Raw genomic sequence first — 144,179 nt, forward strand, 5'->3', positions numbered from 1 at the left:
TCATTGGATGCAGCCCAATGGAAATATCTAATCGGAATTTGAATCATCTGTCCCCTTTATGAGATTCACACTAACCAGGACTTGCCTATAATTCTCTATAGTCTCTACTTGAACCAATACAGGTAGACAGTTTCCTCTTTCACTGTTCCTTTCTCATTTCAAACTCTTCAGATTGCATTTACAAAACTCCGGAAAATGTCTCCATACCAGCCTTCTTTATATGAAATTCATCTTTTGTTGGGAGATTATTATTTTGCTATTTTAAGCAAGAAAGAGTGGAGAAGGCAATGGATCAATAGTGATGGTAAGTATATATCATTTTGAAAAGTATTCCCCATGACGAGGTTGGAGTCATTGTACTTATTTCAGAGAGTCAAGCATTGTTTGACACTATGTAATCTCTTATCATTATTAATTTAATGAGCAATTATTACAATCACCATTATATCAAGATTCAGAAAATTCCTACCACATTCAGCTTTCATTTATGTCTGACATACTCAAAATCACAGGTTTAAAAGGACATTTCCCCATAATATGCAAAGCATGTCTCTCAAATGTAACACTAGCACATTGAGTAATGGGCCCCATTGGAAACCTTCCTCTGGGAAGGAACATGAGATGCCCTGAATCTCTCCCATTATATTTCCTTGTGTTTGCTCTAGCAATGAGAGAAGAGAATGAAAAGTAGGAGAATTGGAATAAGGAAGGGCAGGCTGAGTTCTCTCTATCTGCAGATCATATATGGGTGAAGGAGAGAACACCAAATCGTCCACAGCTCATCTCAGCATTGATCCCATGGGAACAGGTCCTGGTCCAGCCCTTTCATCTTCTCTTGGTAAAGCTGGTTGAATGTCTCCATCTGGGTCACTGTGAAGTAGTTTTTCCAGTCTCCACAGATTCCTGCCACATGTGGAATGAAGACAACAGTTTGTGGAGACAGGTCCTTAGTGATCATCTTGTTCCTTCCCTTTCTCCCTCCCTCCACAACCCAGAAGAAGACACTAGGTGGACCTTTAGTGACTGACATTCATGGTACAGCACTTTCCCTACAACCAGAGAACTCTTCCCTCCATCGTTCATCATCACACAGTATGGACAATGAGTCTGCCTGGCCTTAGCTATTTCTCTTACTCCTCCTTTCCTTGTTTTTTCCTCTGTCACAGGAAAACCTGGTGGAGGTTCTCTTGAATTCTCATATGTCCTGTATCTGAGCGCATCTTTGCATGGACATCTGCTACTGTCTATTACATAGATGGAGCAAAGTCTTTAGCTGCCTTCTTTCTGTTCGATTTTTTGTGATTCACACCTTCCCTTATTGGTGCCTAGATATCAGCTGGAGAGGAGGCAAACCACCTATTTTTCTCCCTTGGGACCATAGACCATTTCTCCTCACCTTTTCTCATTATCATTATTTTGAAAGGTTCCACGTTTTCTATTGGTATAGCTTCATTGTTTTCCAGGATGTGGTTTTTCATGGCCTGGAAAGAGGCATTCTGGATCACTGAGCTGATTTCTTCCTCACTCAACTCCATGCCCAGGAATTGGCAAATCTTGTCCACACTGGTCTTAAGATCCTAGGGGAAAACCAGAGTCTATTGGGATGACAAAGTCATAGAGAAAGAAAAGGAGGGAAAGAGAGAGACCAAAAGTCAAAAGAAATACGAGAGAGAGAATACAAAAGAAGCAGATAAAAAGTGGATGACGGGTAGAAAGAAGAGCTGGGTGAAAATATAGGAGTAAAAAAAACAGAGACAGGGTTTATAATAAAAGAGAGAAAGAAGTGCCTGAAGTGAAAGATCAGAGAAAAGAGAGAAAGGACTAAGTACAGGGAGAAGAGAAGAAGCATTTTAGGGGAAGCAGGGGAGTGGGTGTGGGAGGGAGAACAGGATCTGAAGCAGAAATGTGAGCGGAATCAAGCAAGAAGGAGATTAGAAGCGAATTTGGAGGTGGAGTGGGGAAGAGGAATAGGAGGTGAAATAAGAAATTATGGTGAATGGATGAAGAGCTGGTGTCGGAGGCGGAGGTACAGATAGAAAGGAAGAAAAAAGAACTGTAAGAAATGAGAGAAAGAAGTAGAAAGCAGAAGGATGAGATGGACATAAAGTAAAAGAAAATACATGAGATGGAGCAAAGAGAAGAGAAAAGAGAAGAAATGGAGGGAAAGAGAAAGAAAGAATAGGAGAGAATGAGAGAATGAAACGAAACGAAAATAGAAAGAAGAGGTGAATACAAAGAAATGAAGCAAGAGAAAATAGAGAAGGGACAGTAGAAAAGTTAAGGGAAATGAAAATAGGAAAAAGAAATGAAAAGAACGAAAGTAAAATTCAAAGATGAGATGGAGGGAAAGAAAACTGAAGAGAAAACAGGAAGAGGATTTGGAGCAAACGGAAAGAGGACAATAGGAAGGAGAAATGCATGGAAGTAGAGAAAGAAAGAGAAAGTAAGAATAAAAGAGAGAAAGAAAGAAAAATAAAAGAAGGAGAGGTGAAAGAAAAGAAAGGAAGAGAAAGTTAAAAAAGTAAAACAAAGAAAAGAGTGAGTAAACAGGAAGGAGAGATTGAAAGAAAGAGAAATGGGAAGAAGTAATGAATGAAGAGAAAAAGGAAGTGAAAGGAGCTGGATGGAAAGAAAGTTATGAAGAGAAAACAGAAAGATGAGATAAAAGAAAGTAAAGAAATGAAATGAAGAAACAGAGGAAAAGACAAGAAAAGAGTAAAGAGAAAGAAATAAAAAAGAGACAATAGGAAGAATTTAAGGGAAAGAGGAAGGAAGGGAAAAGAGTTAGATGAGATGGAGAGAAAGAAAGGAAGGGAAATGGAAAGAAGAGATGGAGAGAAAGAAAAAGAGGAAGAAGTTGCTTGAAATAGAAAGGAAGAGAAAACTGAAAGGAGAGATAGAGGGAAGAAAAAGACATGAAGGGATAAAAGGAAGAAAAGAGCTGAAGAAGAGATGAAATGGGAAAGTTAAGGATGGTGAATGGATGGGAAAAGGGAAAGGTACCCAATTAGGAGGAGAGGAAGTGGTTGAGGAGAGGAAGGAGACAGGGCAGATGAATTACAGAAATTGGGGAAAGGAAGATCAGTAAGGGAAGTATGTAGGGAGGAAGACAAGAAGACTCTGAGGAAGTAACAGAAGAACTAAAAAATGAAGAGGGAAGAAAAGTTCTAGGTCAGAGAGGCAGAATGGTCAGAAGAAAGAGAAAAAGGAGGAACAAAACCAAAAAGATAGAGTAAAAGGGGTGGCAGAACCAAGATGGCAGAGTGCAAGCACGTGTCTGCTCGAGCTCTCCCAGGAAAGCCCTTAAAATACCTGTAAAAATGATTCTAAACAAACTCTAGAGCAGTAGAAGCCACAAAATGACAGACTGAAACAAATTTCCAGCCCAAAACAGCATGAAAGGCAGACAAGAATGGTCTATTTCACCAGGCTCGGAGCACAGCCCAGCGTAGGCTGTGTGGCACAGGCAGGACTAGCACTGAATCACGGGAAGCTGCTGTGATTTCCAGATTTCTCAACCCACAATCGCCAAAGACAGTTCCAAAAGTCAATGAGAAAGCTCTTTTACCTGGGGGAGTGGGGAGTGAGGTCGGGCCCCTGGCCCTGCCCAAGACCCAGCCCCAGAAACGACCCCTTGACCTAGCATCAGCCTCTTGACTATTCACTGAACAAGATCCTTCAAATTTCCCCATTCCCCCATTCGTGGAATGTTCTCTGTCTGCATTCTGACTACTGACCTCCCTGGATTCCTTTAAGTTCTAAATGAAATCCCACCTCTAGGAAGTGTTTCCCAACTCCTCTTGATTCTAGAGTCTTCCCTCTGTTGAATGTCTCCAATTTATTACACACACACACATTCTTGTTTGCTTTTGGACAAGAATTAGACATAGTGCTCCTTGAGGGCAGGAACTGTCTTTTAACTGTCTTTGTATCCCTAGCTCTCAGCAAGTACCTGAGACATAATAGTTGCTTAAGAAATGTCTTTTTTAATGTACTGAGACAACATGCAAAATATATACAAACAAGATATACATACATACATACATACATTCATACATGCATACATACATACATGTATATAGTGTAAATGGGAAATAATTGAAGGAGGGAAGACAGTAACATTAAAGGGGAATCCTTTCAAAGATGGAAAAGAAATGAACAAGGACCATACCTGATGAAGTTCCTCATAAGTTAAAAGCAAGAACTTCTCTGAGTTTTTCATGGACAGCCATCCCCTGACGTGGTCAAACCAGGACCCAAACACTACTGGAAGGTAAGTGAGAGGGAGAGAGGGGAGCTTAGGTCGTTCCTGTTTCAAGAATTGCCAAAGAGTTTACTCTGCCCTGGATGCAAGTCAGAATGGGAGTCATGGACAAAGAAGTAAGTTCTCTCACATGACTTATGGTCTGGGGTTGATGGGGGTGGAGGCAAGTTTCCAAGTTACAGACTAGTGTCACTCAACAGAAGGCTAGCTGGGAAAATGGTCATAAGGAAGTCAAAGGAAAATCTTGGGCCAGGTACTGTTCTCAGCGTGAGGAATTTGGCAAAGATGGTGGAACATAAGGGAGGTATCAGATTGGGCTCACTGGAGGAAGCGATATTTAAACTTCACCATTGAGAAAGTAGGGGAACAAGTGACTTACATTTGAATCCAGGCCCTGAGCAGCTCTCTTGACACTGCTTTTCAGAAAAATCTGTCTTATATATAGAATCCGTGGGCTCCAGTGTGGGGCAGCTCTTCAGATTTTTTGGTTATATAAGCTTGGGAAAGTCACTTTCACAGTCTGAACACACAACCCTCTATTTTAAATGGGGGAGACAACCTTGTTCTGTCTTTATCCCTGGGCCCTTGGGAGGAATGTGCCTCCCAGCAAAGGTCACCAATCAGATAGGGACTTTCATTATGATGCCAAAACGGGGAGAGGAGAAAGTGGATAAAAATGATAAGGAAGGTAGGTAGGATATGGTTCCACCATTCCTTCTTCACTCACCATTTCCCTGCACAAAGCTCTCAAAGAAATGCTCAAAATCTAAACATGGCTGGAATTGTGATATCTGATTTCCAAAATAGTATGCAGATATGAGGACATCTCTTGGATTCCTGGCAACATAAATAATCTGAGGGAGAAACTGGGAGTTTGGCACATATATCTTCCTTCCCCATGAAGCTTCTCTGGTGGGGAGAACATTGGACCCACTCCTTGGAGTTTCTACCTCATTCCACTCCTCACATCCCCAGTATTTAACACAGTTCTTGGCATGTAATACTCCTTGAAAGGCTCACTGAATGATCTCTGGCAGTCATTGCTAATGTGCAGACTATTTTGTGTAACTTCATTCCTCATATATATGTAACTGCTGAATACAGTGGACTACCCACGTTGGGTTCATTTCACACCTCTTCTACGAGCATTGGGATACCTCCTCACTTTCTGGGCTGGCTTTTGTTTCCCCAAGTGCTTCCAAAATGTCAGTATCTGGTTCCCCGAGAAAAATCACTTCAGAATTAGGATTACCATAAGATTCTGTCAAAATCCTAAAGGTTTACCTTTTGTGTGGAAAATAATTTCCTCACTTAGCACTTTAGTTCTCGAGTCTTTACCAATGTCTTTCCATTAATACAAAGTAGCTATTCAAAATAATGACACTATTAGGTATTAAATAAATTCATTTACCTATCAATAAGGAAAAAGGGAGAAAGGAAAGGAATAAGCATTTATTAGACAACAGCTTAAAATAAAGGAATGACATCATCCTGGCTGAAGAAGGTGTTCACTTAAAGGACAGATAAGACTTTACCTGGCAGGGCTTTTGCAATTCAAACCCAAATAATTTTCAATTGAAATTGAGTGAGTGTGGAATTGGTAGGTAGCAAACAATAGAAGGGATGCCTATTCTGGAGGGAGTGGAAATTACAAAGAAATACTGGAGACACAAAGAGAGATAATTCTAGGGGCAGATTGAGTGCTCATTAAACCCTTTTTGACTGATTGACTTGTGAGAAGGAAAGGAAATATTTATGAGAAGCAAAAGATAATTTTCTGGGAACATTTTGACATACTTATTTTTTAAAAATGTACAGATAATGTAAACAAGGACAGGTTTTAAAAATGTACACTAAAATTCAAAGTGAGTTTGGATAACATGATCTATGAAGATGGAAGGGAAAAGGCAAGTTGGGGAGAGAAAGACAGAAGACCCTAATATCTTCAATTTTCCTGAAGAACTCATTCAGAGATCTCCTAATGAACGTGGTGTTCCACACCGTACAGATGTTAGCATTGCCTCAGGTATCTCCAATTTCAGGGCTCCCTTGAAGAAGTGGGTGGACACAATATGTGACAGTCTCGGCCTGCTTTTTCCACTTTCATCCTGAGTCCTACTGCTCCTTCTGTTCTTTCCTTTGGTTTTTCACCACCTTCTTCTCCTCAAACCTTCTCCTGGATTCTGTCTTCTCTTCTTCCTTTAAGTCAAATACTCTGTGAGTGAACTCTAGCATTATGAAATGGGAGAGACAGAAGGCACTACAACAACCACGTGGTTCAACCTCTACATTTATGGATATTTGTTCCTTTAACGTCATCTCCTCAGGGTGCTACCTCATTGTCTTCCTCCCGTTCCTCTTCTTTCCTCTTCTCCTCCTCCAGTTCTCTGATTCACAGCCTGCACAGGAATATGGTTCAAGTACATGATCAATTTATTCTGAACTCCCTGAAAGTATTAAAGTGAAGTTCTCAGAGGCTGGCCAGTCTAGGAGTCTATTGTTATAATGTCATTTTGAATCCACTGCATTGTGAAGGAATTGTTGATGGCATATCGTTAGTGGTCAGAGCACATGATTCTGATCTCTTTTCATCTGATGAACCGAGATTCGCGGTGGCCCAGAGTTTTGAGTGGAGTGAAAACAAAGGTCACTTTGATGACTAGTAATCAAAACTAATGTGTAGTCTGGAAAAATATGATATAACTGAAAATGTACATAATTTAATCTACTTAGCTCCATACCAAAAATTCATTTTATAGAGCTCGAACAAAAACCAAAATTCATCTAAAAGAATGAAATATGAAGAATATCAAAGGAATCAGTGGAAAAACGTGAAGAAAGGTGGCCTGGCCATATCAGATCTCAAACTGTATTATAAAGTGGTCATTGTCAAAATAATTTGGTCCTGACTAAGAAGTAAACTGGTGAATCAGTGGAATAGATTAGGTACATAATACATCATTGTACATGGTCTTAGTAATCTACTGTTTGATAAACCCAAAGATCCAAGCTTTTAAGATGCAAGTTCCTTATCTGAGAAAAAAAATTTCTGGGAAAGCCCTAAAACAGTATGGCAGAAACTAGGTACAGACCAACATTTCATACTGTATGCAAAGATAAGGCAAGATGGATATATTATTTGTGCATAAAGGGTGATACCTTAAGGAAATTGGGAGAGCATGGGATAGTTTCCCTGTCAGATCAATGAAGAAGGGAAGAATTTAGGATGAAATAAGATAGAAAGAGAATTACAAAATGTACAATGGATAGTTTTGACTATATAAAATTGAAAAAATTTCACACAACCAAAACGAATGAAACCAAAATTTGGAAGAAAGCAGAAAACTGCGGGGGAGGAGGGAATTTATAGCAAGTATCTCTGATAAAGGTCTCACTAATCAAATATATAGAGAAATGAGTCAAATTTCTAAGAATTTCTAAGAATCAATCCTCAATTGATAAATGGCCAAAGGATATGAAAAGGCAATTTTAAGATAAAGAAATGAAAGCTTTTTCTATGAAAAAATGCTCTAAGTCATTACGGATTTCAGAACTACAAATTAAAACAATTCTCAGGTTCCACCTGACATTTATCAGATTGGCTGATAAGACAAAAATAATAATAAATCTTGGAGGCGAGAATTCACTACTGCTGGAGTTGTGAAGTGATCCAACCATTCTGGAGAGCAATTTGGATCTATAGCCAACACACTAGAAAACTGTGTATACCCTTTGATCCAGTAATACCATTACTTGATTGGTTGCTGTCCTTCATTCTCTAAGAGAAGCAAAATGGCATCACCATGATAAAGTGAAAATTAAGTGAGTTCAACTGTGGCTGATCGGAACAATATGAGCTGAGAAATGCTCTACCACGGATAGATAGTCCACGTGGATATTTGGGGTGCATACATTTACTTTGTGCTGTCTCAATTCTGCTTTGCTCATAGAGCACAGTACCCTTTCAGATGTGGGCACGCCATGCTGAGCAGTCTTGTGCCAGTGTCTCCAAAGTTCCACAGTCAAATTCAAAGTTCTTGAGAGAGACTTTGAGAGAGTCCTTGTATGGCTTCTTCTGACCACCATGAGATCGCCTGCCCCTTGTGAGGTCTCCATAAATTTGTCTTTTTGGCAAGAGTGCATTTTGCATTGGAACAATATCACCGTCTCATCAGAGTTGCTCTCTCTGAAGCACTGTTTGAATGTTTGCCACTTCAGCTAAACCAAGGACTTCAGTGTCTGGTACATTATCCTGTCAGGTGATTCTCGGAATCTTCCTAAGACACTTCAAATGGAAGCGATTCAGTTTCCTGGAATGGCTCTGATAGACTGTCCATGTTTCACAGGCATACATCAGTGAGGTCAGCACAATGCCTTTGTAGACCTTCAGCTTAGTAATCAGTCTAATACCTCTTGTCTCTCAAACTTTTCCTCAGAGTCTACCAAACACTGAGCTACCTCTGGCGATGCATGCATCAATCTCATTGTCAATGTGTACATTCCTGGAAAGTACACTACCAAGATAAGTGAACTATCCACAGAATTCAAAACCTCCATTTCTTGTAATCACTGGTTCCACGTATGGATGGTGTAGTGGCGGCTGATGGAGAACCTGTGCATTGTTAGTGTTAATCACTAGGGCAAAATTAGCACAGGCAGGAGAATTGATCAACACTTTGTTGCATCTCAGCTTCAAAGGCTGCATTGAGCGCCCAATAACCTGCAAAGAGAAAATCATGCACCAACGCTCCCTCCACGTTGGTCTTGGCTTGTAGCCTTTTCAAATTGAAGAACTTACCATCAGTACTGTGTTCACCCTCATTGAAAGCATTTGTCAACATGACTGAAAATATCATGCTAAAAAGCATGGCAGTAAGCACACAGTCCTGTTTCACTCCACTGGTGACTGGGAAGCACTAGATTAATGTCTATTATCCAGAACCTGGGCAAACATGCCATCATGAAATTGATGTACAATATTGATGAACTTCTCTGGGCAGCCACATTTTGACATATTTTTCCATAAGCCTTAACAACTAACAGTGTCAAAGTCCTTGATCAGATATACAAACGTTGTGTACAGACCTCTATTCTGCTCCTGGCATTTCTCCTGGAGTTGTCGGGCAGCAAAAACCATATCGGCTGCTCCTCAGTCCTTTATGAAGCCACACTGGCTTTCAAGTATATCACCATCTTCCAGGTGAAGGATCAGCCTATTAAGGAGGACTCTAGCAAAAATTTGCCGGCGATGACTAAGGGAGAGATCCCCCTGTAATTGTCGCAGTTCAATCTATTTCCTTTACCCTTATAGAGATGGATAATGGTGGCATCTTTCAACTCCTGGGGGATAACCTTCTCTTGCTATATAACCTGGAAAATTTCAGTGAGCTTTTTATGAGCAATGGTCCCTCTATCCTGTAAATCTCACCTGGAATAGAATCAGCACTAGGTGTTTTGACACATGAAAGTAGCCTGATGGCTCTCAAAACCTTTTATTCAGTTGGAAGTTCAGTTAAATGGGGATTGACTTCATACTGAGGTAAACGGTCCATGGCCTCAGCATTGACAGGTGATGCTCTCTTGAGAACACTAAGAAAGTGTTCAGCCCATTTCTCTAGGATGATTTCTTTATCATTAATTAGTGTGGCTCCATCAGCACTGAGTAGTTGTGATACACCATAGTTTTTTGGGCCACAAAGAGCTTTCAAGGAATCATAAATGCGCTTTGGATTGTTACTATCAGTATAAATCTGAAATTCCTCTGCCTTCTTACTGAGTCAGGAATTCTGCATCTCTCTAAGCTTTGCTTATACTTTGCTTTTGATGGAATTAAATGATGCCTTCTTAGAGATGGATGAACCATCCTGCTGGTACATCCTGTGGAGCTCTCGTATTTCACTTAGCAGCTTCTGAATTTCTCCATCATTTTCATCAAATCAGTCTTCTGACCCAGATGAGCAAATGCAGTGCAGTACACCAAATCTCTGAAAGCTGCCACTCCTTTTCTGCTCCACTGTTGCCAACTGTGTGTTGGCTCAAGTTTCCCTCCAAGTCAGTAACAAACTGTTCATGCTCAGAGAAGAGTTCTAATTTGTTGACATTAATTCTTCTGGTAGTCATTTTGCCTTGGGGACAGCACATTTAGCGAATGTGAATATTTAGCTTGGAAAGGAGAAGATTATGATCAGACTAGCACTCTGCACCACACGTTGTCTTTGTCACTCTCACATCTTATCTGTCTTTTCTCCTTACAATCACATAGTCTATTGGATGCCAGTGTTTGTTATGAAGGTGCATGCATGAAGTTTTAATGCATCTAGGTAAACAGAAGACAGTGTTGGTGATCAGAATGTCACGTGATGCACCAGTCTTCAGCAGTAAATGACCATTGCTGTTGCTGTTTCTAACTCTGTTCCTACCTAGGACTCCCAGCTAGGTCTGCTAGTTAGAGCCTACTCTAGCAATAAAGTCACCCAGAATTATAAGCTTGTCCTTTTTTGGCACATTGAAGATAAGGGTCTCTAGATCTTCATAAAATTTTCTTTTACTTCCTCAGGCTTTGTCATGGTGGACTCTTAGGCACTGGTAATGGTGGCATGACGTTTTCCTGCAAGTGGCAATCGCATTGTCATGAGCCTGTCATTCACTCCTTTTGGCAGACATACCAACTTGCTGATTAGATCAGTTTTGATTACAAAACCCACATCACCTTCAGGGCGCTCCCCTTCACTGCATCCACTCTAGAAAAAGTTGTATCTAGCTCTAACTTCAGTAAGCTGGCCTTCATTTGCCAACCTTGTTTCACTCAGGGCTGCTATTAGATGTAATATCTCTTGAGTCCTCTTGCAAACAAGAGCAGTTCTTCTTTCACATCTACTGGATTTTGTGTTGTCTATTAGTGTACGCTTGTTGCATGCGTGAGTGGTGGTGGAATGATGGTGAGTGGAATCATCTTTGCGGATATTTTCGTACAATTTGTACATTTTTTTGGGTGTGTTTCAACCACATAGTGAGATTCCCCATCTGCCACAGTAATCAGGCCAGGGTTGTGTAAGCAGATAAAGTTTAAGGCACTTTTTCTAGCCCCCTTCCTCGCACCAGGAGGTGAGCAGTCCGATCCTTAAAAGGCTGCTCACACACCCAGGGGGCTGCCGAGTCCCACTGTTGCTTTCAGTGACAAATGATCACATGGCCTGGGCCGTCTGTTTGCAGGATTGTGACCACAGTTCTCAGTATATCTGCACCTGCTGCTTCATCACCTGTCTCTCACCACAGGATTTTGAGGCATAATACTGAAATGGTATGGGTGATGTCTTTAATTCGTGCATAAATTGGATTTAAGTGATGTTGAGTTGCACTAAGTCTTCAGCCTCACTCTCTCCTCCAGAATCACCATAGTCCAGTGCCAGGACAGAGTCAAGACTGCTGGCGCTAGCTCAGGATGCAGTGGATGTCCTTGGCGACTTTGGTGTCTAACCAAACTCTAAGTGATCCACATTGCCTGCTTCATCTGCCTTCTTGGCCATTGGAACAAATTGTTCTCATCCGCCCATTCCACCAGAGGAAGTCTTCATATACTTGGGGTAGACACCCCCCTACCTCACCAATGGGTTTGAGAACCCTTGGTTACCCTCATTCTGGTTCATCCCATCTGCCTAAATGGTCTTCCAGGGTGTAGTGGCTGCACATGCTGCAACTTCTTGGAGCACATGTGAGAGTTATGTGGAACAGGTGGACACCAAAGATGGATAGAGCCCTGGAAAGGGCTCGGCGGCCATTACACCAAAGGTACTGGTCGTCCCTGAACACACCCTACACCTCACAATTACAAGTAGCTCCAGGACTAATGAAGGAGTTGGATCAAACCTGAAGAAAAGCTCAGTGGGTGCATCTGGTGACAAAGAAAAAAAACTGATGTTTAATGATGAACCGGAAATGTAAGCTTTATGAACCAAGGTAAACTGAATGTGGTCAAATAGGAGGTGGAAAGATTAAACACTGACATCTTGGGTGTCAGTGAACTGAAGTGGGTGGTAATGGTAAATAAATTTAATTCACATTACCACTACATGTACTACTCTGAACAAGAATCACTTAGAAAAATAAAATAATGCTCATAATTAATAAAAGGGTGAGAAAAGTAGTACTGGGGTGTAATCCCAAAAATGATGAAATGATATATGTTCATATCTAAGGCAAGTTGTTAAAAATCATTAATGCAAAGCTATTCTCTAACCATTGATGTTAAAGAGGCCAAAGTGTATCACTTCTATGAATATCTATAACATCTTCCAGAAATAATGCCAAAAAAATGTCACGTTCATTATAGGGTTTGGAATGCTAAAGTAGGAAATCAAAAGATAATTGAAATAACAAACCAGACTGGTCTTGTTATACAAAATGAACCAGAGCAGATACTAACAGAGTTTGTCAAGATAACTTACTAGTCATAGCAAACAATTGTTCAGCAACTGAAAAGGCGACCCTTTACATGAACATCACCATATGGTCAATATAGAAATCAGGTTGATTATATACTTTGCATCCAAATGTGGAGAAACTCTATATCATCAGTTAAAACAAGACCTGAAGCTGACTGTGGCTCAGATAATGAGCTTCTTATACCAAAATTCAAACTGAAATTGAAGAAAGTGGGGGAAACTATTTTTAGGTATGACCTGAATAACATCCCTTATGAATACGAAATGAAGGGGATGAATAGATTTAAAGTTCACTGAAGAAAATAGATCTTTAAAAATTAGGATGGAACAGAAAGAAGCTAATGACATTATGAGAAAACAAGAAATTACAAAGCAAAATCACAAGAATGAAAAACAGAAGATAATGTGAAACATCCTATTCGAAAAACAACTGACCTGGAAAATAGATTCAAGAGAGACAATTTAAAAATTATTGGACTACCTGAAAGCCATGATCAAGAAAAGAGCCTAGACATCATCTTTCAGGAAATTATCAAGGAAAACTTCCCTGAGATTCTAGAACCAGAGGGCAAGATAGAGATCAAATTGCCAGTATTCACTGAATCGTGGAGAGCAAGGGAGTTCGAGAAAAAAAAATTCTACTTCTGCTTCATTGGTTATACTAAATCCTCTGCCTGTGTGGATCACAACAAAATATGGCAAGTCCTCAAAGAGATGGGATTATCAGATCATCTTATTTGTCTCCTGAATAACCTATACGTAAGCCAAGAAGCAACAATTAGACGTGAACGTTGAAAATATGATTGGTTTAAGATTGGAAAAGGAGTATTACGAAGCTGTATATTATCACCTTATTTATATAACTCATGTACTGATTACATCACGTGAAATATCAAGCTAGATGAATTGAAAGCTGGAAGAATTAAGATTACTTGGAAAGATTTAAGTCTGAAATATGCAGACAATACTTCTCAGATGGCAGAAAGTGAAGAGGAATTAAAAAACCTCTTCATGAAGGTCAAAGAGAGTATAAAAACTGGCTTGAAGCTTAACAGAAAAAGAATTAAGGTCTTGGCAACAGGTCCCATCGCTTCCCAGAAAATAGAGGAGAAAATGGAAGCAGTGTCAGAATTTATATTCTTGACCTCAAAGATCACTACAGATAGAGACCCTTGCTCCTTGGAAGGAAAGTTATGGAAAATCTGAAAAGCACACTAAAAATCATAGATATCACCTTGGAAACAAAGGACTGTATAATCAAAGTTATGATTTTTCCAGTGGCAATGTATGCTTATGAGATTTGGAGTATAAAAAGGTGAGTGCCAAAGAATCAATACTTTTGAAATGTGGCGCTAGAGAAAATTTTTGAGAATCCTTTGGACAGCAAGGAAATCAAATCAGTCAACACTTAGAGAAAATAATTTCCGTTATTCACTGGAAGGTTAAATACTGAAAATGAAGTTTAAATGCTTTGACCACGTAATGAAAAGATGGAATTTATTGGAAAAGAACCTGATGTTTGGAATGATTGAAGGCAAAGGAAAAAGGGATAGTAGAGGATGAGATGGACAGATAGTATCATGGAACAATGAACATGAGCTTGGACAGACTTCAAAAGATAGTGGAGAATAGATAGTGGGATGCCATTGTCCATGTAGTTATAAAGAGGCCAATGTGACTGCCTGCATGAACAACAACTGAGAAGTCTCTAGATTAGTATTATATCTTACAGGAAAAAGCAGAAGAAAAAAAAAGATGATAACAATGAAAAACAAGGAGAAGAACAAGAAGGAAAAGGAGAAGAAGGTGGAGGAGGAAAGAATCTGATGAGAAAAATGATCCAGAATTTGAACTGAAGAAAGACGAAAACCCAGCAGTACATATGTAATCTTGAAGCAGTGTGGGTGTATCCTGGAAGATTCCTGCTTTGAAAAAGCCTCAATAAAAACCTTAGTTACCTAATTTTTTTTGTTCATAGAATTACGGAAAGAATTTTTATTAAAGGAAAAACAAATGAAGATTGAAGAACCAGTCCAGGACACTGGAGAATTCTACTACATATTTTCATAGCATAATTTCTCACCTTATGTGCAGAGCACAGGGCTTCCCCTGAAGCATGTCCATTTTGACATCACGTTGTTCTTGTGAAGGAATGTAGCCGTTAGACTGTTGCTTTGCATATTATTCAAACTGTTCACTGAGACCAATATTGGATTAAAAAATAAATCCTTCTGAAGAACCGACCAAATTATTTTTTTCAGCCCAGGAGATAAAATGCGCTACATCTGCTTACACTAGCTGCATCTTCATTCCTTTGTTATAAGAATGAATTTATACTAAGGAGCAGACATAGTGTATTTTAATATTTCATTGGAGAAGACACTAGTATATGGTTAAGAATTTTCCAGAAGGGAGTAGAGTCAAGATTGCAGAGCAGAAGCAGAAATTTGTAGAGTTGTCCCCCCAAGTCCAGTCAAATACCTGTAAAAAAAAATGACTCTAAACAAATTCTGGAACAGCAGAACGCACAGAATGATGGTGTGAAACAAATCTCCAGCCCAAGAAAACCTGAAAGATGGATGGGAAGTGTCTGTCACACCACACTGGGTGCAGAACACATTCCAACCTGGGCCACGCCAGCAGAGACAGGACCTGACCAGCCCTTGGGGGAACTAAATCTCTGGCACCTGTAGCAGTTTCCAGACATCACAAACCCAAGATGCTGAGGACAAATTGGAAGGTCAGTGAAAAAACCATGTTGAACCTGAGTAAGAGAGTACAGTGGTAGAGGAGGTAGAGGAGCCCATGAGAGCCACAGCAGGAGCAGTGACAACTGCTGTTTCTGGAGCTGTAGGACCACAGATTTTGGGGGGATCAAGCCACTGAGAGTACACCCCCAACCCCACTGAAGCCGAAAATTACCTTGACAAAAAGCTCAAAAGTAAAGTAATTGGTCGGGGAAATCAGCAAAAACCGGGGAGGTGGGGGCCGGGGATCAGACTACAGGATCTCACTTTGTGACAAGGAAAATCAGAACACACAAATAGAAGAAGGCAACAAAATCAAAGCTCCTACATCCAAAATCTCCAGGAAAAAATATGAGTCCATTTCAGTTCATGGAAGAGCTCAAAAAGGATTTTGAAGATCAAATAAGAGATATAGAGGAAAAACTGGGAAGAGAAATGAGAGTGGCACAAGAAAATCATGAAAAACTAGCCAACATCTTAGTAAAAGAGACGTAAAAATCACTGAAGAAAATAGCACATTAAAAAATAGACAAACCCAAATGGCAAAGGAGGTCCAAAAAGGCAATGAAAAAAGAATGCCTTAAAAAGTAGAATTGGTCAGATGAAAAAGAGGGTTCAAAAGCTCCATGAAGAAAATAATTCCTTAAATATCAGAATGTAGCAGATAGAAGTTAATGACTTTATGAACAATCAAGAAATTATAAAACAAAAACAAAGGAATGAAAAAATAGCAGACCATGTCAAATATCTCATTGGAAAGACAACTGACCTGGAGAATAGATCCTGGAGAGCTAATTTAAAAATTATGGGACTACCTGAAAGTCATTATCAAGAAGGCAGCCCAGAAAACATCTTTCAAGAAATTATTAAGGAAAACTACCCTGATATTCCTGAACCAGAGGGGAAAATAGGCAGTGAAGAAATTCACTGATCACCTTCTAAAATAGATCCCAAAAGGAAAACTCCTAGGAATATTGTAGCCAAATTCCAGACCTCCCAGGTCAAGGAGAAAATATTCCAAGCAGCCAGAAAAAACAATTCGATTACTGTGGAAACAAAATAAGGATAACACAAGATCTAGCTGTTTCTACATTAAGGGATCTAGGGGCTCGGAATATGATACCAGAGGTCAAAGTTGCTAGTATAAATAGAGGAAAAGTGGTCATTCAGTGAAATAGAGGACTTTCAAGCATTCTTGATGAAAAAAACAGAACTGAATGAAAATTTTGTTTTCAAGCAAAAGAATGAAGAGAAGCATGAAAAGGTATGTAGGAAACACAAATCATAACCGTCTTACTAAAGTTGAACTGCTTGCATTCTTACATTGAAAGATAATATTTGTAATTCTTGGAACTTTTCTCAGTATTAGGGTAATTGGAGGGATTATATACATATAGACAGAGGGCAAGGGTGAATTGAATATGAAAAGATTATACCTAAAAAATAAAATTAACGGTTGAGAGAGAAATATGTTGCAAGAGGGATAAAGGGAAAAATATGGAATAAATCATCTGTCATAAAAGAGTCAAGAAAACTTTTTGAATGGAGGGAAAGAGGGGGAAGGTGAGAGGAAAAGATTGAACCTTACTGTCATCAGATTTGTCTTAAGGAGGGAATATCATGCACACTCAATTGCGTATGAAAATCTGTCTCATCCTACATGTAACTGGGGAAGAGGGGAATAAGCAGGGGGCAGAGGCACCATAGAAGGGAGGGTAAATGGGAGGAGGGAGTAATTAGAAGTCAAAAATTTTGAGGAGGGACAGGGTCAAATGAGAGAATAGAATAAATGGGGGCAGGATAGGATGAAGAGTAATAAAGTTAGTCTTTCACATCATGGCTATTATGCAAGTGTGTTGCAGGACTACACACGTATAACCTATATTGAACTGCATGCCTTCTCAGTGGAGATGGGTTGGGAGGGAGAATGGGAGAGAAGTTGGAATTCAAAGTTTTAAAAATCAACATTAAAAATTCTTTTTAACTGAAACTGGGAAATAAAACATATAGGCAATGGGGTATAGAAATATTTCATACTCTTCAAGAAAATAGAGTGGATGGGGATAAGAGAAGTGAGGGATGTGATAAAAGGGAGAGCAGATTGGGGAAATGGGCAATTGGAATGCAGGATCTCTTGGGGTGGTCAGAGAGGAGACATGGGGAGAAAATTTTGAAATCAAAGTGTTGTGGAAGTGAATGTTGGAACCTAAAACACAAAGAATTATTTAAAAAAAATAATTTTCTAGAAGACCACATCTCATGTTCCTGTCTAATCACCGACTTGCTTTCTTTTCATATGATTTACAGGTATGCCAAAAAAAATTATTCGTCATCTTAAGGATATTGTTTATCTTTGGGGTGTGAATAAAAACTAATATTTTCAGAATAAAGAATACTCATATATACCAACAAATGGCTTCCCAGCTTTTACCTGAAGACTTCCAGGTGTGTGGAGAGGGAAGCCTCTTCTACTCTGTGATAGCTCCAGTTACTAAGAAGTTATTCCTGAAATCTAGCCCTCATTTTTCCCCTTTATAATTTCCCCTGTTCCTGGCCACCTAATCTGGGGTCAGATATAAGAAATCAAATCCCTCCTCCACATGATGGTCCTTCAGATGCTGGAAGAAGAGCTCTTCAGTCTCTCCTGACTCCCTGACTACTCCTCTTCATTTTACAGGAAGAATCCTCAGTTCCTTGAAGATTTGTCCATCTCCAATTCAATCTCTAGCCTCTTTCCAAAGCCATCCAATTCAGTTTCATACTTCCATCTTCTTCCCTTTCCCTTTTTCCTTTTTCTCACGCCCTTCTCTGATTATGCTCTAATTGACTTTTGACCTTGTTTGCCAGAGGTAGAGTGAGAAGTGTCATGGTGAGAGAGAACTTCTAGGAAGTTTAGGGGAGTGTGTAGAAGATGGGGAACAGAAAGATTCCTCTGCCTGCCTCCTCCTTCCCTGAATTCCTATACAATATGAAACAAGAATGTAGCTCCAGCTTCTCTCCATCCCACCCTCCCTGCAATTCCTGTATACCCGTTTCTTGCATTTTTAATCAGGGGACTTGTGCACTCACCTTGGCCTTGCTGCTGAAATAAGACTTAGGGAAGAGGCAGATTGGGAGGTGGGAAGTGAGGAGTCGTGGGTCTGCTTTATTCTTAACCACTTCAGTGTGACCCTCTATCCAGGGTGAACGCTTCCAGAAAGGAACAGACTTGACCCAAGTGGGGTCCCCTTTTGAGTATATCAGGCTGAGGATCTCTATCATCCAGTGGGTTCCTGCATAGAATAAAAAGGAAGGAGAGGTCTCATGAATATTTCGTTCACAGAATCACAGGCACTCCAAGGTAAGAGACCTCAGATTTCAATCCTGCCCATATTAGAACAGATCTTTGGAAGACATCCAGAGAGGGAGGGAAAGAAGACTGTCTAACTCTACTAGGGATAGTGCATCTTCTCAAGGTTCTCTGACACAAAGCTCAAATTTGCTTGAACACTTGAATGGCCACAGGAAATAGTATACAGTCAGTTAACAAACATCTCCTGGGTACTCCTGGAAGTCAGTATTGTGCTGAATACCACAGGTTCATAGGAAAGCAAAAAGTGTCTCATCCCACAGGGAGTTCCCAATCTAAGGTGAGAGGTGAAGTGTGAATAACTCAGTTCATAGAAGGGGCATATAGAATGGATGGAAGGAAATCTCAGGGAGACATGCACTTGGAATTGAGCGGGGGTGGTTCATAGAAGGCTTTCTATAGAAGGTGGGTTTGAGCTCAGTCTTTCAAGAACCAAATAAGGTAAGAGGCTGAGGTGAGGAGGGAGAGCATTAGAATCGTAGAGAACAGAGGTCGGAGGCATAAATAAGTAGTCCCTGATTTCATGTTGTTTGCAATCATGATTTGGGCAGGGCTCTGTCACTGAAACTATGTGAAACATATCCCAATAACTAGACGTGAATGAAAGTATGGAAGAGAGATGTATGAAAAAATCACTAGTGATGGATAAGGTCCTTCACTGATGGAACTGGAAGGATAAGGCAGAGATTCCTGGGCCATAAAGACTGAATAGGACTTCACCTGAGAGATGGAGATGGGAAGGGCATTCTGGACTTTGAGGACAACATTATCAAAGGCATGGAAGGAGGACATCAGGGAGCATTTCTGGTGGTGGCGAGCAGGGCTATTGCACTGCATATATATGACTCACAGCTACAGTGCCCCTCTGACCTGTGGATGTGACCACTTGGGTTCTAATCTCAGCTCTTCCATTTCCATGCAAGCCAGGTAACCTTTAGGCAGTCTTGAAGTGTTGTACTTAATGAAGTGTTGGACATGGAGTCAGGAAGACCTGGGAGTGATTGGTGAATCTCCTGGACTCTTCTGTTGAAATGTAAAATCCAATCTGGATGTTCAATCTCTCTGGAACCTGGTCCCTTTTCAATTTTCTACTACTTTTTCTGACTACTAGTGACACTGATCTCCTGTGGTAAAGCTGTTCCCTTGGAACTGAGCACAATTCTAGCCTGCCCCACTGAGGTGTTCCAAAAACCCCTTCCGTTGAGGAGCTTCTGGACACAATGGAGAGACTAGGTCCTCTCTGTCTCTTTTTTGGATGTCTGGTGATTTCTGGTCTGTTTCCTCCCTTGTTGGATCCTGTTGTTACTATTCAGTACTTTCAGTCATGCAAAACTCTTTATGACCCCATCTGGGGTTTTCTTAGCACAGATACTGTAGTGGTTTGCCTTTTCCTTCCCCAGCTCATTTTACAGAAGAGGAAACTGAGGCAAACAGGTTGAACTGACATGACCAGAGTCTCACAGTTAGTGTCTAAGGCCACATTTGAACACACAAAGATGTGTCTTTTTGACTCCCCTGTTCCACCTAGGTGACCCAAAGGATTCTATTTATACCTTGGGTTCTTAACCTGAGGTCAATGAACCTCCAGGCAATTTATGGAGAAATTTCAGAGGCTTCATGGATTTGAGGGGTATATCTTTGTTTTCAAATTAGCATTATTTCAAAAATCTTATTCTGAAACAGTGTCAATGAGCTTCAGCAAACTTTCTGCCAGAGGAGTCAAGGCACACTAAAGGGGAGCAATCTCTGGTCTTCAATTATCTGCAGTCTAACTCCTTTTGTTCTCTGAAATCTGAGCCCTGGAATGTGAAGAAATGAATAGCTGAAAGTTCATGTCTTCCAGCCTCCCTCCCTTTGTCTTGTTTCCACACCCTGCTCCTTACCTGACTTGGGATAGGTAATTATAATGATATCTTTGTCCCGAACTTCAAAGTCATCCTGCAGTCTTTCAATAAATTTCACATTGTGAACTGTGGGAAGGAGCGGGATTCCCTTCAAAAACATGAATTCCTTGGAATTCTCCATGCAAGCAGATCTCTCCTGGCTGGGTAACTGTTCTCTACTGGAGCTTTCTCACTGCTGAGCCTGCTCCTGCTTCCTTGGCTCTGCCCAAGTTCCAGCCACTCTACACCTGTTGAGTACCAAAGGTCAATGTAGGATCATTCAGAAGCTCTGGAAGTTGAGACGTCTGGGAAAAGAATGGTCAAGGATGAGAAATCTGAATCTTGAGGCCTCCTGACAAGAAAAACATTTGAAGGGCATAGTCAAGATGGTGGTAAAAGCAAGGACTTTCTTGAACCCTCCCCCAAATCCCTCTAAATACCTTTAAAAATATTGCTCTAAACAAATTCTAGAGGTAGAGAAACCACAAAATGATGGAGTGAAACAAATTCTCAGCCCAAGACAACATGGAAGGTGGACGAGAAGAGTATTTTACACCTGACTTGGCGCTAAGCATAGCCAGTCTTGGGTTGCAACTGCACAGACTGGGACATGTGGATACACCTCAGGGGGCTGAATCACTGGCAATTGTAGCAATTTCCAGACATCTCAACCCACAAATGCCAAAAAGCACAGGAGGTCAGTGAAAAAGCTCTGTGGGACCTGGATGAAAGGGGAGCAGAAGAGAATGATCCAGCGGGGATCCAGCCCCAGCCTTGATGTTGGCAGACATATCTGCAGCAGTGGCTATGGCAGGAGCAGCAGTAGCAGTAGCGTCTTCTTCTGGATCTCTGGGCCCACAGGCAGTGGGGGATTGATCAGCTAATACAAAACCCCTGAAGCCTGGGACAGTACAACCACACTCACACTCCACTGGAAGCAGAGTTCCACCTTAACAAAAAATTAGAAAGTCAAGTATTTGGCTGGGAACATGAGCAAACAGAATAAAAAAACATAGATTATAGAATTTTACTTTGGTAACAAAGATCACAACATACAAGAAGAAGAGGACAAAAATGTCAAAATTCCTAAATCCAAAAAAATATGAATTGGTCACAGACCATGAAAGAGCTATAAAAGAGGATTTTGAAAATCACAAAAGAGAAATAGAGGAAAAATTGGGAGGAGAAATGAGAGTGATGCAAGAAAATCATGAAAAATGAGACCCTAATGGAGACTTAATGGAGACCCAAAAAATACTGAAGAAAATAACACCTTAAAATATACACTAACACATAGGGCCAGAGAGATCCAAAATCTCCAAAATGAGGAGAAGATTGCCTTAAAAAGGTAGAATGTGCCAAATGGAAAAAAAAACATCCAAAAGCTCACTGAAGAAAATAATTGCTTGAAAATTAGAATGGAACAGATGGAAACTTATGATTTTATGAGAAATTTGGCAATTATTAAATAGAACCAAAGAATGAAAAAATGGAATAAAATGTGAAATCGCTATTTTTGAAAAACCAACATGAAAAATAGATGCAGGAGAGAGAATTTAAAATTATTAGACTACCTGAAAGCTATGATCAAAAAAAAGATTCTAGACATCATTCTTCAACAAGTTATCAAGGAAAATTGCAATGATATTATAGAACAAGACGGGAAAATGGAAATTGAAAGAATCTACTGAATGCCTCTTGAAAGAGGTCCCAAAGGGAAAACTCCTAGGAAAATTGTAGCCAAATTCCAGAGCTCCCAAAAAACGAGAAAGTATGGCAAGCAGGCAGAATCAAGTACTCTAGGAACACAATCAGGATACCACAAGATCAATCAAATTCTACATTAAGGAATGAGTGTGCTTGGAATGCAATATTCTGGAGGTCAGAAGAGCTAGGATTAAAATCAAAAATCACCTACCCAGCAAAATTGAATGTAATTCGTCAGGGGAAAAAGTGGTCATTCAGTGAAACAGAGGATGTTCAAGTATTCTTTCTGAAAAGACCAGAGCTGAATATAAAATTTGACTTTCAGATACAAGAATCAAGGGAAACATGAAAAGGTAAACAGGAAAGAGAAATCATAAGCGACTAATTATAAGTTTAACTGTTTATATTCCTACATGGAAAAATGATATTTGTAACTCATGAGACCTTCCTCAACATTAGGGTAGTTGCAGGAAATACAGGTAGATGATAGATAGATAGACAGATAGATAGATACATAGATACATAGATACATTGATGGATACATTGATAGATGGCTAGATGTCACAGGGTAAGTGGAATATGAAGGGATGGTATATAAAATAAAATTATGGGGTGAGGAAAGAATATATTGGGAGGAGAAAGGAGAGATGGAATGAGGTATACTATCTCATATAAAAGAGGCAAGAAAAAGGTTACAAAATGTAGAAGAAGAGGGAGGAGGTGAGAGGGAATGAGTGAATCTTACTCTCATTAGATATAGCTTAAGGAGAGAATGATGTAGAGACTTAATTGATTTTCTTACCATACAGGAAAGTAAGGGGTAAAGGGATACAGGAGGGACATGATAAAAAGGAGGACAAATTTGGGGAGGAGTAGTCAGAAGCAAACACTTGTGAAAAGGGACAGAATCAAAGGAGCACATAGAACAAGGGGGTCACCATAGCATGGAGGAAAATACAGTTAAGTTTTCACAACATGTTTTGCATAACTACACGTGTATAATCTATATTGAATTACTTTCCTTCTCAATCAGGGTGGGTGGTGAGAGAATAAAGGAGAGGATTTGGAACTCAAAGTTTTAAAAACAAGTATTAAAAATTGTTTTTACATGCAACTGGGAAAGAAGATGCAAATGCAATGGGGTAGACAAATTTATACTGCCCTATGAGAAAGTGAGAGTGAGGGGAGAAGGAGGGTGATAGAAAGGAGAGGAGACTGGGGAAGGGGTAATCACAATGTATGCCATTTGGGGGAGAAGGGAGGAATGGGGAGAAAATTTGAATTTCAAAATATTGTGGAAATTAAGTTTGAACAACAAAAATTTAAAAATTAAGAAAATAGAATAACAGCTAAGCCTGGACACAAAGGAGCCAAACAAATATTGGTAGAATGAGACAACTTTCTTGGGGCAGTCTCCATAAACCACACACACACTGAGTCAATACCCCTGGAGGATCAACACAGAGAATTGAGATGAATCCTTGTTTTGCCTCCAGGGGCAATGTAGGAGGGGGACTATAAAGCCTAACCTGGGCTACATCTCCAGAAACATTTCCTAATTACTTAGAAATATGGCCGTTGAATATTATTGATAAGCAGTCATCATTCATTAGTTTTTGCAATCGAGCAGTTCCTGATAAGATAGAGCAAGAAGAAAAGTAGAACCAAATCACCCTGAACTGGTGTTCACTCTACCTTACAGAAGCCTTATTCCCGTGGAGAGTGAGTTCCAGTTTACCTTGGCAGCTACCCACAATTCCTCCCACCAGCTACACTTCTGAATGTGGCTGTTTTTTGTCCTTTATTTTCAAAGAGAACCATAACATCAGAAAGCTGATGCTATGACTTGCAAGTGAACTGGATTCAAGTGAGTGAGGGCTTTGCAAGGTCACCAGCCTCACTTTCTCCTACAGATCCACCTGAGTCCAGGGGCAAGATATGGATAAAACAACAGGAGACAGTCCCTTGAATGTGATCGAGTTAAATGGTGAAGCCATTTACCAACAGAAGTCCCCGTGTTCTGTTTATCTTGCTAAAAGGTCCATCTTTTCTTGCAAACCCATAATAAGCAACTCTGGATAAAGGGCAAATATATGATTTTGTTTCTTCTGTTCAGTAGCAACAAGTGTCCAAAAAGAGAGAAGCCACGGCTTTTCAGAAGTGTACTGAGGGCCTGCTCTGGGGAACTTGCAACTTTGAACCTTTGAGTCACTCGCTCTGGTCAATCACTTTCACTTAGTCTTGACTTTCCTAAGGGACCTCCAGAAAAATGGCTTTGCAGACTCAAGCGGAGAGACTGATATACCATCCGCTTTAAGTCTTCCAGGGCTTAATGTAGCCTGTTCTAGGCCTTATTTGAAAAGACAAACTTGGATTGTGAGCATTTCCTCTCAAAGACTGGAGTACACTTCTTGGAAGTTGTTCTTGACTAGTGCAGGATTGGCTTAACAACCATTCACAGAGATATGCTTGGGTTCATTACTCAAAGCAAATCAAAGACTCTCCCAAGAGTTTCTAACTCACATCTCAATTTCTCCTGTCAACAAGTCACTGCAGACCACTGTTCTTTTTCAGTTTAACAGCAAAAGCAGTAGGTTCGCAATCATTCACATATGGATGGTGTCATATTGGCTTGTGGAAAGTCTCTGCTCCCTTGATGTTAGTTGTAAACTAGAATTAGTGCAAGCAGCAAAGAATCGATCCACACTATCTCTCAGTACCACTAGCCCTCATATGCAAATTGCTGCCAAGGCCTGCTGATGTCACCTGTGCAACATTTCTGAACTATCCATCATTGCATCCTTGGACATTGTCCTCACCATTGTGCAAGCCCTCATTACCTCACACTTGGGTTATGGCCATAGCCTTCGGGGGAGTCAGCCCACTTGGTGTGCCAGGACCCAGACTTGGGTCTGTCCTCTCCCATTTATTCTCCATTCAGCCACTGAAAGGGTTTTTGCAAAAGCAGGGTAGAACATTTCACCTCTTCCTACTCAATAAACCACAGCAGCTCCCTATTGCCTCTAGGATCAAATACAAAATTCTGTTTGATATTCAAAGCTCTTCATACCCCAGTCTCATCCAAATTTCCAGGTTTCTCCCTCCTTCCTCTTTTATCCAGTGACTGGAAGAAGACCCTCCATCTTTTGACATTTTCTCTGACTGTACTGATATCTGGAATGTTCACTCTCACCTTCTATAACTGACTTCCTTGATTTCTAAGTCCCAACTAAAATCCAACTTTCTAAGTCCTACCAAATTCATTCTGCAACAAAATGAGGTTTTGAAACCTAAAACAGAAAGAGCAAACTCAGACAAAGAAAACTATATGCCAATTTCCCTGAGTATTGATGCAAACATTTCAAAGAAACTACTAACAAGAAAACCACAGCAACAAATCACAAAGATCATGGACTATGACCAAGTGGAGATCATACCAAGAATGCAGGGCTAGTTCAATATTAGGGAAACTATCATCATAACTGGTCATATCAATAACAAAAATGACACAAATCATATGTTCATCTCAAAAGATGCAAAAAAAGATTTTGATAAAATACCAGACCAATTCTTATTTAAAACACTGGAAAACGTAGGAAACAATGGAGTATTTCTTACAATGACAAGCAATCTTCATCAGAAACCAAGAAAAACCATTATCTATAGTGGGATAAACTCGAAACCTTCCAAACGAATTTAAAAGTGAAACAAGGATTTCCACAGTCACCACTATAATTTAGTCTTGTTTTACAAAATCTAGCTTTAGAAATAAGACAAGAAAAAGAAATTGAAAGAATAAAAGCCAGATGGAAAGTGAGCACACAACCAAAAAGAAAACTTGATCGTAACTAGGTACTATGATGACAGGGAAGATCAAGACGCAGAAGAAGTCGTTGGTGTCAAAGCAGCGCTGAGCAAAACGTCAAATTAAAATACGAATTCAACAGAAGCTAAATAGAACTCCAGGAGAAGATAAAGAAAGAACATAAAAGTGATTTTAAAAATCAAATAGGAATGAGAGAGGGAAAATTGGGAAAATTAATGAAAACAAAGCAAAAAAAGAAAAAGATAAGTAAAGAGAATTAATAGCTTGGAAAAAAAAAGAAGTTCAAAAATATCTAAGAAAATAACACTTTCCAAAACAGGATTGGCCAAATGGCAAATAAGGTGCAAAACCTCACTAAAGAAAATGTTTTAATTAGAATTAATGAAGTGGAAGCTAATGACTCCAAGAGACACAAAGAAATGATAAAAGAACAAAAAAACCCAAAAGTATGTTTTTTTTAATTGAGAAATATTTCTTCACAAAAACAACTCACCTGGAAAAAATATGTAGAGAAGCAACTTGCAGAGTTGATTCACATTTGAGACCAGGGCTTCTGAATCTGAGACTAGTGTTCTTTCTGAGGAGCAGAGTCTTAAGAGACTGTCTAGATCAAAACGCAGGTCACTCAAGTTCCTCAACTGCCTCCAGGGATCCCAATCTTATATGTTGCTTATGTCCTTGCCAAAATTGCTCAATTTGAGGCCAGCACCAGATCAACCTTGCCCTGTGACTTCCTGATGGCCTTTCTCCCAGTTAGCCTTCTTTTGGGTGATATTTCTGTGTGCCTGGGAATCATGACCTACCCTAGACTATCTGTCATGTGAGAGCTTCTCTGTCCTGGACTCTGTCCCAGACCCTCACTCTCGTCATCTTTCAGAGCACAGTAAGCACCCTATGAGTCTGTGAAACAGAATTCAACAGGGATCCCATCTGTCCTTCCCAATGCCCTTCAAGTGCCCTATGGATCCTGGTCCACCACAGCAAAGAATGGTTGACCATGAGAGATTCAGAGTTCTTACTCACAACCTATGAGGAACTCCAGCAAGTAAGATTCCCTGTCTCTCAACTTTTTCATCTTTCTCAGAGGATCCCATTAAAGTTAGCAGCTTCCTTTTGTCAATTATCTCTATTTCACCTTTTGTGGATCTTGTGTGTATAGATTTGTTTTCCTTTTGTCTCAGTCAATAAACTTTTTGTCAATTAGCTATGAAAGATACAGGAGTGGTTTGCCATTTCCTTCTCAGCTCATATTACAAATGAGGAAACTGAGGCCAAAATATGTATACATATATATATACACACACACATACAGGTATATCTATATAAGACGTATATAACTATTTATATTGTTTGAACATATTTATTTGTGCGTTGTCCCTCCCACTAAACTGAATCCTTTGAGGTCAGGATCTATGTTTGGACTTTTTTTATATACCTACATGACTACATATACGTTTGTATGTATATATGTATGATAAATTGGAGACATTCAACAAAGAGGAGGCACAGGAATTAAGGGGAGTTGGGGAATGCCTCCTTTGTAAGATGAGATTTTAGTTGGGACTCAGAGGAAAATCATGGATATGAACAGAGCAGAGTTAGTGTTGAAGGCATAGGGGGATAGCGAGAGAGAAAGCCTGGAGCCAAGATATGGATGTTCTTCTTTATGAAAAAATCAAGAGGTCATTGTCATTGGATCAAATAGTATGTATCATGGAATAAAGTTTAAAACGCCTGGAAAGAGAAATTTAAATGACAGAGCATTTTGTATCTGATCCTGCAGGTGATAGAGAGCCATAGAAGTTTATTCTGTAGGAGGGTGACACACTCAGATATGTGAATTAGGAAAATTCTGTGGTGGCTAAATGGAGGATGGATTGAAGTGGCGGGAGACTTGAGGCAGACAGGTCCAACCCTACCAGTGGTTTAGAATTGAAGTGATGCAGGACTGAACCAGGGTACTTACAATGTCGCAAGAGAGGAGTAGGAATATAGAGAGATGATGCAGAGGTAAAGTTAACAGGTCTTAACAACAACTTGGATACAGGGGAGAGAAAAAGGTAGGAATCCAAGATGACTCCTATGTTGGGAGCCGATTCGGAGCCCTTTACAGCAGTAGTGAAGGTAGGAAGCGGGGAAGTTTTAGGGGAAAGATAATGGGTTCTGTCAAATAGATATGCAGTTCAAGATGACTGAAAGGAAGTAGAGATAGGAAACAAAGCCAGAAGAGAGATCAGGACAGGATCCACATAGAGATGATAATTCAATCCACGGGAGCTGAGGACATCACCAGGTGAAATAGTATAGAGGGAGAAGCGAAAAGGGCCCAAGACAGACTCCTGGGGGACACACACAGTCAGACAGCTTGAATTGGATAAAGAGCCAGCTAAGGAGAAAGAAGAGTAGTTAGAGAGGTAGGAAAAGAAGCTGGAAAGATTAAAGTTCCCCAGACCAAGACAGAAGAGAACGGGAGAAAGAGAAGGCTGCAGAAAGATCAAGGAGGAGGATGGAGGCAAAGCCATTGAATTGAAGCACTAAGAGATCATTGGTGACTATGGAGAGAGCAGTCTTGGTGGAATGATGAGGTCAGAATTCAGACTGTGAGCAGATAAGAAAGGAGTGCAACCTGTGAAGGTTTAACCATCACTCCCAGTCTGCTGTTCAAGTTCTCATCCCACGAACCCTGTTCTCGTCTGGAGAGGTTAAGTGGAATGGACCTGTAAGGAGCCCAAGGCTGGTTTATTCTCTGCCAGCTCCACTGATCACTTCCGATGAAAGTCCTCTTCACACCAGGCTGAGATGCTCTTCTGCAAAACCGTTGAAATTCTTTGGGATCATCAGTTTTCATATGCTAAACAACCCATTACTGATACATTTTAGAATTTTCCCCTGTACTAAACAAAGCTAACCAGACTCTCTGTCTCTCTCTCTTTCTCTCTCTCTCATAGTACCAGGTCCATCTTTCTCCAGTGCTGAATTAGAATTTTCATTCTCCAGGACTTATCAAAATTGATTTACCTGTTCATTTTCCTTCATAAAATTTCTTGACTATAACCCTCCCTCCTCTGACATTGCCACGATCTTGGTGTAAGCTGGCATCACTTCACAACTTGATTATTCCAATGGTTCCCTGTGGGAAGGAGGGGAGTCTGACTAACTCAAGTCTCTGCTTACTTCAGTCCACCCTCCATTCAACCAGCAAAGAGATTTTCCTTAAATGCAGGTCTGACAATGTAACCCTTTATCTCAACAACCTCCAGTGGCTCCCTATTGCATCTGGGAGTAGGCAAAATGCTGTTTTAGGCATTTAGTCCACTCTAACCCGCTCACTCCTCCCTTTCATGTTCTTAGATCTCACTCCTAGCTATGTATTCCTTCATGCAAAGACAGTGGTTTTCCAGGTATCTGGTGTTACACAACGCTTAACCTGGAATCAGGAAGACCTTAGTTCAAATTTGGTCCCTTTAGCTGGTGTTTGCTTTAACTTGGTGACTCAGGCTCTCTGAGGTGTTACTCTGAATGCACCATAATACCACGAGAAACAGTTAGAACTAGATTCTTCCAAGTCACCCAGAGGGGAGGAAGAGAAATAGAAGCAGAGTGGATGAAGCAAGCTAGAGAAGAAAGAGCTTTGTGAGACAATGGAAAGGGAACAGGAGATCCAGCTGAGGTGGTACTTTTTATCAAAGTTTACTGTACTCATGAAAATATCCTGGGTCCCCATAAAAACCAGTGTATAGAGGCTGAGGATATGCAAATGTCAAGGTCTAGGAGCACTGGAAGCACAGAATGAGGGCAAAGCAGACTCAAACAACTTGGAATAAGAAAGGTCGCACTTCCCAGGGAGAAAACTTGAGTATCCAGTCAGCTTGCCAGTACTTTCATCAGCAGAGGGACTGATCAAGAGAGAGGAGGATTGAGTCACAACTCGGAGAGGTCAGATTGCAAACCAAAGCCAGTGTTTGGTTCTGAAGACACCAAAGAAAAATGTAGTAACATTAAAAAAAAATAAACTAAGTCCTCTTCATGGTCACTGTCAGCTCTGGCCATGGGTTCATCTTCTGTTCCAGCCAACCAACCTCACAATGAATCTCCCTTCCATGGAGAGATCCTGACATTGGTCAAGAGCTCTTTACAAGATGAGTCCACATTTGTGAGAAACTTCTTTGTGGGATGGCCACATGATGCGGATTTCCTTACTGTAGGATGTGAACTAGTGACAGGAACTCCTCCAGTCTGGACTGAGAATTCCTTCTCTCCTAGAATTTCTTGGGCTTTCCTTTCCCCTTTCCCCATGTCTCCTTTCCCTCCTGTCTGATATTCTTCCTTTCCTGTCCTTGAGATTGTGTTTCTCCCTGTTCTCTTTCTTCTTGAATCTCCTCCTCACCCTTTTTGCCTGCTCCTTTCCTCCCTTTTGATTTCTTAGCTCTTTTTTATATTCCTGAGAGTGCTCTTGCCATCCCCTCTACATTCCTTTCCTGCTACTCTTCTCTTCCTTATTTTATCAAATTCCTCTTCCCTCTAACCTTCCTCTCCCCAGCCACTCTTTGTTCTCCTTAGTGGAAAGTGAAGCGACGGTGATCCCTTAATCCTCCGCTTCCAACTCTTCCTTTCTTTCCCTCCATCTTATCTTTCTATTTATTCTTCCTTTCTTTCCCTCCTGCTCTTCTTCCTTTTCTAAATTCCATTTCTTTCTTTACCTCCATCTCTCCCTCCCATTTTCTCATTCTTTCTTTTCCTTCATCTCTTCTTACTTTTTATCCCTTCTCTTTCCCTCCAAATTTTCTTCCTCTTATTTTGATCTCATTTCCTTTTTGTTTGTCTTTTTTCATGTCGCTCTTTATCTCCACTTCTCCCATCAACTCTTCATCCATTCACTATAACTTCTACTTTCTCCTCCTTTTCTTAACAGAGAGCTGCTTCTAAACGGTTGGATTGAAGGAGTCTGTCATAGATTTACCCTTAAACTTAAAATAACTTTGGAGCCAAAGTTCTGGAGGGAAGCTGCTACTCAGGTGTTTTTGCCTTACAACCGGTATTTGGTGAAGTCCTTTCCTTCTCAAGTTACAAGAGAGACAACAGCTATCATTTTGATGCTGTCTTTGTATCCTTCATCTATTGTTTCACTTCTGTCCTAGCCACATTGGTAGTGTTTGCTGTTCTGGGCTTTGAAGCAAACACCATAAATGAGAAATGCATTATTCAAAATTCAGAGATGACTGTTAAACTTCTAAAAATGGGCTATGATAGCCAAAATATAATTCCTCATCCTATCAACTTTTCAGACATGATTGCTCAAGATAATCCTTTATTTTCTTCAGTGAGCTTTTGAACCTCCTTTTCCATTTGGCTAATTCTGCTTTTTAAAGCATTCTTCTCCTCATTGGCTTTTTGAACCTCTTTTACCAATTGAGTTAGCCTATTTTTTAAGGTGTTATTTTCTTCAGCATTTTTTTGGGTCTCCTTTAGTAAGGTGTTGACCTGCTTTTCATGCTTTTCTTGCATCTCTCTCATTTCTCTTCCCAGTTTTTCCTCCACCTCTCTTACTTGATTTTCAAAGTCCTTTTTGAGTTCTTCTATGGCCTGAGAGCATTGGATATTTATTTTGGATGTTTGGGATACAGAAGCCTTGACTTTTATGTCTTTCCCTGATGGCAAGCATTGTTCTTCCTTATCCAAAAGGATGGGAGAAGATATCTGTTCACCAAGAAAGTAGTCTTCTATAGTCCTATTTTTTTCCCTTTGTTGGGCATTTTCCCAACCAGTGACTTGCTTTTGGGCCTTTGTAAGAGGAGGGTACACTCTGGGGATCTGTAAGATCTCGGTTCCTCCAAGGTGGCTCAATCAAGTGTGCACACTGGTCTGGGAGCAGGAAGATATTTTTGTGCCCAGAATCTTAGCACTTACCTCTCCACAGCCACCTGGTCTCCAGTTCCACCAAGTCAGCACTGGGGACTGATTTTCAGATAAGCTGAATGAGCTGGGCCACCATTCAGTGTGAGACAAAGACCAGCTCCCTCAGGGTCTCTACACAGGGCTGAGATAATATTCAGCTCCTCAGTGCTCCCCAGGGGTTTTTATGATCCAACAATGGATGTAGGTTGCTCTATGGGCTGCTGTGGGAACTGGTGCCACCTACCTGATGTGGCCTCTTTGGCCTTGGCCTGAGGCCAGAGCTATGGCCCTTCTCCCTTCCCGGCCAGCTGAAAAAACCCTGTCACTGACCTTTGGTGCCTGGTGCGTTGAGGGATCTGCGGACCTGTTGCTCATGGGACTGGGGATTCTGCAACTGGAGATTCTGCCTCCTAGGCATGTTCATGAGCCATGCACCTCGTGGCCAAGACTGGGCTGGGCTGTGCTCCGTGTCCAGTGCAACAGATGTTTCCTGTGGGCCTTTCAGGTCACCCTGGGCTATAAATCTCCTCCACTCTGTTGTTCTCCACTTCTGCTGCTCCAGAATTTGTTGAGAGTCCCTCTCTACAGGTATTTTATGGGCTGTGTGGGGAGGGCCTGCATATGTGTGTCTTTCTAGTCTGCCCCCCTGCACTGATATTTTGGAACCAGAGGGTAAAATAAAAATTGAAAGAATCCACCTATCGCCTCCTGAAAGAAGTCCAAAAAGAAAAACTCCTAGCAATATTGTAGCCACATTCCAGAGTTCCCAGGTCAAGGGGGAAATATTGCAAGCAACCAGAAAGAAACAATTTGAGTATTGTGGAAATGCTAAAAGGATAATACAATCCCTAGAAGCTTCTACATTAAGAGTTTGAAGGGTTTGGAATATGATATTCCACAAGTCAAAGGAACTAGGATTAAAACCAAGAAGCACCCACCCATCAATACTGAGTATAATAATTTAAGGGGAAAATGGTCATTCAATGAAATAGAGGACTTTCAAACATTCTTGATGAGAAGATCAGAAATGAACAGAAAATTTGACCTTCAAACACAAGAATAAAGAGAAGCATTGAAAGGTCAACAGGAAACAGAAATCATAAGTGACTTGCTAAAGCTGAACTCTTCACATTCCTACATGGAAAGATACTATTTGTAACTCTTGAAACTTTTCTCAGTATTTCAGTAGTTGGATGGATTATGTACATAAAGACAAAAGGCACAGGGTGAGTTGAGTAAGATGGGATGATATCTAAAAAATTAAATTAAGGGGGAGAGAGGAATATATTGGGATTGGAAAGGAAGAAATGGAAATATAGGGAGCAGAGTCAAGATGGTGGAGTAGAAAGATGCATATACTGTAGCATTTCCCCCACAACCCACAAAATACCTGTAAAAAATGACTCTCCACAAATTCTAGAGCAGCAGAAGTCACAGAACAACAGAGTGAAAGAGGTTTACAGCCAAAGATAACCTGGAAGGCTGACAGGAAAGGACTATAGCACAGAATACTGAGTAGAGCTCAGCCCTGGCCATGTGGCTCTGGGAGGAACAGGACCAGAACAGGCCTCCGAGGCAGTTTCCAGAAGGGAAAGAATGGGAGGAGATACCTGTTCACCAAGAAAGTAACCTTCTATGGTCTTATTTTTTTTCCCCTTTGTTGAGCATTTTCATAGCCAGTTACTTGACTCCTGAATCCTTTGTCAAAAGGATGATCCTATTGCCCCTTCTCTCTCCAGGATCATATTCAAGGCTGAGATTCGACTCAGCTGCTCCATTCCCGGGGCCTTTGGGTGGGGGTGGGGTGTCACTCAGGGCTGAGGTTTAGATTAGCTACTCCCTACAGCCAGAGACTTTAAACTGAGCTGCCTAGACCATGGACCCAGGTTGCTTCCCGGCCACTGTAGCTTCCTGCAGTCTGTTGCTGCTGTTGCTGCCGTCGCCTGAGGGTATTGCTAAAGGAACCCCCTTCCCCTCTCCCCCAGCAGGAAAAGCCATCCCACACTGACCTTTGGAGCTCTCTTTGTCGCTTATGGGTTGAGGTATCTGGGGCTTGGAACAGGATATTCCAGAAGTCAAAGGAACTGGGATTAAAATCAAGAGTCACCTACCCAGAAAAACTAAGTACAATACTTCAAGGGAATAAATGATCATTCAATGATATAGAGGACTTTCTAGCATTCATGATGAAAAGACCAGAACTGAAGAGAAAATGTGACTTTCAAACACAAGAATCAAGAGAAGAATGAAAAGGTAAACAGGAAAGAGAAATCATAATAGACTTTCTAAAGCTGAACTGTTTACATTCCTACATGGAAAGAAAATATTTGTAACACTTCAGACTTTTCTCAGTATTTGGGTAGGTGGAGGGATTGTACATACACACACACACACACAAACACACACACATATAGACAGAGAATACAGGTTGTGTTGAATAAGAAGAGATGATATCCACAAAAAATAAAATAAAATAAAAATTAAGGGGTGAAGGAGGAAAATACTGGGAGGAGAAAGGGAGAAATGGAATGGGGCAGGCTATAACTCATAAAAGAGATATGAAAATTCTTGTTCAATGGAGGAGAAAGGGGAGAGGGGAAAAAATGAAGCTACTCTCTCCACATATGGCTCAAGGAGGGAATAACATGCTCACTAAATTTGGTATGAAAATCTATCTTACACTACAGGAAAGTAGGGGAGGAGGCGACAAGTGTAGTGAGGGGAATGATAGAAGGGAGGGCAAACGAGTGAAGGGAGTAACTAAAAATAAACACGTTTGAGAAGGGACAAGGTCAAATGAGGGAATAAAAAAACAAGAGGGATAGAGTAGGATAGAGGACAATATAGTTAGTATTACACAACATGATTATCATGGAAGTCTTTTACATAACGACACGTATTTGGTCTGTATTGAATTGCTTGTCATCTCACTTGGGATGGGTGGGGAGGAAGGGAGGAAGAGAAGTTGGAATTAAAAGTATTAGAAATGAATGTAGAGAATTGTTATTGCATGTAACGAGGAAATAAGAAACACAGGTAATGGGATATGGAAATTTATCTTGCCCTAAAAGAAAAGAGAGAAGATGAGGATAAGGGAAGTGTGGGGTGTAATAGAAGGGAGAGTACATTGAGGGAAGGGGTAATCAGAATGCAAGGTATTAGGGGGTGGGGGGAGGGTAGAGATGGGGAGTAAAATTGGACATGTTACAAAGTGATGTAAAAGCAATTAGTATTAAAACAATTGACTGAATTAATTACTGAGACTAAATCAGAGATATCTTTAGTTTGGGGAAAAAAATTTTAGTCTAAGTTTCCTAGAGGCAGGTAAACTCGGGTAAAATTTGGCATTGATGGAAAAGTTAAGGTTTTAATGGTAAATTTGATTTTATGATTGCTATTTAATCGGGAACTAGAACATATATAGAAAAGCATGAAAACCACTTAACACCTGCCTCAAAAGATGTTCTTTAGCCAATGTGAAATTATAGTCATATCTGAAACCTGATTATTGGAACTTGCTATTTTAAGATTCTATGGGATTATAAACTGACTGTTCTTCTGAGTCTAACTCCAGGTATGGATAACAAGAAAGGCCATCTGAGCCACCAATCTGTGACGCCAGTAAGCCTGTGAGATGCTGGTATGAACTGCAAAAGATGATCTCATGGAAAGGGTGGGAGATCGGCTGTTCAGCCAGGGCTGAGGTAGGATTCTCCTGACTCAATTTCCCCACTGACATCTGGCAGACTTTAAGCCTGACTGAATGCACTTTGAGAATCTACTCCTGCCTGGAATTGACATGAAGTTGGGAAGATATTGCTTCCCTGCAATGTGCATACTCTTAGTGGCAATTCCCTATAGTCAAAAGGTTTGTAAGCTTAATACCAGATCCATTAAATTATAGATTGTTGGTAGGGGAACGTCCGAAGTTAAGTCTAAAATTAAGCTTTTAGGCTTAGGACTTTAGACAAATAACAACAAGTTAGGGTCCTTTAATTCTTAGTAATTGTATGGAGACAATTAGGTCAAGGGCTTGTGAAGTTAGCATGCATAGTTATTATTTGTGTCTCAGTTGGTTAATGTCAAAAAAATTCATTTTTGGTCTATATTGTAAATGTTTTAAAAGAAGTATCACCTAACCAAAAGTTGGAATTGTTTTGTGTGATATGAACTGTGTTAAAAATGAAAAATTAAAAAGAGAAGAAAAAGAAATGGAAGTACAGCCAAGATAAAAAAAGAAAGCAGCAAAATTAATAAAGTTAATAGAAAAAGGTCTCAGATCTAAAATACATGAAGAATGTTTTCAAATAGATAAGCACATTGGTCACTCTGTGATTAATAAATGGTCAAAGGATATGAACAGGCAATTTTTCAATGAATAAATCAAATAATCATATGAAACAATTTTCCAAATCTATTGATTATAGAAGCACAAATTAAAAACCTTGAAATACTATTGGACACTTACCAGATAGGGTAAAACGAGAGAAGGGGAAAACGAAAAATGTTGGAGGGGATGGAGAAAAATTGGGAGACTGCATCATTGTGGGTGGAATTGTGAACTGATTCAATGACTTTGAAGAGCAATCTGGAATTATGGCAAAAGACTTATTAAGCTCCATATTATCTTTGACCCAGCAAAAATGCAACTTGGTGTATTTACAAACATGATTAGGGAAAAGGGCAAAGAACCTTCATGTTCTAAGATATTTTTAGCAGCTCTCCTTCTGGTTGCAAAGAACTGGGAACTTCAAGGTTGCCCATCAGTTGGGGAATGGCTGAACAAGTTGTGGTATATGATTCTGATGGAATATTGCTGTACTATAGGAAATGACGAGCTTAGAAAACCATGAATAGACTTGGACAAATTAATAAAAAGTGAACACACATTTAGTGTGAGTTGACCCAAGAGAACTTTGTTTCCAATAACAGCAATATTGTTTTAAGAATCATTTTGAAAGAATAAGTTACCTTGACTATGATAAATGCCCAAATGAATTCTAGTGGACATATGAAGAAAGACAACACACACACACACACACACACACACACACACATATATATATATATATATATGTATATATATATACATGTATGTATGTATGTATGTATGTATAATTTGTGTCTAACAGTAGCCATCTATACTGCAGGGGAGGATGAGGGAAGGAGAAAGAGAAAAGAGAAATTGACATGATAATTTCTTACATATTTGAAAGGACTAACAAGTGTGGAGAGGACATTTGCATTTCCATAGGCAATCATATTTTTTATTGTACAGTGTTATACAAATGCTTCTGTTTTTCCATAGTTTAAATTTTAAAATAAGATCTGAGGAAATGAGAACACCAAGGGCAAGAAAGGCCTCCAGAAATGTTGCTCCCCCAAGAACAGTGGAGTGGGGGCAGAGGAAAGGAGCACAGGGCTCTGTCCAACCCATTGCATCTGGTAAGGAATGGATTGTCTTCATCTTTCTGCCTACCAGTTGAGTAGGCTAGATGCAGCCATCTCACAGTTGTATTCTGAGTCTCAGCTTCTGAAGCGCCCTGGTTCTTTGACTCAGCCTTCCCCTCCTCCCTCCCCCTCTTACTCCCGTAAAAGCAAGTCTTCTAGTACCCATCATCCAGGAGTCACATCCCGTGAACTGTGGAGGTAAGAGTTTGCTTCTGGCTGGGTGGGTCAGAGGAGGAAGGAAGGGTGGGAGGATTTCAGATCTCTTTCTCTGGGGCTCACTCTGTCCAAACTGCTCTGTTCCTCATTCATTCCACTCTTCTCAATCACCCTTGGGTTTGTCCCTCAACCTGTGAACTTCCAAACCTCTCCATCTGTGTTTCTCACTCTCTCTCTTTTTCCTCCGTGATCCCTCTCTATCTCTCTTTTGCTTTCTCCCTCTCTCTACTTCTCCTTTCGCCACTCCTCCTCTCTGTTTACCCCTTTTGTCACTATGTCAGACTGTCCTTGCCTATCTCTATTTCTCTCTGTATTTTTCCCTCTATTCTACCTCTCTTTACGCAATCTCGATCTATGCCTTCCCTCTTTCTCTATGTCTCTCCATCTCTCTTTCTGACTCTCTCTCTCCACCTCCTTTTGTCTCTCTCTCTCTGTTTGTCTCGTTTCCTCTGATTCTGTCTATCTCTCTTTCTATGTCTTTGTCTCTTTGAGCGAGTAAGTCATTTTGTCTGTTATAAACACCCAAATTAACTATAAAGAACATAGGAAGAAAGATGTTATCTTCATCCACAGAAAGAATTGATAAACAGAACTATATATAGAATGATTTTACATTACCTCTTAGTGGTTAATGGTAGCCACCTCTACGGTGGTATGGAGAAATGCAGATGATAATTTTGTTGTATATTTGAAAGCAAGAGAAAGTTGTGTGTAGCAGGTTTGCAGTTTCATATACAATAATATTTTTAATTTTACTGTATTAATTCTTCATTCCAACATTCCATTGCAACATTTCATTGCAACAAAAAAAGAAAATCTCTTATGACAAGGAGGTGGGAACTGGCAGGGCCTGTAGGCAGCAGGAAACTCCCCAAAAGGTAACTTCAGAAAATGGTACAAATAGCCAGATTTCTTTAGTGTCCAACCTCCATGTATCTGATATAGACAGGAAAGCAAAGTTAGATTCCCAAAGTGCACATCAGAGTCGAAAACAGATGAGTGTGTGGAGGGGGCAGGTGGAGGATTCCTGGCAAGTCCTCAGCCATGGCCTCCACATTTATATTGTAGGAAGAGATCTGTTCTCCTCTCCCTCTATCCTTCTTTCTCTTTCTCTCCATGTCTCTTTCCCTTTCCTTCCTGTATCCCCATATCCCTGTCATCTTCTTTCTCTAGTTCTGCCTGTCTCTGTCTTTCTGTCTCTCTCCTCCTCCTCTTCATCCTCCTGACTCCCCACCCCCAGTTTGTACCTCTTACTTGGTAACCAAGATACTGACTGTATCTCGCTTCCCCATATGGCAACTCTAGCTCGACCCACTGTTCTCTTCATCCTCCTGAGCCTGCCTTGGATTTCAGAGGTTGACCCAGGACACAGGGTGAGATATTATGCCATAGTTTTAGCCCTGTCTTTGTCCTTGTCCTTGGGGCTAGTTCTTCCCCCAACCCTTGCCTCTGACCCATCGCTGTCCAGGGTCCTGTCCTTTCCCCATCCCTGACCTTCTTTTTCATTCTGTCCTTTTTCTTCTCTTAGTGATACTCCCCCCTGATTTCTTTCCCATTCCAGTTCCTAGCTCCAGTTCTACATTTCCTCCTCCTCCATGTAGGTAATCCCTCCTCCTACCCTTGCCTCTGCTCTGGTTCTCACCCCTCTCCCTGCCCCTTGTCTCATAATGCTTGGATTCCAACAGTGGTTTGGGAATCAGCAACTTTGGGTTCTGATCCAACCTGTCCTTGGCAGTGCTTTACCCATCCCAGGATCTCATTTTTCTCTAGTAGAATAATGGGTGGGAAGATTAAATTGTATTTACATCCTTTCCCCCTCTGATGCCTTGTAATTTATAAATTCTTGGAAACTAATAGTTGAGAGGGGGACTGTGCAAAGTCCCCATTTATGTCTCATCAGGGTGGGATAAAGTTGAGAGGAGGGGAGGAAACCAGACCACTTCCTACAATATAGATATGGAAGCCTTGGCTGAGAATTTGACAGGAACCCTCCCCCTCCCACTCTCCCCCACACTCAGCTGTTCTGGCCTCTGATGGGCAGTTTGGGAGTCTGACTTTCTTTCCATGACTATGTCAGATACATGGAGACTGGACCCTAAACAGAGCTGGCTATTTACTTGGCACTGGTAAGTACCTTTTTCTGAAGTTGCCTTCTGGAGAGCTTCCGGGTACCCACAGGCCCTGGCAGTCCCCAGGTCCCCGTTATAATAGGTTTTCTTTTTTTCTTGCATTTCTGATTTAGAGAATGAAACAATAATACAGTACAATTAAAATATGATTGTACATGAAACTGCAACCATGTACAACTTTCTATTCCTTTCACATATGCAAAAAAAATGACATTTCCATTTCTCTATTTTCTGTCCTCCCCACAACCCTAGAGATGGCTACCATTTCAGAGTAAGATGTATATATATGTAAAATCATTCTGTATATATTTCTTTTTATCAATACTTTCTATGGATGGAGATAACATCTTTCTTCCTATATCCTTTTTAGCTAATTTGGGTATTTATAACAGACAAAATGATTTACTCACTCAAAGTTGTTCCTATAACAATATTGCTGTTGCAGTGCACCAGGTTTCCTTGGTTCTCCTCACTCTACTTTTCATTAATTCATGCAAATGTTTTTCTCTTCATGATTTTCTAAGCTAATCAAACTCGTGATTTCTCATAGCCCAGTAGGATTCCATCACAATCATACAGCAAATTGTTCAAGCATTCGCCCAGTCATTTCCCTTTCTCGTTCAAAGTTCTAATTTCTAGGTGCAAATTTCCTTACATCTTCTTTTTACTCACTCTTTTCCTTCTCAGACTCTTTTCATCCTATCCCTGTTACCTTATCTTCTCCCCTCACCTCTTGTTCCTAATTTTATCCTCCCTCTCAAAGTCCCTTCCCACTTTACCCCCCAGTTTTCTCATCACTCTAGAAGTTCAGAAGACTTCTATACATCTTCAAATATATATGTTGTTTCCTCTGCATGCCAGGTGAAAGTAAGATTCCTAGATTACCCCCCCTCGACCTTCACCTGCTGCCTCTGTATTAATATTTCCTTTCACATTCCATTTTTTTGACACAATTTTTTCTTTTAACCTTTTCCTGCTTAATTTTGTTTTTCAGAGTCACCTGATCACACACCACTTGGCAGCAACCTTTCTTTCAACTACTTTGGAAAGATCATCATTGTAGGAATATAATTACTAATAACTAATAATTGTTAATAGTAATTACACTTTCATATGTCAAAAGTAAAGAAATTGACTTTAATCAATACCTTGTAATTACTCTTCAATGATTTCCTTGAATTTCTTCTGGATCTTTTATAATGGTTTTTCCATTGAGCTCTGGTCTACAGTTTTTCTTTCTCTGTGCTAGCTCCAATCTAGGGCCTGGGTTACTGATTGGTGAGCTTTCACCATAACCACACCTACCAAGATTCACCACACTGCTTCTCCTACCCAGTCGTTCTCATGGCATACTACTAGTCACATTTTCAACCATTCCCTCTGTTGAAGGGAAAGGTGTTTTATCACAGTATTGTCTCAAAAGAATTCAGACTCGGACTTTCTGCAAACCAAATAAATGTGTTTATTTTCAGTAATACACCCAGCTAGCTCTTCTCCTGAAAGGAAGCAAACAGATCAACCAGGAGAAGCTAGGGGTTTATAAAGAGGAAAACTGCCATTTCGGAAGGAAGTTGAGGTAATCAGGGACAGGCAAGAGACTGTAGTTCAGATATTCATGCATGGGAATTCCCAGCATGCAGTCCAACTCCCCTGGGAGAGGGTGAGTCATTGCAATGTAAATGAGATGCTAATGAGTCTAGGGTCACTGAAGGCTGATTAAGGAAGAGTACTGGCCCAGGAAAGTGCCTTCTTCAGTTTCATGGTCAATACCCTGTTTGGACCATGTATGGTGGGCCCTGCAGGCTGATTGCTTATTTTGTGCCTGTCACAGGAAATTACTGTCTTGCTGGATTGAGGTCCCCTCAGATACTGGGTCCTTGACAAAAACATGGTCTTTAATGAGGTTCAGATACATCACCTTCCAACCTTGGTTTCTGAAGAGTAACCAAATTTACCTTAACTTCCTGGAAAATAAACATCAGGTAAGCACTGGTGTTGTAGAAGCAATACCCTAGCCCCAGTCCTCTTACAACTTGCTCATTTAAATGTCTTGACACTCTTTGTGGCTTGGTTGGCTCTTCGTAGCTGACATCACTTTTTGCTCACTGAGTCATAGCCAGAAGATGCCCTGGGTATGTGTGAGTACTTCACTGCAGATCATGATGGGCAAGTGGAGGAAGGAAGCTTCACTCTGCTGAATCAAATCTGGGAGTCCCCAGTACCTATCCTTGATAAATATCCTTCTATGGAAAGCTTTATTTAGCTACTGAATGCTCTACCAGTGTGCCAATTCATTCTGACCCAGAACCTAGGAAAGCAAGATAACAGCCTGAGTTAGCCTGCTCCAAACACATTGTTACTCCACTCCTCACCTGTGTCACTTCCCTGGCCCCTACTGTCCTATAAATATGCCTTGCCCTACTAGAATGTAAACCCTTCCAGTGCAGGAACTGATGTTATCTATTTGTAGCTCCTGCACTTGGCATAGTATCTGATACAGAATAAGTGTTTAAATTCTCATTCATGCATTTGTTCTTCAGTCCTTTTTATTTCGGTTTAATTCCTTGTTTTAAACTCCCCAGTTCATTTTCTCACAACCCATAAGTTAAAATTTCTCTCTAGACATCTGGGAGTATATCTTTTACAACTTTCTTGAATTTGTTTAACATTGTATAAACTCTTATCATTACAAACGTAATGGAAACTAGTTACAATCACCATTACAGCAATAGACAGAAGAGGCCTATGGCATTCAGCATTCATTTCTATTTGAAAGCACAGGATTAAAAGGAGCCTTCCACAACAGCCTCCAAAGCAGAACATTCAAGGGAGAATTAGTGGGTATCACTAATGGAGCTCTCACTTAAAGTTTTCCTCTGGGAAGGAGCATTGATGCCCCAAGTCTCTCACATGAGTTTTCTTTGTGTGAAACATACTAATGAGAGAAGGGAAGAGAAAGAAGGGAAAAGGCAATAGGGAAGTGGAGACAGAATTCTCTCTAAATACAGATCATATATGAATAAATAAAAGAATACCAGATCTTGCACAGTTCATCTCAGCATTGACCCCATGGGAACAGATCGTGGTTTAGTCCTTTCATCTTTTCTTGGTACACTTTGTTGAATGCTTCTATCTGGGTCACTGTGAAGTAGTTTTTCCAGTCTTCACAGATTCCTGCCACATGTGGAAAGGGGGAAACACATACTGGGGACAGTTCCTTTGTGATTATGCCCTTCCATACTATTCTCCCCCTTTTGCCCCAGGAAGGAGACATTGAGTGGACTTTGGTGACTCCTGTTGATGGGATGGGGAACAGGTGACCTTCCCCTGCAAGCAGGGAACTCTTTCATTTTTCATTCATTCACAGAATGTGGATGCTGAGTCTGCCTCACTTAACCTTTTTCTCTTACTTCTTGGTTTTTTTCTAAAGCATGGAAGCCGAAGGGAGGTTTCTGTGGCTGCTGGGGTGTCCTATCACTCAGTGCGTCACAGCAGAGGCATCTGATACTATGGTGGAGATGTAGTAAATTCTTTGGTTGCCGTCTTCTTCCCAGTTCCTGGGCAAGGAGCTGAGTGAGGAAGAAATCAACTCATGCGGGTGAGGGGGTGGGGGTGGGTGGGAGGAAGAGTTTGAAAAAAAATTACAAGAACAAGCGATGCAGAAAGAAGGGATTTAGGAGGAGAAATGGAGAGTCTGAGGAGAAGAGAGAAAGGAATAAGGGCATAGGGGTGAGTAATTGGGGGGGAAGCAGGAGGTGGGGTAGGAATAGGAAGCAATTTCACCCTTAAAGTCATTCCCAAGAACATAGGTTTCTGGAACTAACGGTCCCTCTCCCCCAACTAATTCTTCTGTATTGGTTCTTCCTCTGGCACCTCATTGGTATAAGATAGTTACTCCTTTAGAAGTTCTTCAATGGTTTTACTTTTTGAAAGCACATCGTGCTCCAGTCCACTCAATCTTTCTTAGCAACCATCTTAGACATAGTTTTTTTACAATACACAAAAGGTAAACTTTCTGTCCCTTGTCATTGGTCCTTGCTATGTACCTTAAATTTCTCTTGGTTCTTGTATGTCAAATCCTCTATTGAGTTCAGGCTTTTTTTTTTTTTTTTAACAATTCTGAACCTCTGAGAGTTGATCTCAAATATGGAATTCTTTTTCATTCAGAAACATGCATAGCTTTGCTGGGTATGATATTTTTATCCAGAGGCCAGTTCTTTTGATCTTCTACATATAGTGTTCGAAGAACTGTAGTCTTGCAGTGTTGACAAATGTCTTGTGTGATTCTAATTTTGGTATCATCACATGAAATTTTTCATCTTGTTACCTGTAATTTTTTGTCATTGATCTGGGAATTTGGAATTTAACTGTAACATCCCTGTCCGTTTTCCTTGTAGAATCTCTTTCAGGTAGTGATGAATGAATGTTTTTCTATTTCTACTTTCCCCTCTTCCTCTAATGCTTCAGGGCAATTTTTCTGCAATTGTTTCTTGTATTATCGTATCCATATTCTTCTTTTGATCGGGACTTTCAGGTAGTCCAATGAGTCTTATGCTTTCAATTCTTGATCTGTTCTCCATATCGGTTGATTTTCTCACGAAATGTTTCACATTCTCTATTTATCTTTTAATTACTTCATCTCTTTTAACTTTGCCAATTTGACTTACTCAGTTCTGATTTTCAAGGAGTCATTTTCTTTATTAAGATTCTGGATGTCCTTTTCTAATTGGTTGGATTTCTTTTCAAAATCTCATTCTTTTTGTATTATTCTTTATTTTTTTAAATTTTTCTTCAATCTCTCATGTGATTCTTAAAGTTTTTTAAATCCTTCCATGAATTCTTGTTGGGCAGGTGACTATTTGACATTATTCTTTGAGGTAGAAAAGGATTCTTTTTTTCAGTAGCCTCCTCTGAAGATGAGCAGGGCCCTCTCTATTCCCATCGTAGCTCTCTATGATTGGATTCCTTCTCCTTTGCCTGCCCATTTTTTTGGTGTCAATTTAGTTTTTATAATCACATCCATTCCTGGGGAATGGGAGATGATTCTGGCCTCTGATCCCCTTCAGTTATCCCCTCTGACCTTGAACTCAAACCAAGACCTGCAGGCTCCCGTAAGTACCCACAGACAGGAGTGTCTCTGCAGAGTTGCTTCTACATTCACCAGGGGGGTGCTTCTTCTTTCTCTTCCCCACTGCCCTCCACAGAACAGCTGGGTCTGGTGTCCATTGTCAGCAAAAGTACCGTAGATCTTCCCCAGGTCACATGCCCAACTGCCCTCACTGTCCCGGAGGAGGGGAGGTAAAAGCTCCCATAGCAAGACTGAGACAGTCTTCTACCTCAGTTAATGCCAGGGCTTGCCACTTGTTCTATCTTCAGCCAGAGGGGCTATTTTATCTCTTTTGTGGAGGAAAATCTTAAGAGCTCGAAATTTTCTGATGTATGCTGCTATCTTCCCAGAATCGACTCAGGAAGAATCAACCTCAACTGGTTTTCCAGTCCCTTTTCTTTAGCTGCTAAAATGCTTTCTTCTCTAGTTCACTGAGTCCAGCCTGCTCCAATTTCTTTCCCTTTCCTTCACATGGCTGAGAAGAATCAATATCTGTTTCTTCTCATAGGACTGTGGCATGCACAAAGTAAATCACTGTGTTGGGAGAGGGTGGGCTGGTACAGAAGTCCATGGCCCCAATTGAAGACAAAGCCTACCAGATTGCTTGCACTTCCTGCTCCCGGCTCTCACATTAGTTTAGCATGTGGAGATTCTGAGGGGGAGCCCCAAGAGCTTCCTTTCCTCAATGTTATTCCATGTTTTTCAAACCTTGTACAATATTTGTTGTGTTCTTCTCCCCAGTTTGAGCGCCTACCTGGAAGATTTGGAGCAAAATTCCTTTTGGGAGGGTTTTAGGTTGGAGAAATCTATGGAAAACAGCTACTTTATTATCAGGATGATCACATGATCCTTCAGAAAGGTGAGGAAAGTGATGGAGACTACTCTTCCAGATGAGATTTTCACCAACATTTTTTTTGTATTTAAGTTTATTTATCTAAGTTTTCAACATTCATTTCCACAAAATTTTGGGTTCCAAATTTTCTCCCCATTTCTTTCCTCCCCCCACCCCTAAACACCGAGCATTCTAATTACCCCTATCACCAATCTGTTCTCCCTTCTAACATCCTTCCCTTCCCTTACCCCCATCTTCTCTTTTGTCTTAAAGGTCAAGATAAATTTCTATACCCCATTACCTGTATTTCTTATTTCCTAGTTGCAAGAACAATACTCAACAGTAGTTCCTAAAACTTTGAGTTCCACCTTCTCTTCGTCCCTCCCTCCCCACCCACTCCCTCTGGGAAGGCAAGCAATTCAATATAGGCCATATCTGGGTAGTTTTGGAAATGACTTCCATAATAGTCGTGTTGTGTAAGACTAACTACATTCTCTTCCATCCTATCCTGCACCCCGATTCTTCTATTCTTTCTTTTGATCCTATCCCTCCCCAAGATTTCTCCCTCCTCCAACTGCCTTGCCTTCCATTATCCTCCCCATCCTGCTTCTCCCCTTCTCCCCCACTTTCCTGTATTGTAAGATAGGTTTTCATACCAAAATGAGTGTGCATTTTATTCCTTCCTTTGGTTAAATGTGATGAGAGTAACCTTTATGTTTTTTTCTCTCACCTCCCCCCTTTTTCCTTCCACTGAAGTCTTTTGCTTGCCTCTTTTATGAGAGATAATTTGCCCCATTCCATTTCTCCTTTTCTCCTCCCAATATATTTCTCTCTCGCTGCTTAATTTCATTATTTTAAGATATGATCCCAACCTATTCAATTCACCCTGTGCTCTCTGTCTCTCTCTGTCTCTTTGTCTGTGTGTGTGTGTGTGTGTGTGTGTGTGTGTGTGTGTGTGTGTGTGTAATCCCACCAAGTACCCAGATACTGAAAAAAGTTTCAAGAGTTACAAATATTGTTTTTCCATGTAGGAATGTAAACAGTTCAACTTTAGTAAGTCCCTTATGACTTCTCTTTGCTGTTCACCTTTTCATGCTTCTCTTCATTCTTGTGTTTGAAAGTCAAATTTTCTTTTCAGCTCTGGTCTTTTCATCAAGAAGGCTCGAAAGTCCTCTATTTCATTGAAAGACCATTTTTTCCCCTGAAGTATTATACTCAGTTTTGTTGGATAGGTGATTCTTGGTTTTAGTCCTAGTTGCTTTGATTTCTGGAATATCATATTCCATGCCCTTCGATCCCTTAATGTAGAAGCCGCTAGGTCTTGTGTTATCTTGATTGTATTTCCACAATACTTGAATTGTTTCTTTCTAGCTGCCTGCAATATTTTCTCCTTGACCTGGGAACTCTGGAATTTGGCCACAATGTTCCTAGGAGTTTCTCTTTTTGGATCTCTTTCAGGCAGCGTTCTGTGGATTCCTTGAATATTTATTTTGCCCTCTGGTTCTAGAATCTCAGGGCAGTTTTCCTTGATAATTTCATGAAAGATGATGTCTAGGCTCTTTTTCTCATCATGGCTTTCAGGGAGTCCCATAATTTTTAAATTGTCTCTCCTGGATCTATTCTCCAGGTCAGTTGTTTTTCCAATGAGATATTTCACATTCTCTTCCATTTTTTCATTCTTTTGGTTTTGTTTTGTGATTTCTTGGTTTCTCGTAAAGTCATTAGCCTCCATCTGCTCCATTCTAATTTTGAAAGAACTATTTTCTTCAGTGAGCTTTTGGACCTCCTTTTCCATTTGGCTAATTCTGCTTTTGAAAGCATTCTTCTCCTCATTGGCTTTTTGAACCTCTTTTGCCAGTTGAGTTAGCCTATTTTTCAAGGTGTTGTTTTCTTCAGCATTTTTTGGGTCTCCTTTAGCAAGGTGTTGACCGACTTTTCATGCTTTTCTTGCATCTCTCTCATTTCTCTTCCCAATTTTTCCTCCACCTCTCTTACTTGATTTTCAAAATCCTTTTTGAGCCCTTCAATGGCCTGAGAGCATTGAATATTTATTTTGGATGTTTGGGATACAGAAGTCTTGACTTTTATGTCTTTCCCTGATGGTAAGCATTGTTCTTCCTCATCAGAAAGGATGGGAGAAAATATCTGTTCACCAAGAAAGTAACCTTCTATAGTCTTATTTTTTTTTCTCTTTTTGGGACATTTTTCCCAACCAGTTACTTGACTTTTGGGTCCTTTGTCAAGAGTAGGGTATACTCTGGGAATCTGTGAGATCTCAGTTCCTCCAAAGTGGCGTGATCAAGCATGTACTGGTCTGGATGCAGAGAGGGATTTTTGTGCCTAGAATCTTAGCAGCTACCTCTCCACAGCCACCTGGCCTCCAGTTCCCAAGTCAGCACTGGAGGCTGATTTTCAGATAAGCTGGATGGGCAGGGCCTCCAATCAGTTTGAGACAAAGACCAGCTTGCCCAGGGCCTCCACACAGGGCGGAGGCAAGAATCAGCTCTTCAATGCCCCCAGGGTTTTTATTTTTCAAAAATGTATGCTGCTGCTGTGCCTACTTTGTAGCCTCTGAGGCAGCTGCCTGCTGCCAGAGCTATGGGAAGGCCCTTCTCCCTTCCTGGACAGCTGGAAAAACCCCGTCACTGACCTTTGGCGCCTATGGGTTGAGGGATCTTCGAACCCGCTGCTGCTGGGACTGGTGATTCCATGACTGGAGACTCCACCCCCAATGGCTGTTTGTGAGTTGTGCGCTGGGTGGCCAAGGCTGGGCTGGGCTCTGTGCTCCACTCCACGTCTGGTGCAGTCCATGTTTCCCGTGGGCCTTTCAGGTACCCTGGGCTGGAAATCTCCTCCACTCTGTTGTTCTCCACTTCTGCTGCTCCAAAATTTGTTGAAAGTCCCTCTCTACAGATATTTTATGGGCTGTGGGGGGAGACCTTGCGTATGTGTGTCTTTCTACTCCACCATCTTGGCTCCACCCCCAGTTTTGACCAATATTAAGGACATAGTCATGGGAAGAAAAATATTGGGAAGTGGAGAGGTGACCATTCAGTCTGAATATTGATGGCAGAGGAGGAAAGGATCACCATTAACAGTCTCACATGAAATGTGGCTTTTGACAGGGAAGATTCCAAATAGTCTGAAGTCGGAGACAAAGGCCTGAAATTGAACTGGGGAAGGTAGTCTAAAATGAATAGGAACTCAGAAGACAAAACAGAGATCATTTCAATGAGCAGGATAATGGGGTTCTCTCTAAAAAGAAGGGTTTTGATACGAAAGGGATAGTTCATTCATCATCTTCTACTTGAGAAGCCTTGTATAGGAAATGGAAGGGAGAGATTTAAAATGTAATGTGGTCTTATAATTGAATTATTGGGAACACTACAGGTCACTTTGAGCTACAGGTGATTTCTTGTAGGGAAGGTAACAGATTGATCTTTTGTTATGAATGGAATAAGAAGCAACCTAAAGGAGGAGGAAGACCAGGGCTTGGAGTAGCTGGGACTGTAACAATGACCTACAGGGAACAAGCAGACCTGAGTGCTTGGCTCTAACTTTATTTCTTTGGTCTGCCACAGAAAATGTGACTGGAATTTGAAAAGCAGGTCAGATGAAAAATAATTCGAGTGTCTGTTACTGGCCTCTATATGTGGAGAACACACACTGTAAAAGGTTTGGCAGAGCTGTGGGGGAGTGGTGAAGGTGTGAATGGAAGGAACGTTGGGTGCACATGAAAACTATTAAAAACTGGAATTGGTGAGTTGGAGGGCAATCCTCTTGCTCTGGCTAGAGGCCTCCATGCCTCACCCAGGTGAGTCCATGATACAGGAGTTCCTTATTTCCTTCCAAGTAGGGTGAGATGGCCATGAAGGGCCTTTTCACTTTCACTAAGTGATTCTATGCACTGCAGTCTGCTCGAGCAAGTATTGCCCAGGGAGTATTACTCAAGGAGGTCATGTCATCACACCAGAGGAAGCCCCAATTCAAGGGACAAAGAGAAAGAAGATGCCAAGATGTGGGTGGGAGCATGCAGATGAAAATACGTATGCCTATGTGCAGTGTTCAGGTTCTGACGTAGTTTGGGAGCTCCTCGAGGTTAGGCCTGTCCTTTACCTTTCTTTGGATCTTCAGTGCTGGACACAGAGTATATTACTAATCACTCTCACTGACTGTGGAGACAGGCTGAACTGGGGGTCATGTCAGAGTAGGCACAAGGTCTAGCAAAGGCTTTGTGGAAGCTGAGGCTTCAGAAAGCCAGGAGTCATAGGGAAAGGAGGATGATTCCCCACATGGAGGGGCAGCCAGTGAAAAGGAACAGATTAGGGAGATAGAGTCATGTGTAAGGAACATTGAGTTGGAGGGGGAAGGAAGGGGACAAGCATTTACTAAGAACCTACTGTGTTCAGGCACAGGCTCAGAGCTTTACAAATATTAAATCATTTGACCCTCATGACAACCCTACGAGGTGGGTGCCATTAGCCCCATTTTACAGCGTTGGAAACTGAGTCAGAAGGAGGTGAAGCGCTGTCCAGGGTCACAGAGCTATGAAGTATGTGAGGCCAAATTTGAACTATGGTTTTCCATACTCCAGGTTCAGTACTCTGTACCACTAGGATCCTGGGGTACCAGTGGTCCTGGAGGAAAGATTGCATGGGGAGAGGGAAGGTGTTGGAAGACTGGAAAGAGAGAAGTGGCTGGGTTGTGAAGGGTTCTGTACACTAAGCCGATTATTTTGTAGTTACTCTCAGAGGCAATAAGGAGTCACTGGAGACTACTGGGTAGGTGAAAGATGAGGCGGGTTATGAGCTTTAGGCAAATCCAGATGTTGACTGAATGGAGTATGAACTGGAGTTGAGGAGACCTGAACACCACCTCACCCCCACCCCTGCCAGGAGCCTATGGGAATATTCCACGTCTGAGGCGATGAAAAGTCTGATCATGTCACCCTCCTACTCAATAAACTGCAATGACTCCCTATCATCTCCAGGATCCAATGCCAAATGATCTCTCTGTCAATGATCTGTCTTTCACAATCTCCCCCCCCCCCACGCCTTTCAAGTTTTCTTATACTTGACTCCCCAACATATTACCCTTGATCCAGAGACACAGTCCTCCTTCCTATTCCCCAAACAACATTCTCCATATCCTGGTTTCTGGGCATTATCTCTGACTGTCCCTCACGTCAGGAATGCTCTCCCTGCCCTGCTGTGACTACTGACCTTTCGAGCATCCTTGAGGGTGCAGCCAGGTGGCACGGGGGATAGAGTGCTGGGACTCAATTCAGGAAATTTCATCTTCATGAGTTAAAAACAGGATTCATACACGTACTACTTTTCTGATCCTGGGCAAGTCCCTTGACCCTGCTTACCTCAATTCCTCATTTGTAAAATGAGCTGGAGAAGAAAATGGCAACCCACTCCACAGTCTTTCCCAAGAACACCACAAAATTGGTCACAGAGAGTAAGACCATGACTGAAATGACTGAACAACAAAATCCCAATTCCCCCAGGAAGCTGTCCCCAACCACTCTACATTCCCTCCCTCTAGTGAATGTCTCCAATTTATCACATACAAACTGCATACAGACAGACATGTATATACATATATGAATATGTTTGTGGATGCACACCCCGCACATATGTGGTTTGCATGTTATCTCCACATGGAAGCTGTGAGCTCTTTCAGGGCAGGGAGTTTCTTCTGCCTTCCTTTGTCTTCCCAGTGCTGAGCTCAGTACCTGGCACCTCGTATGCGCTTCATAAATGTTTATTGACTGAGACAACTTGCAAACAACTATACAGAAACAAAATATAACCAGGATAATAGGAGGTAAGTGAGAGAGTGAAGCCACTCACATTAATGAGGACCCCATGGAAAGATGAAAAAAGAAATAGAGAGGAGCCTTGTTTGATAGAGTTCCTCATAGGTTAGGAGCAAGAATTTGTGTGAACCTTCCCAGGGCAGCCATCCCGGTCAAACCAGTATCTAAAATTCACTGGAAGAGAATTGGGAAGGCCAGATGGAATGGGGTCATTTCTCTTTTTCCAATTCATAAAGTTCTTACTCAGATGCTGGTCAAAATGGAGAGAGAAGTTCTGCCCTGAAGTAACTTAGTCTGGGGCAGGAAGGCATGATTCCCAGACCCAGAGAAATACAACCCAAAAGAAGGCTGGCTGGGAGAAAGATCATGAGGATGTCAGGGTGAAAGCCTGGGCAGGTGCTAGCCTCAGCCTCAGGGACCTTGGCAAGAAAGGTAGAACTTGATAGAGATGTCTGGTTGGGTTCCCTGGAGAAGATGCCATTAAAACAGCACCATCAGGAAATGACCTGTATTTCAATCCAGGTCCTAAGCTAGACTGTTGAGACTCTGCTCGTCAGGAAGCACTAGCCTTATATTGAGAAGACATGGGCTCAAATATCTGTCAGTGCTGCAAATTTCTTGTTCACATAACCTTGGGAAAGTCACATCTCCAGTATGGGGCCCCGTCCCTCTTTCCTAACACGGAGCTGACAGTCCTTTCACTCTCTCTATCACTGAACTGCTGAAAGAAATGTGACTCTCAGTGAATGGAAGGACACCTTCAATATATAGGATTTCATTATGTCAGGGAGAAAGAGGAGAAGAAGAAAAGGGGGAAAAGAAATGGGAGGAGGATCTGGTTCCATCATTCCCCCATCACTCACCATTTCCTTGCAGCAAATCTTCAAAGAACTGCTCAAAGGTTAACTGTAACAGATGACATGGCAACTGAACATAGAACTGGTAAAGAGATGCAATGATATCTCTTAGATCCCTGGCAACATAGATCATCTGAAACAAAAGTGGAACCATAAGTGGTTGGCACAACAATTTTCTTTCCTCAGTAATATTGTTTGGTAGGGTAGTCTTGGACCTGCTGCCGCTCCTTGGATTTGCTGTTTTGCAGATCCTTGTTTCCCTTTTGCTCAGCTCTGTACCTGGCATTTAGTAGGTGCTTAATAAATGTTTATTGATTAACTAACTTACAAGAAGAAAAGGGGATGAGTATCAAAACAATAGGATGAGGATGCTTCGGAATCCAGTGAATAAAAGCCTTTTATAAATGTTCAGATGAAGGAAGACGATAATGAGAATGTATACTAACTCACAGAGTGAGCATGGGTAGTATGTTCAAGGAAAATGGAGGGCAAAGGACTACTCAGGGGGAGCCCACACATGCTGACACTTTCAACTTCCCAGAAGAACAGGTTCAGAGATGGCTCTGGAAGGGGGTTGTCCCACATAGATACAGCCCTCAGCATCTCCTCAGATGTGCCAGATATCAAAGGGGTCCTGCAAGAGTGAGTAGACACAATGTGTGAGATTCTCAACCTGTTTCTTTTTCCACCTTCAGCCTGAGTCCTGCTCCTCTTCCTTCCCCTAAAGCTCCTCTGAAATCTTTCACATCACGGCCTGAGAGTTGGCAGAGATTGCAGCAGCCATCCAGGCAAGTCCAGAAATCGGAAAGATCATTTTTAGTTCCATCTTCTCAGGTAAAGCCTCCTGGTCTTTCTCCAATTCCTGCTCTTCTCTCTTGGCCTCTGCCTTCCAGTACTTTGTTTCACATCTGTCAGAGCAGGTGGCTGGTTTCTAAAATATTGACCTGCTCCAGGAGATGGTTCAGAAATATTAGAAAGCAATTAAACTGAACTTCTCAGATGCTGGCTAATCTAGGATTCTAAATTGGAATTACACTTAGAAGTCCATGAATGTTTCACAAGGAAAGCCCTGATGATGACGTGGAAAATCATCAGAGACAGATGATTCAGATCTTCACTTCTCTGATGGACCAGAAATTAGAAGTTACCCAGGATATCATGCAGAAGTGGAGGGGGAGGTCACATTGAAAACCATGAAGAAAAACAGACACAAACATCATAGGACAATGTGAACTCTGATGTAAACTGTTTTCATAATTTTTTCTTCAATTCAACTTTTTTCTCCTCCTGAAGTATCTAGAGTTGATATCTGGATGATGATGATGATGATGGATGATGAAGATGATTCCATTTTCCATATAGTCACCTTTTAATTTAGCCTCTGTAGGATCCCAAGAACACTATAATATCCAATATAGATGGGAGTATGATAGAAATGATGATGATTATGATGAGGAAAAAGAGGAAAGGAGAATGAGGAGGAAGTTCAGAAAGGGAAGAAGAGAAGAATGAAATAAAGGAGGAGGAGAGTGAAATGAAGAAGGAGGATGAAGAAGAGAAAGAGAAAGATGAGGAGGAAGAGAAAGGAACGAAAAGGAATCAGGTCTATGATGAGGAAGGGAAAGATGAAGCAAATGAAGACATGATCCAGAAGATGACTTGAAGAAACACCAAATCTTAGCGGTATAAAAGAATTACAGTGTGGTTGAAGCCTAGAGAACTCTCTACATTGAAGTAGTCTCAATAAATCTCTTAGTTATATAGATTTCTTTTTATTTTCTTGGTGGGATCAGGAAAACAATGGTTGTTAAAAAGGGAGGTGGGGGTAAAATGAGTATTAAAGGACCAGTTCAGGATACAGTCTCATTCTACTTCACATTTTAATGTGGTGCTTTCCCAACAGATGTGTGGAGCACAGAACATCCACTAGACCACATCTGCTGTGACATCATGTTGCTCTACTGAAGTCAAGTAGCCATTAGAGTGTTGTTGTGAAAATTATCCACTGTTCACTGTGACTAATATTGGATTTAGAACAATAAATCCTTCTGAAGAGCTGACCAAGGAATTGTTTCAGCCCGGGAGTTGAAATGTGTTATGTCTGCTGGTACTAGCTGTATGAAATGAAATGACTTGTACTAATCAGGAGACATGATATACTTGGAAGTTTGATTGGAGAGGAGGCTAGTACATAGCTAAGAATTTTCAGGACGAACATATCTTAAGTTCCTTCTGGCTTGGTGATGGGTTTTTGCATTTTAATGTGACATGGAGAGCTGAAAGAAATTTAGACATATTAACATTATTGTTTATCACTGTGGTGTGAAAAGAGCTAGTATTTTGATAGAACAATATACTCATTGGGATATCCATGCAAATGGCTGGCCAGCTTCTGTATAAAGACCTCCAATGAGGGAGACTCCAAGACCTCTTGGGAAAGTTCATTCCATTCTATGATAGCTCCAATTGTTAGGAAGTGGTTACTAACATATAGCCTCAATTGGCCCTTCTGTGACTTCCCCTCATTGCTCCAGGCCCTCTCCTCTGGGACAGGCATAACAAACCATACTCCTGCTCCACATGATGGCCCTTCGGACACTGGAAAGAAAGCTCTTCTGTCTCTCCTGACTCCCTCAGTACTACTATTCATTTTTCAGGAAGCCTCCTCAGTTCCTCTCAGATTTTCCGTTCTCAGATTCAAACTTTGGCCTCCTTCCAAATACATCGAAATCAACTTCATACTTTCATCTTCTTCCCTTTCCACTTCTTTTTCTCAGTCCATCGCGGGACCTTCTCCACAGGACCTTTGCCCTTGATTGTCAGAGGTAGGAGTGACCATGGACATGGTCAGAGAGAATGATTAGGAAGATGGTTAGGGTAGTGTGCAGAGAATGGGGAGCAGAGTGATTCCTCTATCTTCCTCCACCTTTCCCTGAATTCCTATGGAACACGAACCAGGAATGCAGCTCCAGCTTCTCTCTATCCTACCCTCCCTCTGTGTCCTATTTACTTGTTTCTTTCACTTGTTATCAGGGGACTCCTATACTCACCTTTGCCTTGCTGGTGAAATAGGACTCAGGGATTAGGAGTGGGGAAAGTGAGAAGCCGTGGGTCTGCCTTTTTCTTGATGATTTAATGTCGTTTTTCACTTCTATCGAGGGTGTACGTTTTCAGAAAGGGACAGATTTGGCCCAGGTGGGGTCTCCTTTTGAATTGATCGGACTGGGAATGTCTATTGTCCAGTGAGTTCCTACATGGAATAAAAAGGAAGGAGGGGTCCCATGAGTGCTTCATTTACGGAATCACAGACCCTCAAAAGGAGGAGAAACCTCATAGGCATCAATCCTGCCTATATTGGAACAAGCCAATGAAAGACTTTCAGGGAGGGAGCATAGGAAGACAGCCCAGTTCTACTTGAAACAGTGCTATTTGTCAAGATGTCTTGGTCATGAAGCTCAAATTTCCCTGGTTGCATGAATGGCCACACTAAAGAGTTTCTAGTCACGCAACGAGCATCTCCTGAGCACTTACTGGATGTCAGGCTCTGTGCTGAATGTCAAGGATTCAAAAGAAGGCAAAAGCACTGTCCCTTCCCCATTGGAGCTCACAGTCCGAGGTGAAAGTCAATATGTAAATAACTCAGTTCATAGAAGAGTCATCGGAAATGGAGGAAAGAAAGTCACAGAGAAGCAGGCACTGGCAATACGGGGCTTCAGGAAAGTTTAGAAACTTAATTTGACAGGAATCCAGGGAATCTAAGAGGCAGAAGTGAGGAGAAAACCTTCTAGGCAGAGGGAACACAGTCAGTAATGTGAGAAAAGAATTCATTTGGAGCGCTGTACTATTCCAGTCAGTATTAATCAGTTTGCTGTGATTGCATAGGAGTAGTGATTATAATTCTATATCTTAGGTGCCGGAACTGTGAGCTCAAGATTTTAAGTTACTTGCCTAATCATAGGAAGCTAACTGCAGACCCTCCACCATTGTTTTTCTTTGTCATGGTGACCATGCCCAGTTTGGAACAGATGACTCAATTATGTGGAAATTCCTCCAAATTATTTTTGTACGTCTTGACCATCCTCCCTTGTCCCACATGAGCAGATATCCATCTTACCGCCACTCAGTCAGTGGAGATGCCTCATTTTCCATCCAACATGAAGACTCCCACCTCTTTGACATACCATTTCTAATTGATGCATCATTTCTGTCCCTCGAGGCAAGATCTATCAACCACTAAGATTCTGTACTTTGTATAACCGCTTTAAAGTGTTCAGATATGAAATCTGGTACCAAGCCTTATAAAATTAATGCCCCGGAAGAAGGCGGCATCTCAGACCATGAGGAAGATCTGAGGTCCCCTTCACTGGAAGGGACCCTGGGCTCTTTAAAAAAGTACCATTGCTCTAATCTCCGCTTCAGTTTCTTTTATTTTAGATTATCCAGTTTTAATCCCCATGATGAAAAGTCTGGGGTTTCAGAGCTCTCCTGTGGTTAGAATTGAAAGAAATCAGCATGGGGCCCCTGATTTCTTGCTACTCACAATCTTGATTTGAAGTGGGCCATTTGGTGAAGCTGTGTGAAACTTACCCATTAACTAGATCTGCATGGAAATGTTCTTGAGACATGCAAGAAAGAGGAAGTAGGAATGGGTAAGTTTCTTCACTGATGGGACAGGAAACATAAGGCAGAGGATCAGGGGCCAGAAAGGTTGGATAGAACTTCATCAGAGAAGGGAAAGAAAGGGTAGGTTTTTGCCTTGGGGGACAGCATAAGCAAAGGGTGCAAGGAGGGCAGTAGGGAGCATTTTTAGTATTGGAGGAATAGAAGCTTAATGTATAGCATATGTACACGGGGCAGCCACATCCTCTGTCCTGCGAGTACAAGGACTTGGATAGTAATCCCAGCTCCATCATTTCCATGAAAACTGTGTTACCTTGAAGAGTACTTGTGGTGCTGAAGTTACTAAAGTATGAGATGTGTAGTCAGGACAACCTGAGTCTGAGTCTTGCCTTACATGGTCCATTCTGGATTTCCTGAAATCCAGACAGTGGAAAAGGAGGTACTAATCAATCTGTTCGGATTGGGGCCAAGTGGAGTTTGTTTTGTTTGGTGCCAACTGGCAGGGCAAAGAGCCCCAAGCGGATGGCACAGAGTGGAAAATTTAGGCTTCATGTCAAGAAAGAGAAAAACAACTTCCTTACAACTTGATACTTCCATAAGTGGAATGGCTGCCTTTGAAGGTCTTTATTTGGCCTGTAGGATTGCTTGTTGGATTGAATGCAGTGGTGATTCATTTTCCATATAGGCTAGATTCAAAAGCTGCTAAAGCCTCTTCCAACTCTCACATTTCATGGTTCTGGAATTGCAACGTTGGTGAGTACCTCCAAACTGTAAAATATGGTCATTGATGTTGGCACTAATAAAAGCTCAGAGGACAAGTAACTGGCAGGAGACGATATCTGGCAGCTTCCCTGGTAATTCAACTGTCACACAGAAGCATGGTTAAGTACCCTTACTCTTGTTGCCATCCTGGTCTTATTTACAGAGACTGCCGACATTTTAATGAGGGGAAGAATTTGTGGATCAGGTAATCAATTTGGTTGGTTCATATATGATGGAATAGGGTGTGCATATTTGAGAATTGGACTACATCTTCCCACAGGGGGCATCCACATGTACACATCTTACACATCGCTATTTTCAGGAGTTATTTGAATAATGTGTGATACCATGCTACTTCCTTCCAAAAGGGCTAGTATTTAGACAACTGTGCGTGCTTTCTGCATCTGGCTCCATTGTTAACGGCTTCTTCTGAGCCCAGTTAGGTTTTCTTGCCTTTCCGTGAGATGAACTCAAGATTCTCCCATTTCACAGAGTTCAAAATTGCTCTCTCAGTAAATCCTCTATCAATCCCAGCATCAACAATAAGAGAATGATGGTGGGGGCAAATCCTTAAAGAAATTCTGTCTGGGGAAGCTCAGAGATGGGAGGGCTGACCCATAGCTCAGGTTAATAGTGTCTGCTGGTCCACAGATGGACAGATGGCCTGATCAATTCCCCATCAATGGGGGATGGAAAGCTCTGGCTGGAATAACATGTTCCTAGAGACCTTGTGTATTCTAGGGGATAACTGTTCATGTAGGGACAGCCTCCTAAGTTACTTCTTCCTTAGAGTCCCTGTGAATCTCTCCCCATGCCCTTCATTCTCCTGATACTCCACTGCAGAGAAGGAAGGGAGAAGATTTGGAAGAAAGAGAGAGGAAAACAAGTGTGATAGAAAAGTTTGAGGAGATGGATGTAAAAACAGTGGGGCAGCATTGTGTATCTGAGGGAGGATCTTTGTGTTCAAACCCTTCCTGAGACTTTAATAGTCCCTTCAGTTCCACTGGGCCAAAGTCTTTTTATTTCTAAGCTAAGGACAATACTTGCAGAATTCACCTCCAAAGTTTGTTGAAGAAATGAACGCACTTGGTAGTCTTAAAACAGATAGAAAAATAGGATTGTCCTTAGATTAAGAATAGACTTTTTCGGAAAATTCTGTCTCTCCTGTAGCCATTGGCCCCAAGTTTTTTGTTAACCCGCCAGGATCTCTGCCTCTGTGACTCACTCATCATTGTTCCGAAGGTCAGTGCTGCCATTTTCTCTGATGTTTCTCTCGTACACTTCATTGCTCCCTTGGAACAGGAGCACAAATCCTGCCTAACCCTACTAAAGTGGCCTGAACACCTCTTCCTTCAAAGAGGACTCAGGACACAATGGTAAAACCAGTGTCAGGGTTACAGTTCTCCTGTCTACGTTTCGGTAATCTGAGGACCTCTGGCCAGTTCCTTCTCGTCCTGGGGCCCAACGATTCTGTTTATACCTCTGGTTCTTACCCCGGAGTTCAAGGACCTAGAGAATTGACTGTGAAGTAATTACAGGAGATCCATGATCATGGTGGAGTGAAATTGCATCTTTGTTTTCACTAACCCTTACTGAAGTGTACCACTTCTTTCCATTATTTAAAATCTTATTCTGATAAGGTGTCAATGTGCTTCAACAAATTGCCTGCCAGACGGGACAGAACACACTACAGGTAAAGAATCTTGGCTCTCCAAGGAGGAGTCTAGGCCAGGTAGAGTCTCAAGTTCTTTCCTTCTTTCAACGCTAAGGCCAAGCACGTGCAGGGACAGCAGAAATTTCCTATTTTTATCTACCTTCCCTGTCTTGGTTGCCAACCCTGCTATTTACCTGACTTGGGGGAGGTCACTATAATGACATCTTTGTCCTGAAGCTCAAAGCCTGTGACTGCCTCCACATCATAGATTTTGAGAAGGAAGGATATCCCCTTCAAAAACTTGAATTTGCTGGGATTCGCCATGTAACTTGACCTCTCCAGCCTGGCTGAGTGCTCTCGCCTGGATCCCTCTAAATGCTGCTTCTGCTTTCTTGGTTCTTCAGAACTTCGAGTGAACCCCGGAATTATTCACCAGATCAGAAGTCAGAGTGGGATCATTAAGAAACTTTGTAGACTATGATGCCTTTGTTGTTGTTGTTGTTGTTTTCATTTTGCTTTTTTTTTATTAATTTGTTATCGGTGTTATACAGTCACTTCCACACATCTTAGATTTTTCCCCTCCCTCTCCGTCCTTCTTCCCTCCCTCACCACTCCCTCCTTGAGACAGCATAAAATTTTATGTGGGTTCTACACACACATTCCTAATAAATACATTTTCACCTTAGTCATGTTGCATATAAGGATTAAAATGAATGGGAGAAATCGTAAAACCAAACAAAACATAATACAAAAGAAAGTGGTGTGCTTCATTCAGCTATCAAATTGCATAGTTCTTTCTATGGATGTGGAGGACATTTTGCCTCAAGAGTCTATTAGAAATTTTTTACGTCTTTGCATTGCAATAAAGTACTAAGTCTACTAGAAAACTTCCTCACACACTGTGGTTGTTGCTGTGAACAAAGTTCTCCTGCTTCTGCTCCTTTCAGTCAGCATCAGTTCATGTAAGTCTGTCCAGGCTTCTCTTAAGTCTTCCTGTTCATCATTTCTTTTTTTTTTATTCCAACATTTATGTATTTATTCAATAAAATGTATTATTTTCATCCTCAGATATTTATCTTTTTTTTCTGTTTTAATTAATTTATTTAACTTTTAACATTCATTTTAACAAAATTTTGGGTTACAAATTTTCTCCCCTTTTATCCCCTCCCCCTCCTAAACACCAAGCATTCTAATTGCCCCTATGACCAATCTGCTCTCTCTTCTATCATCCCTCTCTGCCCTTGTCTCCGTCTTCTCTTTTGTCCCATAGGGCCAGATAACTTTCTATACCCCTTTACCTGTATTTCTTATTTCCTAGTGGCAAGAACATTACTCGACAGTTGATCCTAACACTTTGAGTTCCAACTTCTTTACCTCCCTCCCTCCCCACCCCTTCCCTTTGGAAGGCAAGCAATTCAATATAGGCCAAATCTGTGTAGTTTTGCAAATGACTTCCATAATAGCTGTGTTGTATAAGACTGACTATATTTTCCTCCATCCTATCCTGTCCCCCATTACTTCTATTCTCTTTTGGTCCTATCCCTCCCCATGAGTGTCGACCTCAAATTGCACCCTCCTCCCCATGCCTTCCCTTCCATCATCCCCCCCACCCTGCTTATCCCCTTATCCCCCACTTTCCTGTATTGTAAGATAGGCTTTCATACCAAAATGAGTGTGCATTTTATTCTTTCCTTTAGTGGAATGTGATGAGAGTAAACTTCATGTTTTTCTCTCACCTCCCCTCTTTATCTCTCCACTAATAAGTCTTTTGCTTGCCTCTTTTAAGAGAGATAATTTGCCCCATTCCATTTCTCCCTTTCTCCTCTCAATATATTTCTCTCTCACTGCTTGATTTCATTTCTTTTTAAGATATGATCCCACCCTCTTCAATTCACTCTGTGCACTCTGTCTCTATGTGTGTGTGCATGTGTGTGTGCATGTGTGTGTGTGTAATCCCACCCAGTACCCAGATACTGAAAAGTTTCAAGAGTTACAAATATTGTCTTTCCATGTAGGAATGTAAACAGTTCAACTTTAGTAAGTCCCTTATGACTTCTCTTTGCTGTTCACCTTTTCATGCTTCTCTTCATTCTTGTGTTTGAAAGTCAAATTTTCTTTTCAGCTCTGGTCTTTTCATCAAGAATGCTTGAAAATCCTCTATTTCATTGAAAGACCAATTTTTCCCCTGAAGTATTATACTCAGTTTTGCTGGGTAGGTGATTCTTGGTTTTAGTCCTAGTTCCTTTGACTTCTGGAATATCCTATTCCATGCCCTTCGATCCCTTAATGTAGAAGCTGCTAGATCTTGTGTTATCTTGATTGTATTTGTGCAATACTTGAATTGTTTCTTTCTAGCTGCTTGCAATATTTTCTCCTTGACCTGGGAACTCTGGAATTTGGCCACAATGTTCCTAGGAGTTTCTCTTTTTGGATCTCTTTCAGGCGGTGATGTGTGGATTCCTTGAATATTTATTTTGTCCTCTGGTTCTAGAATCTCAGGGCAGTTTTCCTTGATAATTTCATGAAAGATGATGTCTAAGCTCTTTTTCTCATCATGGCTTTCAGGGAGTCCCATAATTTTTAAATTGTCTCTCCTGGATCTATTTTCCAGGTCAGTTGTTTTTCCAATGAGATATTTCACATTCTCTTCCATTTTTTCATTCTTTTGGTTTTGTTTTGTGATTTCTTGGTTTCTCGTAAAGTCATTAGCCTCCATCTGCTCCATTCTAATTTTGAAAGAACTATTTTCTTCAGTGAGCTTTTGGACCTCCTTTTCCATTTGGCTAATTCTGCTTTTGAAAGCATTCTTCTCCTCATTGGCTTTTTGAACCTCTTTTGCCAATTGAGTTAGCCTATTTTTCAAGGTGTTATTTTCTTCAGCATTTTTTTGGGGTCTCCTTTAGCAGGGTGCTGACCTGCTGTTCATGCTTTGACTTCATGTCTCTCATTTCTCTTCCCAGCTTTTCCTCCACCTCTCTAACTTGATTTTCAAAATTCTTTTTGAGCTCTTCCATGGCCTGAGCCCACTGGGTGGGCTGGGACACAGAAGCCTTGATTTCTGTGTCTTTGCCTGATGGTAAGCATTGTTCTTCCTCATCAGAAAGGAAGGGAGGAAATGCCTGTTCACCAAGAAAGTAACCTTCTATAGTCTTATTTCTTTTCCCTTTTCTGGCCATTTTCCCAGCCAGTGACTTGACCTCTGAATATTCTCCTCACACCCACCTCGCCTCCTGATCCTCCCAGCCAGCACTTGGGGTCTGAGATGCAAATGCTGCTGCCCAGTCTCAGGGCTTTTGGCGGGGGCAGGGCTGCTATTCAGTGTGAGATTAAGTTCAGGTGCTCAGGTCAGGGCAGGGCCGCCTCTCAGGCTCAGTTCCCTCAGGGGGTTTATGCAGAGACCTTCAACAATGGATCCAGACTCCTGCCTGCTTGGGGAGCCCTTGTCCACTGCTGCCTCAGCTTCTGCCTCCCGAGGGGGCCTGAGTTATGGGAGCACCCCACTCCCCTCTTGACCTGCCAAAGAGACCCTCTCACCAACCCCCATCACCTGTGGGTGGAGGGACCTGCACGGCCGCTGGAGATCCCGTCCCTGAAGCCTGCTCGGATCTGTTCCTCTCAGTGCCACGGCCGAGGCAGGGCTGGGCTGGGCTCCGCGTCCGCAGCATGACGGACCTTTGGCGAGAGGTTTGCAGGTCCCTCTGGAACAGAAATCTCCTTCGCTCCACTGTTCTGTGGCCTCACTGCTCCAGAATTCGCCGTGAGTTACTTTATACAGATGTTCTATGGGTTGTGGGTTCGGAGCTATGTGTATGTGTGTCTTTCTACCCTGCCATCTTGGCTCCACCCCTGTTCATCATTTCTTATAACACAATAGTATTACATTACATTCATATACACAATTTATTCATCCATTCCCCAATTGATGAGCATCACCACGATTTCCAGGTTTTGGCCACCACAAATAGAGCTGCTATAAATATTTTTGTACACGTGGGACCCTCTCCCATTTCTATGATCTCTTGGGAATACAGTCCTAGAGACGGTATTGCTGGGTCAAAGGTTATGCACATTTTTGCAGCCCTTTGGGCATAGTTCCAAAGTGTTCTCTAGAATGGTTGGATCAGCTCACAGCTTCACCAACAATGAATTAGTGTTCAACTCCACCACATCTTCACCAACATGTATCATCTTCCTGTTTTGTCTTAGCCAATCTGATAGGTGTGATGTGATTTAATTTGCATTTCTGTAATCAATAATGACTTAGAGTATTTTTTCATATGACTATAGATAGCTTTAATTTCTTTCTCTGAAAACTGTCTGTTCATATCCTTTGACCATTTATCAGCTGGAGGATGACTTGTATTCTTGTACATTTGACTCAGTTCTATATATATTTTTGACATGAGCCCTTATCACAGACACTAATTGTAAAAATTCTTTCTCCGTTTTCTGCTTCCCTCCTAATCGTGATGGCATTTGGTTTGTTTGTGCAAAAACGTTTCAATTTAATATAATCAAAATTATCCATTTTGCAATTCATGATGTTTTCTGTCTCTTGTTTAGTCACAAATTTCTCCATTCTCCATAAATCTGATAAATACACTATTCCTTGCTCCACTAATTTGTTTGTACTATCAATCTTTATAGCTTGATCATGTACTCATTTGGACTTTATTCTTGCGTACGGGGTCAGACATTGGTCGATGCCCAGTTTCCACCACACTGTTACTCAGTTTTCCCATCAATTTTTGCCAAATAGTGAGTTCTTATACCAAAAGCTAGGGTCCTTGGATTTATCAAACAGTAGATTTCTACGGCTAGGATGTCTTTTAATAAATATGGTCAAGAGCAAAGAATCTGAGTCTCTGAGGTCGTCTGGCAAAAGCGAAAGCTGAACATGAACACAAAGTAGAAGAACAACAAATATGAGTTCAAAAAGAGCACTTCTCTGAATGAATTTGGGTTACATGAAAGTATCTTCAAGACTACTAAAGAACTGTCTTGGAGAAGCAAGATTAAACATTGTTATTTTGGCTCCAGAGTCAGAGTGGAAGGGGGAAACAAAGGCTGATGTGGGGTAGATATCCAGAAAAACTTTCTCCTGACTAGAACTATGGTTGTTTATTATCACTGAGAAGCAATCATCACTGATTGTCAGCATTTGCAAAGGAATAGTTCTTGAGAAGATAGAGGGAGAACAGAAATACAAGCACACCCCCCTGAACTGGGACACACTTTCCTCTCTAGAACCCTCAGCCTTAGGAGGAGTGGGCTTCAGGTTACCTTACCTGCTACCTACATTTTTTCCCATGAAGTTCACTTCTAAATGTGCCAGAGCTAATGGGTAAGATCATTTAACAGCTGAAATACCTGTGCTCTGCAGATTTTGCTCTGAAGGGAATGTCTTGTGCCACCTAATCCATAACTCTGGACAAAGGATAATTATATGACCCTGTATCCTCTACAGTAGATGTCAAGGTCCAGGAAGAGGAAAGATACTGCTCACACCATCTTGTATGGGACTGCTCTGAGGAACTTGGAGCTGTATTGTTGCTTATCTCTTGTTTTTGAAGAGGATATCAGAGAGTGAAGTCTTGACTTGTGCATAAATTGGAATTAAATGAAGGAGAGCAATACCTAGTTATGAGCCTCACTTTTCTTCCAGAGTCATTTAAGTCAAGAGGTAAGACTAACATCGGGTGACTGAGATGACCTGACATGCAACAGATGTCATGGGTCTCTTCCAAGTCTTCCCAATCTGTCAAATGCTCCAGAGAGCCTGCTGCAGATGTCTTCAAGGCCATTGTTACCAATGATTCTTATCCACCTGTTCCACTCAGAGAACTCTTCACATACTTGGGCAGACACTCCTTTAACTCACCAGTGAGTTTGAGGACCATGGGTAATACTGAACCTGGCTGACATCAGCTGACAGGACAGTTTACTAAAGATGTGGACATTGTGCAGGTTACAGCTTCTTAAACCCACAGGTGATAGTAGGATGAATCAGGTGGACACAGAAGGTGGATGAGTAGCCCTGAAACGGTGCTAGCAAATCCTCATCCCAGAGGAGCCAGTCATACTGAACACCCCATACAACACCAAAAAGGTAAGTGTCTGAGTTCAGACTTGAACTCAGCTCTTCCTGGCCCCAAATCCAGAACTCTAACCATTGGTCTTCCTTGAGTTCTAGAGCTCTGGAAGCGTACTCATCAGTCATTCTGTCCATCCATCTCCCCTCAGCCTGGTCTCTGCACAGGGACCTCCAGAAATATGGGCCTTGCAGGCCCAAATGGAGAGATTAGTAAACCATCTACTTTTTAATGAACTATCTATTTCAGATCTTCCAGGGTAGAATGTAGCCTGTTCTGGGACCCACTTGAAAGAGACAGACTTAGATTGTGAGCATTTTCCCTCAGAAGTGAAGTACATTTCTTGATTTTTGTCTTTGACTAGTGGAGAACTGACTTAAAGGACCTTCAAACAGAAGTGCCTGAATCCACTGCTGAGAGCAAAGCCATGACTGTTGCATGGGCTTCTTTTTCTCACCCAGAGTTTTAAGATCTACATCTGGCAAGTACCAGGTGTTGCTCAGCTTAACAGCAAAAGCAGTAAGCTCATAATTAATAACAATTACTACCAAAGGGATTCACTTGGTTATTTTTTGTTCTTTGTTTAACAAAATCTGATGAAAAAAAATCCATTACTAGACATGAAGGAAATTATCACACTTTGGTGACTTTCACATAAATTGAATGAATGCATAATAGCTCACTGAAAACCCAGAAGGTTACAGGTTACAAGTCAAGAATATCAAAGGAAATAATTTTAAAATATAAAGGAAGGATGTTTAGCAGTATCAGATCTTTATATTATTAGGCAGTAATTATCAAAGCTATCTGGTACTGACTAAGGAATAGAAAGTTAGATCTAAAGAACAGACTCACAATTTACAGCAGAAGATAAACATAATAATCTTATATTTTACAAGTTGGAAGACTTAAGATTTTGAGACAAGAATTCGTTATTTGTCAAAAATTGTTAGGAAAACTGGAGAGCAGCATGGCGGAAACTGGACATAGACCAATATGTTACACCAAAGGTGGGGAACCTCTGGCCTTGAGGTCACATGTGGCCCTTTAAGCTCTCAAGTGTGGCCCTTTGATTGAGTCCAAGTTCAAAGAACAAATCCTTCCTACACACCTCTACCAGAAGACTCTAAGAGGGCTTCTGTCTCTTGGACAGAATCGTAACCTAAGCCGCTGCCCCTCGTATTGTAGTTTTCTAAGAGTTGGTGGTCTCGCAGTTTACCTTAGTTCCGCTATATTAAGCCCTGTTCAACAGCTCAAAAGCTCTTTATGGAAAGTGTTCTGCAAGAAACTTTAGACCAGGATTGCTTAACTACAGCAAGACTCAAATATGTCAGCTGTATAAGTTGGATGGTTGGTGGGTTGGTTGGTTGCTCTCCTTTGTTCTCGAAGAGGACCAAAATGACGTCACCATGAAAAAGTGAAATTTCAGTGTGTCCGATTGTGGCTAATCAGAACAATACAAACTCAGAATGCTCCATTACAGGTTGGGCACAGATAGTCTCTGTGAATATTTGGGATGGATACTCCAACCATATATGATGGAATAGTGTGTCAATATTTGAGAAATGGCCTTCGTTGTTCCACAGAGGGCATCCCTATTCCATATCTTGAACTTCACTGTTTTCAAGATTATTTGAATAGTGTCGGATCACACCGTATTTCTCTCCCAAAGGGATCATATTTAGAAAACTGTGTGTGCTTTCTGCATCTGGCTCCATAATTAATGGCTTCTTCTGATCCAGCTAGGTTTTCCTGAACTCTCTATCAGACCAAGTCAAGGATCTCCCATTCCACACAAGAGTTGCATTCAAAGTTACTCTCTAACTAAATCCTACATCAGCATCTAATGAGTCAGAACATGATTGTGGGGGCTAATCTCTGAAGAGATTTCGTCTGAGGTAGGCAGAGATGGAAGGGTTGAGTCCTGTGTTAGGTTAACAGTGTCAGCTAGTCAAGAGGGGGGCAGCTGGCCTTCACAAGTCATGACTTCCCTATCACTGGGGGGAGGGAAAGTTATGGCTGGAACTACATGTTTCCAGAGATTTTGTGTATTCTAGGGGATACTTGTTCATATAGGGACAACCTTGAATGACTCCTAAATTACTTCTTGCTTGTAGAGTCTGAGATTCTCTCCCCATGACTTCCATTCTCCTGATATCCCCAGTGAAATGAAGGAAGGGGGAAGAGTTAGAAGAAAGACAGAGTAAAACAAGAATGACAAAGGAAGTTGAGGTGATCGGTGTTAAAGGAGTGGGGCAGCATTGTGTGTTTGAAGTAGAGTCTTTCGGTTCAAAGCCTGTCTGACACTTTTATAAACCCTTCAGCTCACTGGGCAAGCGTTTTTTCGTTTTTATTTTCATTTCTAAGCTGAGGACAATGCCTTCAAGGTTTCTTGGGAGAGCTGAAGGTATTTGGTTGTCTTTAAACAGCAATAAAAATAGTATTTTCATGAAACTAAAAATAGCCTTCCTGGGAAACTCTGCTATCTCTCCTACAGCCACTGGTTCCAAGTCTTTGTTGCTAACCTGCCCGTAAACCTGCCTCTGTGACTCACCCATCATTATTCTGAAGCTCAGTGTTGCGATTTTCTCTCATGCTTTTCTTGCGGTACAGTTCATTGTTTTCCTGGAGCATGACCACAAATTCTGCCTGGCCACACTGAAGATTCCTCAACACCTCTTCCTTCAAAGAGGACACAGGGCACAACTATATAATCATAGTGTCAGTGTTACAGTTCTATTATATCTCGATTTTAATAACATTAGGACCTCTGGTCAATTCTTCCCTTATGAGGACCCAGGCATTATGTTTTTACCCAGGGTTCTTAACCTGCAGTCCATGGAGTTAGAACATAGATTTTGCAGGAATTTCAGAACGTGTCTGGACTTGATGAGGTGATATTACGTCTTTGTTTTCACTAACCTCTTACTGAAATTTTCCACTTCTTTCAATTATTTAAAAATCTTATTCTGATAAAGGGTCTATGTGCTTCATTAAATTGTCTGCTACAGGGAACATAGCATACTAAAGATTAAGAATCTTGGTTCTCCAAGGAGGAGTATGGCCTAGCTGGAGTCTCAAGTGCTTTCTTTCTCCCAAGTCTAAGACCAAGCAAGTGCAGGAATAGCAGAAAGTTCATATTTTCTTCCCCCTCTCTGGGTTGTTCACACTGTTTTTCACCCGACTTTTGGTAGGTCACTATGATGACTTCTTTGACCTGAAGCTCAGACTCATTCCACATCCTTTTGATTGCCCCCATATCATAGATTTCGAAAAGGCAGGACATCACCTTCACAAACATGAATTTGTTGGAATTTTCCATGAAAGTAGATCTCCCCAAGTTGGGTGAGTGCTCTCTTTTGGATCTCTCTCACTGTTTCTTCTGCTTCCTTTTCTCAAATCAAGTTCTACTGAATCCTAGACATGTTCAACTGGTCAGAGGGAGATCATTAGGAAACTTTGCAGACTGGGATATCTTTGATAAGAATGGTCAAGGTCAAAGAATCTAAATCTCTGAGGTCTTCTGGCACAAGGAACAGCTAAGCATGAACACAAAGGACAAGAACAACAAATATTAGCTCAAAGAGAACACTTCCCTGACTGAGTATGCATGGCATGCATATATCTTCAAGACTGCTGCAGGACTGGCAAGGAGAAGAGAGAATAGACATGGCTATTCTGGCTACAGGGACAGAGTGGGAGGATGCTCCAAAGGCTTGATGTGGGGTTGATGTCCAGAAATACCTTCTAATGACTAGAATTATGGCTATTGATTATCACTGATAAGCAATCAACACTGATTAGCTTTTGCAAAGGAATAGTTTCTAAGAAGATATAGCAAGAGCAGTAGTATGACCACATCCACCTGACCTGGGACACACTTTCCCCTCTAGAACCCTCAGCTTTGGGGGCAGTGGACACCAGGGTACCTTACCTCCTACCTACATATCCTATGTTCTCTTCTGAATGTGACAGAGCTAATCAGTAAGGCCATTTAGCAGTAGAAGTTCCTGTGTACAACCCATCTTGCTGGAGAGATTGCCTTGTACCACCTAACCTGTAACTCTGGACAAAAAGTAATTATAGGGGGGGCGGAGCCAAGATGGCGGAGTGAAAGCAACGACTCACCTAAGCTCCTGGAAAAACTCCTCTGGATATATCTGGGGGGAGAGTCTGACCAGACTTTGGAGGTGTAGAATCCAGTGGGAGACGGACTTTGACAGATTCGGAGCCCAGGCTGGACTGGAAGCTCCACGGGAGGGATCTGTTCCGCGGGGGTAAGACCCCGGCGCACAGCGCAGCGCGGACGGCACGGCAGGGCGGAGGGGACCAGAGGAGCCCGAGAGTGGCGGGCAAGACCAGCGGAGCAGGAGATAAGCCAGGCCGAGCCGGTGAGAGCCGCTGAGTGCCAGACATCAGCGCAGCAGTCCTTGAAATCTTCAGCCTGAAGACGGACTTCGGTGGGTCACTACTTGAGCTTCCAGGAACTGGGATGGCAGAGTGATCAGTAAGTGCTCTCTCCTCCCCCCTGATGACCCTGAGGGAACCATAAAATTCTTCCCCAGATTAATCCTGGATCAGCAGGAACAGCAGAAGGGGGCGGGTGGTCTCATAACACCAGAGGCTGGAGAGGTGGCAAAGGGGGATTCTTCCTACCGTGGTGGAGGCTATCTGGAGGGACAGACGACCCAGGGCAGAGAAAAATTCGCACTGAGACCCAAGCAAGCCTCAGCCCGGGAGACGAGCCCCAGGAGGGGCGGGAACACGCATTAGCCTCTAGGCGTGCCCCAGCCCTCCAGGGGAAAGGGAAGACAATAGGGAAGCTGGGATCAGCATCCCCGGACCTTGCCTTTGCCTCAGGCCAGCTGAGGAGATATCCTGAGACCAGACCACACCTCCCACACACCTATCAAGCTAAACCCAGGGTTGATCTGGGAAACAACAACAACAACAACAAAAAAAAAAAAAGCCTGCTTTTAGCCTAGACAAACATCAACTCAACTTAAAAGATCTGTATCTTCTGACTGAAAGAACCAAAAGCTACAACACTCAGCCAACATCATGAATCGGAAAAAGCAGACGAAAAGTGAAAAAACCATAGAATCTTTCTATGGGGATAAGGACCAAAACACAAACACCAAAGAGGTCAGAGCTGAGACTGTACTTCCATCTGAAACCTCAGATGGGACTATGAATTTCTCGCAAGCACAACTAGATTACCTGGAACGTCTGAAGAAGGATATAAAAGAAAAACTGGCCAATGATTTTAAAACCATAAAAAAAGAATTCACTGATGAGAACATCAATCTGAAAAAGAAAATTGAAGAAATGGAAAAGGAAGTTCAAAAATTAACTGGAGAGAATAATTCCCTAAAAGGAAGAGTTAATCAAACGGAAAAGGAAACTCAAAACCTAATAGGGAAAATTGATCAGATGGAAAAGGAAACCCAAAACCTAACTGGGAAAATTGGTGGAATGGAAAAAGAAGTACAAAAATTAAATGGAGAAAATAGCTCCTTAAAGGGAAAAATTGGCCAGATGGAAAAGGAGATGCGAAAGCTAAGTGAACAAAACAATACGATCAAGATTAGAATTGGGCAAGTAGAAACTAATGACTCAATGAGGCAACAAGAATCAGTCAAACAAAATCTAAAGAATGAAAAGATAGAAGAAAATGTAAAATATTTAATTGGAAAAACAACTGACCTGGAAAATAGATCCAGGAGAGAAAATCTAAGAATTATTGGCCTGCCAGAAACCCATGATGAAGAAAAGAGTCTGGACAATATCTTCCAGGAAATCATCAAGGAAAACTGCCCAGAAGTACTAGACTCAGAGGGCAAAATAGTCATCGAAAGAATCCACCGTTCCCCACCGGAAAGGGATCCCAAACTCAAAACCCCAAGAAATATAGTTGCCAAATTCCAGAGCTATCAAGTGAAGGAGAAAATACTACAAGCAGCCAGAAAGAAACAATTTAAATATCAAGGTCACACAGTCAGGATCACACAGGACCTTGCAGCTTCTACATTAAAAGATCGAAAGAATTGGAACCCAATATTCCGTAAGGCAAAGGAGTTGGGACTCCAACCGAGGATCAACTACCCAGCAAAGTTCAGCATAACATTTCAGGCAAGGAGAAAGTCATTCAACGAAATAAGGGATTTCCAGAGCTTCCTGACCAAAACACCAGAACTCAATAGACAATTTGATCTTCAAATGCAGGTCTCCAGAGAATCATAAAAAGGTAAAAAGAGGGGAAAAAACAAAAACAAAAACTTGCAACTCAATTAGGGCAATCTGTTTACCTCCCTGTAAGGGAAGATGATACCTGTTAATCTTGAGAACTGTGCAGCTATTATGATAAAAGGGATATATGTAGAGGGAACGGGCATAAAGTAAATGATGTCATGGCAAAAATATGATTTAAGTATGAGAAGGGAATGTAATAGGAGGTGTGGAAAGGGGGAAGCAGAAAATGGCAAATTATATCACAGGAAGAAGTACAAAACTATAGTAGAGGGAAGGAGGGGAGGGAGATGAGCATTGTTTGAGAGGTACTCTCATCTGATTTGTTCAAAGAAGGGAACAATAATCTTAAGCAGATAATCCTAACTAGCTCTATAGGTAGTAGAAGGGGAAGGGGGAAGAAAGGGAAGGGTGGCTAAAAGGGAGGAAAGAAGCAATAAGAGTAAAGGGGACTAAAAGGGAGGGGGGCTAAAAGAAGGAGGGGAAGGCTGCAGGAGGAGGGGGAGAAAAGTGAATACTATTGAGGAGGGGAAGGGACACGGGAGAGTTAAAAGCACAAATGGTGGGAAAGAGGGTGGAGGGAAATACACAGATTGTAATCATAACTGTGAATGTGAATGGGATGAACTCTCCCATAAAACGGAGACGGATAGCAGAATGGATTAAAAGCCATAATCCAACAATATGCTGCTTACAAGAAACACATTTGAAACGGGGGGATACACATAGGATAAAGGTCAAAGGATGGAGCAGAATATATTGTGCTTCAGCTCATGTAAGAAAGGCAGGAGTAGCAATCCTAATCTCAGACAAAGCAAAAGCAGAAATAGATCTAATCAAAAGGGATAAGGATGGAAACTATATCCTACTAAAAGGCACCATAGACAATGAAGCAATATCATTACTAAACATGTATGCTCCAAGTGGTATAGCATCCAGATTCTTAGAGGAGAGGTTGGGGGAGTTGAAGGAAGAAATTGATAGCAAAACTATACTAGTGGGGGACCTCAACCTCCCCCTCTCTGAACTAGATAAATCCAACCTTAAAATAAACAAGAAAGAGGTTAAGGAGGTAAATAAAACTCTGGATAAGGTAGATATGATAGATCTTTGGAGAAAATTAAATGGGAATAGAAAGGAATATACCTTTTTCTCAGCGGTACATGGAACATTTACAAAAATTGACCATGTACTAGGACATAAAAATCTCACAATCCAGTGCAGAAAGGTAGAGATAATCAATGCATCCTTTTCAGATCATAATGCAATAAAAATTACATGTAATAAAAGGCCATGGAAAGAGAAACCAAAAATCAATTGGAAACTAAATAATCTAATTCTAAAGAAGGATTGGGTTAAAGAAGAAATCATAGAAACAATCAACAACTTCATTCAAGAGAATGACAATAGTGAGACAACGTACCAAAACTTATGGGACACTGCAAAAGCAGTTATTAGGGGAAGTTTTATATCTCTGAATGCTTACATAAATAAAATAGAGAAAGAGGAGATCAATGACTTAGGCTTGCAGTTGAAAAAGCTAGAAAAAGAACAAATTGAAAATCCCCAAGTAAATACCAAATTAGAAATACTGAAAACCAAAGGAGAGATTAATAAAATTGAAATAAAGAAAACTATTGAATTAATAAATAAAACCAATAGTTGGTTTTATGAAAAAACTAATAAAATTGATAAACCTTTGGTTAATCTGATCAAAAAAAAAGAAAGAAGAAAACCAAATTACTAACATTAAAAATGAAAGGGGTGAACTCACCTCCAATGAGGAGGAAATTAAAACAATAATTAGAAACTACTTTGCCCAACTTTATGCCCACAAATTCGACAATCTAAACGAGATGGATGAATATTTTAAAAAATACAAATTGCCCAGATTAACAGAAGAGGAAGTTGAATACTTAAACAACCCCATCTCAGAAAAAGAAATTGAACAAGCCATCAATGAACTCCCTAGGAAAAAATCTCCAGGGCCAGATGGATTCACAAGTGAATTCTATCAAACATTTAAAGAACAGTTAATTCCAATACTACATACACTATTCTTGAAAATTGGGGAAGAAGGAGTCCTCCCAAATTCTTTCTATGATACAAATATGGTTTTGATACCCAAACCAGGAAGAGACAAAACAGAGAAAGAAAATTATAGACCAATTTCCCTAATGAATATAGATGCAAAAATTTTAAATAAGATTCTAGCAAAACGAATACAGCATCTTATCACGAGATTAATACATTATGATCAGGTAGGATTCATACCAGGACTACAGGGCTGGTTCAATATTAGGAAAACTATTAGCATTATCGATCACATCAACAACAAAGCTAACAATCACCACATGATTATCTCAATAGATGCAGAAAAAGCTTTTGACAAAATACAACATCCATTCCTACTAAAAACATTGGAGAACGTAGGAATAAAGGGAACTTTCCATAAAATAATAAGCAGTATCTATCTAAAACCTTCAGCAAGCATTATATGCAATGGGGATAAGCTAGATGCATTCCCAATAAGATCAGGGGTGAAACAAGGTTGTCCATTATCACCACTATTATTCAATATGGTACTAGAAATGTTAGCTGTAGCAATTAGACAAGATAAAGATATTCAAGGAATTAGAATAGCCAAAGAAGAAACTAAGTTATCACTCTTTGCAGATGATATGATGATTTACCTAGAGAATCCAAGAGATTCAAGTAAAAAATTACTTGAATTAATAAACAACTTTGGCAAAGTTGCAGGGTACAAAATAAACCCACACAAATCCTCTGCATTCCTATATATTAGCAACAAAGTTCAACAGCAAGAGATAGAAAGAGAAATCCCATTTAAAGTTAGGGTAGACAGTATAAAATACTTAGGAGTCTACCTGCCAAAACAAACCCAGGGACTATATGAACACAATTACAAGACACTTTTTGCACAAATAAAGTCAGATTTAAGTAAGTGGAAAAACATTAGTTGCTCATGGGTAGGCCGTGCTAATATAATAAAAATGACAATTCTACCCAAATTAATATACTTATTTAGTGCCATACCAATTAAACTATCAGACAATTACTTTCTAGAGCTGGATAAAATAATATCAAAATTCATTTGGAAAAACAAAAGGTCCAGAATATCAAAGGGACTAATGAAAAGAAATGCTTGGGAAGGTGGCCTAGCGCTACCAGACCTTAAACTCTACTATAAAGCAGCAATTATCAAAACCACTTGGTATTGGCTAAGAAACAGAGAGGTAGACAAGTGGAATAGACTTGGCACTCAAGATGCAGTAGGCAAGGAATATAGCAACCTTCTGTTTGATAAACCCAAGGACCCCAGCTTCTGGGATAAGAACTCATTGTTTGACAAGAATTGCTGGGAAAACTGGATAACAGTGTGGCGGAAATTAGGCATAGACCCATACCTGACACCGTACACAAGAATAAAGTCCAAATGGGTACATGATTTAGGTATAAAGATTGATACCATGAATAAACTGGAGAAGCAAGGAATAGTGTATTTATCAGATCTATGGAGAAGGGAAGAATTCTTTACTAAAGGAGAGATAGAATGCATTATGAAATGCAAAATGGATAACTTTGAGTACATTAAACTGAGAAGTTTTTGCACAACCAAACCCAATGCAACCAAAATCCGGAGGGATGTAGTAAATTGGGAAAAAATTTTTACAGCTAAGCTCGGGGATAAAGGCCTCATTTCTAGAATATATAGAGAACTGACCCAAATGTATAATCATACAAGTCATTCCCCAATTGATAAATGGTCAAAGGATATGAACAGGCAATTTTCAGAGGAAGAAATTAAAGCTATCTATAATCATATGAAAAAATGCTCTAAATCACTATTGGTTAGAGAGATGCAAATCAAAACAACTCTGAGGTACCACATCACACCTATAAGATTGGCAAACATGACAGAACAAGAAAATGATAAATGCTGGAGAGGATGTGGGAGAGTTGGAACACTAATTCATTGTTGGTGGAGCTGTGAGCGCATCCAACCATTCTGGAAAGCAATTTGGAACTATGCCCAAAGGGCTACAAAAATGTGCATACCCTTTGACCCAGCAATATCGCTACTAGGACTATATCCCCAAGAGATCATAAAAATGGGAAAGGGTCCCACATGTACAAAAATATTTATAGCAGCACTCTATGTAGTTGCCAAAAACTGGAAGTCAAGGGGATGTCCATCAATTGGGGAATGGCTGAATAAATTATGGTATATGAATGTAATGGAGTACTATTGTGCCATAAGAAATGATGAACAAGAAGACTTCAGAGAGGCCTGGAAGGACTTATATGACCTGATGCTGAGTGAAAGGAGCAGAACCAGGAGAACTTTATGCACAGCAACAACCACAGTGTGTGAGAGCTTTTTCTGGTAGACTTAGATTTTTGTAATAACACAAGAACTTCTGAAAAAAAAAAAAATCCCAATGGTGGACCTCAAGGCAAAATGCCTTCCACACTCAGAGAGAGAAATATGGAAGTCACTCACATAATGTAGCAGATCATGTTTGTGTATGTGTATCTGTTTGTGTATCATGTTCTGATTTGTTATACGGATTCTCTCATTTATCTTAGTCTGACTACATAGCATGACTATAGTGAAAATATACTCAATAGGAAAGTATATGTAGAATCTATACAGAATTGTATGCAGTCGTGGGGAGGGAGGGAGGTAGTGGGGGGTGGGTGGGGAGGGATAAAATCGCAATTGTATGGCAGTGATTGTTAAACATTAAAAAAATAAAAAAATTATAAAAAAAAAAAGATTAAATATATAAAAAAAAAAAAAAGTAATTATAAGACCCTGTATCCTCAGTTCAGTAGCAATGAGGATCCCAGAAGAGGCAAGATGCTGCTTTTCTATCATCATCTTGTGAGGGGAATGCTCTGAGGAACTCGGAGCTGTGCTCTTCTTCTTTGTCCTTTTGTCTGAGAAGACCAATGATATGACATGAGGATGCCTTGACTTGTGCATTAACTGGATTTAAATGAGGCAGACTTACACCAAGTTATGAGCCTCACTTTTCTTCCAAAGTCATCTAAGTCGAGGGGTAAAACTAAAGTCAGGTTATTTAGATGACATGGCATGCAACAAATGTCCTGGGTCTCTTTCATGTCTGCCCAATCTCTCAAATAATCCATGGAACCTGCTTCAGACACCTTCAAGGCCATCGTAATCAATTGTTCTCATCCATCCATTCTATTCATGGAACTCTTCACATGCTTGGGGCAGACACCCGTATAACTCATCAAAGAGTCTGAGGACCATGAGTAACACTGAATCTAGCTTACCCCATCTGCCAAAACATTTTACCAGAGATGTGGCCATTGTGCAGGCTACAGCTTCGTAGACCCACAATTGGCTATTGTGTGAATCAGGTGGACACTGAAGGTGGATGAATAGCCCTGAAAAGGGTTTAGCAAAACCTCATCCCAGAGAGGCTACTCGTACTTAACGCCCCATACAACCCCAAAATAGGTGTCTGAGGTCAGTATTGAACCCAGTTCTTCCTGATTCCAAGCTCAGCACTCTAACCAATAGTCTACCTAGCTGCTCTAGAACTCTAGATGCCTACTAGTCACTCGTTCTGGCCATCCATCTCCACTCAACCTGGTTTCTACACAGGGACCTCCAGAAACATGGGCCCAAGGGGAGAGACTAGTAAACCATCTACTTTTTAATGAATCATCTACTTTAGATCTTACAGGGCTCAATGCAGCCTTCTGGGCCCCGTTTGAAAGAGGCAGACTTGGACTGTGAGCATTTTCCCTCAAAAGCGAAGTACATTTCTTGAGTTTTGTCCTTGATTGGTGGAGGACTGGCTTAATGACCATTGAAACAGATATACCTGCATCCACTTCTCAGAGCAAATCAGTGATTGACCCATGGGCTTCTACTTCACATCCTGAGTTCTAAACTCTACAACTTGTGGGCATGTCATAGTTCTTATTCAGCTTAATAGCAAAAGAAGCAAGTTAATAATTAATAACAATTGGTACCAAAGGTTTCATTTGGTTAATTTTTTCTTCTTAGTTTAATACACTCTGATGCAACAAATTCATCACTAGACATGAAGGAAATTATCACAGTCTAGTGATTTTCTCGTAAAGTGAATGAATGCATGATAGTTGATGGAAAACTCAAAAGGTCAAAGGTTACAGTTAGCCTGGAGGACTTAAGGTGCTACTTAATATCATCCCCCAGGGTCATAGGGGAAATCTTTCAAATTAGGGCCCACTGAACCAAACTGCGCTTACCTGTGTAACTTGGACATATTCTAGAGGAGGAATAATGGATCCTGTTAGTTTCCATAGATTCCATAATCAATCGTCAGACAGTGCTCTATATGAAGCATTTTACTACCCAGTAGGCAAATCTTGAAGCCAGTGAGTGTGTGAGTATGTGAGTGAGTGTCTGTGTGTGTGTGTGTGTGTGTGCTCATATTTCTTTTTGTATAGTCTTGGGTAGAAATGTCTGATTCACATTATCCAAGCCCACATTCCTGTTACTGTTTCTGTCCCAGAACAGATTTGCACTTTCACCAAGGTAGAACATTTCATTTTCCCCATTTTTTTCTGGCACTGAGACTTCCCAAGGCCTCTTGTACCTTTCCATAATCAATGAGTGACCTTTCGGTTTTTTAGCAAACCAGAATGTCCCTAATTCAGTTCTTCAGCTTCTCTTCAACCAGGGACACTTCTCATCCAAACAAATGATCCCAAGAAGTAATATCTCAAAGTTACAAAATCACAACATTCAGGTTGAAAGAGGAGCTCCCCTCCTCGTCCACATAATCAAATAATAATAAGGACATTTACACGCACACACACACACACACACACACACACACCTATGATTTTGTAAAGGTTTTCTAGTCATCTTCTCACTATATTCTTATCATAACTTGAGAGGTGGTATAATCATAATCCCTACTTTATATGTAAGGAAACTGAGGGACATAGAGTTTAAGTGCACTCCCAAGTGTCACACATACAGCAAATACACTGTGGGACAGCTAGGTAGTGCAGTGGAAAGGCCACTATCCCTGGAGACAGGAGAGTCTGAGTTCAAATCCAGCCTCACACACTTACTAGCTATGTGAGTCTCTTGCCTCTGTTCCCCATCAGGAAATTGAGCTGAAGAAAGAAACTACAAACTACTTTAACATCTATGTCATTTGGTAATGGAGAGGCTGACTTCACTGGAACAATTCAACAATAACAATAAATACCTTTTCAGCGAATAATTGAATTTAGTTCTTCCTCCCTCCAGGCTGAGACCTCCAGTCACTGATAGTATAAAGGTTTCACATTGTAATGTCAGTCATGGCAGCACACCTGATGACTGCTGCTTTGAATGATTTTAAGGGTCTAAACACACGGTAGAATGAAGTCTATTCAGCAATCAACAAAACATTGTTCAATGAAGAACAACATTCATTCAACATCCTTAAGCAACATATATTATCTAACACATGTATATATCTCAAAACACTCAGTATGTGAAATGGCACATACCATATAGCATTGCATCCACAAAGTCAGGGTGTTCCAGGCTAGGGACTTCTCTAGCACAATGCATCCTTAAAGCATAGCAGAAAATACGAAACCATCCACCACTAGGTAATTGTATGAATAATCTTCTCAATCAATACAGTGTCCAAGTAAAGTCTTCCCTCATCTTGACTGAAGGCTGACTTCCAAACCCCAGGGCTGCTCCTTGATGGGTCAACTGCTCCCAGCTCTTGCCTGGGTTCACATGCTGGCAGCAATCTGTTCCTGCTCCTTGTCTCAACTCCTGGGGACTATTACACTACAAAGAGCTCCTGCTTCTGCCTAACATCGGACTCCAGGGTGGGAGGGGATAAATGATGTGGAATAATAGAAAGGATGGCATATTAGGGGAAGGGGTAACACTTTGTTAAAGGGAAAGGTCAAAGGCGACAATTGAATAATTATAAGACAGGACAGGGTAGAGGGAAACACAGTTAGTCTTTCACAACATCACTGTTATGGAGATGTTTGCATGACCTCACTTACATCACCTTTATGAAATTGAATGTGTTCTCAATAAGGGTGAGTGGGCAGGGGGAAAAGAAGAGAATATGGGACTCAAAGCTTTAAAAATGAACTTTAGAGACTGTTTTCCTGACACTAGGAATTAAGATATATAAGTAATGGTGTATGGAAATCTTTCATACCTACAGGAAAACAGAAGGGAAGGGGATGGGGGGGTGGTGATAGAAGGGAAGGTAGATTGGAGGAAATAAACAACAAGAATACAAACTGTCCTACTGGGGTGGTAGATGGGAGATGGGGAAAAAATTTGAAATTCAAAGTTTCGTGGAACTGAATGCTGGAAGCTGAAAATAAATAAATTTATATGGAAAAGAATGAAAAAATAGAAGAAAATATATATCATTGGATAAAGAACTGACTTCGAAAATAGACTCTGAAGAGAAAATCTAAGAATTATTAGTCTACTGGAAAACCATGATGAAAAAAAAGAGCCTGAACAGTATCTTCCAAGAAACCATCAAAGAAAACTGCCCTGAGGTGCAAGATTCAGAGAGTGTAATAGACATTGAAAGAATCAACCTATCCCAAAATGGATAATGCCAAGGAATATTGTTGCCAAATTCCAGAATTATGATGTCAAGGAGAAAATACTGCAAGCAGCCAGAAAGAAAAAATTCAAATATCGAGGAACTCCAGTCAGGATCACACAGGACCTTGCAGCTTCTACATTAAAACATCAGAGGGATTAGAATATGATATTCTGTAAGGCAAAGAGCTTTGACGAGAACCAAGGACCAATTACTCAGCAAAACTGAGCATAATCTTTCTGGCAAGGAGTTGAACACTCAGTGAAATAAGGGATTTCCAGACCTTCCTGATGAAAAGACCAGAGCTCAATGGGGAATCTGATGTTCAAATACAAAACTCAAGGGAGGCATAAAAAGGTAAACAAGAGAAAAAGAAGAAAAAGAACTTGTTATTCATTAAGGGCGAACGGTTTACATTCCTCTATGGGAAAATGATACTTTATGATCTTGAGAAGGGAATATTTATTGCACCATTAACATAGAAGGTGTGGGTATAAGTTAACTGATGCAATAATGAAGAACCTAATTAAGGGGAGTGAAAGAATTTTCATAAGAGAAAAGGAAAGGAAGAGACAGAAAAGGATAAAGATAAATCACATGAAGAAGCACAAAAATATATTACCGTCTGGTGGTTGGCCTGGTTGGTTGTTGTCCTTCATCTTTGCAGAGGATCAAAATGACATCACCATGATAAAGTGCAATTTCAGTGTGTTGGACTGTAGCTGGTCGGATTAATACAATCTCAGAATGCTCTACCATATATTGGGCACAGAGAGCCCATGTGAATATTTGGGGTGGGTACCCCAAGCTTGGGCATCCTGCATTTACTTTATGCTATCTCAATTACGCTTTGCTCAAAGATCACAGCACGCTTCCTGAGAGTAGAGAGAAAGAAGAGAGGATGTTGAGCATTATTCAAGCTTTACTCTCATCAGATTTGGCTCAAGGAGGAAATAATATATTCAGTTGAGTATAGAAATCTAACTTGCCCTACAGACAGTATGAGGGGAAAGGGGAAAGAAAAAGCAGGAGTGGTTAGAAGAGAGGAAATAAGTAGCAAGGGAAAAGGGAAGGAAAAAGGAGATGGCCTGATAGAAGACAGGGAAGACTGAGGGATGTGGTGGTCAAAAGTAAAACTCTTTTGAGGAGGGGATGGAAGAAGAGAGAAATAAAACCATAAACAGGAGGGGAAGTAGAATGAGAAGAAAGACACAGAGAGTAATTATTACTGCGAATGTGAATGGGGCAAATCCTCCCTTAAAAGGGAGGCTGAGAGCAGAATGGATTCAAAGACAATCCTACAATATGTTGTTTACAAGAATCACAATTGAAATAGGGGGATACACACAGGGTAAAGGTAAAAGGCTGCAGTATAATCTATTATGCTTCAGCTGAAACAAAAAAATCAGGGGTAGCAATCATAATCTTAGATAAAAAGAAAAAATAGATCTAGTGAAAAGAGATAAGGAAGAAATCTATATTCTATTAAAAGGCACCATAGGAAATGAAGTAGTATCATTGTTAAACATATCCAGGAGGGAGCCAAAATGGTGGAGTAGAAAGATGGACATATGCTAGCTCTTACCCCACAGTCCATACAATACCTGTAAAGAAGAACTCTCAACAAATTCTAGAGCAGCAGAAGCCACAGAAAAACAGAGTGGAGGAGATTTCTAACTCAGAGAGACATGAAAGACTGATGGGAAAGGTCTGTTGAGCACCGGATGTGGAGCAGAGCCCAGCCATGCCTTGGCCACGAAGCACCAAAAGGAGTAGATTCGAGCAGTCATCAGGGACAGAGTCTCCAGCAGCAGCACAGATCCCTCAACCCACAGGATCCAAAGGTCAGTGAGAGGGTCTCTTCAGCTGGCTGAGAAGGGAGCAGGGTGTCCCCATAACTCAGGTTTCCTCAGGATGCAGAAGTAGAGGCAGCAGTGGATGGGGCTCCCAAAACAGGCAGTAGCCCACATCTATTGTTGAAGGTCTCATTGTAAACCCCCTGAGGGAACTGAGCCCTGTGTTGGTGACCCTGTCCTCACCTGAGCAGTTGATCTTAATCTCACACTGAATAGTAGCCCTAGCCCTACCTAAAACCCCTGAGTTTTTGGAGCAGCTCATCTGAATCTCAGCCGCCAGTGCTGGCTTGGTGGAACTGGAGGCGAGGTGGTGGTGGAGAGGAAGCTCAGAAGTCAAGTAACTGGCTGGGAAAATGCCCAAAAAAGGGGAAAAAATAAGACCATAGAAGGTTAGTTGCTCTCTTGGGGAACAGGTGTCTTCCCCCATTATTTCAGATGAGGAAGAACAAGACATATTCCTCCTGTCAGAGGAAGTCAAGGCCTCTGCCTCCAGGGCCTCCAAAGGGAACTTAAAGGGAACTTGCCTGGGCTCAGGCAAAAGAAGACCTTAAAAAACAAGTTAGCAGTTAACTAAAGGAGAACCAAAAAATGCTGAGGAAAATACAGCTTTAAAAAGAGGCTAACTCAATTGGAAAAAGAGGTCAAAAAAGCCAACGAGGAAAAGGAGGTTTTAAAAAGCAATTAGCCAAATAGAGGAGAAGGTTCAAAAGCTCACTAAACAAAATAATTCGTTGAAAGAGAGAATTGAGTTCAGGGAAATGAATGACTATGAGTTAAACCAAGCAGTTAGTAAACAAAACCAAAAATTTGAAAAAATAGAAGATAATGTGAAACATCTCATTGGAAAAACAACCGACCTGGAAGATAGATCCAGGAGAAACAACTTAGAAATTATGGGACTATCTGAAAGCCATGATCAAAAAAAGAGCCTAGACATTATCTTCCATGAAATTATCAAGGAAAACTGCCCTGATGTTCTAGAATCAGAGGGAAAAATGAATATTGAAAGAATTCACCAATCACCTCCTGAAAGAGATCTGAACAGAGAAACTCTTAGGAATATTGTGGTCAAATTTCAGAGTTCCCAGATCAAGGAGAAAATACCGCAAGCAACTAGAAAGAAGCAATTTAAGTACTGTGGAAATAGAATCAGGATAACACAGGATCTGGCAGCTTCAACATTAAGGGACTGAAGTGCTTGGAATAGGACATTTCAGAGGTCAAAGGAACTGGGATTGAAACCAAGAATCACCTACCCAGCAAATCTGAGTATAATACTTCAAGGGAATAAATGGTCATTCAATGATATAGACAACTTTCAATCATTCATAATGGGGAAAAGACCAGATCTGTATAGAAAAATTTGACTTCCCAAGACAAGAATTAAGAGAATCATGAAAAGGTAAACAGGAAAAAAAATCATAAAAGACTCTCTAAAGCTGAACTGTTTACATTACTACATGAAAAGAAAATATTTTTAATTCTTGAAACTTTTTCTGAGTATTTTGGTAGATGGAGAGATGGTACATACACACACACACACACACACATATACATATATAGATAGAGAGTACAGGGTGTGTTATATCAGAAGAGATGATATCCACAGAAAATAAAATAAAATAAAAATTAAGGGATGGATGAGGAAAATACCAGAAAGGGAAAGGGAGAAATGGAACGGGGCAGGCTCTAACTCATAAAAGAGATAAGAAAAATCTTATTCAATGGAGGAGAAAAGGGAGAAAGGGAGAGGGAAAAAATGAAGCTACTCTCTCCACATTTGGCTGAAGGAGGGGATAATATGCTCACTAAATTTGATATGAATATTTATATCACAACACAGGAAATCAGAAGAGGAGGCAACAAGTGGGGAGAGGGGAATGTTAGAAGGGACGGCAAATGCGAGAAGGGAGTCACTAGAAATAAACACTTTTAAGAAGGGACAAGGTCAATTGTGGAGAAAAAAATAAGGGGGGATAGAGTAGGACAGAGGGAAATATAATTAATATTATACAACATGATTATTATGGAAGTCTTTTGCAAAAGAACGTATATTTAGTCTGTATTGAATTGCTTCCCTTCTCAGTGGGGCTGGGGAGGGAGTGAGGAGGGAGAGAAGTTGGAATTCAAATTATTAGCAACGAATGTTGAGAATGTTTACTGCATATAATCGGGAAATAAGAACTACAGGGAATGGGGTACAGAAATTATCTTGCTCTACAAGAAAAGAGAGAAGATGGGGATAGGAGAGGGGTGGGGTGTGATAGAAGGGAGGGTACATTGAGGGAAGGAGTAATCAGAATGCAAGGTATTAGGAAGTGGGGGGGAGGGGAGTGATGGGGAGAAAAATTGGACATGTTACAAAGTGAGGTAAAAGCAATTAGTATTAAAACAATTGACTGAATTAATTACTGAGAATAAATCAATGACATCTTTAGTTTGGGGAAAAGAATTTCAGTCTAAATTTCCTAGAGGAAGGTAACCTCGGGTAAAATTTGGCATTGTGGAAAAGGTAAGGTTTTAATGGTAAATTTGATTTTATGATTGCTATTTAATCAGGAACTAGAATATGTGTAGAAAGGCATGTAAGCCACTTAATACTTGCCTCAAAAGATGTTCCTTAGACGAAGTGAAATTATAATGGTATTTGAAACCTGATTATTGGAACTTGCCATTTTTAGATGCTATGGGACTATTAAGTGATTGTTTTTCTGAGTCTAACTCCAGGTGTGGGGAGCAAGAAAGGCGATCTGAGCCTTCAATCCATGATGCCAGTAAGATGGTGAGATGCTGGTATGAACTGCAAAAGGTGATCTCACGGGAAGGGTGGGAGATCGGCTGTTTAGCCAGGTAGGATTCTCCTGACTCAATTTCCCCACTGACACCTGGAAGACTTTAAACCTGACTGAATGCAAGTGGACAATCTAATCCTACCTGGAACTGACATGAAGTTCGGGAGATATTCTATCCCTGCAAAGTCCCTACTCTTGGTGGCAATTTCCTATATTCAAAAGGTTTGTAAGCTTAGTGCCAGATCTATTCAATTATAAATTATTGGTAGGGGAACATCCGAGGTTAAGTCTAAAATTAAGCTATTAGGCATAGGACTTTAGACCCACAACAATAAGTTAGGGTCCTTTAATTCTTAGTAAAACTATGGAGACAATTAGGTCAGGAGTTTGTGAATTTAGCAACATAAATATTATTTGTGTCTCAGTTAGTTAATGTTTTAAAAAAATTCTTTTGTGGTCCATAGTGTAAATGCTTTAAAAAGAAGTATCACCTGACCAAAAGTTTGAGTTGTTTTATCCGTTATAAACTGTGTCAAAAATGAAAAATAACATTTAAATAACAAACATATCAGCAACAAGTAGCATAGTATCCAAACTCTTAGAGAAGTTAAGCAAGCTATAGGAAGCAAAACTATACTAGTGGGGGATGTCAACCTCCTCCTCTCTGAACTTGTATATCGAAACTTAAAATAAACAAGAAAGAAGTTAAGGAGGTGAATAGATTTCTGGAAAAGGTAGACATGACAGACCTCTGGAGACAATTGAATAAGAATAGAAAGAAATGTATCTTTTTCTCAGCAGTACATGGCACAAACACAAAAATTCACAATGTACTAGGGCATAAAACCTCCCAATCCAGTGCAAAAAGGCAGAAATAGTCAATTTATCCTTTTAAGATCATGATGATATAAAATGACATGTAATAAAAGGACATGTAAAGACACACCCAAAATCAATTGGAAACTAAATTATCTACTCGTAAAGAAAGAGTGGGTCAAACAATAAAACATAGAAACAGTCTATAACTACATTCCAGGGAATGGCGATAATGGGAAAATGCAACAAAACTTATGGAATGCAGTGAAAGCCGTTCTTAGGGGAAGCTTTATATCTCTGAATGGTTACATGAATAAACTAGAGAAAGAGGAGATCAATGGATTGGGCATGCAACTGGAAAAGCTGGGGGAAAAAATTCAAAGCCCCGAATTAAATAGCAAATTAAAATACTGAAAACAAAAAAGAGATGAATAAAATTGTAATTAAGTAAAATGTGAACTACCAAATAAAACTAAGAACTGGTTTTATGGCAAAAACAATAAAATTGATAAGCTTTTGGTCAATTTGATTTAAAAAAAGAAACAAGAAAACCAAATCACCAGTATCAAACATGAAAAGAGTGAATTCACCTCCAATGAATAGGAAATTAAACCAATAATTACAAAATGTTTTGCCCAACTGTATGCCCATAAATTAGACAATCTTAGTGAAATGGGTGAATATTTACAAAAATATAAATTGCCCAGATTAACAGAAAAGGAAGTAAAATAATTGAATAAAACCATCTCAGAAAAAAGAAATTGAACAAGCCATCAATGAACTCCTTAGGTAAAAAACTCCAGGGCTAGATGGATTCTTCCAAAGATTTTAAAAGTAGTTAATTCCAATCCTATAAAAACTATTTGGGAAAATTGGTGAAAGAGTACTTCCAAATCTTTTTATGATACATGCGCAGTACTGATACCTAAACTGAGAAAAACCAAAACAGTGAAAGAAAATTATGGACCAATTTCCCTAATGAATATAGAAGCAAAACTTTTACGTAAGACATTAGCAAAAAGATTACAGCAACTGATCATGACAATAATACGCTTTGATCAGGTTGAATTTTTACCAGAAATGCAAGGCTGCTTCAATATAAGGAACACTATCAGCATAATTGATCACATGAAACAGTATGATTATCTCAATAGATGCAGAGAAAGCTTTTGGCGAAATACAACACACATTCCTACTGAAAACACTGGAGTACATAGGAATAAATGGAACCTTCCTTAAAATTATAAGGAGCATCTACCTAAAATCATCAGCAAGCATTATATGTAATGGGGATAAGCTACATGCATTTCCAGTAAAATTGGACGGGAAACAAGGATGTCCATTGTCACTACTGTTATTCAATATAGTACTAGAAATGTTAGCTTTAGCAATAAGAGAAGAAAAAGAAATTGAAGGAATTAGAATAAGCAAAGAAATTAAGTTATCACTCTTTGTACTCAACATGAAGATATACATAGAGAATCCTAGAGAATCAAGTAAAAAATACTTGAAACAAACACGCAAAATTGCAGGATATAAAATAAACCCATATAATTCATATGCATTTCTGCATATTACTAGGAAATCCCAACAGCAAGAGATAGCCAGAGAAATCCCATTTAAAGCCACTGTAGACACTATAAAATATCTGGGAGTCTACTTGCCAAAACAAACCCAAAGACTATAAACAAAATTACAAAACACTTTTCTTTTTTTTTCTTTTATTAATATTAATTTATCTGTTTTCGGTTTTCTACAGTCACTTCCACAATTTTTAGATTTTCTTCCCCTCCCTCACCCCTCAATTCCTCCTTCTTTCCCTAGTTGACATGTAATCTTATATGGGTCCTATTCATACCTTCATATTAAGCACATTGGTCATGTTGCGCAGAAGAATGACAATGAATGGGAGAAACCATAAGAATAATGAAACAAAATATAACACGAAAGAAAATATTCTGCTTCATTCTGTGATCCAGTTCGATAGTTCTTTCTCTGTATGTAGAAGGCATTTTGCCTCAAGAGTCCATTAGGAATGTCTTAGGTCCTTGTATTGCTGTGAAGGGCTAAGTCTACCAGAAAAATTCCTCACGTGCTGTGGTTGTCACTGTGAACAATGTTCTCCTGGTTCTGTTCATTTCATTTAGCATGTAAGTCCATCCAGGCCTTTCTGAAGTCTTCCTGTTCATCATTTCTTGTATCACAAGAATATTCCATCACATTCATATACCACAACTTGTTCAGCCGTCCTCCAATTGATGGACATCTCATAGATTTCCAGTACTTGGCCACTACAAAGAGAGTTGCTAAAAATATTTTTACATATGTGGAACCCTTTCCCATTTTTTTGATCTCTTTGGGATACAGTCCTAAAAGCAATATCAAAGGGTATGTATATACTTACAACCCTTGGGACATAGTTCCAAATTGTTCTACAGAATTGTTAGATCACCTCACAGCTCCACCAACAATGAATTAGTGTTCCAACTGTCCCAGATCTTCTCCAACATTTATCATCTTCCTGTTTTGTCATGTTAATCAATCTGATAGGTGTGATGTGGTACCTCAGAGTTGTTCTAATTTGCATCTCTCTAATCTCTCTATAGTAATTTAGAGCATTTTTATATGACTGCAGAAAACTTTAATTTCTTCTTCTGAAACCTGTTCATATCCTTTGACCATTTATCAATTGAGGAATGACTTGTATTCTTCTAAATTGGACTTACTTCTCTATATATTTTGGAAATGAGGCCTTTATCACACACACTAGTTGTATAAATTCTTCCCCAGTTTTCTGCTTCCCTCCTAATCTTCGTTGCATTGGGTTTGTTTGTGCAAAAACTTTTCAACTTAACATGATCAAAATTATTCATTTTGCCCTTCATAATGTTCTCTGTCTCTTGTTTGGTCATAAATTACTTCATTCTCCATAAGTATGACAAACACATTATTTCTTGCTCACCTAATTTGTTTGTAGTATCAATTTTTATACCTAGATCGTGTGTCCATTTGGACTTTATTCTTGTGGACGGTGTCAGGCATTGATCTATACGTAGGTTCCACCACACTGTTATTCAGTTCTCCCAGCAGTTTTTCTCAAACATTGAGTTCCTTCCTAGAAGCTGGGTTCCTTGGGTTTGCCAAGCAATAGATTACTATATTCTTTGACTACTGTACCTTGAACAACTAACCTATTCCACTGTCTACTCCCCTATTTCTTAGCCAATATCAAGTGACTTTCATGACTGCTGCTTTATGATACAATACTTTCCCTAGCATTCTGGACCATTTGTTCTTCCAGATGAATTTTTATATTGTTTTTTCTATCTCTAGAAAATAATTATCTACCTCTGGGTCTAGGACTGCTGAACAATTTTACTTGATGATTTTTTGGATGATATTGTCCAGACTCTTTTTTTCATCATGGCTTTCTGGTAGACCAATAATCCCTAGATTTTTCTCTCCTGGATCTATTTTACAGGTCAGTTCTTTTTCAATTTAGATACTTTGCACTTTCTTTTATGTTTTCATTCTTTAGATTCTGTTTGACTGATTCTTGATGTCTCACAAATGCATTAGATTCTACTTGCCCAATTCTAATTTTTATCAAATTGTTTTCTTCAGTTAACCTTTGCATCTCCTTTTCCATCTGTTCAATTGTTCCTTTTAAGGAGCTATTTTCTCCAGTTAGGTTTTGGGCTTCCTTTTCCATTTGTCTGATTGTCCTTTTAAATTCTTCTGCGATTTTTTTTTCATATTTTTAAAGTATTGGTCCGTTTTTCTTCTATTTTTCTAATTTGACTTTTAAAATCACTCCTGAGCTCTTCCAGGAAAACTGTTTGTGCTTTAAGCTAGCTCATTTTCCCTTCTGAAGTTTCAGAATGCCGTGTAGTCTCAATGGTCACCTTTTTGGTATTTGTGTTTTGGTACTTGTGCCCACAGAAAGATTCTATGGTCTTTTCTATTCTGCTTTGCTTCTTACCCATGATAATGACCTTTTTTCTGGCTTTTAAAGTATATCTCTGCATTTGGGGTACATAGGTCTCTGTTCTACAGTTCTTGTGCTTAAAACTTGAGGTTTTGTGTGTTGTGGCCTCTTGTTCTTTCAGCTAGGAGCTAAAATTCTGCAGTTTACCTGGTACTGAAGTAGCTGGTGTTGTAAAGCATAGGCCAGGTGAGGTCTTTTGGGGTATCCCTGCAGCTACCCTGGAGCTATCTCACTAAGTGTGGGAGAGGGGTGATCTGCCCGCAGGAGGGTCCTCTGCTGAGCTAGAGCATAGGCAAGCTCAGCAGTTGGTGACCCCCTTCTGTGCTAGTGTCTTCCCGATTCCCCTGGGGTTCTGAGGCACGTTTTTTCTTTTTGAATACTATTTTATTTTTCTTTTTTAGACAAATATAGAAACAAATGGATAATAAGAAAAAAGAAGAAACATTATAAAATTATTTATTAAATTTAAATATAAAATAGTAAAAGACAAAAAATGTCATGTGCACGCCAGAACATTGCAGGGGATTCAGATTATATAGGAATAACTTATCATTTCAACAAAGTCTTTATATTAAACACAGTGTGTGAAGTTGAAATCTGTCCATCTTTTCTTCTGTTTCCTTGGAGGTTTTCTTTTGTTTTGTGCTATATACTTTCTATTTTGTGCTTTTTTCCCCTTTACTCCCCTCTAGTCACTACCTGAAGGCTACAATTGAGCATAAAAATATTTTTATATAAGTATTGATATATATATATACACATATAAGTATATTCACATACAAAAAAACCATACATATATAAACATATACTTTCCCCAAAAGATTCCACTCCTTATATTGTTTTTGTCTTTGTTTCTCTCTCTTTTTTCCTAACTCTCCTAACTTCTCTACTTTACTTCTACTTGTTACTTTACCCTCCTATTATTTAACCTACCCCCACTCAAGCAATCCTTCACTTGTCCCCCATTTTCCCTAAATCAATACACACTTCCCTTCACCTCTTGGACTTATCCTGCTCCCCACCCTTCTAAAGCTCCTTCCTCTATCATCGCCCCCTCCCTATCCCTTTAGAGTTTTATTTTTTTAATTTAGAAGACTTTTACATTCTTCTAGATGTCTATGTATTGTCCCCTCTTAAAGCCATTCCCCAAGAACTTGGGTTTCCAGAACTAACAACAACCCTCCCCCATCAAAACCTCTGTATGGGTTCTTCCTCTGACACGTCATTTGCATAAGATAATTTCTCTTTTAACAATTCTTCAGTGGTTTTACTTTTTGAAGTCACATCATACTCCTGTCAATCAAATCTTTCCTAGCAACAATCTTAGCCATAGGTTTGACATTTTTCATACATAAAAGGCAAATATTCTGTCATTATGTCAAATCTTCTATTGAGTTCAGGAATTTTTTTTAAAAAGAGTCCATAAAATCTGAGAATTGATCAAATACCAATTTTTTTTCATTCAGAATGATGGTTAGTTTGCTTGGGTATGACATTTTCAGCCAGAGGCCAGTTCTTTTGCTCTTCCATATATAGTGTTCCAAAAACTGCAGTCTTTTAGTGTTTCAAAAGTCTCATGTGATTCTGAATGTGGCACCATCATATGTAAATTTTTTCTTGCTATTTGTAATATTTTTTCTTTGATCTGTGAGTTTTGCAAATTAACTATAATATTCCTGTGAGTTTTCCTTATAGGATCTCTTTCAGATAGTGAGTGGATTTTTTTCTATTTCTACTTTCCCCTCTTGCTCTAATGCTTCAGGACATTTTTCTGTAATTATTTTCTATATAATTATATCAACATTTTTTTTTTGCTTTGACTTGAGTGAGGGAGGACTGTGCAACGTCACCAGTCTCACTTTCTTTTATTACTTTTATAAATATTAATTTTATTTGTTTTCAGTGTTCTACTATCACTACTATATAACTTAGATTACTTTTCCACTATCTAACCCTTACCTTCCCCCTCCCTCGCCGAGACAGCATACACTTTCATATAGGTTCTGTACATACATTCCTATTAAATACATTTTCACTACAGTCATGTTGGGTAGAAGAATTAAAATGAATGGGAGAAATCACATGACACATCAAAATGTAATACAAAAGAAAATGATCTGCTACATTCTGCGATTGAATTCCAAAGTTCTTTGTCTGGATATGAAAGGCATTTTGCCTCAAAAGACCATTGGGAATTTTCTTCAGGCCTTGCATTTCAATGAAATTCCCAGTCGACCATAAAAGACTCTCATACACTGTGGTCATTGCTGTGCACAAAGTTCTCCTGATTCTGCTCCTTTCGCTCAGCATGAGGTCATAAAAGTCTTTCCAGGCCTCTCTGAAGTCTTCCTGTTCATCATTTCTTATAGTGCAACAGTATTCCATTAAATTCATATACCACAATTTATTCAGTCATTCCCCAATGGATGGGCATCCCCTTGATTTCCAGTTTTTAGTCACCTCAAAGAGAGTTACTATAAATATTTTTGTACATGTGAGACCTTTTCCCATTTTTATGATCTCTTGGCAATAGAATCCTAGAAGTAGTATGACTGGATCAAAGGGTACACATATTTTTGTAGCCCTTTGGGCATAGTTTCAAGTGGCTCTCCAGAATGGTTGGATCAGCTCACAGCTCCACCAACAATGAATTAGTGTTCCAACTCTCCCACATCTTCTCCAGCATTTATCATCTAACTGGTTTACAATGTTAGCCAATCTGATAGGTGTGATGTGGTATCTGAGAGTTGTTTTGATTTGCATCTCTCTACTCAATAGTGATTTAGAGCATTTTTTTCATATGACTATAGATACCTTTAATTTCTTCCCCTGAAAATTTCCTATTCATAGCCTTTGACCATTTATCAATTGGGGAGTGACTTGTATTCTTGTATATTTGACTCAGTTCTCAACTTATTTTAGAAATGAGGCCTTTATCACAGACACTACTTGCAAAAATTCTTTCCCAATTTTTTGTTTCCCTTCAAATCTTGTCTGAATTGGGTTTGGTTGTGCAAAAACTTTTCAATTTAATGTCATCAAAATTTTCCATTTTGCACTTCATAATGCTTTCTATCTCTTCTTTAGTCAAAAATTCTTCCCTTCTTCATAAATCTGACAAATACACTAATCTTTGCTCCATTTATTTGTTTATAGCATCAATTTTTATGCCAAGATCATGTACTCATTTGGACTTTATTCTTGTGTACGGTGTCAGGCATTGGTCAATGCTTAGTTTCCACTACACTTTTATCCAGTTGTCCCAACAATTTTTGTCAAACAGTGAGTTCTTATCCCAGAAGCTGGGGTCCTTGTATTTATCAAACAATAGATTGCTATATTCATTGACTACTATGTCTTGAGTACCTAGCATATTCTACTTGTCTACCCTTCTGTTTCTTAGCCAGAACCAAGTGGTTTTGATAATTGCTCCTTTATAATAAAACTTGAGATCTGGTAGAGCAAGGCCACCTTCCCTAGCATTAATTTTCATTAGTTCCCTTGCTGTTCTGGACCTTTTGTTCTTCCAGATGAATTGTAATATAATTTTTTTCCAGCTCTAGAAAATAATTATCAGATAGTTTGATTGGTATTGTGCTAAATAAGTAAATTAATTTAGGTAGAATTATCATTTTTATTATATTGGCTCGGCCTACCCATGAGCAAATGATGTTTTTCCACTTACTTAGATCTGACTTTATTTGTGTGAAAAGAATTTATTGTGCTTCAGCAGATGTAAGAAAAGCAGGAGTAGCAATTCTAATCTCAGACAAAGCAAAAGCAGAAATAGATCTAATCAAAAGAGATAAGGAAGGAAACTATACCCTGCTAAAAGGCACCATAGAAAATGAAGCAAAATGTTTATTAAACATATGCTCCAAGTGGTATAGCATCCAAATTCTTAGAGGAGAAGTTAAAGGAGTTACAGGAAAAAATAGCAAAACTATACTAGTGGAGGACCTCAACCTCCCCCTCTCTGAACTGGATAAATCTAACCTTAAAATAAACAAGAAAGAAGTTAAGGAGGTGAATAAAACTCTGAATAAGGTGGATATGATAGCTCTCTGGAAAAAACTGAATGGGGATAGAAAGGAATATATCTTTTTCTCAGCGGTACATGGCACATATAAAAAAACTGACCATGTACTGGGGCACAATCCAGAGCAGAAAAGCAGAGATAGTCAAGATAGTCAAGACAGTGATAGTCAAGGCATCCTTCTCAGATCATAATGCAATAAAAGTCATATGTAATAAAAGGTCATGGAAACAGAGACCAAAAATTAATTGGAAAAAAATAATCTAATCCTAAAGAAGGAGTGGGTTAAACAAAAAAATCATAGAAACAATTAACAACTTCATTCAAGAGAATGACAATAATGAGACACCCTACCAAATCTTACGGGATACTGCAAAAGTAGTCCTTAGGGAAAGCTTTATATCTTTATATCTTTGGATGCCTACATGAATAAAACAGAGAAAGAAGAGATCAATAAATTGGGCATGTAGCAGAAAAAGCTCGAAAAGGAACAAATGGAAAATCCCCAAGTAAACACCAAGTTAGAAATACTGAAAATCTAAGGAGAGATTAATAAAATTGAAATTAAGAAAACCATTGAAGTAATAAACAAAAATAAGAGTTGGTTTTATGAAAAAAATCAATAAAATTGATAAACCTCTGGTCAATTTGATTAAAAAAAGAAAGAAGTAAACCTAATTACCGATATCAAAAATGAAAGGGGTGAACTCACCTCCAATGAGCAGGAAATTAAAACAGTAATTAGAAATTATTTTGCCTAACTTTATGCCCATAAATTCGACAATCTAAATGATATGGATGATTATTTTTTTTAAAAAAACATAAATTGCTCAGATTAACAGAAGAGGAAGTTGAATACTTAAACAACCCTCTCTCAGAAAAAGAAATAAAACAAGACATCAGTGAAGTCCCTAGGAAAAAATCTCCAGGGCTAGATGGATTTACACGTGAATTCTGTCAAACATTTAAAGAACAGTTAATTCCAATACTACATACACTATGTGGGGAACTTGGGGAAGAAGGAGTCCTACCAAATTCTTTTTGTGATACAAATATGGTTTTGATACCTAAACCAGGGAGAGATAAAACAGATAAAGAAAATTATAGACCAATTTCTCCAATGAATATAGATGCTAAAATCTTAAATAAGATTTTAGCAAGAAGAATACAGCAACTCATTATGAGAATAATACATTATGATCAGGTAGGTTTCATACCAGGAATGCAGGGCTGGTTCAGTATTAGGAAACTATTAGCATTATTGATCATATCATCAACAAACCTATCAGAAACCACATGATTGTCTCAATACATGCAAAAAAGCTTTTGACAAAATAGAACACCCATTCCTATTAAAAACTTTGGAGAGCATATGAATAAAGGGAATTTTCCATAAAATAATAAGCCGTATCTGTCTAAAACCCTCAGCAAGCGTTATATGCAATGGGGATAATCTAGATGCATTTCCAATGGGATCAGGGGTGAAACAAGGATATCCATTATCACCATTATTATTCAATATGATATTAGACATGCTAGCTGTAGTACTTAGAGAAGATAAAGAAATAGAAGGAATTAGAATAGGCAAAGAAGAAGCTAAGTTATCACTCTTTGCAGATGATATGATGATATTCTTAGAGAATCCCAGAGATTCTTGAAATAATAAACAACTTTGGCAAAGTTGCAGGTTACAAAATAAACCCATGCAAATCTTCTGCATTTCTTTATATACTAACAAAGTCCAACAACAAGAGATAGAAAGAGAAATTCTATTCAATATTTTTTATGAAAACTTTCAGGTAGTCTAATTATTCTTCTTTGCAATTCTTGATCTGTTCTACAGATTGGTTCTTTCTCTCATGAGATGCTTCATATTTTCTATTTTTCATTCTTTATCTTTTAATTTCTTCATCCCTTTTAACTTTGTCAGCTTTTCCAGTTCTTATTTTCAAGGAGTCATTTTCTGCTTTAAGAATCTGGACATTCTTTTCTAGCTGATTGACTTTCTTGTCATAATCTTCTAATTTTTTGTATTATTCTCTATCTTTCTTTTTTAATTTTTCTACAATAATGTCTCATGTAATTCTTAAGGTCTTTTAAATCCTTCAACGAATTCTTTTGGGGAAGGTAACCATTTGATATTACTCTTTGGGATAGAAGAGGATTCTATTTTTTCAGTAGTCTCCTCTGAAGATGAACCAGCCCTCTATTCCTATAGTAGCTTTCGATGGTTGGATTCTTTCTCCTTTGCATGTCCATTTTGTTTTTTGGTATTAGTTTAATTTTTATAATCACCTCTACTCTTGGGAAATGGAGATAGTTCTGACCTCTGATCCTCTTCAGTTCTCCCTTGCAACCTTGAACACAAATCAAGACCTCCATCCTGCTGTAAGTACCCAGAGATAGTAGTGTCCTTGCCCCGCTGCTTCTACACTCATCTGACATGTTCTCCACAGATCTCCCAATGCTCTTCACAGAACACCTGGGTCTGCTGTTCCTTGTCAGCAGAGGTACCCTAGATCTACCCGGATCAGATGCCCACCTGTCCTCGCTGTCCCGGGGGTGGGGGGTAAAAGTTCTCTTAGCAAGGATGAGACAGCCTCTCAAGCCAGCTAATGCCAGGGTTTGGCATTTGTTCTATGATCGCTCACAGGTGCTATTTTATCACTTGTGTGGAGTAAAATCCTGAGAGCTTGAAATTTGCTGGCCTATTCCACCATGTTCCCAGAATCCTCTCTGGAAGGATCAACCTCAACTGAGTCTCCAGTCCCTTTCCCTTGCTGAAACGCTTTCTTCTCTCCCCCAGCCTGCTGCAATTTCTCTTCCTCTCCTTCACATGGCTGGGAAGAATCAATATCTGTTGCTTCTCATAGGGGTATGGCATGCATAAAATAAATCACTGTGTTGGGGGAGGATGCTTCTACAGAAGTTCATGGCTCCAATTGAAGACAAAGTCTACCAGATGGCTTCCATTTACTGCTCCAGGCTCTCTGGTTAGTTAAGGAAGTGGAGGTTCTGAGGAGAGCCCCAAGTGTTTCCATTCCTCAATGTTATTTCTTGTTTTTCAAATGTTCTAAAGTGTTCCCTGTGTTCTTCTCCCCAGTTTTAGTTTAGGAACATTTACAGCAGAATTTCTTTTGACGGGTTTTGAATTGGAGAAATCTGTGGAAAACTGATACTCCATCAGTTGGATCATCACATGATCCATCAGAAAGGTGAGGAAGCTGTGATGAAGGCTACTCTTCCAGAGGAGATTTTGACCAATACTAATGGCCTGGTCATGGCAGGGGATGGGAGGGAAATAGTGGGAGGTGGAGAGGTGGCCATTTGGTCGGAAGACTGATGGCACAAGAGGAGACAAACACCATTAAAAGTCTGATATGAACCTTAGCTATTGACAAGGAAGATTCCAAAGAGTCTGAAGTGGAAGACCATGGCTGACAATGAAACTGGGGAAGTCTAGACTGGATAGGAAGTTCTCAGGCATGGAACTCAGAAGACAAAAGAGAAATCATCTCAATGAGCAGGGTAATAGGATTTTCTCTAAAGAGAAGGGTTTTGATTCAAAAGGGAGTATTTGCTCAGCATGTTCTGCTTTGAGAAGCCTTGTACAGGAAATGGAAGTGAGAGAAGATTTCAAATGTAATGTCGTCTTATAATTGAACTGTAAGAAACACTAAAAGTCACCTTGAGGTAAGGTTGACTTCTAGTAGTGAAAGCAACAGATTGATTTTGTGTTATGAGTGCAATAAGAAGCAGCCTAAAGGAAGCTGAAGACCATAGTTTGGAGTGAGTGAGACTATAATAATGACCTACATGGACCAAGGACACCTGGGTGCATGGCTCTTACTTTATTTCTTTTTTTTGCCACAGAGAATGATCTGTGGGACTGGAATCTGAAAAGCAGTTCGGATGAAAAATAATGCAAGTGCCTGTTACTGGCCTCTGTATGTGGAGAGCATGCCCTGTAAAAGGTTTGGCAGAGCTGTGTGGTAGTGGTGAAGGTGTGAATAGATGGCTAATGGAAGGGACATTTGGGTGCTCATGAGAATTACTCAAAAATGGAATTGGCATCCTTGGAGGGCAACCAGCTTCCCCCTCCTAGAGGCCTCCAAGTCTCACCTAGTAGAGTACATGACAACGGAGTAGTTTTATTCCCTGCAAGCTGGGGTATATGGCCATGGAGTGCTTTTTCACTCACACTGAGTGATTCTATGCACTGCAGCGTGATGGAGGGAGTATTGCTCACCACTCAATGAGATAGAGAGAGCATGTTAGGCTGTAAAGAAATTTAGACATTATGTTAACTTTAGTGTTTATCACTGGGGTGGGGAAAAAACTAGTATTTTCAGAAAAAGAAGAATAGTCACTAGGACATCTGCACAAATGGCTTCCCAGCTGCTATCTGAAGCCTTCCAGGGAGAGAGACTCCACCACCAACAGAGGAAGTCCAATCCATTCTCTGATAGCAACTATTGTTAGAAAGTGGCTCCTGACATCTAACCTCAACTGGCCCCTTGGTAACTTCCCCTCCTTGCCATTGAATTTGTTCTCTGGGCAGGCATAATAAATCATACCTCTCCTCCACATGATTTGTCCTTCAGATACTGGAAAAAGAGCTCTTCTGTTTCTCCTGGCTCCATCACTACTACTCCTCATTTTCCACGAAGCCTCCTTAGTTCCTCCCAGATTTGCCCTTCTCCAGATAAATCTCTGGACTCCTTCCAAAGCCATTCAAATCAGCTTCATACTTTCATCTTCTTCCCTTTCCCCTTCTGATTTTTCGCAGTCCTCTGGACTTTCTCCACAGGACCTTTGCTCTTGCTTGTCAGAGGTAGGAGTGAGCAGTGACATAGTGAAAGCGGAGATTAGAAAGGTGGTTAGGGTAGTGTGCAAAGAATGGGGAGCAGAGAGATTCTCCTGTGTCTGCCTCCTCCCTTTCCGAAATTCCTATGGATAATGAACCAGCAATGCAGCTCCAGCTTCTCTCTATCCCATCCTCCCTCCAACTCCTAGATACCTGTTTCTTTCTCTTCTTATCAGGGGCCTCCTGTACTCACCTTAGCCTTGCTGGTGAAATAGGACTCAGGGAAGAGCTGGATGGGGAGATGGGAAGCGATAAGTCATGGGTCTGACTGATTCTTGATTTCGATGTTGCTTTTCACCTCCATCCAGGGAGAACATTTCCAAAAAGGAAGAGAATTGACCCAAATGGAGTGCTTTTTTGAGCAGATCAGGCTGAGAATATCTATCATCCAGTGGGTTCCTACATGGAATAAAAAGGAGAGAGGGGTCTCATGCATATTTCATTGACAGCATTACAGACCCTCAGAGGTAGGAGAGGTCTTAGACCTATCAATCCTGCCCACACTGAAACAAACCAATGAAAAACTTCCAGGGAGGGAGAAAAGGAAGAGTGATCAGCTCTACCTGAAAAGTGCTATTTGTTTAGATGTTTTTGACATGAAACTCAAATTTGCCTAGATGGTTGAATGGCAACACCGAAGAGTGTCTAGTCACTCAACAAGCATCTCCTGGGTACTTAAAGGATGCCAGGCTCTGTGCTGAATATAAAGGATTCAGAAGAAGGCAAATGCGCAGTCCCTTCCCAATTGGAGCTCACAGTCTAAAGTGAAAGCCAACCTGTAAACTACTCTGGTCATAGAAGAATCTTAGGGAATGGAGGAAAGAAAGTCTGAGAGAGGAATGAACTCTCATTTAGGAGTTTCCACGAAGGCAATTAAGGGATTTTAAGAGGCAGAGGTGAGGAGAGAGAACTCTAAGCAGAGGGAACACATCCAGTGATGTGAGAAAGAATTCACTAGGACCTCTATACTATTTCAATCAGTATTAATCTGTTTGCTATAACTCCATAGGAGTCGTGATTATAATTCTATATCTTAGGTGCCACAACTGTGAGATGAAGATTGCAAGTTAGTCTTTTAATCATAGGAAGCTAACTGGAGATCCTCCACCCTTGTTTTTCTTTCTCATGGTGACCAAGCCCTGTTTGGCACAGGTGTCTCAATAACATGGAATGTACTGCAATTTATTTTTGTGCCTCTGGCCTATCCTCACTTGTCCCAGATAAGCAGGTACCCATTTTACAACCACCTAGTCAGTGGAGATGTCCCATGTTCCACCCAACCTGAGACCACCCCTCCTCCCATTGACATGCCATTTCTAACTGATCCATCATTTTATTGGCCCACCAAGCAAGATCTATCAACCAATCGCATTCCATAATTTGTATAGCCTCTTTAGAGAGTTCGGTATGAAGTCTGATATCAAGCCTCATAAGAATAACTGCCTGAAAGAAGGGGGCACCTCAGATCATGACGAAGGTCAGAGGTCCAATTCAAGGGATGGGACCCTGGACTCTATAATAAAGTGCCGTTGCACAGAGCTCTGCCTCAGTCTCTTTAATTATAGATTGTTCTGTTTTAATCCCAGTGGTGCAAAGGCTAGGGTTTCAGAGCTGTATTGTGGTTAGAAATGGAAGATATCAGCATGGGGTCCGTTAGTCACCATCATGCTTTGTGTTTGGCCTTGAGGTGAAACTCTGTGAAATTTACCCAATAACTAGACCTTCATTGAAATGTTGATGAGACCCGCAACAGAGTGGAAGCACATAAGTTTGATCTCTGATGGGACAGGAAGGATGAGTCTGAGATTCTGGGGCCATAAAGGCTGGATGGGACTTAACCAGAGAAGGGAAGGAAAGGGCATGGTTTTGCACCTGGGGATCTCATAAACAAAGGTGTGCAAGGAATGCAGCATAGAGCATTTCTATGATGGGGGAATAGAAGTTTATACCATCGTATATGCACAAGGGGAAGCTACGCCTTGTGTCCTGTGGGTCCAAGGACTTGAGTTCTAATCCGAGTTCTATCAATTACATGAAAGCTAGGTTTGCTTAAAGAGTTCTTGTGGTGCTGAAGCTAATAAAGCATGAGATGTGTAGTCAGGAAAACCTGAGTCTGAGTCTCCCCTTACATGGTCCATTCTGTGTCAGATTTTCTGGAATGCAGAGAGTGCCAACTGCTGTTGACACTAAGAAAAGTTCAGGGAACCAGCATCCAGAAGAAGATATCTGAAGGCTTCTCAGGGAACTCAAGAACCACGAAGAAGCAGGGATAAAGACCATGACCCTTGTAGGCAACCTGTCTTATTTACAGGGACTCCAAAACTTTAATTGGTGGGAAGAAATTGAAGTGTGGTAATTAAATTGGTTGGTTTATATATGATGGAAGAGTGTGTCCATATTTGAGAAATGACCTGCATCATTCCACAGAGGGCATCCCCATGTACACATCTTACACATCACTGTTTTCAGGAGTTATTTGAATAACATTGGGATAACATGGTATTTCTTGCCCGAAGGGATTGTATTTAGATAACTATGATTGCTTCCTGCATCTAGCTCCATGGCTGATGACTTTATCTGAGTCCAACTACGTTTTCCTATTCTTTTCATGAGATGACCTCAAGATTCTCCCATTTCACGAAAGAGTTTCATTCAAAGTTGTTCTCTGAGTAAATCTCACATTAGTACCGAGTCAGAGCATGACTGAGGGGGCAAATCCTTGAGGAGATTCTGTGTGAGGAAGCCCAGAGAAGGGACGGCTGAGCCCTGGGTCAGATTAAAGGTGTCAGCTGATCCACAGTGGGGCAGCTGACCTTGACAAGTCATGAATTCCCCATCACTGGGGGAGGGAAAGCTCTGGCTGGAATGACATGTTGCCGGAGATCTTGTGTGTTCTAGGCAATACCTGCTCATGTAGGGACACCTTTGGATGACTCCTAAGTTACTTCTTTCTTGAAATGCTTGTGAATCTTTCCTTATGCCCTTCCTTCTCCTGACATCCTCACTGCAGAGAAGGAAGGGAGAAGATTTAGAATAAAAAGAGGAAAGAAAGGATGATAAAAGACATTGAGGTCATGGATGTAAAAGCAGTGGGGTAGCACTGTGTCTTTGAGGGAGGATCTTTGGGTTCAAACCATGCCTTAGTGTTTTATAGTACCTTCAGCTCCACTAGGCTAGAGTTATTTCATTTCTAAGTTAAGGACAATACTTGCAGAATGCACCTCAAAGGTTTGTTGGAGAGCTGAAAACACTTGGTGGTCTTAAAACAAATGGAAACATGGGATTGTCATTAGATTGAGAATAGCCTTCCTGGAAAACCCTACTGCCTCTCCCACAGCCCTTAGCCCAAAGTCTTTCTGGTTAACCTGCCAGGAACTCTGCCTCTGACACAGCCATCATTGTTCTGAAACTCAGTGCTGCCATATTTTCTAATGTTTTCCTTGTTTTACAGTTAATTATTCCCCTGGAACAGGAGCACGAATCGTGCCTGGCCCCACTGAAGTGGCCTGAATACCTCTTCCTTCAAAGAGGACTCGGGGCACAATGGTAAGACCAGTGTCAGGGTTACAGTTCTACTATGTCTATGACCTCTGGTCTGTTCCTTCCCTTCTGGGGGCTCAGGGATTCTGTTTAAACCTTGGGTTCTTACCCAGGAGTACATACACCTAAAGCACTGACTGCTCAGAAATCTCAGGAGATCCATGAACTTGATGGGGTGAAATTACATCTTTGCTTTCACTAACCTTTTACTGAGGTTTATGACTTCTTCCCACTATTTAAAGTCTTATTCTGATAAGGGATATATGTGTCTCAGCAAATTGTCTGCCAGACGGTACAGGAAACACTACACCTAAAAAATCTTGGCTCTCCAAGGAGGAGCCTGGGCCAGTTGGTCTCATGTTCTTTCCTTCTCTCAACATTAAGGCCAAGCATGTGCAGGGACAGCAGAAAGTTCTTCTTTTTCTCCACCTTCCCTCTGTCTTGGTTACCAACACCGACTTGGGGGAAATCATTTTACTTACATATTTGTCCTGAAGCTCAAACTCATCCCACATTCTTTCCACCGCCTCCACATCAAAGATTTCAGGAATGAAAGTTATCCCCTTCACAAACTTGAATTGATTGGGATTCTTCATGCAGGTAGATCTCTCCAGACTGGGTGAGTGTTCTACTCTGAATTCTTTGCTCTGCCCAACTTCCGGACTTTTGCCAAACTTCTTCAATAGGTCAGAGTTCAAAGTGGGATCATTAAGAAGCTTTATAGGCAGGCATGTCTTTCATAAAGATGGTCAGGGACAAACAACCTAAGTCTCTGAGGTCTTCTGGCACAAGGAAAGGCATGAACACACAGTACAAGAACAACAAATATTAGCTCAAAGAGAACACTTCCCTGAATGAATTTGCCTGGCATGCATATGTCTTCAACAGTCTTGATGTTTGTGAGTGTTCTGACCCAGATGAGCAAATGCTGTGCTGTACACCACTCCTTTTGGATAGATAGTATCATGGAACGAACATGAACTTAGATTTCAAGACAAAATGGAGCATAGAAGGACCTAGCACGCCATGGCCTATGGGGTTATGAAGAGGTCAACATGCCTGCACACCTGAACAACAACAAAAATGAAGTCTCCAGATCAGTAATACATCTTACAAGAAAAGGGAGGAGGATGAAGACCATAATGATGAAGAAGAAAAAATAGAATAACAACAACAAGAAGAAGGGTGAAGGAAGAAGAAGAGAGTCTGGTGAAGAAAATGATTCAGAAATTGAACTGAGGAAAGACTAACATGCAGCAGTGCATGAGAAACTTTGAAGCAGTGTCGATATAGCCTGGAGAATTCCTGCATTGAAATAGCCTCAATAAAGGAGTGGATTAAACAACAAATCATAGAAACAATCAACAACTTTATTCAAGAGCATGACAATAATGGACAACCTACCAAATTTTATGAGATACTGCAAAAGCAGTTCTGAGGGGAAATTTTATATCTTTGAATGACTACATGAATAAAATAGAGAAAGAGGAGATCAATGACTTAGGCATGCAGTTGAAAAGGCTAGAAAAAGAACAAATTCAAAATCCCCAAGTAAATATCAAGTTAGAAATACTGAAAACCAAAGGAGAGATTAATAAAATTGAAATGAAGAAAACTACTGAATTAATAAATAGAACCAATAGCTGGTTTCATGACAAAAGGAATAAAATTGATAAACCTTTAGTTCATCTGATTAAAAACAAGACAGAAGAAAATAAAATTGCTCATATCAGAAATGAAAAGGGTGAACTCACCTCCAATGAGGAGGAAATTCAAATAATAATTAGAAATTACTTTGCCCAACTTTATGCCTATAAATTCGACAATCTAAATGAGATGGATGAGTATTTCAAAAAATACAAATTGCCGAGATTAACAGAAGAGGAAGTTGAATACTTAAACAACCTCATCTCACAAAAAGAGATTGAACAAGACATCAATGAACTCCCTAGAAAAAAATCTCCAGAGCTGAATGGATTTAAAAGCCAATTCTATCAAACATTTAGAGAACAGTTAATTCCAATACTATGCAGACTATTTTTGAAAATTGGAGAAAAAGGAGTCCTCCCAAATTCTTTTTATGATGCAAATATGGTTTCAATACCTACACCAGGAAGAGACAAAACAGAGGAATAAAATTATAGACCAATTTCTCTAATGAATATAGATGCTAAAATTTTAAATAAGATTTAAGAAAAACAATACAGCAACTTATCATAAGAATAATACATCATAATCAGTAGGTTTCATATCACGAATGCAGGGCTGGTTCAATATTAGGAAAACTATCAGCACAATTGATCATATTAACAACAAAACTAACAGAAATTACATGATTATTTCAATAGATGCAGAAAAAGCTTTTGACAAAATGCAACACTCATTCCGATTGAAAACACTGAAGAGCATAGAAAGAAAGGGAACTTTACAAAAAATAAGAAGCAGTATCTACCTAAAACCTTCTGCAAGCATTATATGCAATCGTGATAAGCTAGATGCATTTCCAGTAAGCTCAGGGGTGAAACAAGGATGTCCATTATCACCACTGTTATTCAATATGGTACTAGAAATGTTAGCTATAGTAATTAGACAAGATAAAGAAATTGAAGGAATTAGAATAGGCAAAGAAGAAACTAAGTTATCACTTTTTGCAGATGATATGATGATATACTTGGAAATTCCCAGAAATTCAAATAAAAAACTACTTGAAATAATAAACAACTTTGGCAAAGTTGCAGGTTACAAAATGAACCCACACAAATCTTCTACATTTCTGTATGTTAGTAGCAAAGTCCAACAGCAAGAGATAGAAAGAGAAATCTCATTGAAAGCTAGGATAGACACTATAAAATATTTGGGAGTTTACCTGCCAAAACAAACTCAGGGACTATATGAACACAACTACAAGACACTTTTCACACAAATGAAGTCAGGTTTAAGTAAGTGGAAAAACATCAGTTGCTCATAGGTAGGACAAGCCAATATAATAAAAATGACAATTCTACCTAAATTAATTCACTTATTTAGTGCCATACCAATTAAACTATCAGATAATTATTTTCTAGAGTAGGAAAAAATAGTATCAAAATTCATCTGGAAGGAGAAAAGGTCCAGAATATCAAGGGGACTAACAAAAAGAAGTGCTAGGGAAGGTGGCCTAGCTCTACCAGATCTCAAATTGTATTATAAAGCAGCAATTCTCAAAACCCCTTGGTACTGGCTAAGAAACATAAGGGTAGACAAGAGGTATGTGCTAGGTACTCAAGACACAGTAGACAATGAATATAGCAATCTACTGTTTGATAAACCCAAAGACCCCAGCTTCTGGGATAAGAACTCACTGTTTGACAAAAATTACTGGGAAAACTGGATAAAAGTGTGGCAGAAACTAGGCACAGACCAATGTCTGACACTGTACACAAAAATGAAATCCAAATGGGTACACGATCTAGGTATAAAAATTGATACTATGGACAAATTGATGGAGCAAGGAATGGTGTATTTGTCAGATTTATGGAGAAGGGAAAAATTTTTGACTAAGGAAGAGATAGAAAGCATCATAAAGTGCAGGACGGATAATTTTGATTATATTAAACTGAAAAACCCAATTCAACCAAGATTTGAAGGGAAGCAAAAAACTGGGAAAGAATTTTTACATCTAATGTCAGGGATAAAGGCCTCATTTCTAGAATATAAAGATAACTGAGTCAAATGTAAAAAAATACAAGTCATTCCCCAATTGACAAATGGTCAAAGGATATGAATGGACAATTTTCAGAGGAAGAAATTAAAGGTATCTATAGTCATATGAAAAAATGCTCTAAATCACTTTGGATTAGAGAGATGCAAATCAAAACAACTCTGAGGTACCACATCACACCTATCAGATTGGCAAACGTGACAGAACAGGAAGATGATAAATGTTGGCCAGGGTGTGGGAGAGTTGGAACACTAACACACCCTTGGTGGAGCTGTGATCTGATCCAACCATTCTGGAGAGCAATTTGGAACTATGCCCAAAGGACTACAAAAATGTGTATACCCTTTGAGCAATAGCGTTTCTAGGACTGTATTCCCAAGAGATCATAAAAATGGGAAAGGGTCCCGCATGTACAAAAATATTTATAGCAGCACTCTTTGTGGTGGTCAAAAACTGGAAATCAAGGGGATACCCATCAATTGGGGAATGCCTGGATAAATTGTGGTATATGAATGCAATGAAATACTATTGTGCTATAAGAAATGATGAACAGGAAGACTTCAGAGAAGCCTGCAAAGACTTCTAGGATCTGATGCTGAGTGAAAGGAGCAGAACCAGAAGAACTTTGTGCACAGCAATGACCACAGTATGTGAGAGTTTTTTCTGGTAGACTTGGAACTTCATTGCAATGCAAGGACTTTAAAATAATTCCCAATTGTATTCTAAGGCAAAATGCCTTCCACATTCAGAGAAAGAACTATGGAATTCAATCACAGAATGTAGGAGATCATTTTGTGTGTGTGTGTGTGTGTGTGTGTACTGTGTTTTGGTTCGTTAGATGGTTTTGCCCACTCATTTTAATTCTTCGGTACAGCATGACTGTAGTGAAAATGTATTTAATAGGAATGTATGTATAGAACCTATACAAAATTGTATGCCATCTCGGGGAGGGAGGGAGGAGGGAAGGAAAAATAATAATCTAAGTTATATATTAGTGATTGTAGAACACTGAAAATAAAGAAAATTAGTTAATTAAAAATATTTTGTTATATAGGGTTTGTTTGGGCTTTTTTGGTAGAATGAAGAAATAATTTTTATTAAAAGGAAAAAAAGAAGATAAAATGAATGTTGAAGAACCGGTTCAGGACATTGGGCCATTCTTCCACACCTTTTAATCACATGATTTCCTACCATATGTGTAGAGCACAGGACATCCCCTGAAATATGCTGCAATTCTGAAGTCATGTAGCCATTAGACTGTGACTTTGAAAATTATCCAGACTCTTCACTAGAATAAAAAATAAAACCTTCTGAAGAACTGACTGCAGTACTTTTTTCAACTGAGTTGAAATGAGCAATATCTGCTTGTACTAGCTGAGTCTTCATTCCTTCATTAAAGAAATGAAGTATGACTAACCAGCAGTCACAATGTATTTTAATATTTAATTGGAGAAGTGACTAGTTTATCGCTAAGAATTTTCTGGAAGATCATATCTAATATTACTGTCTGATCAAGGACTTATTTTATTTTAATGTGACCAACATGTCTGCCATAAAAAATGTTCATCATGTTAAGGATATTGTTTATCAATGGGATATGAATAAAATCTAATATTTTTTTCTTTTTTCCCTTTTAAAAAATGCATTTATTATTATATTTCATCCTTCATTTCCACAGGATTTTGGGTTTCAAATTTTCTCCTGATCTTTCCGCTCCCCCCCAAGATCTTTAGTCATAATAACAATACAAGTATGTACACTGTTTCTAGTTAAAGTAACTCTTGTTGCTGTACTTTATTCCTAGTAAAGACTCTTGATTGATGAAGGCAAGATTCAACCAGCCACTTGATTATACTAAAACAAAAACAGTCAAAGATCCTATTTTGATTGCAATCACACATACCTTTCAGGTAGTCCAATAATTTTTAAATTGTCTCTCTTTGTTCTATTTTCCAAAGCAGTGGCTTTCCCAAAGGGATATTTCACATTATCTTCTATTTTTTTATTCATTTCGTTCTGTTTTACTACTTCTTCATTTATCATAAAGTCATTAGGCTTCATTTCCTTCGTTCTAATTATGAAGGACTTATTTTCTTCAGTGAGCTTTTGGACCTCCTTTTCCATTTGGTCCATTCTGCTTTTTAAGGCATTCTTCTCCTCATTGGGTTTTTGGACCTCCTCTGCCTTGGGTAAGTCTATTTTTAAGGTGTTATTTTCTTCAGTATTTTGGGGATTCACTTTAGCAAGGTGACATTCACCCATAGCTTCCAGGTGTCATGGTCCTCTTTGAGCATGAAGGACAAACAACAACCACATCCGGAAGTGAAACTAGTGGGAGGAATAGTGGGTAACTGTCAAGGCACGCTGGAGCCCACTCTCCACAGGGACAAGAGTTTGAGACGGTAGAGTGTGCAACAGTTCAGGAGGATATGGTTGTACTTCTGTTACTGGTCTATGTCATCATGAACTGTTCCATTACAAAAGCCAAACAATGATGATTGCTGCTGAATAATATTCAACAGCCATAATTCTAAGTCATTGGGAAATGTTTCTGGAGATAAGGTCAGCCTTTATGGTCCCGTCTGACATTGCCCCAGAGGCAAAACAACAAGGCCCATTCTCTTGTCTCTGTAATGGTCCTGCAGGCATCTTGAAAGTATTTGTGTGCCATGGAACCCTCCCAAGGAAGTGATCTCATTCCACTGTTGTTCTGATCCTGTGTGCTCATGTTGAGCAATTAGTCTTGTCAGCAGATGTTAGGATTCAGATTCCTTGGCCTTAACCGTTCTTATCTCAGACGTCCCAGCTTCCAAAGTTTCTCAATGATACCACATTGTACCTCAGAGTACCACTACGTACACAAAATGTTACAAAATTGTTCTTGGTTTTACAATGATTAAATAAAAACATTGAAATTATCCAATCAAAATATGCAAGGTTGTTTTGCGGGTTAAACACTGGGAACCCAATAATTTACTGAAATATAAAGATTAAAGTTGAATGAGCCTGCCACTAATGGAGAAAAGGGATATTTTCACAGAACTGGTTTGTAATTCCAGTCCCCATCTCCATTTGATATTGATCAGAACATACCATAGGCTATATAGTAAAAAGTAAATACACATTAAGCCTATGCACATACACCAGGTACTTTATGTACAATAAAGGAATGGAGGAAAGGAATCAAAGAAGAGAGAAAACTGTACTTCAGTAGTCAGGATGTGGATGAAACAAATATTGATTTTCCAATTGGAATTTACTTTTTCCCTTGGGAGCATGGTTCTGGAGTCAGGTTGTTGATTTTCATGTTAGTAAGCACCTCCGGACTTCTGCTGGAATAGATCTATTGTATTCTCATCTTCCACTTCCAACAGTGCAGGTGTGTCTATTTCATTGATTGGTTGCCCATAAAATCAGAATCTGATCTGCCTCATCGACAAACCCTGTTGATCACAGTAGACTTTCATTAGTTTACTAAGTAGTGTGTGTCTCTTAATCTGAAATTGCACCACTGAACCATCTTGCCCTGCCATCTTTACACTAACGTGGTTCCTTTCTTTCTTGACTCCTTCCTTTGGCTTTTTGTCAGTCATGTTGAGCCCGGGGGTCTTTATTTCACAGAGGCACCAGGGTGGTGTCCTCCAAGGGAACAGAGGGAGAAGCACAATCAGCAGGAGCTAGTCCAAGAGGAGAAGGAAAAGGAGGATGATGATGGTGATAGTGAGGAAGAGGAGGAGGTGAGAGAAGAGGAAAACGAGGAGAACTAGGAAGAGGAGAAGGAGGAAGAGGAGCAGGAGTGTAAGTACTGAACTGAGGTAAACATTTTAAAGAAAATATTAGCAAGGAAACTACAGTAGTATAACCCAAAATCATGCACTGTGACCAGGTGGAGTTCATACTAAGAATGCAGAGCCGATTCCATATTAGAAGAACTATCAGCAAAAGTGACCACATCAATAATACAAACAACACAAATCATATGATTATCTGAAGAAATGCAGAAAAAGCTTTTGACAAAATACAACACTTATTCCTCTTTAAAACACTAGAAAACATAGGACTTCATGGAGCCTTTCTTAAAATGACAATTAGTCATGATAGACTCAATTCTAATAATAATAAATAAGAAAAATTCTTTAAAAATCCCTCAAAAAACTGCCCCAGCCCCAGTATCCTAACTTCCTCGTAGGCCCCACTGTACAGCATGCCCATTGCCCCTACCTCATACATTCCTCCCCAACACACAATCAGTAGTCCAAATTCTTCATATATTTCTCACTGCTCACTAGAAAAGCTTTAATTCCTATATCTCACAAAAACAGCAGGTGTATCAATGTGATGGGATCCCAGCCACTGCCTGTAGCTAACCACTGCTTCCAGATCCATTCCTCATATTTCCCACAGAAAGAAAAGACCTTGCACTCAACCACAACCACATCCATGCCCTCACAGACAGGACCAAGATGCTCAGGCAATCAAAAGGCAGCACCACCAGGATGCCCAAGAAGGATATGAACCCCTAAACAATGGAAGGGACTTTCCCTAAGTAGGCACCTGTGCAGTAATAGCAAAGAACTGACACAGAGTGATCTTACGGTGCAGAGAGGCTAATTATAACATCATTATCATACATACATACATAACCTCCTAAATGGAACTTTGGGTATGCATTGAATGTAATTTCATGTGCAATTTCACTGAGACTGAGAACGTCTCCCCTATTACCTAATCCCTTAACAAACCCCTCCTGTCTTTTTAGTATTCATGACTGCAGTAATGTAATCGCATCTTTACCCTATAACAATTCACCTTGGGGTGACAGAGCCAAGATGCAGAGAAAAAGCAGGGACTTGCCTGAGCTCTCCCACAAACCCCTCCAAAATACCTGTAACAAATGACTCTAAACAAATTCTAGAGCAACAGAACCCACAAAATGACTGAGTGAAACAAATCTACAGCCCAGGACAGCCTGGAAGTTCAACAGGACGTGTGTATCGCACCAGGTGAGGATCAGAGCTCAGTTCAGTGTGGGGCACACTAGCACAGATGGAGCCTGAGCAGGCCTCAGGAGAATGAATTACTGACAGTTGTGGTGGTTACCAGACGTCTCAACCTCAAAACGTCAAGGAAAACTTGAAAGACCAGTAGAAAAAGAGGGTATTGTAGTCTTGTCCCAGCCCCACGCTGTTAGATCAGATGGTGGGGCCTGTGGTGGTTGCTGCTGCAGCAGAAGTGGCAGTGGCAGCTATTTCTTGAGCTCTAGGCTCACATATTGTTGAGTGATCAAGCAGCTGATTAGAGGAGAATTGCAGGGATCTCTTTGCCTCTACTAAGGCTTTGCCTTACTTGGACCTGGGTCTCAGCCACTGATGGCAATCCTTAGCTGTGAAGGAGTGCTGGCATGGTGGAGGTCCTGGAAGCAGTGGAGAGAGAATCCTCCTCACATTCCAAGACAGAAAAGAGTGTTTGAAGTCACACACCAGAGTGTAGACCAGAAGAGGAGAAAATACCTCTCCTTTGATCATACAAACTTGGAAAAGATAAAAATTTGTAGGTCCCTAGAAGTATTTCTGAAAATACTTGCACAAAACCCCTAAAGTTTGGAACAGTACATCATCATCACCTTGCCTGCAAGCAGAGAATTACCTGGACAACGAGTTCAAATATCAAGTAATTGACTGGCAAAATGAGCAAACAGAACAAAAAAAAAATCAGGCTCTAGAATCATATTTTGATGAGAAGGAAGATGAAAACATACAACCAGAAGAAGATAACAAATTCAAATCTCATACATCCAAAGGCTCCAAGAAAAGTATGAATTAGTCACAGGCGATGAAAGACCTCAAAATGGATTTTGGAAGTGAAGTAAGAGAAGTAGACCAAAAATTGGAAAGACAAATGGGAAGAAATTCATATAAAACGAGTCAACTGCTTGCTAAAGGGGACCCAAAAAATGTTGAAGAAAATAACACTGTAAAAAATAGAATAACCCAAAGGGCAAAAGAGATTCAAGAAATCAAAGAGGAGAGGAATGTCTTAAAAAGCAGAATGGGAAAATGGAAAAGGAGGTTCAAAAGCTCACTGAAGAAAATAATTCCTTAAAGATTAGCATGGAGCTGATGGAAGCTAATGACTCTAACAGAAACCAAGAAATTAAAAAACAAAATGAAAAGAATGAAAAAATAGAGGACCATGTGAAATATCTCTTTGAAAAACAACTGACCTGGAAAATAGATCCAGGAGTGAGAATTTAAAAATTGCTAGACTACCTGAAAGCGATGATAACAAAAAGGGCCTAGACATCATTTTTCAAGAAAAAATCAAGGAAAAGTGTACTGAGATTCTAGAACCAGAGGGCAAAATAGAAATTGAAAGAATCCACCAACTACGTCCTGAAAGACATCCCAAAAGGAAAACTCCTAAGAGTATTGTGGGCAAATTCCAGACTTCCCGGGTCAAGTAGAAAATATTGCAAGCAGTCAGAAAGAAAAAATTCAAGTAATGTGGAAACAATCAGGATAACACAAGATCTAGAAGGTTTTACATTAAGGTATCAGAGGGCTTTGAATATGATTTTCCAGAGGTTAAAGGAGATAGGATTGAAACCAAGTTTCATCTGCCTAGCAAAACTGAGCATAATCCTTCAGGGAGAGAGTGGACATTCAAGAAATAGAGACCTTTCAAGCATTCTTCATGAAAATACCAGAGCTGAATAGAAAATCTGACTTTCAAATTCAAAAATCTAGAGAAGCACGAAAAGGTAAACAGGAAAGGAAATAATAAGGGATATACCAAAGTTGAACTGATTGTATTCCTACAACGAAAGATGATATCTGTAACCCAGTAAATAGATAGATAAACAGACAGAGGGCACAGAGTAAGTTGAATATGAAGGGATGATATTTTTAAAATAAGATTAAGGATTGAGAGAGGGATATAGTAGGAGAAGGAGAAAGGGAGAAATACAATGGGGGTAAATTATCTCACATAAAAGAGGCAAGAAAAAGCTTTTACAATACTGGGGGGAAGAGGGTGGAGGTGAGAATGAATGAGTCAATCTTACTTTCATCAGATTTTGCTTAAGAAGGGAATAACATACAAAATCAATTGGGTAGGAAATCTATCTTACTCAACTGGAAAGTAGGGGGTAAGGGGATAAGAGGGACTGATGATAGAACGGAGGGCAGATGACAGGCGATAATCAGAAATAAACAATTTTAAGGAGGGACAAGGTCCAAAGAGGGAATGAAATAAATGGCGTCAAGACAGGATACAGGAAAATATAATTAGTCTTTCACAACTTGACTGTTATGGAAGTTTTTTGCACACTTGCCTTCTCAGTGGGACTGGGTGGAGAGGGAGGGAAGGAGCGAATTTGGAGATCGAAATTTTAAACACAAATGTTAAATATTGCTTCTACAAGCAAGTGGGAAATCAGAAGTACAAGCAATGGACTATAAAAATGTTACTTGCCCTACAAGAACATGAAATGGAAGGAGAAGAGAGAAAGGGGATGTGAGATAGAAGAGAGGGCAGATTGGAGGAATGGCTAATAAGAATGTATGTTGTCCTGGGATAGGTGGAGGTAAGAGATGGAGGAAAAATTTGGAACTCACAATCTTATAGAAATGAATGTTGAAAACAAAAAATTAAGCATTTCTTTAAAGAAAGAATACAGAGGGAGAAAAAAAGCTCATCTTGCTTTCTCTGAAGTTACTGGTTCCTCTTGGAACTTAGCCTGGTTCATGAAAGGGGTCAATCTCAATATATACCTATACTTGGATTAGAGGTGGTCTGACTCCGAAATCTTTGAGATGATTGCACCATCTCAAACACCACAACATATCATTAAACTCCAAGAATTTTTGGTGTCCCTGGGTGGGCAGAGTTTAAACCTCAACAGTCTTAATCTGAAACCAAGAGAAGGCATTATCTATAGTGGGATAAAGTACAAGCCTTCCTAATAAAATTAAAAGTGAAACAAGGATTTCCACAATCACCACTACTATTCAGTCTTGCTTTAGGAAGTCTAGTTATAGAAGTAGGACAAGAAAAAAAATTGAAACAATAAAAACAGACTAGAAAATGAGCAAATGATCAAAAAGAACACGTGATCATGACTAGCTACTATGGTGACAGGGAAGGTCAAGACACAAACTCAGAAGAAGCCATTGGGGTCAAAGCAACGATGAATAAAACATCAAAGAAAAATACAAATTCAATCAGAGCCTAAAGAGAACTGCAGTAGAAGCCAAAGAAAGACCATAAGCATGAGTTTTAAAATCAAATAAGAATGATAGAGCGAAAGTTAGGGAAATCAATGAAAGTAAAGCAAAAAAAAGATATGAAAAGAGAATTAATAGCTTGGGGGAAAAGAGGTTCAAAAACACTGAAGAAAATACCACTTTAAAAAACAGGATTGACCAAATGGTAAATGATGTACAAATATTCAATGATAAAAAAATTTTTAATTAGGATTGATCAAGTGGAAGCTAATGACTGCATGAGAAACTAAGAAATGATTAAAGAAACAAAAAAAGTACTTAAATAGAAAAAAATGAGAAATAACCTTAGAAAAATAAGTGACCTGAAAACATATCAGGGAGAGAAGAGCTGACTCACATTTCAGCCCAGGTCTTCTGAATCTAAGACTAGTGATCTTTCTGAGGAGCAAAGTCTCAAGAGACTGGATCAGGGCCTAGATTGAAAGGCAGGTCATTCAAGTGCCTCATTTGCCTCCAGGGATCCCACTCCAATGTGTTCCACATGTTCTTGCCAAAATTGCTCAAGGTAAGGCCAGCACCTGGCTGACCTTACCCTGTGACTTCCTCATGGCCCTTCTCCCAGTTAGTCTTCTCTTGAGTGATATTCCTGTGGGTTTGGGAATCATGCCCTACCCTAGATTATCTGTCATGTGAGAGCAGAAGTTACTTCTCTGTCCTTGACTCTCACTCTGGCAACCTTCACAGCCCAGTAAGTGCCCTATAACTCTGTGAAATAGAAATGACCAGGGGTCCCATCTCTCCTTCCCAATGTCCTTCAAGTGTCCTATGTATCCTGGTTTGACCACATGAAAGAATGGCTGTGCATGAGATATTCAGAGAAGTTCTTGCTCCCAACCTATGAGGAACTCTATCAAATAAGATCCCTGTCCCTTTTCTTTTTAATCTTTCCCAGGGGACCACATTAAAGTTAGAGGCTTCCCTTTAGCAACTATCTCCATTTCCACTTATGTGGATATTGTTCATGTAGATTTGTTTGCCTGTTGTCTCAGTTGATAAACTATTTGCCAATTAGCCATGTCCAACTCTTTGTGACCCCATTTGGAGATTTCTTGACAAATATACTGGAGTGGTTTGCCATTTCCTTCTCAGCTCATATAACAGATGAGGAAACTGAGACCAACATATGTATATGTATATATGTACATATATATATGTGTATCTCTATCTATGTATAGAGATACATGTCTATATGACACATATATATCTATAGATCTTCTTTCTACATATTTATTTGTGTGTTGTCTCTCCCACTACACTGAGGTCTTTGAGGGCAGGAACCTTGTTTGGCTTTTTTGGTATGCTCACATGCCTACATATAAGTATTTATGTATGTATGTATGATAAATTGGAGACATTCAACAGAGAGAAGGGACAGGAATTTAGGGAGTTGGGGAATGCTTCCTGTGTAAGATGGAATTTTAGCTGAGACTCAAAGGAAAGTCAAGGATATCAACACAGCAGAGAGATAATGTTGAAGACCTGGGGGGATAGTCGGAGAGTATGCCTTGAGCCAGGAGAAACAATCAGGAGGTCACTGTCATTGGATCAATAATATGTATCATGGAATAAAGTATCAGAAGGCTGGAAGGACAGAGGGAGTGAGATTGTGAAAGGGATTTAAATGACAGAGCATTTTATATATTATCCTGGAGTTAATAGGGAGTCATTGAAATTTATTGAGTAGGAGGGTGACATGCTCAGATACATGCATTAGGAAAATCCTTTGGTGGCTGAATACAGGGTGGATTGAAATGGGGAGAGACTTGAGGCAGATACATCCCACCCCATCATTTACTGCAGTAGTTTAGAATTGAAGTGATGCAGGACTGAAACAGGGTGCTCACAGTGTCAGAAGAGAGAAGGAGGAGTATTGAGAGATGTTGTCTCGAGGTGAAGTTAACAGGCTTTGACAACAGTGTGGATATAGGGGAGAGAAATAGGGAGGAATCCAAGATGACTCCTAGGTTGGGAGCCAGTTCGGGAGAATGCAATTGCCCTTTACAATAGGAGGGAAGGTAGGAAGTGGGGAACTTTTAGAGGAAAGATAATGGGTTCTGCTTGGGGCCCATTTAGATAAAGATGTCTACCGGATATGCAGTTCAAGATGGCTGGAAGGAAGCAGTGACAGGAAACAAGACCAGCAGAGACCACAGGGCAGGATGGCTAGATTTGAGAATCATCCACATAGAGATGATAATTCAGTTCATGGCAGTTGACAAGATCACCAAGTGAAGTAGTATAGAGGGAGAAAGTAAGAGGGCCCAGGGCAGAACCCTGGGGGTTACCCATACTTAGAGAGCATGACCTGGATAAAGAGCCAGCCAAGGAGACAGACGAGTAGTTAGAGAGGTAAGAAGAGAAGCTGGAGAGAGTGGTGTTCCCCAGACCAAGAGAGAAGAGAATATTCAAGAGGAGAGAGACCAGGCAGCAGAGAGATCAAGGAGAAAGATGGAGGAAAAGCCATTGGATTGGAGCATTAAGAGATCATTGGTGACTTTAGACAGAGCAGTTTTGGTGGAATGATGAGGTCAGCATCTAGACTATGAGTAGATAAGAAAGGAGTGAAATTTCTTGTGAAGGTTTACCCACCACTACCAGTCTGCTGTTCAAGTTCTCATCCCATGAAACCTCTTCTACTCTGGAGACCCTAAGTGTAATGGGTCTGAGAGGAGCCCAAGGCTATTTCATTCTCTGACAATTCCACTGATCACTTCAAATTGAATATTACCTCCAGTCCTCTGCACACTAGACTAAGATGCTTTCCTGCACAGTCATTAGAATTCTCTGGAACCATCAGTCTTCATATGTTAAGGAATCCATGAGTGACACATTTTAGAATTTTTCCTGAAAACCAGACAACACTACCCAGACTCTCTCTGTGTCTCTGTGTCTGTGTCTGTCTGTCTGTTTCTCTGTCTCTGTCTCTGTCTCTGTCTCTGTCTCTGTCTCTCTGTCTCTCTCTCTGTCTCTCTCTGTCTCTCTGTCTCTCTCTGTCTCTCTCTCTCTCTGTCTCTCTGTCTCTCTGTCTCTCTCTCTCTCTCTCTCTCTCTCTCTCTCTCTCTCTCTCTCTCTCTCTCTCTCTCTCTCTCTCTCTCTCTCTCTCTCTGTGCTATATCTATCCATCTCCAGTTCTAAATAACAATTTTCTTTCTCCATGATTTATCAAAATTGATTTACCTGTTGATTTCGCCTTCATAAAATTTCTTGTCTAAAACTCTGTAGCCTTCTTTCTCAACAACCTCCAGTTGCTCCCTATTGTATACAGGAAGAGGTAAAATGCTCTTTTTGCCATTCAAAGTTCACTGTAACCCAGCTCCCTCCTCCCCTTCATCTTTTTAGGTCTCACTCCTGGCCATGTACTGTTGCAAGCAAAGAGAATGGTCTTCCAGGCTTCTGGTGATGCACAATGCTTAACCTGGAGTCAGGAATACCTTAGTTCAAATTTGGTCCCTTTAGCTGGGGCTTTCTTTGTCTTGGTGACTCAAGCTCTCTAAGGTGTTACTCTGAATATGTCATAATACCATAAAAAGTAGCAGAACTAGATTCTTCCAAGCTACACAAAGGGGCGGAAGACAAATAGAAGCAGAGTGGATGAAGTGAATTAGAGAAAAAAGAGCTTTCTGAGTCAATGGAAAGGGAACTGGAAATCCAGCTGAGGCTGGTACTTTTTGCAAAGTTTACTTTGTTCATGGATATAGCCTGTGTCCCCATAACAACCAGTGGGTAGAGGCTGAGGGTATTCAAATGTCAAGGTCTAAGGGCACTGGAACCAAAGAATGAGGGCATAGCAAACTTAAAGAACTGGGAATAAGAGAGGCCATACTTCTTAAGGAGAAAGCTTGAGTACCAAGCCAGCTTGCCAGTACATCCATCAGCAGAGGGACTGATAAAGGGCAAGGAAGAATGAGTCACAACTTAGAGAAGTCAGATTCAAAGTCATAGCCAGTGTTTGGCTCTGAAGATACTAAGGCAAAATGTGGTGACTTTAAAAAATATATTAAGTCCTCTTCATGGACGCTGTCAGCTGTGGCTGTGGGTCCATCCTCTGGTCCAGCCAGCCCACCTCACATTGAGTCTCTCTTCCATGGAGAGATCCTGACATTGGTCAGCAGCTCTTTACAGGATGTGTCCATATTTGTCAGAAGCTTCTCTGTGAAATGGTCACATGATGCTAATTTCTTCAGTGTGAGTTGTGAACTGGTGACAGGAACTCCTGCAGTCTGGACTGAGAATTCCTCCTCCCCAGGAATCTCTTGGGCTTTCCTTCGTCCATTCCCCAGGTCTCCTTTCAATCCTGTCTGATATTCTTCCTTTCCTGTCTTTCTGATTGTGTTTCTCCCTTTTCTCTTTCTTCTTGAATGTCCTCCTCATCCTCTTTGCCTGAGAGTGCTCTTCCCTTCCCCTCTACATCCCTCTCTTGCTACTCTTCCCTTCCTTATTTTCTCAAATTGCCCTTCCTTGTAACCTTCCTCTCCCCAGCCACTCCTTACCCTCCTTAGTAGAAGGTAAAGAGATGATGATCCCTTAACCCTCCACCTCTAACTCTTCCTTTCTTTCTTTTCCTCCATCTCATCTTTCTCTTTACTCTCCCTTTCATCCTCCCTGCTCTTCTTCCTTTTTTAAACTCTTTTTCTTTCTTTCTCTCCATCACTCCATCCCATTTTCTCATTCTTTTTCATCTCTTCTTATTTTATTATCCTTTCTCTTTCCCTCCAAATTTTCCTCCTTTTCTTTTTTATGTCATTTCCTTTTTTCTTTGTCTTTTACTTTTATTTCTCTCTTTACCTCCATCTCCCCATCAACTCTTTATCCATTCACCATAACCTCTACTTTCTCTTCCTTTTCTTCTATGCTTTCTTAGCAAAGCACTGCTTCTGTATGGTTGGATGGATGGAGTCCGTCATATATTCACCCCTAAGCTTGAAATAATATTGGAGGCTAAGTTCTGGAGAAAAGCTGCTACTCAGGTGTTTTTGCCTTACAACTGAGAGTTGGTGGAGTCCTTACCTTCTCAAGTTACAAGAGAGACAACAGTTGTCATTTTGATGCTGTCCTCCTATCCTTCACCTATTGTTTCACTTCTGTTCTAGCTACATTGGTAGCATTTGCTGTTGTGGGCTTTGAAGCAAACATCATAAATGAGAAATGTATTATTCAAAATTCAGAGATGACTGTTAAGTTTCTGAAAATGGGTGATGTTAGCCAAGGAATAGTTCGTCATCATATCAACTTTTCAGCCATAACTGCTCATGATGATTATTTAGTTTCTGACATCATAGAGAAGGAGAAGGAAGAGGAACTCTGTGCCCTTCTTCCCAGCCCCTGTCAAATTGAAGATGAGCTGACATAAAGCTGGACAGGGGATGGGCTTAGCTTTTCTTGCTGTCACTGAAACAATGACCCATGTCTCTGCCTCTCCCTTATGGTCATTCATGTTTTTTCTCATACTCATAAGCTTAGGGCTCAGAACCATATTTCAGCCCAAGGAAGGAATCATCAAAAAGATTCTTGATACCTGCATGGTCAAGAAGGAAACACTCACTGTTGTCTATTGTCTCCAGCATTTTCTCTTCGCCTGATATTTGTGCAACATTCTATAAATTATATTTTCGCAATGCTTGATGACTATTCTGACACCTTGCCTCTGTTAATTGTGACCATCTTGAAGGATATGGCTGTACCACCTGCTTATTGCCTAGACAAGTTTAGGTGAGATCCGAAGGATATTCTGGGTTTTGTTCCTAACAGATATTACTATTACATGTGGAAATATTTTTATCCTCTAGGGCTGTTGTCATTACTGATCACCAACATGGTTCAAATTGGATTAAATATACCTAGCTATAATGTGTGGGGGGAACATAAGACTGCTGAGGAAATTTTGAGCTTTCCAACTTGGGGCCAGACCCTCTGTTGGTGTCTGATGGTGCTAGCACTACTTCTCATCCTAATAGTCTTACTTGTTCACTGTTGCAACCTTATTGATGACAGTTCTGGCAATTTACCATCTGTGGCCTATGAGAAAGGACACATCATTAAAGAACCTTCTCATTTAGAAGGAGATGTTGTCAGCCTCATTCACAGAAAAACATCAAGTGAGGAGCCTTCTCCAAATTTTGGTAAAAACACTTATTGAAAGCAAAGTGGTTCTCCAAGTACTGATGCTGCTCCCAAAGGACAGTATGGAATAGGGAACTTAATGGCATATATTCCCAACATGCCAGAATCTCACAGGTAACTTGAAAACAAAGTAAAACAAACAAAAAACTGAACTCACCTTGTCTTTTATTTTTATCGCTGAGCATGGTTGTATAAAGAGAAGTAGCAAAGATTTCACTTATCAGAATGTGATCTCAGGTTTTCCATGTCTCGGATCATTAAGCTCAATAATATGGTGCAGTCAACTGGAGCATCCTTTGGTTTACAGTTACACTGAAGAGATTATCAACGAATTTTTCCAATGACCTAGTTCCTTCATGCCATCCAAAGACTTTTTTTAATTCTCTCAACTGTATTTTCACATAGTTCCTCTTTAAGGAACAGTTGTTACCTCAGATTGTCATAAAAATCACATTTAATAATAATAGGAATTCACACATAATGTACTGTTAAAAATCATCCTCTTGTCTACAAGGTAAATCCCCAGTATTCTAATGACCTCCTAACCTGTTCAGTAAGTTTGTACATCTCTTCACAGCTGTGTGGATGGATTATGTAGATAAGGGGGTACTTTTATGAGATGAGGAGGATGTAGGTAATCTGCTTGAAGAATCCTCCAAAACATTTTCTTATGTGATAGATAGCTGTCTAGAGTAGCAGCATCAGAAAAACAAGGCAACACTAATACAACCTAGGTTCCAGCATCACTGGGAATCATATGAGTTGTAGCTGTATAGTCTGTGTTTTAAAAATGTGTTTTTTACAATGTGAAAATGATGTAAGAGTGAGTCACTCAAGACTCATAAGGATTGTGCAGATTTTGCAATTTTCCATTCCAGGTGCCTAAAAATTTACTTGATATTTATTGTGCTTCCAAGAAAGTATATAGTATATTTATATCAATATCAATATTAATATTTATATCAATATCTTGGGCATAGCAGGTGTTCAGGGAAGACTAGTACCTCTGGTGTGATGGCTGTCGAGCCCTTTTCAGGAATGCTATCCACCGTTGGTGTTCACGTGTTCCACCCAACTCTCACCTATCGTTCCAGGAAGCTGTACCATGTGCAGCTACACTCAAGTGAACCATTTTGTCAGATGTATTAAACCAGGTTGAGGGTAACCGATGGGTGTCATACCCATTGTTTAGTTAGGGGGTGTCTACCTCAAGCATGTGAAGACTTCCCCTGGCCAAATGGGCAGATGAGGACAATTAGTTGCAACAGCCATCAAAGCAGCTGTTGTAGGTGCTGTGGAGTGTTTAGAGTTTCGTTAGACATCAGACCTGCATCTACGGCATCTTGAGCCTTCACCAGTCATCTTAACTCTGTTCTGACAATGACCTGTGATGACTTGGAAGAGACACTGAGGTCTATGACTTTATGAAACTCTGCCTCACTTAAATCCAATTATGCATGAATCAAAACAGGTGAATGATGAAGCAGCAGGTGTGGATACGCTGAGAGTTGTAGTCACAACCATGCACACAGGAGGCATAGACCATAGAGTCATCTTCTCACTGGAAGCAACAGTGAAATTAGTCAGCCCATGTATCTCTGAGTAGTATGTTAGGGATCATACTGATCACCTCTTGGCGAAAGGAAGGTGCTAGAAAAAGTGCCCTAAAAAATGTCTGCTTAGCCAACCCTGGCCTGATCATCACAGCAGGGGGGAATCATACTTTGAAGTCAAAACCCAAAAAAATGTACAAAAATTTCTGCAAAGACAGTTCCACTCATCATCACCACATGGAATGTGTGCACACTTTACAGATAAAATCCAGTAGATGTGAAAGACAAACAGCTCCTGTTTCAAGAGAACTCTTTACTAGGCTCAGACTACCAGCCAGTGGCATGGAGTCCTGCAGAGGAATGGACTTGGAAACAGCAACAGCAATGGTCACTTACTACTGATGACTCATGCATCTCATGACCTTCTCATCATCAACACTGTCTTTAGTTGACTTAAATGCAATAAAATTTCATTGATGCACCCTCACAGCAAAGATTTACATTTAACAGACTATGTGATTGTAAGGAGAAAAGAGAGATAGGATGTGAGAGTGATGAAGCCAATGTGTGGTGCAGAGCGCTGGAATGATCACAGAGTTATCCTCTCCAAATTAAATATTCCCACTTAACAGAAGTGCCATCACCAAGGCAAAATGACTACCATAAGAATTAATGTTAACAGATTGGAACTTTTCTCTGAATGGGAATACATTTTTGCAACTTAGAGGGAAAGTTGAGCCAAAAGACAGTTGGCAACAGTGGAGCAGAAAAGGAGTGGGCAGTTTTTAGAGATTTGGTGTACAGCACTGCATTTGCTCATCTGGGTCAGAACACACAAACATCAAGATTGGTTTCATGAAAATGATGGGGAAATTCAGAAACTCCTGAATGAACAAAAGAGATGATAGGGCTTGCCAGTTGGATAGTTCCTCCATCTCTAAGAAGGCAGCATTTAATTCCACCAAAAGCAAAGTACAAGAAAAGCTTAGAGAGATGCAAGATTCTTGACTCAGTAAGAGGGCAGAGGAAATTCAGTTTTATGCTGATAGTAACAATCCAAAATGCTTTTATGATTCCTGAAGACTATTTATGGGCCAAAGAGTTACGGTGCATCTAAACTACTCAGGTTTGATGGAGCCACACTGATTAGGGATGAGGATATAATCCTATAGAGATGGGCTGACCACTTCCATAGTGTTCTCAGCAGACTACCATCAGTCAATGCTGAGACCATTGACCATTTACCTCAGGTTGAAGTCAATCCCTCTTTAGCTGAACTTCCAACTGAAGAAGAGGTTTTGCCTGCCATTAGGCTACATTTGTGTGGCAAAGCACCTGGTGCTGATTCTATTCCAGCTGGGATATAAAAGGTAGGGTGTCCATTGCTCATACAGAAACTGACTGAAATTTTCTAGGTTCTATGGCCAAAGAAGAATGCCCACTCAGGAGTTCCGAGGATGCCTCCTCTATCTCTATAAATGTAAAGGAAATACATATTCCCGTGACAATCACAGGGAGGAGAGGGCTCTCTCTTAGTCATTGTTGGTAAGATTCTTGCCAGAGTTCTCCCTAATAGGCTGACCCTTCACCTGGAAGATGGTCATCTACCTGAAAGCCAGTGTGGCTTCAGAAAGAGCCAAGGAATAGTTCATATGGTGTTTGCTGCCCGACAACTCCAGGAGAAATGTCAGGAGCAGAACAGAGGTCTGTACACAACATTTGTAGATCTGACCAAGGCCTTTGATACTGTTAGTCATGAGGGCTTATGGAAAACTATGCCAAAATCTGGTTGTCTGGAGAAGTTCATCAGCATTGTACTTCTATTTCATGATGGCATGCTTGCCCAGGTTCTAGATGATGGACAATATTTTTGTGCCTTCCCAGTCACCAGTGGAGTGAAACAAGGGCATGTGTTTGGTTCCATGCATTTTAGCATGATGTTTTCAGCCATGTTGTCAAATGCTTTCAATAAGGATGAACACAGTATCAAGGTTAGCTACCACCCTGAGGGTAAACTCTTCCATTTGAAAAGGTTACAAGCCAAGGCCAAAGTATAGAGAGTGTTGGCGCATGATTTTCTGTTTGCAGATAAATGTGCACTCAATGCAACCTCTGAAATTGAGATGCAACAAAGTACGGGTCATTCTCTGCTGCTTGTGCAAATTTTGGCCATTAATTAACACCAAGAAAACACAAGTGCTCAACCAGCCACCACCATACCATCCATACATGAAACCATCAGTTACAGCAAATGAAGAAGTTTTGAAAGATGTGGATAAGTTCAATTACCGTAGGATTTTACTTTCCAAAGATGTACACAATGCTAATGAGGTTAACACAGGCATTGCCAGAGCCAGCTCAGTATTTGGAAGGCTCTGAAGGATAATATGGGAGAGAGGAGATGTTAGTTACTACCACACTGAAGGTCTACAGAGCCATTGTGCTGGCCTCATTGTTATGTACCTGTGAAACTTGGACAGTATACTAGTGCCATGCCAGAAAACTGAACCGCTTCCATTTAGGATGATTCTTAAGATCATCTGACAAGATAAGGTACCAGACACTGAGGTCTCAAACTAAACTGCCAAGCATTCAAACTCTGCTTCAGAGAGTGCAACTCTGATGGGCTTGACACGTTGTTCAATTGCTAAATGTACACTTGCAAAAAAGATCATGTTATGGAAAACTCACACAGGGCAAGTGATTACATGGTGGTCAGAAGAAGTGATAACAGGGCACTCTCAAGGTACCTCTTCAGAATTTTGGAATTGATTGTGTGACATGGAGAAAAGGGCACAGGACCACTCAGTGTGCTATACCCACATCAGAGAAAATGCTGTGTTCTATGAGCAAAGCAGAATTGAAACAGGTCAAAGAAAACACAGGATGCAGAGATTTATCGTATTCACTCCAAATGTTCACGCAGATTATTTGCACCCAAACTATGGTAGAGCATTGCCAGCTGAAACTGATCTGATCAGTCACAGTCAGACCCATTGGAACTTGACTCTACTGTTATGATGTCATTTTGGTGCTCTTTGAAAATGAAGGACAACATCCAACCAACCTCAATATTCACCTGTGTATACTATTAGTACTCTAGGTACTGCTCTGATGACTCAAAAACAAGACAGTCTTTTGTTCAGTAAATTTCTGTTTTGCTCCTGTTTTTACAGAAAAAAAATCCTTGTGTATGTATGTTTTGCCTGGTTTGGTTTTGAGTCAGCTTATATGTATAATAATCCTGTGTTTGACAAGTGTAAAGATTTCAGATTTTGTGATAGGAAGTTATCATTTGGTAAAAATTGTTGGGAAAACTGAAAAGCAGTCTGGCAAGCATTGGACATAGACCAATATCCAAAGCATTTTCCAAAATAAAGTCAAAATGGATATATGACCTGGACATAAACAGAGAGATCACAAGAAAAATTGAAGGATATGGAACATATTTCCTATCAGACTTATTGATAGACAAAAAATTTATGAATAAAAAAAGAGATAAAGAGCAGAATGAGGTCTAAAATGGATAATTTTAATTACATTAAGTTTAAAAGGTGTTGTACAAATAAAACAAATGTAACCAAGATTAAAAGGAAACAAAAAATTGAGGAAAACATGTTATAGACAGTTGCTCAGATGAAGGCCACATATCTCCAATATATAAAGAACTTTGTCAAATCTATATGAATATGAGTCATTCCTCAATTGATAAATCGTCAAAGGATACGAACAATTTTCCAATGAAGAAAAGTAAATAATTTATAATCATATAATAAAATATTCTAAAGCATTAATGATTAGAGAAATACAAATTAAAATAATCTTGAGATATCACTTCACACTTACCAGGTTGGCTAAGATGGTTGAAGGGGAAAGTAACAAAATGTTGGAGTGGATGTGGAATAATATGGACACTAATTTATTGCTGGTGGATTTGTGAATCAATCCAACCATTTTTTAGAGCAAGCTAGAATTATTCCCAAAAGTTTATGAAGCTACCTATACCCTTTGACCCAACAAGGTCTATTCCTCAGTCTATTCCAAAGATAATCCAGGAAAAAGAAAAAAAAACATATGTTCTAAAATATGTATGGCAGTTCTCTTTGTATGTGTAAAGAAGTACAAATGGCAGAGATACCCATTGTTGACCTGAAAACTTGGTTAGAGAAAAAGCAACAGGCTAAATGCATACATTTTATGATTTAATTAATTAATCAATTCCCCATAAAGATAACAGTTACATAGTGCTATGGAGCCAGGATCAGAACTGGCTGCCTCAGTACAGAAATTGACTGTCTTAAGTACATTTTGCCATGAGAAAGGAGTTCTCACACTGTAAACACATTGTAATTGGGTTTTGTGATCCCAGGCTATGGGCATCTTCCTTCCATAGCATGCCTTTGTGATTCAAGTTAAGGAAAAATCCCATCACCCAGATTGCAGACATCCTGTCCTCAACAGGCCTTTGAAATGTTTATTTCACAACCCAAGGTGTAGGCATCCTCTAAACAAAGGAGACTATTAGGTCCAGACTCTTCTTAATTCAAACTTAGGCCCTTATTAAAGTCTAAAATTTATATTAAACGTTATCACCATCAACTGGGGAATAACTAAAAAAGTTGTGGTATATTCTTTTGATAGAATAATATTGTGCTATAAGAAACAATGAGTTCAGTGATCTTAGAAAAACATGGAAAGACTTGCATGACAATTTGAGGGATTCTCTGATTAAATTTATGGAATAAAACACAAAGAGTGAATCCAGCAGAACCAAGAAAACATTGCATGCAGGAACAGCAATGTTGTTTTTAGAATAACTTTGAGACTTAAATGAACTGATGCAAAGTGAAATGAGGAGAACCAGGAGAACAGTGTACACAGTGACAGCAACATTGTATTCATGAATTACTGTGAATAATTAGCTATTCTCAGCAATACAATGATCCAAAGAAATTTTGAAGGACTTGTGATGAGGGTGTTGTCCATCTCCAGAGCAAGAAGTGGTAGAGCCTGAATGCACATTGAAAATACTTTTTCTTTATTTTTCTTGGGTTTTTTATGTCTCTATTGCTTCTTTCACAGAGTGATTTACGTGGAAAAATATTTTTCATGACTACACATGTACAACCTATGTCAGTTTCCCTTCTCAATGAGGGATGTGGGCAGGGAGAGAGAGACTTTGGAATTCAAATTTCAAAAAAAAAATGATAAAATTGTTTTTACATGTAACTGGGAAAAAATGAAGTTACACTCAGGGTCACACAGTTAGAAATTGTCTGGGCTCATACTGAAATTCAGCTGTTCCTGAATCTATGCCCTGTGTTCTAGAAAGGCCTCCATCCCCACCTGAGGCTAACATGTGCCTGATATTCCTAGGTCTCTGTTCTCCTTTTTGCATGTTTTTTCTTTCTTATTTTAGTTGAAGGCGTACTGGAAACAACAGCAATCTTAGGAGTTTCAGAAGACTGAATCAACATTTGCCTGAAGTCTAGGGGTTGAGCTCTGTTGACCTGAAAACTTGGTTAGAGAAAAGGCAACAGGCTAAATGCGCACATTTTATGATTTAATTAATTAATCAGTTCCCCATGAAGATAACAGTTACATAGCGCTATGGAGCCAGGATCAGAACTGGCTGGCTTAGTACAGAAATTGACTGTCTTAAGTACATTTTGCCATGAGGAAGGAGTTCTCTTGATAAACACATTGTCAACAAAGTGGCGTCAGTTGGGTTTTATGATCCCAAGCTATGGGCATCTTCTTTCTGTAGCATGTCTCTGTGATTTAAGAGAAGGAAAAGGTCCCATCACCCAGATGGCAGACATCCTGTCCTAAACACACCTTTGAAGTTGTTTATCTTAACAGAGTTTGACAAAAGCTGAAGTTACAACCCAAGGTATTTGTGTTTTTCTCTTAACACTAGGATGCTAGAAGAAGAGTCTGATAAGGGAGTAAGGGAGTCCCATTTGCTTGCCATCAAAAGGCATCCTCTAAACAAAGGAGACTATTAGGTCCAGACTCTTCTTAATTCAAACCTTGGCCCTTATTAAAGTCTAAAATTTATATTAAACATTATCAGCTCCGGTTGGGGCAGATGGAAGTCAGACAGTGAGGAGTGAAGTTCTGAGCAATCTGTCTTTCCCAGAACAGTGGAAGGAGGCCAGGTGGGGCTTCCTCTGTTTGGTCCAGGAGGACAAAGCCAAGAGCCATGAGGGGATGTTGCAAAGAAGATCTAGGTTGGATATCAGTAAAAACTTCCTCACACCTTGATTGGTCCCTAACTGGCATGGCTGCCTGGGTAGGGGTGAACTCTTGTCCTTGGAGACCTTTGGGCAGCCTCAAGGATCACTTCTTGGATTCGGTGGAATGGGGATTTCTTTTTGGTACAAGTTAGATGGGTAGGCTGGGAAAGTCTTTTCCAACTCTCACATTTGGTGGTTCTGGTTTTTCCACTTTGGGGAGTATCTAGGTACTGTTTGCTATTCTCACTACTGTGGTCCCTAGGAAAAGCTATAGGAGATAAACTCAAGGCTGTCCTACTCCACACAAGAGCTCTGTTCATAGTTGTTTTCTGATTGAACTCTACGTTAGCGTCTCAAGAGCCAGAGAAGAGGGAATCCTATCTGAGAAAGACCAGAGGTTGGAGTGCTGAGTCCTAAGACAGGCTAAGAGTACCAAATGGGTCACAGTGCAGCAAGTAACTTTGACAAGGCTTGAGGTCTGCATTACTGGAGGAGATAAAGCTCTGGCCAAATGACTTGTTTTCAGGGATCTTGTTCATTCTCACAAATGCATGTTCATGCAGGGAACTGGCTCGAATGACCTCCAAGTTACTTCTCCATGCCCTCCATACTCTGGGCACAACCCTCCAACCGAGAGGAGAGAAGGAAGGTGAAGAGCTACAAAAAAGAGGCAGAAGAAACAGGGATGATGGAGGGGGTTATGGGGAAGGAAATAGAAGCAGTGCGTAGCACTGCACCCTGGAGGCAGAGGTCCTGGGTTGGAAACCTGCCTCAGACTCTCACAGTCCCTTCAGCTCCCTGGGGCAGAATGTCCTCACTTCTAAAATGTGTGCACCAAAGAGGTTTGTTGGGAAAGCTGAAGGCACTGACCTTTATATAGATAGAAAAACGGGATTGCCATTAGATTAAGAATAGCTTTGTTTGGAAAACTCTGCTGTTTCTCCTACAGCTCTTTTCTCTATTGCTCCTAATCCTGCTTTATTAGCTGCCATCCCTGTGATTCACTCATGATAGTTCTGCCCTTTTCTCTAATGCTTTCTCTGTGGTAAAGTTCATTGTGCACCTGGAACAGGAGCACAAATTCCGCCTGGCCCCACAGGAGTGCCCTGGATGCCTCTTCCTTCAAAGAGGGCTCAGGGCTGTGCCCTGAGCAGAAAGTCCATGGTGTCTAGATTACCAGCCTGGTCTGTCTGGGTTCAGAGCTTTGTGACCTCTGGCTAGCTCCTACCCTTCTGGGGCCACATAGGTTCTGTTTAAACCTGGAGTTCTTATGCCCAAAGAGCTACAAAAATATGCATATTCTTTGATCCAGCAATATCGCTTCTAGCACTGTATCCCAAAAAGATCATAAAAATGGGAAAGGGCCCCACATGTACAAAAATATTTATAGCGGTACTCTTTGTGGTGGGCAAAAACTGGAAATCAAGGAAATGCCCATCAATTGGGAAATGGCTGAATAAATTGTGGCATATGAATGTAATGGAATACTATTGTGCTATAAGAAATGATGAACAGGAAGACTTCAGAGATGCCTGGAAACACTTATATCATCTATGCTGAGCAAAAGGAGCAGAACCAGGAGAACTTTGTGCACAGCAACGACCACAGTGTGTAAGAGTTTTTTCTGGTAGACTTGGAACTTTAGTGCAATGCAAGGACTTAAACAAATTCCCAGTGGTCTTTTAAGGCAAAATGCCTTTCACATCCAGAGAAAGAACTATGGAATTCAATCGCAGAATGTAGCAGATCATTTTGTGTGTGTGTTTTGTTGACCTGAAAACTTGGTTAAAGAAAAGGCAACAGGCTAAATGCATACATTTTATGATTTAATTAATTAATTAATCAATTCCCTATTAAAGAAAACGGTAACATAATGCATTATGGAGCCAGAAATGTTCTGGCTACTGATACAAAGAATTGGGCAGCCTTAAATCTGTTTTAGGACAAAGAAGTGTTCTGTGTCCTTCAGATTTATGATCTCCATGAGTGATTTACTAGACCATTAGAAAGGAATTTCTTAATTGCATAGGCTGTAAATACAATAAGATAACAGAGTTTGACAAAGTTTCACATAGAAATTATGACCCAAGATGTCTGTGTTTTCTTTACCATTAACATGCCATAACATAATATATGTCTACAAATATTAAGATATGGAAAACGTCCCATTATTCAAGATAGTGTCTTAGGTTAAAGGTCTCTTAAGGAATGTTAAGTCAGCCCTGGCTGGCTTTTGTTGACATAGGAAGAGGCATTCTCTGAGTTTGCTTCAGAGAGAACAAAGAGATTATTCCAAAATTTTATATTAAACATTATCAGTTTATTACATTTTGGTTTGTTATATGATTTCTCCCATTCATTTTAATTCTTCTATACAGCACGACTATAGTGAAAAAGTATTTAATAATAATGTATGTGTAGAACCTATATAAAAGTGTATGCCATCTTGGGGAGGGAGGGGGAAGAGACAAGAGAGTGGGAGGAAAAAATCTAAGTTATATGGTAGTGATTGTAGAATACCAAAAATAAATAAAATTAATTTAACAAAATACCTGGAGTTCTACTTTTAAAATATATTTCATTTTTAATTCATGGAATAAAACAAACATTTCCATGTCATAGTACAGTAAAATAGATAGTTCTACATGAAACTGTCAGTCTCCTCTGCAGAACATGCTATTCCTTTCACATATTCAACAAAATTATCATGTAAATTTCTTTTTCTTCCTTTTCTTCATCTGCCACTCTAGAGATGGCTGCCACTAGATATAAATAGGTATTATATATATTTATATATATACACATATAGATATGTATGTATGTATATATATGTGTGTAAATGTATATGTATATATGCATGTATATACTTCTGTATATACTTCTATTTCTCAGTTCTTTCTCTGGGGGCAGATAGGGTCTTTCTTCATATGCCCTTTATAGTTAATCTGGGTTGCTCCTGTGTTTCTCCTTTGTTTTCGAAGAGGACCCTGACATCAGGGAAATGATGACACGATTTACAGTTGACTTTAATTTTAGCGAAGGAAGGCTGTGCAAGGTCACCAGCCTCACTTTCTCTTCCAGAACCATCTGGATCCAGTGATCAGATATTCATCAGGACCACTAGAGAAGGCCCAAGATGCAATGGGAGACCCTGACCCCATTAGGCTAAGGCTTTTTCAGGTACTCACTTAAAGTGAGGTAAGGCCCATTCAGTGAATAGGATGAGGGTAGGCATTCCTAATAGATAAGATGACTTATTCACTCAAAGTCATTCTTAAAACAGCATTGCTTTTGATGTACACAGCATTATCTGGTTTTGCTCATTTTACTCTTTAATATTTTGTGCAAGTCTTTCCAGGGTTTTCTAAGATCATTGACCTCAATAGCACAGTGGGATTCCATCACAATCACCACCATCACTTCTTCAGCCATTCCCCAGGTGATGGAAATCCCTGCATTTTTCAGTTCTTTGCAAGCACAGAGAGAGCTGCTATAAACATTTTAGAACATACACCTGGGGTTCTCTACCAGGGGTCCATGAACTTCCTGGGGGTTGTCTGAGATGATTAGTGGATCCCTGAATTTGAGGGGGAAGAATTACATCTTTGTTTTCACTAAGCTCTTACTGAAATTTAGCACTTTTTCAATTATTTCAGAATCTTATGGGATAAGAGGTTTAAGAACTTTAAAATGCTGTCCACCAGAGGGAGCCATGACACAACAAAAGTTAAGAATCTTAGCTCTCCAAGTGAGGAGCCTGAAACTGGAGTCTCATGTATCTCATCTCTCTGAGTCTGAGGCCTAGGGTATGGAGAAACAGCAGCAAGCATACCTCTTCTAGATTCCTTCCCCATCTCGCTTCCCCACTGTGTTCCACTGTAATGACACCTTTGTCCTGAACCTCACACTGATCCCCCATCATTTCCATTGCCTTCACACCATGAATTCTAGGAATGAGAGGGATCCCCCTCACAAACATGAATTTGGGGGGATTCTCTGTGCAGGTAGACCTCTCCCAGCTGGGTAAGCACTCTCTCCTGGATCCTTCTCACTGACTCGTCTGCTCCTGCTTCCTTGGATCTGTCCAAGGTCCCGTTAACCACAGACCTGGTCAGCAACCAGAGTTTAGAGTGAAATCATTAGGAAGCTTTGGAGGGATAAAGACTGTCAAGGTCAAACAATCTCAATAGATGAGGTCTTCCAGCAAGAACAGCTGAGCATGAACTTCCAATCTTACTTGAATGAGACCAAATTTTTAAGGTACTTCCCATGGCCTTCAAGACTGCTAAAGTACTGCTCTGAAGAACAAAAATTAAGCCTGATCATTTTGGCTCCAAGAGACAGGGTGGGAGGGAATCTTACTGATCACAAATTCTTCCTGTATATATATATATATATATATATATATATATATATATATATATATATATATATATATATATATCTGATAGATCAAATAGTCCTTGCTTCCTTACTTTGATTGTGACATCACCATTTACATCTAAATTTATCAAACATTGGACTACTCTGCTCAGTGTTATAAATGAAGAAAAAAATCACAGGGGACAGAGTTTCTGGGTAATTAATAATCACTTGGTTACTGAGACTAATAAATAGTTAGTGGTCAGTGGTTTCTCTTGGTACCAAAGACAAGCCATGGAAAATCTGATAGATACAAATAATCCTTGAAAGGGAAATCCCTTGAAAATTGAAAACCAACCCTGATTACTGGACATTTAATGAAGAGACGGGCTGAAAGTCTTCAGCTTCTCCTGCTGAGGACATTATTTGATTGTGAGAATCAGCCACCTCCAGCAGTCTGGACAGGGAATCCATGCCCATCAAAACAATTTTGGTTCGTTTTCTCCTTCATGGCACGAGTCACCCTAAACTCTAACGGAGGGGCACAAGGAGAGGGCTCCTAGTCTGGCATAGGAACTCTTATCTTGCCCAGGCTGAATTCTGTCTGTACCATAAACAGAAGTGGGCTCTCCTCATTGGGTGGGGTCCTGCCCAAGATTGAAGGGCATCTTCTTTGAGAGGGGTGATCTCCTCAGTCAGTCATGTCCTTCAGAGGCTGACTTTTTTAAGGAGCTGGACCTCAATGAAAAAATTGAGTAGAAAAGTCTGGGTCTCAATCTAATCATTTGTTATTAATAAATGGTAAAATAGTCATGTGTCTCATTAGTTACTTCTACATCTTGTGAACCTAATCTCTTCCCCTGATCTGTCACTCTGCTTCTTAACCAATACTAGATTGTTTTCATGATTGCCCTTTCAGAATATAGTTTAAAATTGTACTGCTCTGGCTTACGGATCCTTCAGACAGATATGCTTGTATTTGCTACTTCGAAAAAAATCAATGACTGTCCAAAGCGCTACTGCTTCTCATCAGAAGTTCCCCTGCCTACAGCTCAGAGCAGGCCAAAGTTGGGTTTCACTTAGCAGCAAAAGCATTAAGTTCATAATCAATAACCATTAGTACACAAAGCTTCATTTGGTTGTTTTTGTTCCTTATTTAACATATTCTGAATTCAAAACCTATCACTAAACATGAAGGAAATGATCGCATTCTAGTGATTTTCAAATAAAGTGAATGAATGCATGATAGGTTACTCAAAGCTCAAAATGTCACAGGTTATAGTTAGCCTGGAGAGCTTAAGGTGCTGCTTAATATCAAGCCCTGGAGCCCACTGACTCAACTGGAATCACAGACATAACTCAGGCATATCCTCCAGGAGGAGAAATTGAACCACTGAGTTCCTCTAGATCCCATAATCAATAGTCAGACAGCACACCATACAAGACATTTCAGTATCCCATAGACAAATTTGGAAGCGTGTGTGTGTGTGTGTTTAGTCTCGGTTAGAAATGACCCGTTCTCACCATCCATGCCCACATTCCTGTGGTTGTTTCTGTCCTAGAGCTGAGAAGTCTTTTTGCTCTCACCAAGGTAGAACATTCATTCTCTCCATTCTTCTGACACTGGGACTTGCCAAGGTCTCTTCTCTCTTTCCCCAATCACTGAGTGACCTTTCTTTTCAAACCAGAATGTACCATTTCAGTACTTCACTATTTTTTAATTAAGGGACACTGTATCTTCCAGAACAAATCTCTAATAAGGAATGCCTCAAAGTCATAAAATCACAGCATTCACATTAAAAGAGGAGCTCACCACCTCCCCCTACTCATAACACAAAGACAAAGTAGAAGAATAGGAGGAGGAGAAGAAAAGGAGGAGGAAGAGGAGCTAGGACATATAGACATATGTACAATACACATATATGTGTGTACCTATATGGATGTTTGCAAGATTCTATATAACTATCTTTTCATTGAATCTTCATGAGGACTTAAGAGTAGGTGCTTTTATGACCACCCCTTTACAAATAAGGAAACTGAGGCAGACTGAGGTTAAATGAATTGCCCATGTTTGCACAGCTAGTAAATATCTTCTCCAGCAGTCCCTTCATTCAGATCATCTTGCCTACAGGCCCAGTCCTGTAGGCATTGATTGTGCCAAGCTCTCCTGCTCTGAGAGTCATCCCACAATTCAAAAGCACTTCTACATACATTGATTTCTTCAAATCAAGGTGCAAGAAACTGTAGACTTAATAATTTTCAAAAAGCAAGTCAGATAATGGACTTAAAAAATGAAATCCAGAGTGTCTATCAAATGACAAACATCCCCAAATCAGGAGCCTAGCCAGGGAACAACCCCATCCCTTGCCCTATCCTTGCTTGCACCTTGGACTGTAAATCTTCAGGGATCAGTAGAGAGCAGGGTCCCTTGTGTTCACATGGCTACAAAGGTTTGGCACCAGTAGTCAGCACTCAGTGCTTGGACCAGCTAGGCTGTGAATCATCATGTGCCTCAGTTAATTTGTACAGCCTAATAGAAACCCAGAGTTTTAATGACTCAATTTGAAAGCTTGTTATCATGATTCTAAGCAACATTTGTAAACCTGTGCTAATATCCGAATATAAGCAGCCAGCTGGGGCACAGGACAGAGTCAAGTACATTATAGGTGCTAGATAAATATGAGGCATTATTCTTAATCTCTGAAATCAACTTTGGAATCATGACAAACCCACAAACTAACTCTGGCTTTGTAAAGGAGAAGCAAGAGTTTTTCCAAGTGGAGTCCACAAGGTGTCAGACCTCGCCGTTCCCCTGGTTCCCCTCCTCTCAGTGACATAGAGACATTCCCTTCAGCTTTCTGCAATGCTTCCCTAAATGCTGGCTGTCTTAGCCTTTGACATGGATTGTGGTGGCCAGCAAAGGTGAGGCCTGGGCAGTGGCCAGCTTGAGGACCAAATCACCACTTCTGTTTTGCTGCTTTTGGGGAATCAAAGTGGAGATTCATGTTCACAGTTTTGCCACTGTGGGGAGCACCTTTATATGCTTTTCTTTGCCTTTTAATTGGGTTTCAAGTTATAGTGTAAGAACATAAAGTATCTCTAATTTCATTCATTCTCTCTCTCCTATCTCTCCCTCCCTTCCTCTAGCCTTCTCTCTCTATCACTGTCTCTGTCTCTCTATATCTATATGAATCTGATTCTCTATATCTCTTTCTTACTCCATCATCTATGTTACTCTTTGTCTCTTTAGTCTCTATTTCTCTGTCTCTGTGTGTATTTCTGTCTCTCTCTGACTCCATCTTTCTATCTATCTCTGTTCCTTTGTCTGTCTTTCTGACTCTCTCTGTCTCTGTGTTACTCTCTTTTCCTATCTCTATTTCTTTTTCTCTATCTCTGTCTGTCTTATGATTCTGATTATCCCAGACAGCCTCACAAAACCCAGAATTGGAGTTCTCTTTGCCTACCTATTGAGTATTCCACTGCCTTTCCTGGAGTTAGATCAGAGCCACTTTCTATTCTGAACTATTTTTCTTTGAATTCTTTCTGCAGATGCTTTTTTTTAATACAATAATTATGGAAAATTCAGTTTCTTTAGACTCTACTTGTCTGTGTTGTGGGTTAAATTTGCCATAATTTTTAATGTTGGTGGGTTACTGTTTGGTCCACCTATCTCTCCCAGCTTTGCTATATTCTGCACTCTTCAGGGCAGCTAACTTCTAGCCCTATTCAGACCCTTAATTCACAGTACCGCTTCTCAATTTTTATTTTTTTTATTTTGAACATAAATGATCCAAAAAGAATTATTGCCGTCCACAGAGAATACAAAATAATCTTGGTGAAAACATTAATCTCTATTTGATACTGCTTTTAGAAATGAATTCACTTTTCACATAACTCAATCTTCGGATTGCCCATCACCCCACCAGCTGCCTAGCTACCTCGGGATGATGATGCCCTCAGGCTTGCTCTCCTGATGGGTGAGTGCCTGGCCAGATCCCCATTTTTTAGAGCTATTGCCATGCTGGTTATTTTACTACCATTTCAACTCCCCTTCTAGCTTTCTATCTCCTCATTAGCTGCCTTCATGAATACTGTCTCCACTCCAACCTGTACAAAAAGTCAACCCAAGAGAAATAGGAAAGTTCTTTCCCCCATCAAAGTGAGGGGCACATGTGACCTGAGGCTGCAGAGCAGAGAACTCCAGAGAGGTCAGAGGAAAGCCCTAGAGTGGGGGACCTTGGGAGCTTTGGGGAGTGGCAACACCCAGCAGCTCTTCCACTGCAAGGAGAAGTCCAGGTACAAGGGCTCCAAGGTCTTTAACATGCTGTCCTGGAATACCAGAGAGAACAATGAAGATCGAGCATTCTGAGCCTCAGAGATGCAAGGGGTCTGGACCCCAGGAAATAGAGGCCAACTCAACAACCAGGGGACTCAGGGTGAGACGAACAAGGCCAAGCACTCAAGCTCAAACTATGGTATGGACAAAGCATGGCCCTCAGAAAAAACCCTTATGAAAAACTGTAAGTGGTACATAGGAAGACAGATTGATAGATCAATAGATAGATGACATGCAGACAGAAGGGCAGGTAGACAAATATGTAGGGAGACAGAGCATGCCTTAAGTATTCTCAACACTGGGGATACAAATGCAAAAAAACAAGGTGATCCCTATTCTAATGCAGGTACTCATCATCTCACACCAGGTTTATTGCAATAGCTGCTGGCGGTACAGTGGAGTCTGCCCACCCCAAGTCTCTGCCCTCAAGTCCATCCATCCTTCATTCAACCACCAAAGGAATTTTCCTAAAGCTTAGGTCCAACCATCTCTCTCCCCTACTCAATAACCTCCAGTGGCTCCCTATTGCCTCCAGGATCAGACACAAAATGTTGTTTGGCCTTCGAAGCCCTTCCTAACCTGCCCCCTCCTGTCTTCTCAGTCTCTTTACACCTCACTCACCAACACATACTCTTCCCTCTAGTGATACTGCCTTCCTGGCTGTTCCACAAACAAGACCCTCCATCTCTTGACATTTTCTCTCACTGTCCCCATGTGTGGAATGTTCTCTCTCCTCTTCTCCAACAACTGACCTCCTTGACTTCCAAGTCCCAATTAAAATTCAATCTTCTGTACCTGCCATATTCCTTCTACAACAAAATATCATTTTGATACCTGGACCAGGGAGAGCAAACTCAGAGAAAGAAAACTATAGGCCAATGCCAGGCCTAGAGGCCTGAGGGCTACCCGAGTCTTACCTTACCTCTATCGGAGGTCTTCGGCTGGCCAAACCGGATGCTCGTATGAGAGAAAGGACGTTCCAGAGTCGAACAAGGGTTGAGCTTTATTTCAGGGTCTGGTTACAAGTGCAGGGGAATTCTTCCTTAGGAGGGAGAGAGAAAGATCTCCCAAGGAGGCAAAGATCTTACAATAAGAGATTGGAAGTAGAAGTATAAGTGGGGAGAGGGGGGGAGGGGAGAGAAGAGAGAGGAAAAGCGGAGCCTTGTGTCCTCACACGTGGCCCCTCCGCCCAAGAGAGCTTTCAGGCTTTCCTGATCCTACTTAAGCTCTCCAGCCGCATAGTTTGCATCTGAATACTGTGCTGTTAGGTGTGCCCAGATCCGGGACAATCTCGAGGGCGGGGAGAGCTCTCTCCCATCACGTTTCTCACGGGAAGAGGCGGAAATACGCGAGATAGCTCGGTTCACCTCGATTCCCAGTCGTTTCCTGGGGGGGCCTCATGAGAACTCTAAGATTTAGAAGTTCCCACCTTTACCCGCCCGAGACTGTCCACATGGAATTGAGCTTCCATCCCCAGCAGGCCAATTTCCATAATGAATATTGACACAAAAATTTTAAAGAAAACACTAGCAAAGAAACTACAGCAACGTATCCCAAAGATCATGCCCTATGACAAACAGAGTTCATACCAAGGATGCAGAGTTGGTGTGAAATTAGGAAAAGGATCAGCATAACTGACCATATCAATAAGAAAATCAACACAAATCATGTAATTATCTCAAGAGATGCAGAAAAACTTTTTGACAAAAACAACACCCATTCCCATTTAAAACACTGGAAAACATGGGAATCCACGGAGCCTTTCTTAAAATGACAAGTGGTCTCCAAATGAAACCAAGAGCAATCATTGTCTGTAATAGGATAAATTAGAAACCTTAACAAGATTTTAAGTGAAACAAGGATTTCCATAATCACCACCATCATTCAATATTGCATTAGATATGCCACCTATAGCAATAAGACAAGAAAAAAAATGGAAAGTATAAAAACAGACTAGAAAATGAGCAACCAAAAAGAGAACTTGATCCTAAGCAATTACTATGGTGACAGGAAAGATCAAGATGCAAACTCAGAAGAAGACAATGATGTCAAAGCAGCTATGAGCAAAGCCTCAAAGAAAAATAGGAATTCAATGCAAGCCAAAAAGGAACTCCAGGAAGAGCTAAAGAAAGAACATAAATAAATTTTACAAATCAGATAAAAGTGGTAGAAGAAAAAATGACAACATAAAGTAGACCAAAGCAAGAAACTTTTGAAAAAAGAATGAACAGCTTGGTTTAAAAAAGTGACTTTCAAAAGTGCTGAAGAAAATAATACTTTAAAAAACAGGATTGGGAAAATGGCAAAATAAGTACAAAAGTCCCTGAAGAAAATAATTTCTTTATTGATCATTAGTCCAATTGATATTCTGTACCTTTTGTTCATTCAGATGAATTTTGATACTATTTTTTAAAGCTGTGGAAAATAATTATCTGATACTTTAACTGGTATGGCACTAAATAAGTAAATGAATTTAGGTAGAATTGTCATTTTTATTACATAGGTTAGAAATGCAGAAGATTTGTGTGGGTTTATTTTGTAACCTGCAACTTTGCCAAAGTTGTTTATTATTTTAAGTAGATTTTTACTTGAATCTCTGGGATTTTCAAAGTATATCACCATATCATCTGCAAAGAGTGATAACTTAGTTTCTTCTTTGCCTATTCTAATTCCTTCAATTTCTTTATCTTGTCTAATTACTATAGCTAAAATTTCTAGTATCATATTGAATAATAGTGGTGATAATGGACATCCTTGTTTCACCCCTGATCTTATTGGAAATGCATCTAGCTTATCACAATATAACGCTTGCAGAAGGTTTTAGGTAGATACTGCTTATTCTTTTGTGGAAAGTTCCCTTTATTCCTATGCTCTTCAACGTTTTTAATAGGAATGGGTGTTGGATTTTGTCAAAATCTTTTCCTGCATCTATTGAGATAATCATGTGATTTCTGTTACTTTTGTTGTTGATATGACCAACAATGCTAATAGTTTCCAAATATTGAACCAGCCCTGCATTCCTGGTATAAATCCAACCTGATCATAATGTATTGTTCTCTTGTATTCTTTTTCCTAAAATTTTATTTCAAATTTTAGCATGTATATTCATTAGAGAAACTGGTTTCTAATTTTCTTTCTCTGTTTTGTCTCTTCCTGGTTTAGGTATCAAAACCATATTTGTATGAAAAAAATAATTTGGGAGGACTCCTTCCTCAATTTTCAAAAATAGTCTGTATCGTATTGGAATTAACTGTTTCTTAAATGTTTGATAGAATTCACTTTTAAATCCATCCAGCCCTGGAGATTTTTTCCTAGGGAATTCATTGATGACTTGTTCAATTTCTTTTACTGAGATAGGGTTGTTTAAGAACTCAACTTTCTTTTCTGTTAATCTGGGCAATATGCACTTTTTAAAATACTCATCCATCTCATTTACATAGTCAAATTTATGGGCATGAAGTTGGTCAAAGTAATTTCTAATTATTGTTTTAATTTCCTCCTCATTGAAGGTGAGTTCACCCCTTTCAGTTTTGATTTTAGTACTTTGGTTTTCCTCTTTTCTTAATCTGATTGACCAAAGGTTTATCAATTTTATTAGTTTTTTCATAAAACCAACTACTGATTTTATTTGTTAATTCAATAGTTTTCTTAATTTCAATTTTATTAATCTCTCCTTTGGTTTTCAGTATTTCTAATTTGGTGCTTACTTGGGAATTTTCAATTTGTCCTTTTTCTAGCTCTTTCACCTGCATTTCCAAGTCATTGCTCTCCTCTTTCTCTGTCTTATTCATGTAGGCTTTCAAAGTTATAAGACTTCTCCTAAAAACTGCTTTTGCAGTATCCCATAAGATTTGGTAAGTTGTCTCATTATTGTCATTCTCTTGAGTGAAGTTGTTAATTGTTTCTATGATTTTTTGTTTAACCCACTCCTTCTTTAGGATTAGATTATTTAGTTTCCAATTAATTTTTGGTCTCTCCATGGTCTTTTATTACACATAATTTTTATTGCATTATGATCTAAGGATGCATTGACTATCTCTGCCTTTCTGCACTGGATTGTGAGGTTTTTATGCCCCAGTATACGGTCAATTTTTGTATATGTGCCATGTGCTGCTGAGAAAAAGGTATATTCCTTTCTATCCCCATTCAGTTTTCTCCAGAAATCTACCATATGTGCCTTACCCAGAGTTTTATTCAACTTCTTAACTTCTTTCCTGTTTATTTTAAGGTTAGATTTATCTAATTCAGAGAGGGGGAGGTTGAGGTCCCCCACTAGTATAGTTTTGCTGTCTATTTCTTCCTGTAACTCCCTTAACTTCTCCTCTAAGAATCTGGATGCTATACCACTTGAAGCATATATGTTTAGTAATGGTATTGCTCCATTTTCTATGGTGCCTTTTAGCAGGATATAGTTTCCTTCCTTATCTCTTTTGATGAGATCTATTTCTGCTTTTGCTTTGTCTGAGATTAGAATTGCTACTCCTGCTTTTCTTACATCCGCTAAAGCACAATAAATTCTTTTCACACAAATAAAGTCAGATTTCAGTAAGTGGAAAAACATCAGTTGCTCATGGGTAGGGTGAGCCAATATAATAAAAATGACAATTCTACCTAAATCAATTTACTTATTTAGTGCAATACCAATCAAACTATCTGCTAATTATTTTCTACAGCTGGAAAAAATTATATTACAATTCATCTGGAAGGACAAAAGGTCCAGAAATAGCAAGAAAAGAAGTGCTAAGGAAGGTGACCTAGCTCTACCAGATCTCAAATTGTATTATAAAGGAGCAATTATTAAAATCACTTGGTACTGGCTAAGAAACAGAAGCGTAGACAAGTAGAATAGGCTAGGTACTCAAGACACAGTAGTCAATGAATATAGCAATCTATTGTTTGATAAACCCAAGGACCCCAGCTTCTGGGATAAGAACTCACTCCTAAAAATTGCTGGAAAAACTGGATAAAAGTGTGGTGGAAACTAAGCATAGACCAATGCCTGACAGCATGCACAGAATAAAATCCAAATGGGTACATGATGTAGGTATAAAGACTGATACTATGGATAAATTGGTGGAGCAAGGAATAGTGTACTTATCAGATTTACAGAGAAGGGAATAATTTTTGACTAAAGAAGAGATAGAAAGCATTATGAAGTGCAAGATGCATAATTTTGATTACATTAATCTGAAAAGTTTTTGGACAACCAAATCCAGTGCAACCAAAATTCGGAGGAATGTAGAAAACTGAGAAAGAATTTTTACAGCCAGGGTCAGTGATAAAGGTCTCATTTTGAGAATACATAGAGAACTGAGTCAAATGTAAAAAAATACACGTCATTCCCCAATTGATAAATGGTCAAAGGATATGAATAGGCAATTTTCAGAGGAAGATATTAAAGATATCTATAGTCATATGAAAAAAATGCTCTAAATCACTTTTGATTAGAGAGATGCAAATCAAAACACCTCTGAGGTACCACATCACACCTATCAGATTGGCAAACATGGCAGAACAGGAAGATGATAAATGTTGGCCAGGGTGTGAGAGAGTTGGAATACTAATATACTGTTGGTGGAGCTGTGAGCTGATCCATTCTGGAGAGCAATTTGGAACTATGCCCAAGGGGCTACAAAAAATATTCATATCTTTTGACCCACCAACAGCACTTCTAGGACTGTATCCCCAAGAGATCATAAAAATGGTGTACAAAAATATTTATAGCAGTACTCTTTGTGGTGGCCAAAATCTGGAAATCAAGGGGATGTCCATCAATTGGGGAATGGCTAAATAAATTATGGTATATGAATGTAATGGAATACTATTGTGCTATAAGAAATGGTGAACAGGAAGACTTCAGAGAGACCTGGCAAGACTTACATGATCTGATTCTGAGAGAAAGGAGCAGAACCAGGAGAACTCTGTGCACAGCAAAGAGCACAGTGTGTGAGAATTTTTTCTAGTAGACTTGGAATTTTATTGCAATGCAAGGACTTAAAAAAAATTCCCAGTGGTCTAAGGCAAAATGCCTTCCACATCCAGAGAAAGAAATATGGAATTCAATCGCAGAATATAGTAGATCATTTGTGCGTGTGTGTGTGTGTATTGCATTTTGGTTTGCTAGATGATTTCTCCCACTCATTTTAATTCTTCAACACAGCATGACTATAGGGAAAATGTATCTAATAGGAATGTATGTGTAGAACCTATACAAAATTGTATGCCATCTTGGGGAGGGAGGGAGGAGAAATGGGGGAGGCAGGAGGAAATAATAATCTAAGTTATATGGTAGTTATTGTAGAACACTGAAAATAAACTAAATTAATTAATAAAAATAAACAAACAAAATAAAATTAGAATTGATCAAGTGGAACCTAACGACTGCATGGGACATTAAGAAAGGAGAAAACAAACAAAAAAATTTAAAAGTATGAAAAAATAGAAGTAAATGAGAAGCATCTCTTCAGATAAAGGCGAGATGATTTATGAATTCCTGGACTACCTGAAAGCCATGATCAAAGAAGGAACCTAGACATCATACTTCATGAAATTATAAAGAAGAACTGCCTTGATATCTTAGAACCCAAATGTAACATAGAAAGTGAAGGAACCTAGTGATCAACACCTAAAAGTGGTCACCAAAGGAAAATCTCCAAGAATATTATAGTCAGATCCCAGTGCTCCTGGGTCAGAGAAAATACTCAAAGTAGCCAGAAAAAAATCCACTGAAATACCATGAAGATACATGCAGGATCACAGGAAATTTAGCAGCTTTCCCATGAAAGGAATTGAGGAATTCAAATCTGATATTATGAGAGAAAGCTGAGTTTATAATTTACCCAGCATAACTAAGCATGATCCTTCAGAAGGAAATGGATATTTATTGAAATAGAGGACTTTAATGAATTCTGATGGATAGATCAAAGATGAATAGAAAGTTCGATTTTCAATGCAAAACTTAAGAGAAGCATAAGAAGGTAAAGAGAAATCATAAAGGTTTCCATAATGTTAAAGCGTTTACATTACTATATAGGAAGATGATTCAGACAACTCCTAAGAACTTTATCATTATTAGGACTGTTAGAAGGCCTCTACACAGATAGAGAACACAGTAGTGAGACAATTATATTGGAATGATCTCC

The 144,179-nt window shown here is 40.0% G+C and overlaps 1 protein-coding gene, 1 long non-coding RNA gene and 1 pseudogene across 4 annotated transcripts; 1 reads left to right on the forward strand and 2 right to left on the reverse strand.

The window, feature by feature from the left end:
• Positions 1 to 395: 395 nt before the first annotated feature.
• LOC140508103 (sulfotransferase 2A1-like) lies at positions 396 to 79,927 on the reverse strand. 3 transcript variants are annotated; one of them, XM_072615874.1, is made up of 7 exons: positions 79,460 to 79,927; positions 20,685 to 20,932; positions 18,522 to 18,724; positions 4,992 to 5,118; positions 4,172 to 4,266; positions 1,397 to 1,577; positions 396 to 903 (listed from the first exon to the last, which is right to left on the reverse strand). In XM_072615874.1, the coding sequence occupies exons 2-7, from the start codon at positions 20,824 to 20,826 to the stop codon at positions 785 to 787; spliced, it is 867 nt and encodes a 288-aa protein (XP_072471975.1). In that variant the 5' UTR covers positions 20,827 to 20,932; positions 79,460 to 79,927; the 3' UTR covers positions 396 to 784. The 3 variants fall into 3 exon arrangements, with proteins under 3 accessions (XP_072471975.1, XP_072471974.1, XP_072471973.1); XM_072615873.1 differs by having other exon boundaries at positions 20,685 to 20,989; XM_072615872.1 differs by having other exon boundaries at positions 20,685 to 21,036.
• A 10,538-nt stretch (positions 79,928 to 90,465) lies between these two features.
• LOC140508125 (uncharacterized) lies at positions 90,466 to 103,075 on the reverse strand. The gene is made up of 3 exons (XR_011968307.1): positions 102,925 to 103,075; positions 99,096 to 99,301; positions 90,466 to 94,456 (listed from the first exon to the last, which is right to left on the reverse strand). It is a non-coding gene; the product is annotated as an uncharacterized lncRNA (long non-coding RNA).
• A 16,196-nt stretch (positions 103,076 to 119,271) lies between these two features.
• Positions 119,272 to 120,665, forward strand: LOC140504327 (sodium-dependent neutral amino acid transporter B(0)AT2 pseudogene; annotated as a pseudogene).
• The last annotated feature ends 23,514 nt before the right edge of the window (positions 120,666 to 144,179 follow it).

The sequence above is a fragment of the Notamacropus eugenii genome, chromosome 5 (genome assembly GCF_028372415.1).
Source record: "Notamacropus eugenii isolate mMacEug1 chromosome 5, mMacEug1.pri_v2, whole genome shotgun sequence".
NCBI lineage: Eukaryota > Metazoa > Chordata > Mammalia > Diprotodontia > Macropodidae > Notamacropus > Notamacropus eugenii.

Bases quoted from the DNA above. Each gene is read 5' to 3' on its own strand.
- LOC140508103 (XM_072615874.1), bottom strand. From the start codon at position 20,826: ATGGAGAATTCCAAGGAATTCATGTTTTTGAAGGGAATCCCGCTCCTT. The intron at 5,119-18,521 runs GTGAGTGCACAA...TTTCTCCCTCAG, and splicing joins ATTTCAGCAGCAAGGCCAAG to ATTATTTATGTTGCCAGGAA. The intron at 904-1,396 runs GTGAGGAGAAAT...CACATGTGGCAG, and splicing joins AATAATGATAATGAGAAAAG to GAATCTGTGGAGACTGGAAA.